This window comes from Microtus pennsylvanicus, chromosome 19 (assembly GCF_037038515.1).
Source record: "Microtus pennsylvanicus isolate mMicPen1 chromosome 19, mMicPen1.hap1, whole genome shotgun sequence".
In the NCBI taxonomy this organism is placed as follows: domain Eukaryota; kingdom Metazoa; phylum Chordata; class Mammalia; order Rodentia; family Cricetidae; genus Microtus; species Microtus pennsylvanicus.
The window spans coordinates 12364721-12508899 of record NC_134597.1 but is presented as its reverse complement, the minus strand read 5'-3'; the positions used below and the strand labels follow the sequence as shown (position 1 = coordinate 12508899).

The 144179-nt window shown below is 41.4% G+C and overlaps 3 protein-coding genes and 1 long non-coding RNA gene across 7 annotated transcripts in view; 1 reads left to right on the top strand and 3 right to left on the bottom strand.

Annotated features, from left to right (window-relative positions):
* The window catches only part of LOC142838207 (uncharacterized), a 7742-nt gene extending 4192 nt beyond the window's left edge, over positions 1–3550 (bottom strand). For both annotated transcript variants that reach the window (XM_075953562.1, XM_075953561.1), the window contains exons 1-2: positions 3196–3550; positions 1–861 (exon numbers count right to left, since the gene is read on the bottom strand). The exon at positions 1–861 is cut by the window's left edge. In XM_075953562.1, coding sequence (XP_075809677.1) covers positions 1–742 — 742 coding nt within the window. In that variant the 5' untranslated portion in view covers positions 743–861; positions 3196–3550. The remainder of the gene's footprint in view (positions 862–3195) is intronic.
* A 20452-nt stretch (positions 3551–24002) lies between these two features.
* Cav1 (caveolin 1) lies at positions 24003–55220 on the bottom strand. Its single transcript, XM_075953457.1, has 3 exons — positions 54982–55220; positions 53449–53613; positions 24003–26207 (listed from the first exon to the last, which is right to left on the bottom strand). The coding sequence occupies exons 1-3, from the start codon at positions 55009–55011 to the stop codon at positions 25866–25868; spliced, it is 537 nt and encodes a 178-aa protein (XP_075809572.1). The 5' UTR covers positions 55012–55220; the 3' UTR covers positions 24003–25865.
* Positions 55221–71574: 16354 nt separating this feature from the next.
* Cav2 (caveolin 2) lies at positions 71575–79004 on the bottom strand. 2 transcript variants are annotated; one of them, XM_075953558.1, is made up of 3 exons: positions 78649–78979; positions 78140–78327; positions 71575–73717 (listed from the first exon to the last, which is right to left on the bottom strand). In XM_075953558.1, exons 1-3 carry the CDS (start codon positions 78796–78798, stop codon positions 73567–73569), a joined length of 489 nt encoding a protein of 162 aa, XP_075809673.1. In that variant the 5' UTR covers positions 78799–78979; the 3' UTR covers positions 71575–73566. The 2 variants fall into 2 exon arrangements, with proteins under 2 accessions (XP_075809673.1, XP_075809674.1); XM_075953559.1 differs by lacking the exon at positions 78140–78327 and having other exon boundaries at positions 78649–79004.
* On the top strand, positions 78982–118874 carry LOC142838202 (uncharacterized). Of its 2 annotated transcripts, XR_012908521.1 has the most exons (5): positions 78982–79209; positions 82757–82841; positions 84857–84902; positions 102802–102895; positions 118289–118874. It is a non-coding gene; the product is annotated as an uncharacterized LOC142838202 (long non-coding RNA). The 2 variants fall into 2 exon arrangements; XR_012908522.1 differs by lacking the exon at positions 84857–84902.
* The last annotated feature ends 25305 nt before the right edge of the window (positions 118875–144179 follow it).

Here is a 144179-nt window from a genome sequence, read left to right as displayed (position 1 = left end):
CTTCTTCTTCTTCTTCTTCTTCTTCTTGTTCTTCTTGTTCTTCTTGTTCTTCTTGTTCTTCTTGTTCTTGTTCTTCTTGTTCTTGTTCTTCTTCTTGTTCTTCTTGTTCTTCTTCTTCTTCTTCTTCTTCTTCTTCTTGTTCTTGTTGTTGTTGTTGTTGTTGTTGTTCTTCTTCTTCTTGTTCTTCTTCTTCTTGTTGTTCTTCTTCTTGTTCTTCTTCTTGTTCTTGTTCTTCTTCTTGTTCTTCTTCTTGTTCTTCTTCTTGTTCTTGTTGTTCTTGTTCTTGTTCTTGTTCTTGTTCTTCTTCTTGTTCTTCTTGTTCTTGTTCTTCTTCTTCTTCTTCTTCTTCTTCTTCTTCTTCTTCTTCTTCTTCTTCTTCTTCTTCTTCTTCTTCTTCTTCTTGTTCTTCTTCTTCTTCTTCTTCCTCCTCCTCCTCTTCTTCTTTTAAATAAAGGCACACCTTTAAGGGCAATCTCCAGTCTCCTTTAGAGGTTGCCCTGGAGTTGTCATATACTAGTAATAATGACCCCTCGAGGGCCATGACACTGAGAAACATGAGCTCCAAACAGCTAGTTCCCATGAGAGAGGTTTCAGGACATGGTGTCCTTTGCCTGCATGTCAAGAAAACAATTGGGGGCCTGTGGCTGAGACAATGAGTAATCAGAAAAAAACCAGTAGGTAGGATGTATGGGGAAACTCTCCCCAGACCAGAGGCGAAGCTGCTGAGTAACAGTGGCTGCATTTGGGTTGGCAGTTGCACTGAGCAGATGCTCGTCAGCCGTGGCAAGCAGGAAAGGCATTACATTGTGGCAGCCATCTAGAAAGTACGTAAGCAGGAGATTATGATATCCATCCCGAGTCCTGGAAAGTGAAAGGAAAACACATTAGGACAGTTGAGAAGGGTGTGACTGGAATGTTACAGGGCGTGGCGTCATGTAAAACAGGCAAGGAAAGCAAGCCTGCTTGAATGTCACGCTGCGTGGTTATTCCCAGCGTGACACAATCTATTGTCACCTGGGTAGAAGAAACCCGTAGTGGCATTTCATTTGTATTTTAATAAATAAAGCTTACTTGAAGATCAGCCCCACTAGTCAGCCTTACCGACCAGGCTGTGGTGATGCACACCTTTAATCCCAGTAGCCATACTAGTTTGTCATACAAACTGGGCGGTGCATGCCTTCAATCCCAGCGCTAGAGAAGATTATAAAACTGGAGGAGACAGCTCTCAATCTCAGTCTTATTTTAAGATTGCTGGAGGCAGGATTGCCATTTCGGACTGAGGTAGAGGTTACAGCCAGTGGCTGGCTGTTTTGCTTTTCTGACCTTCAGTTTGAACCCCAATTTCTCTCTTTGAGTTTTTATTAATTGTGCTGCAGAAACCTCTATTGAGAAACTATCTCATCAGATTGGCCTGTGAGCATGTCCATGGGGAGCATTTTCGTGATTGATGATTGGTGTGGGAAGGTCCAGCCCACTCTGGTCCTGGGCTGAATAAGAAAGCTAGCTGAGTAAGCCTTGGAGAGAAAGGCAGTCAACATCATTCCTCTATGGGCCTAGTTTTCGTTTTTCCTTTTAGCTTCCTGCCTTGACATCCCTTGGTGATGGGCTGTCACTTGGAGTCATAAGATGAAGCGCTTATCTCCACAAGTTTGGTTACACATGTGTTTTACCACAGCAACCGAGAAGCAAGCTAGAACAACTGGGAAAGAGATCACACAGACACATGTTAGCAGCTCACAATAGCTGCGAGAATTCGCTTCCCAGCTTTGCATTCAGAGACTTGCCGCCAACCTGGAACTGGTCATACCCAGTGGGAGCATTAACACCACGAGACGTGGCAGACATAAAGTGGCAAACAATGTTTTGCATACCCTTTGGAGTGCCAGTTGGTAGCATTTGTTGGTAAAAACCGTTTTGAAAAAAAAAATAAAACCATTTTGAGAAATAGATGTCTTTCCTTGGTCAGATGCATAGCTGGCAGATAACTTTTCCCGTTCTCTAGGCTGCTGCTTCAGTTGATTGACAGTTTCCTTTGCAATATAGCAACTAAATGGATATATTACCAAACTGCCCTCTGAATTTGTATCTCTCTGTCCATAGATTAGCTCAGCTCTTAGAGCACAGAGGAATTTATTCGTGTAGCGGACGGTGGCTAACAAAGAAACTAACAACCAGTCAAAGATCACAAGGCATGGGACGCTCAGTAACAAATGGGACAATAGCACCCTTCCCCCAAACCCTGCTAAGATGAGGGAGTGGAAAGATTTTCAAAACCAAAGGGCAGGGAGGACCACAGAGAAATTGGATCTTCTGGATATGACAGGACACCCACGTTGGTGAATTCATCAAGGCAGCTATAGTTGCCTGAACAGGATCTGCATTCGGTTAAGCCTGTTGCTATTTTAAATTGGAGCCGGAGGGTTTCATGAGTTGCTACACCTGGCTGAAGAGTTATTGAGGTCAATGGTTTCTGAGAGAGGGAGAGGAGTTTCTTTAAGAGTGTAGCTCCTTGTAGGTCAATCACACTCTACTGTGTGGCCCCACACCCTATACAGACATGGTCAGCAAAAATTGGACTTGCTGAGTTAGCTATGGGGGAGTAAAAAGAGTTGCAAAATTAGGAAAGGGTTGGGAGGTAGAGGGTGAATCTGGGAGGAGTTAGAAATAAGAGGGAGGCAAATATGATCAAAATACATCCCATGAAATGCTCAAAGAACCAATAAAATACTATATTAAAATAAGGTTTGTTTTCAGCATACGAATTCCAGTGGTGCACAAACATTCAACCCAGAGCAATTGTTTTAACTGAATAATTACCCTCAGAAATCTGTAACATTATATGTTACTGCTGAAGAATCTAAATCATCATTTCCTTCTTGAAGATTTCAAGAAAGTTAGGGAGGGAATCATTAGGAAATTAGTGGGGGAAAAAGAAAGGAAGAGCTGAGCAGAGGAGGAGCTGGAGGATGTGGAGGGGGGAAAAGAGGAGATGAAGAAAGGGATGGGGATTGTGGGAGAGAGGCAGTCATCTTCCTCTCTGCATGTTGAGCAGAGAGCACCAGGTGAAAAGGTGGCCATTTCAGATGCAAGGTGACAAAACCAGCTGAGACATTGGCCCTGGACTTCCCAGATCCCAAACTGTGAAGAAAATCTGTTTTTTTAAGGCGAAGATTTTGAAAAAAAGGATCCTCTTACCTGAACTGCAATGTGTATTTCAGACGAAGGCTGGAGGAAGGGGGTCCTATAACACGCTCAGGTTTCCTCTCGTCATGGCTCCCCTTCCAAAAAGGGTCCAAGGCACCACTGTGGCACGCTACACCGCCACGGGAATTAAAACCTTTGGGAAATAATCCTTTCCACTCATCCTACGACTGTTTTCCTTCCATCTCTGCTTCCCCTTTCGTAGCTCGAGGAACGGGCATAAAGCAGCAGGGTTCTCCTGAGTTTTATGAGTTTGTTTTCAAGTGACTTGCCGCAGAGACGGGTCTGAGAGCGGTGGAAACCCGACTCTTAGAAAGACGAGCAGGAATGTGCACAGGAAGCAGTGAGCGTCCGCACTGGTCAGTGTTCTTAACGGATTTGAGATCTTTCTCTTGTTGAGATTCAAAGTCAGCCCTGGACACAGTCACCAAGTTAACATGCTATAACAGTAGCCCAGATCCTCCCACTAACAGAGTACCTTGTCTTTGTCCTTTTCTGTCTAAAAACTTGACTCCTGGGAGGCTAAGATTTGATGGAATGCTCTGTGTGTGTGGGGGTGGGGGGGGTGGAGGCAGGGGACCATGGGGTGTACTCTCACCAGGTGGAGAACCTTGAAAACAATCCCCACGTGGAGACTCTTTGTTCACTTGCATTTTGGTGTTCCCGTGACGAGGTAGCAAAGTTCCTGAGGCTGGGGGCAGGAGGCTCACTGAGGCTGCCCCGCAGCGGGAGCCGAAGCACAGACATCTGACAAGAAACACTTGTGTGGATTGTTCCCAGGTTGGACACAAGACAGAGACTAAGAAACACGAGCAGCAAGACTACAGCAAAAACAAGTCGGAATGCCTCATGGCCAGCGGTGTAGCGACTTTCCCAAAAGCTAAAGTGATTTCAAATGCATATGCTTTATTCTGAACATTTTCTTGAGAGGCCTTCTTGTGCTCTGAACTTCTGATTCTTTTCATCTCACTCTTTCCTTTTCCCAAGAATTGCAAGGAGTCCTTGCAATTCAAGGTCTTCTAACTCTCTCTTCCTCTGTCGGCTGGTTTCCCTTCTACCCAGCTCTCCTCTTCAGAGGGAGGGGCAGAGTCATGGCTGGCTAGATTGCACCCCTTATCTTTCCCCGCATTCCTTCCTGTTCCCTTCCCTTGCCAAGCTTCATTCTCCACTCTGCCCTTCAGCCTCTGAGCTGGCTTTGAATGCAGAGCCTCCTGCCATGTGCCCCGTGAGTCTGAACCCATCTCCCAAACAACACTGCCTGCGAAGGCTCTGTCCTTTGCCAGGTTCCTTCCCCTCTCCCTACTTGCTACGTTGTCTTATCCCTGCTGGGGTTAAATATTCATTCCTTGTCCCGTGTTTGCATATTTTCTTCTCATTTATCCTCAACATGCCTCAGAGCTAGGCCAACTTACAGATAGATATTAGACAAACATTACAGATAAAGCATAATCCCACTTTGTCTCTTTACAGTTAAGAATTAATAAATTCAGTTTCTTCCTAAATACAAATGAAAATAATAAAAATTATCCCTCAATAATTAACAAAACTCAATGAAGGCTTACAAAAAAGTAAATAATACTTAAAATAAATGTAAATATAGTAAATATTTTGTCATTTTGCAGTATCCTGAAGAAATGGATTCTCAGTGAACACATACAATCTTTGGAACTATCAAATTTGGTTTTTCAAATCCGATGCCCTGACACCTAGTGTTAATTTTGAGTACTGCTAAATGTTCACATAGGAAGTTTCTGTAGTAAAACTTGCATTTTTTTTAAAAAAAAAATTCTGTCGAGTTTCTTAACTTGTGAGATTTTATTCTGGCTACGATATGTTCTCAGTCTATATCTAGCTGACTTGTTGATGTTCAAAATGAACAATGGGTCTTACAGTCAGGAAGCTGGGTTGTAACCTGGTTGTTACTTAAAACCACCCGCGACCTTGTGTGATTTTTTTTTTTCTTAGAGTCTGGTGTCCTCAGCACTAAAATAAAGTGCATGGCCACTAACTGTGTGGCTGCTGGGATCCTGCATGTTATAATACAAAGCACAAATGGGGTCTGGGTGGTTTAGAGTAATGCCATCTAAAAGATCCTCCACAGTGCTGACAAAATTCCAGCGCAGCTGCTGAAATGTGCCTGGCGACCCCGAAGGACTAAAATGTAACTATATTTAATGTAAAATGAACTTCAATATAAATAGCCACACACATGGATAGTGGCTTCCCTCTTAGAAAGTATAGGGGTTTTGTTTGCTTGTTTTTGAGTCTGGAACAAAGAGATGTTCTTGATAAATATAAGGTTTATTAGCCAACATACTTGATTTACTCTCCATACCGACTGGCTTGATCCTGCCATTTTCAAGTTTAGCATATTTTGGTATGATACGTTAGGATTCATTCTATAGTTGGTGTTCTCTCTCATGGTCAGCTGTGAGATGGATTCAATTAGATAGAGATACTTTCTTTTCCCAGTTCACTAGCAGGATTGAAGTTGACAAAAACATTGGAAGCTGAAGTCATTCTTGGTGGAGTTAATTTGAAAGCCCAAATCTGAATTGTTTTCTAATGCAACCTTCTGCAATGAAGAAATCAGCCTTTTAAAAGATCCATGCAAAGATAAAAACTACATTATTTTTATTTGTTATGATATACATTATAGATTCTTATTATTTTTTACCTACTAAATAATATGTAGAAGATAAAAATACCTAGAGAGTTTTAGTACATTTTATGAAGCATTCTTATAATGCAGACTTTCTATCTTGCCAAAATACAAGATGTACTCGAGACAATTACTGTATGAATCCCTACATTGTATACAATGAATATACATGAATAAAAATTGCAAAAAGTCTATGTAGATAACACTAAGGAATTTTGAATAGAAGCTTCATCTTTTTCATCCATTCCTTATTATTTAACATTGGATGTATTTTATTTTGTGTTCTTGTGGTTGAAATTAAATATACTTATCTAAGTCTTTTCTTAGTGTGTAATCTGTTATTTCTTTTGTTGGCTTCATCAAAAAGAATTCAACCTTTACCAAAAATAACAAACATATTTGCTTGCAAACTCATTCTCTCTCTCTCTCTCTCTCTCTCTCTCTCTCTCTCTCTCTCTCTCTCACACACACACACACACACACACACACACACACACACACACTCTCTCACACTCTCTCCTCTCTCTCTCCTCTAAGATTTGAGGTTCCTGGAAGTGACTTGTAACAAGGGTGTTTAAAGCATGTCTTTTAGCATGTGCATGGAAGCTTTTTTTTTATCAAAATAAGCAAATGGCATTTAATTTATGAAAGCTGATTATAGTGTATGTAATTAATACTATCTTTTCTATAGCTAAGCCTACTCTACTTTAAACTTCTACCTTAGACTAAAGTTGTTGCCGGTCCCTCAAAGAAAGGCAGGTCTACATGTGTCCATAACTAGCTACTTTGTACACTTTTCTGTGAAATCTTTGTAATTTCCATTCCACTCAAATGATCACCTTCTGTTATATGGAGGAACAGGAGGTGAAAAGGTCAATTTGTGACAGTTTCCACAGTATTATTCTAAATAATAATGTCAAAAGTGACCATGAGGTGTTGCAAAACCCTACAATACCCTTTGAAGTGAGAAGGGGGTTTTTGTTAGAAATCAGCGTGTGTCTGGGCCCAAGCCCTTAGAGAGGAGTGAGTTCCCTTTTCTGTGTATAATTTGCCCAGACGTATAATGTATACATTCACAGTATGTGATTACAGAGAACACCATCCTATTATTATCTGGGGGGAAAGGAACGTTCCTCATATCGGTTTTTAATTTATCACATGAAGTTATGAGTCATCTCTGCTCCCTGGGTGTATCAAGGAACCACAATTTGAAAATCATTTTATTGTTGTAACTCCATTGGCTCTGAGGTCAGCAGAACACACATATTGTAAGTGGGAAGGCGCACTTCTTCACAAACAGTCACTTCAGAGCTGGAACACTGTCGTGCCTACAAGTTCCTATCTGCTCCGCTCATCTATTCTTATTCTTGCTCTTATAAAAGTAGTGGTGTCTGCAGTATGCTTCCTCTTCGTGGCCCAAGGCCCTAGGGCGGCTCCGCTGTTGTTAGTTTTCTGGTTGTCCAGTAGATGGCAGTCTACGCACTGGTTTTCATTGACCGCCTTCAATGCATGATTCAACCTGAGTCGTAAAACAAAACATGCTCTTGCTATTTTGTACCATTATTTTAGAAAAAGATTTTAATACACTAAAGTAAGTTAAATAATTTACTTAAAATACCCACAGATATTAGGATAACAAAAGCAACAAACAACTTTTCCCTCTTGTAAGTTTTCATGATTTGTTAGGAGCCTACAAATTGGAAGGTGTATTTGGCAGCCAAGAAGCTGCCCTTTAAATGTGACTATGCCGTGCTAGCTGGTTCTTGGTCCTCCTGGAAGCTTTTCTTTTACATTGAACGCACAACTTAGGGGCAGATATGAAGTATGCCCCCGAAGGTCCAAGTTTTGGACTTGGTCTCCAGCTTGGCACTGTTGGGAGACAGTGGAACCTTTTAAGAGGGAGGGTGTCGCAGGAGACTTTCAAATCACCCTGAGTGTCTTCGAAGGGGATTGTGGGACGTTTAGCTCCTTCTTCGCTTTTTCTTTTGGGCTGTTGTGTGAGTGGTTTTGCTCTCTGTGTCTTGCGTTTCGGTCAGAGTGCTGTCACCAGCCCAGAGCTCATCGTTCGTGGATTGAAGTCTCTAAAGCTGTGAGCCGAAAAGTTATTATCATGAAATACTAAGAGGTGGCTCTTAAAAGCAGCGAGAATAGTTTGTCAAATGAAACCAATGGGACAGGGAAAGAGAGGAAAAGGGAGAGAGGGAAAGAGGGAGGAAAATAGATGGAGAAAGACAGAAAGAGACACAGAGACACAGAGACAAAGAGACAGAGAGGATTGCAAGTTTTTCCTTAAGAAAGAGGAGGTTTTTCGATTTTCACCTTTATGGTGGTGTTTGTGTTCTTAAAAGATTGCATATGAGTGTATAAAAGAAGAAACCTTTCTTAATTAAAGGGCTAAGGAGGTGCCAGGCAACATCCCTGACTGTTGAAGATAAGCGAGTGTTGGGGTAGAAAGTCTGTAGTGTTAAGCAGGGGAAGTGAGACAGATTGACCGAACATTCCTTCCCCCACACCACCACTCACCTCTGAATGCTCACTGCCGTTCCATTTTTCACAAGGCCATTATCTTTTCAGTCTCAGGCCCACAGCCAATATTTCTGTAATAGATAAATGAGTGTCTGATAATGCAGAAAAAAATATTTCAAGATACAGAGGAGGTGGCATCTATAGTGATAGAGATAATAGAGGGGAAAGAGCTTTTCTGCAGCAAGGTCAGCAAACATTCATCACTCTGAAAGGTGCCGTGGAGTCAAGGACGGGCAGGACAAGCCAAGGGAGCCAGGAGGGAAGGGTATGAGGAAGTTGGCACAATGGGCTTGGTGTGTGCTCGTAAAACCGAGATCAGCATATTTGTGTATTCACGGCAGCATTATTTTTATTGAAAAAGTTATGTGCATTTTACTCCCTATTAAAAAGAATTTAAAATGAGAGGGGGAAAGGTTGAATAGATTTGCTAGGAATGCTTTAGCTGGCATTCAGATCTTTCTTTTGGATCTGAAAGTGCCAGCTATAGTGAAGTTTTGTTTAGATCCTAGGGACAGATTTAGTTTTAGTCATAGAACTTAACTTTACTTACGACATTGCTATTTTCCATCACCACTTTGTTAAGGGCGTGGTGGGGGCAGGTAAAAGGTGTGTATGAAGAGTCTTGCATCCTGTCATAGATGCTAACCTGAAGCCTTTGAGACTAGGGTCTCTTGTAACTCATATTTTGCCTCTGACCAGGGCCTAACCAAGGCTTTAGACATAACCCAGGACTTAGGACCACCACAGTGAAGCTTGGGCTTCTAATAGGCACTGAGTCTATCTGCTATGGAGGTGAAGATAGGCGGGGAGTATGGTAGATCCTAAAAGCAAGGATAGAAGCAATGAGAATATAGTCTCAGATGTTCTTTCTTCAACAGACTCTTGCTTCCTAAGACAGGGACAGGTAAAGTTGGGCGGGTTCTGTTCATTGGTCCATTTACTGCTTTTTGACATCTTCCCCAAATACTAAGCCTTATAGGTACATGTGAGATTGGGTGTGCCTGTCTCTGTGCTTGTCATTTGTTCTCGCTAGATCAAAACGAAGTGCTGGCCACTTTCAGAATTCCTGCCTTATAAAAGTCATTTTGTCTTAGAACAGAACAGAACAGAGAAAAGCACCCAAAACAAAACAAAACAAACAAAACAAAACAAAACAAGAAAACACCTTTGTTTTTCTCTTCTAACTCCATGCTTTCAGCCTCGTTGAAAAGAGCCAAGGTGATAATCTTAATGTGTAGATTTTACAAGGTGTGGTGAGGGTATCTTACCTCCTTGAAGGAAATAAAGATTGTGTGTGTGTGTGTGTGTGTATGGATGATGTACCATCCCTAAGTCTTTATACCATCAGCAGGTAGGCTATTCCTTTTGTTTTTTTTCTCAAACAGCATCAACCATATTCCATGAAAGTAAGATGTCCACGTTTGGGTGGGTCTCTCAATGTTCCATTATGCTGATGTTTAGGGAAGAGTTAATATGGAGACCGGGCTTCTATGGACAATTCATCAGAGCTCTTGGTTTCTGTGCTTTCTGGGACACAAATCTTCTACAATGTTCCTGGAACCCGGTCAACCTATCGTCATGAAAACCTGGTTTTACAAGAGCCTAACTTTGTACAGTTTGACTAAGACTCCAAGTCCTACAAACATGGGAGCTTCTCTCCCGCTCTGTGCTCCACTGAAAAGCGTTTACTGATTTCAGATTTCTGGCAACTGTTTCCTACGAAGTCAGAACTTGAGTTGGCAGTTTCCTGGTGCTGGAAGACATAAGGAAATTGGTTGATCTCCTCGTGCGTGCTTGGGTGGCTAGTAGAGGAATTAGTTGAGTACTTGTGGAATTGAAGTGGATGCAGCTCAGCTGTAAGGCTGGGTGGTGAAGCACAGTATCATTGGTGCTTCTTCCTTGCCTTCACCAAGGCAGGGACCATCAAATCACAGGCGCAGGCTAAGCTGATGACCACATGACTTTTCAGCCCCATGAAAGAGTCTTATTGATATGCAGCTAGCTATTCCCATGTATTTACCTGTTGTCGCTGGCTGCTTCACGGCTAAAATGACAATATGTGGAAACTGTCAAAAGTCCCTATGCCCTGCATACCTCCGAAAGACAGACTCCCAAACCTTGCTAAGCGTGAAGGGAATTATTTATAGAACTGGGACAGAATTGGTTGAAAATTAGCCAATATCTCTTTAACCTCTTTCAGGATTCAAGACTAAAGTCCAATTGGCTGCCGCTTGTCTCTTACAATTCCAGCTTCACTTCTTCAAAGGCTGATGCCAAAGACACAGTAAGCTGGCCAGCACTAAAGAGCTTCTCACTTTTCAAACACTCATGAAAAACAAACAAGCAGCAACAACAAACCCCACAAGGTTACAGTTTATAGAACTCAATGGGAATTACAAAGTAGGATTGGGTGCCATTTGGGTTCGTGCACTAGGGAAAGAAAGCTTGCTGGAGGCCTCCTAGGAAAACTTTTCCAGGACTTTTGTCTTTTTATTCAGCCTGCAGGAATGCTCGCTGCGCCACCCCCAACTCTTTCTCTTTGGGAACTCTGCTATCCCCTTGAGTCCTATTGTTCCCATGTATTTTTTTTTTAAAGTTAGTGAATCAGAGCTCTGCTACAATGAGAAAAACATTTGGCCTCACATGGCCTCGCCGAGGCTGATGCTGTGCCAAGGCACAGAGTTGGCACTGCCCATGCTATACTAACTGCAGGCGCTGTGGTGCACTCTGTAGAGAGGCATTTTATGCCCCTGAACCTCCTCCTCCTCCTCTCTCTCGGCCCTGTGCCCTTTACACTGTTCTGAGGAATCCATCTCCTCTGGGTAGGGCTGATGAAACATTCCTGAATTCCCTAAGGGTAAGGCAAGCTAAACTTCTTTTTTTGGAGAAGACCAGGGGTCCCAAGACACCTTCCTAGAGCGTCTTCCTTTGTCCCAGGTTTTAAAGTCATTTGCTGTGGATCTGGGTGGCAGCTGCTTTGCCCCCAGAAAAAAGTTTTCGATTTATTTGTGTGTAGACATCAGTTGGGTAACGTGGCTTAGAGACTAAATCATTGCAATGTGCATTTCCGATGACTTGAAAGTAATGATGGCATAAAGACATCTGGACAAAAGATGGAAATAACGCTATATTTACACCAAGAGGAGACTGTTAACTGCTTTTAAATTTCTTCTCTAGTCTGAAGCTGGTGTGATGTGCCTTCCCAATGGCCTCCATCAGAAGGCAGGATCCCAAGCTGAGGTCTATTCCTATCATTCATCTTACTGTAACTCCAGTCATGGACACAGATCCCCATCCTGTGGTAGGATGGATGCCCCAGGAGAGGGAGAAAAAAAATGCTGGCTTAGCAGTGACTCATTGTGTGACCATGGAAAATTCTAGTTATAAAGCATGGAAAAGTTAGATTTTTTTTCCCCCTGAAGAAGCATCTCTTGACAGTGCCTCCCACCTGTCTGCTCACCCTATATGTCCAAACTGCCTCTGCAGGAAAGAAAGCAGGAACTCCATGACTGTGGTGGGGAAGGGCAAGCTGCAAGCAGCTGGGTAATCCACTTGGGCATTGGCCAGCGTTGCCTTTGTCATGGACGGCTGTTCAATAATGGAAGGCCAGCTGCTGGAACAGATAAACCCTGAAAGTTTGTGGACCAGCTTAGTGGAAATTGTTACTCATACGGAAGACATTGGCAGTGGGTGGAGATAGATGGCCATGGAGTAGGCTTCTATGCAGTCTTTTGAGGGCCTGAGCTAAGGCAGGCTTTGCCATTTTCGCACTGAATTTTTAGAGTGTCTTGATTTAGATCTCCAGCCAAGATGCAGAGATGACTGGTAGGTCATAGTTGAAGGTGCTATGGCTCAAGTCTAGAGAGAGGATACATGGTTTCTGCTTATGTTCTAGTACCAGATCTGAGGTACATGGCCAACAGAAGAAAGGCCGGCGCAGGGAGGCAGTGTTGTCTGAGGTACATGGCCAACAGAAGAAAGGCCGGCGCAGGGAGGTTAGTGTGAGCTCAGAAAGATACAGGAGCTAGTTTGCCAGTTTCTGGCATAGTGGCCCAAGTCCATTCTCCAGTTTGGCAGGTGTTAACAAAAGGCTCTTTATAGCTGCTGGTTCTCAAGCAATGGGGAGTCCTGAAATAACTTGAAAGAACCAGACAGTAATGCAGGTAAGAAGGTCCAAGCCAAAGGACCTGGGTGGGTCTAAACAGGGGAAAGAAAAATTTCATGCTAAAAACCTCAGCTAAGTTTTTAAGTTCTTGACTAACTCAGCCAATTAGAAGGAGCTATAAGCTGGGTTCTCAGATGTCACCTGATAGCAAGGGGTTGTTATACTCTATGAGACTCCATATACTTAGACAGGAACTGAGTGAGGTAGGAGTTTGTAGCTCCTTCATCTGACCAAAGTTGAGAAGTACTGTTTACATACACCATTTCCCTCCTCTATTCAACCCTGGAAGCACAGACCTGTCTACGTGTCTGAGTCCATTCCAAAGTTACACACTGAAAATTTCACTTTCAAGGCAATGGAATTAGGAGACAGGAATGTCGGGGTTGACCAGTTGTAGCAACAGAACTCTGGCGGATGCTGTACTAGTAGTTGCTTTTCTGTAGCTGGGATAAAATTCCATGACCAAAAGCAATTTATTGAAGAAAGCATCTGTTATTTGTTTTACCTTACAATTATAGAGGGACAGACACTGCCGGGCAAGAAATGTTTAATCTACCCAGCTGGTCAGAGGGAGTGTTTTTGAGGAAAAAAAAATCATTATACTCTCTATAAACTGTTATAATCCTATAGGGCTTACAGAGGGGTGTGTGAATGATGGTTGTGGTGGTGGTGTGTGTGATATGTGTGTGCATGTGTATGTGTCTCTGTGTGTGTCTGTGCATATGTGCATGTGGAAGTATGCTTGTATGTATGTGTGTGTGTGTGTGTGTGTGGTGTGTGTTAAAGAACAGCTTAGTTGGTGGACAGTTAACTTTCGTAATTGTGAGACAAGAAATTCATGATCCAAGACTCTTCAGCCAATGTTGGAGAGACCGTAAACAACTGCCCTGTTATAATGTTATTGCCAGCGAGCACAGTGAAGTTTGCTAAGTCGCACAAGGGCTAGTGGAAATGAACGGCAGTTGCTGGAGTGAGTGGTGATCAAGATGTGCGGAGTAGCAGGAAATACTGTGTAAGCCCTTCTGCCCTTGTCAAAATAGCAGGAAGGAAGGAAAAATCTGGAAAAGCATCACTGACTGCTTCCTTCTCAAGCAAGCATTCTTCAACCATGGCTTCCCCCAAGTGCACACACCCCAGAAATCCCGACCTACCAAGATTTAACCAGTTCAGCTTAATCCTTCATCGGGGTGTTGATACACCAAGACCTTCATAGGGCGTCACCTGCTACTTCATTGCATTCGTGCACCAAGTTACATTATTGTTTCAAAGCCTATGTTTAGTATTTAAACGTGCGACAATTTTCCTCTTAGGTGGGCCATCAGCATGGTTTGTCACCTGGTAAAAACTTGTGGGGGAGAAGAATTCCAGTTCCCACCTGCTTGCAGCTACAGGAAGCGGTCGCTACTTACTAGAGGAACATAGAACTCATGAATGACCATGTTTTCTTAGACCAGTTCCCTGATTAAACTTGCCTGATCTAAGAAACCATTCATGGGTCAAAAGAAGCAGCAGCGAACACAGCCAGGAAGCATAGCGTAACTGACTTAACACTGTACTCGGATCCCTTGGAGGATGTGAGTGGTGTGTGGCCGAGGAGGAGTTAAACATCCCCTTCACCATGGTCTGTCCAAGGGAGGAAAGGAAGGTAGCCCTCGTAAATTGGTTAGCAATAAGATTTTATTTTAAAACACAGGATGTGAGTAATGTTGCATTTTTTTTCCTTTCTCCGTACAGCTTGAACATGGTCCAAGCCATTATTCTGCCCATCTGGTGGGAAGGTCAAACTTCATCATGATGGTGTCCCTCAGTGGACCACACGAAGGCCCTGTTTGCTTTCTCGCAAACCACAGCTGACACACTTGGTCTGCAGAGCTGTGTCTTCCTTAAGGACGCGGGCTGCTCGTCCGCAGTGCTGAAGTCACTGCGAGGCTCCTTGGGAGCTCCAGATGGGTATTCCTCATTGGGGTCACATCACATCGTGGGGTGCTACAGGAGAACGGGTACAGGCTGCCTGTGCCTGTGGTATGCACACACTCTTGTTGTCTTCTCAGCCTTAGAAGACACTCCCTAGATTTCCCTTCCTCTGTACCTCAGAAGATCCTCTATATTGATTTTCTTAGATCCTTTACAAACTCTGTTGGAGGAGGAGTTGGGAGAAAACAAATCTGCACTAACTACAGATATCATCCCCTACACTTTCGTCAACTTGCATTGACACAGCCCAGGAAATCAGTGTACAGGAAATGCCGTTAGCTCTAGAGCTGAGAGCTGTGTGCAGGGTACAGGTTTATGGGAAAGTGCTGTGTGTGTTCACTCATTTCCATTCATTCACTGGTTCAGAGACATTCAAATAGTAACTACTGTGTGCAAATCATCATCCTAAATCTATTTCTTCTCTGTCTAGAGTGCTAATCATAACCCACAGTGGTTGAGTCAATCACAAATTAATAGAGGTAAGTGAAGTTAGGTTTTTTTTCCCTCACACTGGTTGTGCTCCAACTATACAGCAGCCACAAGGACTAGTGATTCTTAAAGGAAGGAACTTCAAAAGTCTCCATTTTAAAAAAATAAGTGTAGACCATTTCCACCATCATAAAGTGTTTACTGGACAACAGGTATTAAGGCTCACGAAGCTGCCAAGAGACTAGGCACAATGCCACTTAGAAGGGCTTGTGATTGCGGTACACCCACGTGGTAAGGTACATTCTGTGCAGTGTATTTTCTAACAGGCAATAGTTTAAGACATTATTTTGTTAGGTATTTAGTGTGCTAATGATTATGTTAAATTCTGTAGATACAAAGAGGTTTTAAATTGGACTCTACCCCTCTACCTTCCCCAGTGGGTTCTAGTTCGAGATAAGAAGAAATATCTCATGGTCTCCAAAGCCATAGTAACTTTCTCTGCTTGGGAAAGTTATCAGGGAAAAACATGATTATGTCAGTTTCTTTTGTCTTCTCAGTCAATGTGCATGCCTGTTCCTTGAACAACAGAAAAGACTTCAATAGCTGTATTGTGTAATGACCAATTATTGAGATTTTGCACTGACATTCTCAAAGCGTTGAGCTCTCTTTGCTCCATTTTCTAAATGAGCGTGGACCACAGGGTGGGAACTGTGACAATACACCAGTTTGCTTAGCAACGTTAATCATAGGGCAGGTGGTTAGACCACAGGCCAAGGATGTCTCTCACTGTGCTCTGCTGAGTAAAGCTCAGAGCCTCCCCCTTTCTACACGCACGCACAGCAGAGGTCAGGTGGAGGGGACATTTGGTCTTCCTGGTGGTCCCACAGTTTTAAAGTATAGAGCAGTGACGTTTTATTAAACCTTTTGCTGGATCTTTTCTCCCCATGCCTAGCATTTTCCTTTTAATTGTACAGGTGATGGAATAGTTACGTCCTTTACAATGAGATAACTCACTTCCTTTATAGGCCGTGACTTATGTGCACTGTGATTTTGAGAACTGTATTAAAGAGAACTGTACTTTTTTATTGAGTTGTGAGGGCAAGGGAAGCTCTCCATGGCCACTCAGGCCTGGCCAAGGGTTGAGCCTTCAGGTTCATTTCTGGCTTCCATCAATGTCACTGACAGGGAGTAAGCTCTCCAGAAGTGAAACTGTTGCTATTGAGATACGAGCCTATTTAAAGATGTTTTCTCACTTTGGTGGCCTTTGATAGCTCTTTGTTCTCTGTGGGCCTGAGTCTACTTCTGCTGTTTGATGCAGATGCTACATTACTGTACTTGTGTATGTTTCAAAACTTTACAGCTTCAGTTAGTGAGAGAGCAGCCAGACGAGGCTCTTACTTTTCTTTCAGGTATCACTTGCACTGGCAAGGTCCTTTAATCTGGGTGGTTTTGTCTTCCTCTCTGTAAAATGGGGTTATAAGCCTCCTTTATATCTCATGGGACTATGAGGATTAGGATTATAAAGGGGCGAGGGGGGAGTATGGAAGATTAGTGTTTTATGGATGTATAGATTGTGAAGAGAGTATTTGCCAGGTTTCCTGTTATAGCCCTATTTCTAATCAACTTCCCAATCACCCCACACCTGGGCACTGTGCTCCCGTAACTGATTAGAGCCAGGATAGACAACAAATCTAAGATGAGTTGACCCTCTGACCTAGTTTGGATCAATAAGGTATCACCCTCCAAACCCAGGAGCAGTAATGGTAACACATCTGGTGAGACCTTAACCTTAAAAGATCAGGTATAGTTGGGGAATTGTTGGCTTGGATCATATTGAAGAACACATAAAGAGATGTATTTTATAATAGAAGACCAGAGAAGTTAAGAAAATCAGGTAAGTGACTCTGGGATTCTAGAAAGACTAAGTTTAGGTTCAGTTATCAAGAGGCAGCCTGAATCTCCCTTATTCTAAGGAATACGGAAGACCTCATCCTTGGCCTGAGGTCTGAGACTGGCTAGCAATTTCCGGCTTGTCTCATCCATTACAACCTATCGAGGTAGTATGGCTTCCAAAGAAACGTGGCATGGCTTTTCCCAAGTCGCGCTCGGTTCTGCAGTTGGCTTAGGTTTGATTATGGGTTTCTGCCTCTAGTTTCAGATCTTTTTCTGCTTCTTTTCTTTAATCAGTGTTTAAGGTTGGAGTTGAAAGTCAAATATGAGCTAAAGGAATTGCTGTCGTCCAACTTACAAGCCAGAGGAAAGCTGACACATTATTTGTAATTGCTTGAGCAATATTTTACAGCCTCTCAGACACTCTTCTGAGTGTTGATAACCTCACTGTTAAATTGACTTCCTCCTCAGGCCTATTAAAAACACTACCACATTTTTCCTGCTTGTCTCACTCAAGCCGTTACTGACTTCTGTTGGAAGAAGGGTGTGAGAGTCTGCCAGGCCATCCTATATTTTAATTGGTATTTATTCATGGCTCTGAGACATGCTTCCTATGTTTGGTCATTTGCTCTGTCAAGCCTGCTTTATATGAAGATTACAACTCAGGACAAGAGTTGTAATCCCACAGCACTAATGGCTCAGCAGTAAAGAGCTTGTAATTCCCGTGGCGAGGGTCCCATTTGGTTCTCAGCACCCACATCAGGCATCTTGGAACTTCTGGCAACTCTGACTACAAGGGATCCAAAACCCTTTTCTATGCTCAGAGGGCTCTTGCACTCATATGACATATACACATACAGAATTAAAATAAAATAAAAATTTAAATATTACTACTCATATGTTTAAGTGGTAATTTCAAACTCAAGTACCAATGTTTCCTTTAAGATCTACGTCAGTATAAGATTTGAATTTATTTCATCAACACACACAGTAGATTTTAGATCATCTCTGTGATGGGATGTTATAGTCAAAGAAAATGTGAGGCTGAGAATCAGCCCCCCAAAAATGTTCAACCACAACGTTTCTTCCAAGAAGTGCCAGAGACCATTCTTCCACATCAATCCTTACTCTACCCCAAGGTTCCCAGGAATCCTACAAGGCAAAGGTTTTAAGGTCAATGTATTAAGCTATACAATTTATTCTAAAAAGTTTTTGTTAATGAAAAAGTTATTTTTTTCCAGCTGAAGACAGCAAAATATGAATCCACTGATCTTGCAATTGTTGCCATTTCTGCCTCCTTAGGCACCATGGAGACAAAGACCTTGTTTTATTGACCTTCCTATTCCCCATAATGATAAATCATTGTTCCACTAATTAAATAGCATTGTTAACAGAATCATATACTAAACAATAAATACGTTGTTTCAATCACTTTTAACCATTTACTATTGCTTTCTTTTTCTGGCTGTTGACTATACTTCAGCACATTCTCCCAAGTATAACAGGAGTTTTCCACACAGAAAAACTTTACAGTTAACCGTCATGGGTTTTAAGCTCATTGGCTGACCCAGATTGAGTTATTGACCAAGCTTTGGTTTCCTAATCTTTAACACAGATCAGTGATATTCATTTGACTTCGCTAGTACAAAACACAGGGCTGTTAGAGATATTTATAAAGTGTGTAGGATATTGCCTAGAATATAGCATGGTCTCAATAGATGGAAACTATTATTGTCAGTAACAAATAAGGCATCGAGACAAAGAAAAGTCTCTGCCAAGCACAAAATGATACCTACTATGGTACAGACTGACTGTATTCCTCACAAAATGTACACTTGTATTCCACGGTCTGCCCAGCCTCCTGACTGAGAGTTGGCATGTGACTGAATGTCACATTTTCCAAGATGATAGGCAATATGATATGGGATTTCGGAGATATATCCCTGAAATGAGTGCTGACTAATGCCCGGAATAGCTGTTAAGTCATTGATACTTGGCATAATTAATACAGCCATAAGCTTCTTTATTGGGAGTTCATAGGACAGCTCCAGCTGGCAGCTACTGCCACACTTTGAACATAAAAAAAGAGAATATTTTCTTTCTGTTGCAAAAAATCCTACCCTTTATGCAGTATCCAGACCCCTCCCCTCCCCCAGTTGTTCAGTTGTTCCATTAAAGCACTTGGTAGATGCATCGTCTTTTTTTTTTAGCATGTGGATTACTCAGCTTTTATAGTATACAATCCCTCCTTCAGTTGGTTAGTACTTTTCATTTTCTCCATGTCTAACTCTTCCCACTCTTCTCATAATAAAAAAACAACACTTCCTCAGTTTTAACTGCGTAGCTCTAGAACTTAAAATGACTCATTGCATAGTGGAATTGATGAAGTCAACAGCTGCTGGAAAGTATTTCCCCTTAATAGCCCTATCAACATGTGTTTGCGATTATCCCAGCAAGAAAAATAGATGCATCAAACATCCACGCTAGCCTTTGCTAAAGCTTTCACTACAGAAAGGCATGCCTGCAAAGTAATTGCAGTTTTAAGTTTATGTGCATGTCCGTTTCTCCTGCATGTATATCTGTGCACCATTTGCATGCCTGGTTCCCACAGAGGCTAGCAAATGATGTTGGATCTCCTGGAACTGGAGTTCCAGATGGTTGTGAGTCACTATGCTTATGCTGGGAATCAAACTTGGGTCTTCTGGAAGAGCAGAAAGTGTTTTTAGCCACTGAGCCATCTCTCCAGATTAGGACATTGCTTTTTGACTCTGTGTTTAAATGAGAACTATAGAAAAAGTTCTGATGGTGGTGCAGGAGAATTTTCTGTATTCTGTCAATCATGTTTTAAATAAATGCTGATTGGCCAGGCAGGAAGTATAGGTGGGTCAACCAGACAGGAAGGAGAGGTGGGGTGATGAGAACAGGAGTATTCTGGGATGAAGGAAGCTCCTTTGCCATTCCTTCCGAGACCACTGAAGAAGGAAGATGTGAGCTACCCCTCTGAGAAAGGTACCAAGCCATGTGTCTAACATAGACAAAAATAATGGGTTAATATAAGGTACAAGAGCTAATAAGTAGCCTGAGCTAATGGGCCAATCAGTTTTACAACTTATGGAAATCTCTGTGTGATTTTCTTTGGGGCTTGCAGGCTTGTTGTGGTACCAGGCAGAACAGAAACCCTAAGAAACCAGCCCTCATGTTACATGATGGGGAACAACATCATGGAGAAAAAAATGAAATAAAAGAAGAGGACAAATGACAAAGATCTTGTTGAAAATGCTACACTTCTTTTCAGAATTGGTTAGGAGATTTCACGACCTTACTAGTGATAAGAAGAGAAGTTGACAGTTCATGCCTTCATAGCTTCTGGACAGTTTGAGAAAGACTGTATCTAACAATTATCAGCTATTATGATAAAATGCCTGTCTTCTGAAGAGCCAGAGCAAATAGTTGAAATATGCTGTGAAAAAGAAAAAGGCAAGAGGTCAAGATAGAAATTGAGAAGAAAGGGTTTAATTCAGTTAAAGAAGACATCTCTCTGCTGGCATCAAGACTGGGAGCTAAAGGATGGGAAGGTGTGGCAGAGGCAGAGGAAACAACTGTGCGCAGTCTCGTGACCAGACAGGGCACAGACTGTTCTCAGAGATGGAGGAACATAGGTGTGTCCAGAGCACAGCCAGTGAAGACGGGACAAGGTGAGGCCAGAGAAATGGGCAGGGACGGTACCATGTAAGACTATGCAGGTCTAGGTAACGGGATTCCATTTTATAACTGAATGCAATAAGAAATCATAGGAGAGGTATAAGCTGTAATGTGTGTGTGTGTTTGTGTGTGTGTTTCTTTAAAAGAAACCCTCCAAAGCAGAATGTTTCCATTATATACAAGGAGAGTTAACTTGTCATATATAGTCAAACAACAGATTATCAATTCCAACTTTGCTTTTTCTATGTACCTATGTATTATCTGTCTGTCTATCTGTCTGTCTATCTACCTATCGAATCTTCCACAGTTATGTAGTGGGTCTTTCTCTATTGAATGAATTGTTTTGTCTTGAAGTTTATTTTGCCAGAGTCCTATACAAAGAATGGAGCTCAACTACACCAAGAACTACCGGCAGCTAAAGAAAGCTATGAGTAGAAGCAGTCTTCCTGGAGGAAAGCACATTAATTGGTTAACAAATACTACATGATGAGCCAAAAAAACATCGTACACAAGTAACATTATAAAAAAAATTATGAGCAGGGCTGGAGAGTTGGCTGAGCCGTTAAGAGTACCGACTGCTCTTCCAGGGGACCCAGGTTCAATTCCCAGCACCCACATGGCAGTTTGCAATAGTCTGTAACTCCAAGATCTGACCCCCACACCTATATATGTATGCAGGCAAAAATACCAACCCACATAAAATTAAAAAAATGATCAGCTTACATTTAGGAATTATATGTATATAAGTATATATATGTGAATATATCTGCATATATGAATGCATATGAATAACAATGAATAGAAAAGGCCATCAATTGATAAAGATCAAGGAGGAGTTGTCCATGGAAGGGATTAGAGAGAGGAAAGTGGAGGAAAGATGCAATTATATTATAATTTCAAAAAAATGAAAACAAAAAATAGATTCAAGTTGGCTCTGTGGTGCAGCAGGTAGAGTCCAGGGCCTTGCACGTGCTATCCTCCGCAGCACTATCCTCTGCAGTGATGCAGCGCTATCCTCCGCAGCGCTATCCTCCACAGCGCTATCCTCTGCAGCGCTATCCTCTGCAGTGATGCAGCGCTATCCTCCGCAGCACTATCCTCCGCAGTGATGCAGCGCTATCCTCCGCAGCGCTATCCTCCGCAGCGCTATCCTCCGTAGTGATGCAGCGCTATCCTCCGCAGCACTATCCTCCGCAGCGCTATCCTCTGCATGTATTATTCTTTGCACGTGCTATCCTTGTCATGTGCTATCCCCACACTTGGTTGGTTGAGAGTGAGCCTCACTTCACATCCCAGGTTGGTCCTGTATGCCAGATCTTCCTGTCTGAGCCTCCTGAGCACTAGGGCCTACGACCCCCCATGCAGGACAAAACATCACATTTCTAAATAAGTACGATCTTCAATATTTGATAGTTGACATGAAATGCATTTAAAATATAGCCACCATATCAGTCTTTGGTTTGGTGATAATTTCTTAGGTAGTAATGATAAATAAGCAACAAAATAAGAAACATTAAGTCAAAGACAACCCGACACTGATAATGATGGTACCTGAAGTAAGCAACGACAGAGAGAGAACACGCAAATAAATAAGATCAGAAAACATATAAAAAACTTTAAATTTTTTTTTAGCATAACTGTAGTGTTACTGAGGGCAATTTAATGGTATTTGGATTTCTTTGAGAAATTTAACTGTAAAATAAAATAGATACAATAGTTAATGGCTGCAGTGGGCTCTCAATCACCTTCCTGATGCTTCGACCCTTTAACACAGTTAAACTTATGTTGTGGTGACCCCCAACCCTAAAGTTATTTTTGGTGTTACTTCATAACTGTGACTCTGTTAGTGCTATGAATCGTAATGTAATTCTTGGAAACAGAGGTTTGCCAAAGAAGCCACAACGCACAGGTTGAGAACCACTAGGTAACAGGAAGCTCTGGGTTCAAGGGAGGTTTTGCAGTGAGAAGAATATGATAAGGACAGTCTGGAAAGATTGTAGTGACATTAAAGCAGACAGTTAAGGGTCATCCTTGTTCCCAAGGACCCTAAGGATCACTGAATTGTATGGCAAAGTATATAGCATCACGTACTATTTTTAGGTTTTAAAAACCTTTTTTCTCCCCAAGACAAGGTTTCTCAGTGTATCCCTGGTTGTCCTAAAACTCTCTCTGTAAACTAGGCAGGCTTGAACTCAGAGATCTGCCTGACTTTGTCTCTCAAGTGCTGGGATTAAGGAGTGGTTTAGCTCAGTGGTACAGTATTTGCCTAGCAAGTGCAAAGTCCTGGGTTCAGTCCTCATTTACAGGTAAAAAAAAAAAAAACAAAGAAATAAACAAACAAAAAAACCCCAAGGTAATTGGTAAAACCTTATCTTTAAGCCCTTATGATGAGACTTAGGCTCCACCTCCTGAGCCATCTTATTTTTAAGCCCTTGGAAAGGATTTTGATAAACTCATGAGGGTGGTTTCACTTTCATATCTAAACACGAGGTATTTTAATTTGAACTTTAACTGTAGCCTGGAAGGCTGACCTCCACTGGTTCTTGGCACCCACCCACCTTGCTTTCTTTTTCCTCCTTATCTGTTGCTGTGTATATTCACGCCACTGTTCAGTGAGCAGACCCTGGAGCCAGACGCCATGTGTTCATAATCGTGACTTTGTAAGTTACCAGCTCTGTGAATTTGGGTGAATTGTTTGACTCTTCAGAGACAGTTTCCCGATTGCTATAACTGGAAGGATACGATACAACACTGCAGAAGGCTGTTAGAAGTGTGTAGGTGAATTCAATTCAAGTGCGTAGACTTGGTATGTAGGGATTATTGCAGTTTTAACCCCAGTGGCGTAACGATTTAACAGTCTTCTAGAACCACCTTCACCTGATGAACTGTTTATCACTGTATTCAAAGCAGATGGAGAGATTCTGCCAGCTCCAGGAGTCAGGAAACCTTAGGGCTCTGAAACCACACAGAGCAGGAGGAGGAGCAGAGGAACAGAGGTTTGGTAGTGAATACACCAGGGTGGAGGATGCTATAGTACATTACTTATGGGGACCAGAGACTCAGTACACTCTGTAAGTTTTACTGTAAAATGGGGACAGTTTTACAAACTCAACTAGTTTTAAATATTTTGTATCTACAATGTTAAAGTGTCTGATGGGAATCAGAAATAATGAAATATTTTAATCAAAGGTCTCCTTTCCATTTTTAAATGCAAAATTAGCAGCAAATCCCACAAATAATTTAATTTGCCTAGAATTTTTCTATTTTATGAATTTTAACTAAGTTATTTGAAGTAGTCCACGAGTAGCAATGACTTTTACCAGAAATATTTCACTTAAATTAATTTTTAATATTTGAGATGTTTGCCACCCCCAAGCACAATACAAGCTTGCAAATACACATTATACACACGCTTACTACATACAAGCATACACAGAGACACAGACATACCTGTTTAACTGTTAAACATTTTTATTGTGCAGATTTGAAATCTTTATAGGACATGCAGCATAAAAAAGTGTAAAATATATCAGTAAGCGTATAAAAGTTCAGTAACCCTTTGAACCAGCCATGGACTTACATGAGACTGAGCATCTAGGAAGAACAGACATGTCTTGGGGCACACAGTTTACAGACTGAATCTCATAGTCATTTCCCAAGCGATTCTCTTTATATAAAGATAAAGACTATCTTTGCATTTAAACAAGTATGCAGGATAGTACATTTTCCGTTATGCACACAGCTTAAAAGTCAAACTGTGTCCACGCCAGTGTCTGTTTTAAATGCAGACAATCAAAGTAGGCAGCAGGTTGGTAGTTAATGTGTGGTAAAACTGAGGAAGGAAACAGCAGTTAGGCAGAACTCCAATAAATGTATAAAAACGAAAGCCTACCTGGAATTAAAAAAAATATATATCCCCAGGGGCTGAGCTGTAAGGTGGGTGGGGAATAAAAAGCTTTGGGGTGTCTCAGGTAGGCAGCTTTCTGGAGGACTCAGGTACACAGGTGAAATTCCTCAGTTTGGGTTCAGAAGAACTAGAACTTATTCCAGCAAGAACATTACCTCAAGCTTTTATCGCCGCCCCTCCCCCCATCCTCTCTCTGAGCAAAGTGATGTTTGGATGAGTCCAAAGGCTCCTGGCAGGGGGAGGGGTCAAGTGTCACAGCATTACAGACTATTGCAAGGGCTAGTGTAGGAGAGGGGGTCATGATTGCAACAGCGTCAGCAGTCTCTTTCTGGTGGCCTCCTTCCCGCCAGCCCTCCCTGGAGGCCACTGATCAGCTGAGAATGGAGCACAGTATCGAGCCACTACAGCACCCCAGCGACAGATCGGCTTAGACGCAGGAAAGTGTGATTGCTCTTGAAGCTAAGTGACGCTGACTAGACGTGCTGACCTCAGTCAGTGACTGAGAGTCAGGGAAAGTTGGCTTCCGCTCCTGCCAGCCCAAAAGAGAGCTCATCCCTGTTTGTCTGTTTTAAATCTACCTTGATGTTGACCAGGCTTGTCATAGAGAAAGATGCTACATGACCAAGTACAGAGATCAGTTTCAACAGGTTCTGTATCTCAGAGTCGGACCCAAGGATAGAGTAGTAGCGAGATTTTCTGTTTTGTTTTTAGGAAAGCTGCTGGCATAGCGAAAGTGGATGAGTTAGACCTTATTAGAAAAAGAAAACATGAAAAATTAGAAGGCACCCAGGTCCTTATTATAGGTATAACAAATATTCAGGCACACAAAATAACAGGTTAAAATGTCAAGATGAATAAGACATTAATGATATCATGAGCATGAAGATTTTGGTCTCCAATTTGACAGCGATTACTAGATCCTGCTAGGTTGTGATTGTTAAGAGTGACGGCAACTAACTCCTCAGATGGCTGGGAAGTATCTGTTTAAAGCCTGCACCCACGTCCCTAAACATGAGGCCTTAGGCTGGAATTCTTCCCTTTCTAGGACATCATCATTTTAGAATAGACAGCTGAGGTTGTTGGTCCTTTTTCCATCCCTACCCCCAGTTCTTCCTATTTTTCTCAGGTTATCTTTCAATGATATGCTTGCATTTTAACCAATAGAGCAATGATCCATGAACAGAAGAGAGGGTAGGAATGGTTTTTTAACATTTCAGACTGTCAAAAATAGATGCAGTAGCTCAAAAGAGACAAAAGTACATATGAAAAATGGAGCAAATGGCTTCTTTGTTCTGGACCAGGACAAACCACTCCTAAATGGCTGCTGGGATAGCAACTTGAAACTCGAAATTGGCACCAAAGAAATAATAAGGAAAGAATCGGGAATACTTCCATCACTGAAATGTCACTCATATTTCTTTCTGCATGTTGATACGGATATTGCTGAATATCTTGCCAATAGCCTCAAAGAGTGGATCGCAGAAGGTGTGGACATAGATAGAATATACACGGCTGATGCACTGGATCTCAATCAGGAAGCTCTTGATGCACGGGACAACTGCCCAGATGTGCAGGAAAGAGAGAATGGCGAAGTAAATGCCCCAGATGAGTGCCATCGGGATGCCGAAGATGGTGGACAACAAGCGGTAAAACCAATATTTTGTCACAGTGAAGGTGGTGAAGCTGGCCTTCCAGATGCCGTCGAAACTGTGCGTCCCTTCTGGCTCTGCAATCACATCTTCGAAGTCGATCTGAAAGAAAGAAATTGCAGGCCGTGAGTGTAAACAGAAGAAAATGGAGACACTGCTTGAGATTTATGCAAATGTCTACGATTTGTTTGCCAGCTGTGTACCAGACAATTATCAGCCACCAACAACATCTGTTTCTTTGGAACTCACTGGGAATATGACTATGTGGCTTCTTCTCAGATCTGACTGTTCTAAGGTGGAACCCAAAGGTATTTTAACATATTCCCCAAGTGTTTCTTTACTGTGTCAATGGTTGAGAACCTACTGCTTTTGGAACAAATGAGTACGTTTTAACTTCTTACTTTAAAGTAAAACTCAGAAACATGGCTAAGGACACACAAAACACAGTAAAATGTAAGGAATGTGACATAATTTTACTGCCTTCAGAGACAATCATACAGCATTGAGGACTAGCCGTCTTAAAATCCATTAATGACTTTCCAAACAGGATTAGCAGAATCATGTCAGGAAATTCGGTCACGGGTGAGCTGAAGCATTGAGATGGAAGGTGAGGCTTTAGCAGAACTTTGGAAACGAGTGTGACGGGGAAAGGAAATGAAGGACTGGAAATGGAGCGAGTGAGGCCTTAGGAGCAAGCAAGATTGAGGACCGGGCGTATCAGAGGCAGAGAAGACTGGAGTGACAATGTCAGGAAGAGGATGAGGCCGAAACGTTGTTTTCCATACAGTTGAGAGTCAATGAAGATGTTAGAACTGGGAAGTGTGGCCAAAACCACATAGAGTTTCTTGAGATGAACTGGACAATGTATGTAAGTATGTATGTGTGAGTGTATGCATGAGTGTAGAGTGTGTGTGTGTGTGTGTGTGTACATGTGTATGCTGGACAAAAGGGGGAAAGAGACCAGCAGGGAAACGGTGGCATAGCCCAAGTGAAGATAGCACAGTCAAGGTGGGAGAGGGGTCCTAAAAAGAAAATGAAAGGAAAAAAGAAGTAGGGGGGAAAGAAGGAGGAAAATGGTGGACGGGAAAGAAACAAGAGAAAAGAGAAAATAATTTCTGGATATTATGGGAAGATTTGGTTACTTCAAAGAGAGGAGCAAAGGATGACCTTTGAACGCCTGCTCTGACAGTTGGGGATAGCACAGGTGGCATTAGAACAAGGAAACAATTATGAAAAAAAAATTTAAGCTAGCAGGAGAGTAGCTTACTTTAGAGTTCGAGAAGATGAGAGTATAGTTTTGGTAACAATCAAGATAAATACCCATGGGCCAAGAATCATGACTACTTCAGAAACTGCTCTTGGGAAGCAATCAAACAAGTGTACAGTCACATAGCACTTCAGTCACCAAATGCTTCTGGAGCTTGGTCATCTGGGCTTTCACAGCTACCTGGAGCAGTAGGTTCCTGTCACTTTGCAACAGGAGAGACACCTGATGACTTTCTAAAGACAGAGGGGGATGCTGGCCCAAACACATCTTTTTCCAATAGCACCCACTTCCAGGTACCCGTTCACCTACGTAGCTAATTCTTAGACTTTATATAAACTAAATGAAGCATGGGATTAAAAACAAATTATCATCGGGAAGGCTAGCGAGTTCTAGGGCTACGGCTTCCTGGTTGCTGCCATGGGAAGAACTCTGGTGTGGTTTGAAATTCACGCAAACTGATGGCTGTTTCTGCAATCACCAGACTCAACGTCAAGGCTAGAACTTGGGTTCCTTCTGGCTGCTGCTCAGTGCCAAAGAGCCACCTTTGATTTAGCACACCAAAATGTCTTTTGGAAAAAGGACGTGACGCTTACCAGTTTTAAAGTTTATTTTCCAGAACATTCTGTCTCTTGCTCTGCTGCCCAGTGTCCTAATAGTATAATATGCAAAAAAATAGTTTGGCTATAATTTTGTAAGTAGTCACTGCATTTTTTCCTCGGCACATTTAGAACTAGACTCGGAGGTAGCGTTCACTTGTGTTTTTTGACAGTTTGTAAGAAGCCGGGAAAATAGCTCAGTTACAAGAAAGAACCAGGACATGAGTTTAGCCCCCAGAACCCTCTTAAAAAACAACAAGCAAAAACAACAGACAAGGCTCAGTAGGCCAGCCTAGTCTAATTGCGAAGTTCCAGACCAGTGAGAGACTTTGTCTTTTATAGAAAATGATGGGGGGCTTTGGAGAGGAAACACCTGATATGTCCTCCACACTCACACACACACACACACACACACACACGTACATGCACATACACACACCCCCCACATGGGAAATATTAGGAAAATTAGATTAAGACTTCAATGATGATATAAATTTATTCATAATTATAATATAATACTTATTTATAATTGGCTGTTTTCCAGGTTATGATAATAAATTCTGTCAAAGCAATAAAAATAGGAAATGATGATTTTCCTTTGATTCAGCTAAAATATATTTCTTTTTCTGTTCTTTTTAAAGATGCCATTATTTTGTAAGTGAAACTGAAGATGTCAAAACTGCAACATTTTCAGGAACATTTAAGTCTGGGATGAAAGTCCAAGCAATGGCGGTTTACAAATCCCCTGGGCGTGCACACAGGGAAGAGACCTATTGCTTTTACTAAAGGGAACATCTGTTCCCCTGTTCCCCCAGAAATACAAATGAATCACCGGGTGAATGGGAGGTTGGTTTGGGGCTCACATATATTCTGAAAGAAGCTGAGGTTTTGGTAAATACTGAGCAACTTTACAAAAAAAATATACTTTTTGAAAATGAAGAGTATTTCACAGTAATGAAAAGGAATGTTGATAGCTTGAGAGGCTTGCCGTGCTGAATCTTTCCCTAGCATGACCTCAGGACCAGTGGAACATGTGTGCCTGCCTGGGTGTCTACATATATGTGAATATATGTATTTGGCCTATATTAGCAAAGTATATTCTGTTAGGGAAGATGTCTAGGAATGTATGTATATGTAAAACTTCCTGATAACAGCTTCCTTAACTGCACATCTAAGTACTTTCTCAGCAAGCGTATTGGAAATTCTTTTTCTCATGTTAGCTACTTTTGAAACATTTTCAGGGCCTTCTGAAAACAGGAAGTGAGCAGAATATTTAAACACCTCAGAGAATTTCATGAAGGTTTGCTGGACAAATTACATGAATATAGTTACGGTGCTATATTGTCTTAAGAATTTATGGTGACTTAAAAGGATGAAACAGTGTAGCCAAATTCAGTGTAGCTGGGGGCAGAAGCGAGGCAGGCTGATGAAGCCAAAAGCCGGAGGGATGCTTCCTCCTCTCTACCCCCAATCTACAGCAACAGCCAGCTGCTCTGACAAGTGTATCCTGTCAGTACAAAGCTCTGTGATGTGGCCAGTGCTCCCTAAGGGACAGCACTGGCAAGCTCCTCCACCTGCTGATTAGGGTTTTACTAGAGAAGCAAGTAGGATTGCCACAGCCCCTGAAAGACGTGAATTCAGCGCCTACCCCTGGCTCAACAGGACTAAACTGTGTTTGTGATTGCCTTCCTGCAAACCTCTGAGATGCCCGCTCTTACTCCTTTGTGGAGATGAGGTCACTGAAGGGAGTTAATAAATTGCTCCAGGTCACCCAGATGCTAGAGAGCACAGCCGGAATGTGTCGCATTTCAGGTCTACACTCCTTCTGCTTCTGCACTGCTGGGAATCAAACTCTTACACCAGTCTTGGTGCTTGATTTTTTATGAGGGTAGACGGGCACCCAGAAGCGCTCACACTGTGGTTGCTGAAAGAAAGATTCTTGCTAATATGACCACTATAAGTCAAGACATCTGCTAACAGGGATATTTGGAGTTGTGTGAACTGATCATATTTAAATTGCTCTGAACAGTATGCTCTTGCAATCCTGGGAACTCAGCCAGGGACTTTCAAGTTAATTGGTAAAAATGGAAACTGAGGCACAGAGTGATTAAAACGAGGCAGACAGTTCCCTGCTTTCAAGTGAGTCTGTAGAAAAACTGACATTAGAATGGGAATTTTACCATTCTTAGGTGTACCAACAGCCAGAGGCCCCCCACACCTCCTCCTTTTCACATACCTGTTTCATGTCTAGGCACCCACACATCTCCTCCTGCCATCTAAGACTCTGGCTTGGCAGTATCTCTGTATAGGTTTTAGAGAGATGTTCTTTTAGTACTGTGCTCAGGAAATCTCATACTGCAGCCAGAATGAAGAAAACTGGAAATGGACACTTTTACGTTTTTAGAAAGTGTGTGTGTGTGTGTGTGTGTGTGTGTGTGTGTGTGTGTGTGTGTGCATGTGCGCAACTGCTCAGCTTGGTGTGCATGTCTGCATCGGAGGGGGGTGTTGGAGTCTAAATTCTGATGTCCCTGATTGCACAGCCAGCACTTTTAACTGCTAAGCCGTGAGGAATGGACAACTATCTTTAGTGTATGTTCCGACTTGCATTCAAAGTGCACGGAGGTGAACATAGTTCTACTAATTGAATGGCCATCTAGTTGGCAGCAGGGCAAACTTTCCCACCAGCTAAGGCAGAGTTATTGAGTGGATTCATAGAAACTAAAAGAATTCCATAGGAATTTAAATTTTAAAATTCATAGCTGTTTAAAGCAAAGGATCCTTGGAGAACTGGAGTCCCATTTAAAACACAAAAATCAATGGTCACCACTGTCTTGGCTAGAGCAAGGCTATCTACTCATCAAAAGATAGACACAGGATTAGAACTCAGTCTCAGGAACACGCCTGGCTTCTGCCTGACACCACCACTTGTTCCCAGTCAGTCTGGTGGTTGTGCTCTGTGACCAACAAGAACGACTTCTGGCCTTGTACTTGCATTTAAACATTGTCTTGATCTGCAGAGGCCCCACGGGTCCATTTGTTAGACAAGTGATGACGCCTTTTTCTGCCAGTTTCCTGGGCACACACTCTTTGCATAAAGCATCAGACTGAGTAACTGTCCATCAAAATGGCCACTCTCGAGTCCTGTTTCCAAAGGGGCTTATCCCACTTGTCCCTGTCCATTGTTGGTGTGGAATTGTGCCCTGCCATTGACTAGGTTACTGTTAGTGAACCATGTTCTGTTCGTCATTGCTGGCCTCACCCAGAGTAATACTTCATCTGTTCACTCCAATTTGGAATGGCATAGGAGCTAGAAATTGGCTTTTCTTAAAAGATTAGACAAGATCACAAACCTAAGTGGTATAAGCAACCCTGTGGTTTTTAGAGTGAGATGCCTCAAATGAAGCTCAGTTATGCCACCAAGGAATTGGTTTTCTGTTCTGTAACCTAAGGAACACATTGCCATTTTGGTAAAAGTTGTTATGCAGACCTACACATCAAAGATTGGGATGTGCTTCAGCAAGATTTCTGTGTCTGAATGGATGCTTTCCCGGGAGTCAACAGTTTATATTACTAGATTTTTATAAATGATGCTAGAATACCTTTGCACAGCTTTTGCTGTTTCTGAAACATAACAAAATCTAGCAACGGATGTCAGGAAAAGCAATCTTTCTTGTTATGTTTTGATAATGTTTGACTAATGCAATAAATCTCAGCAGACCCCATCCTGTTAGATGTGTCTTTAAAGGCAGTTTATGTGCACACACAGCATTAAAGAAACAGGGTCAAGTTTTTTTTTTCTGTCTCAAAATATGGATCATTTTTTTTCTGAAAAAAGTGGTCAAGGAAAATTGAAGTACCTTTGTGAGTTTATGCACAACAATGTTTTCACATTTGGTAGTGGGAAATATATGTTTTAGTACTGTTAGTGGAAACTCTGATTTTGTTAGACTATAAAAAATATCTATTAGAACATTATTAACATGATTAAATATATTTGTAGGACATATTGCAAAGCAGCTACCACGATGTTTGCTGAAGACCCATCTGTTTTCTGTCCAACACAGTCACACTGCTGCCCCAACGGAGTCCCAATTACTTAGGTAACTGGAGGGGTCTCCTGATCTTAGAGTTACGTCATAATTAGTTTATATCTGGGATGATCAGGCTAGTCTGCTTGGTGAGTGGTTTGTGGCTTATTGAGAATATACATGTGACTCGATTCTGACCAGTAAGATGTAAGTTAGTCTGCTGGGTGGAAATTTCAAGACAGCTTTTATTTACCTTTTATTCGTGTGTGTGTGTGTGTGTGTGTGTGTGTGTGTGTGTTAGTATGTGCACATGTACACAGAAGCAGGACAGGACATCAGATTCCTTGAACCTGACATTGCAGGCAGTTTTGAGCTACCCAACGTGGGTGTCAGGAATCTAACTCTGGTCCTTTGTGAGAGCAGTGAGCACTCTCAACTGCTGAGCCATATTTCCAGCCCCCAGAAAAAAACTTTATATTTTTTTAATAAAAAAAGACAGGACCTCATGGGAAGATCCTTTTCATCCTGCATAGATAGTATGTGCTGCTTACATAAGTTGATGCCATCATGTGAACATGAAGTGACAGGAATGAGTAAAGGAAAAGGGAATGGAAATGATGCTCTTTTAGCCATTGATCAGCTGTGGAATCAACGCCAGCAGTGCTGACCTCATGACTGTTCCTATGCGCTGTGTACATACCAATATTTTAAGCCATAGCTCTAGGTTTCATTCCTAGAACACACATCTCTGTTGGTAGGCATACTGCATACACATTTAGAAACATTTCCCGTGTCTGGCTTCAACCTTCCCACATTGCTAGACATTCCCACCGAATGCAGCCAAAACTAATTCAGGAAGTGTTTACTTTACATTAATATCAGAATGACAAATTAACTAGGAATGGAGCAGTGCAATGTGTTTTCCATCTATAAAAATGAAATTTAAATATAATAGTATTGAAAATGGCTTTCAAGGATCCCTTTCCAGCTAGTCATGTTCTTTCAATGCCCTCTGCTTGAGTTGGTGGCCAGAAGTCATGACTGTCCTTCAAAAGGGAAGGGTGTCATTTTGAAGATGAGTTTACAAAACCCCGTAACATCTGACTGTGAGCCTTTCTTGCTCTCTGGCTTGCGTTGCTGGAAGCTAGCCACCATGATTGGATTCCCTTAGAAGAGGAAGGCATGGGCAAGAAGTAATGGCAGCCCCTGGCTACCGACTATTGAGACATTGAAGTCCTCAGTCCAATAGCTTGGAAGGAACAGATTAGCCATCAATCGTGTGGAGAAGTCTGGCTATGGTACCTCCACCACCTTGTCTGTGGGAGGATCTGATATTGACAGCTGCATTGCACCTTGCGAGAGACCCTGCGCCACCATTTAGAAAGGCTCACTTTCATTCCCACTGCACAGAAAGGGTAAAGGGATGGTGTCTTTTGCTCTACATTACTAAATTGGAGGATAATTGGCTATGAACGTGTAGGCAATGAATCCAATTTGCTAACAAGTCACTCTTACATTATCATTTCGTGTCTTTTGCATTAGACAATTCAACTTCCATATTTACATAAAAACATGTACAGTGGATATATGCCTAATTTCTTAGAATTTGGTCCTGAGACAAAAATCCATAAGTATGTGATAGTGAAATCCAACATCTTAAACTTTCTATAATCCACATTATCTTAGAAAAATAATTAGACCATTTACAGTGTTTGTATAAGACTGTCCACCAAATGTCTCAAATGGCTTGAGCTTATAACCAAATGTGATTGTTGGTCTTAATTTTTACCTTAAAAGGACTTAAAAATCAACCCAACATTTATGATCCAACCCACATCAGGGCATGTCTGTGAGGACATATCCAGAGAGGATCAACTGCCTCAATTTGGGTGATACCCTCCAATGGTGGTTGATACCTGAAGAGGTCTGAAGGGAAAAGCAATATTGTCTGCTTGCATTTGCTCCTTCCTGAGTGCATCCAGTTCTAATTTCTTTGGCCTTTCACTATGAACTGGACACAAACAGCTCTCTAGGAATCTTTCTGGCTGTTAGCACCTGTTTGGGTCTACTGAGACACCCAGTGTTCTGCAGTAAGAAGCTACTGGAATCTCAACTTGTCCAGTGTGAGGTGGTTGTTGGCTGACTACCCAACCCCTACAGTATAAGCTGGTCTAATAAATCCTTTTATATGACACCTGCTTTCCATTGGTTCTATTCTTCAAGAGAACCGTGCCAGAACACCAGATGTGCTCCACAGACTAAGAGCCACTTTGATCTAGAAGACACGCCCAGACAACCAAATCTAGACTTCTAAATCGAGTACTCCACAAAGTAATAGTTATTGTTCTTGGTTTTCAGCAGTTCTAAGTGTGAGAAACATGGCAAGAGGGTCTTTCTAGGGAAAAAAGTGTTAAAATGCTAACACTCTCCTCAGACTCTCTGGGGTGGGATCTGGGCTTGGCACTTTTCTGATTTCAGAAAGAATCTTCTTATATAGCTCAGTCTGGTCTTGATCTGAAGATCCATGCCTCAGCCTTCTCAGTGCTAAGACAACAATCCTGGATCTGGGCCTCCATTTCATTTTTAATTTTCTTCAAAATCATTTGTGTTTGCATCTGTCTGTTTGTGGGTCATGGGTGTAAGCATCTGCAGAGTCTAGAAAAGGGTGTGGCATGCCCTAGAGTCAAACAAGTGACCATAAGACATCTGAGAATGATGTTGGGAACTAAACTTGTGTCCTCAGAAGAAAACTTTTCCTTCTCCTAACCACTGAACCATTTCTCCCACCCCCAGGGCTGTCACTTCAAACAAGACTTCTTTTCTATCCTCATTGCTAAACCCTACTGGAGCCTGCCATGGCTTCTTGCAGTTAATGACAGCCCTGATGTATCGATGCTGTATCCTCTGGGCCTTGCAGCCCTGGCTTGCTTCCTTCTCCAGGGTCCTTATATGCTGAATAACATCTGAACTCTAATGGGTAAATGAATGGAAACACCCTCAGAAAACCTTTTTCTAATTTCTATCTACAAATATTGGTTATTGGTTAAAAGAAATTACCATGATTATTATAAAAAACCATTTAGTAGAAATCCTGATGTATTTCCATCACTCTACGTTCAATAAAAACAAATCCTATGCTTTTTTCAAAATTAGATACATATTTCTAAAATTCTAATGTGCACACCAAATCTAGTCACACACAGAGAGGGTGTGTTCCAACTCCCTTCTCTGTTCCCACACAAATTTCCAACATGTTGAGAGGCCTTTGAAGCTGACGGAATAATATTGTGTGAGCATGTGGGTATGGACGAGGATGAGAAAGAACACAATTAAATGTTACCAGAGCACAGCGACTTTGCCCTAATTCCCATGTGTTTTCTCAAAGGCAGACTTTGCTGGGCAAAACCGACACCACTGGGCAAGAGGCTGCGGCGTTCTTGCCGTCGGTACTGAAGGCGGAGGGTCTGGATTATGTTATAAACACCTAAGATCACATGAACCCTATGGTGACCCACCCATAACTCCAGAGGAATGTAAATCTGGGGTAGGAACATTGTTGCCTGTTCTTGGTTTGAAGGCCTGCTGCTTTCAGTGGAAGATGTGAAGTAACTTTGTCTTTCATTAGTTCCAGGACTGTCTGCTGGGGAACAAGGGAGAAGGACCCTCCCATAACCAGAGTGTCAGTGCAAACTGACAACCACGAGCAAGGAAAGAGTTTGGAGTGTGGATTACAGGGCAGGAAAAGGTCTGCAGTGAGAAGCCTGGGCACTAGCTTGGCCTTGAACTCTCTCCCTCACATCCAGTCCTCAGCAATCTCGCTCTTCCCAGGCTAGAACCTCTGGGTCCCTTGTCCTGTCTCCTGCCATTTCGTTCTGTTGTCTCTTTGTTTTACCTTAGCATTTTATTTCTCCCTTATTCCCGATGACAGTTTCTCAAACATTAAAATACTTCAGAATTTGCTGTAGATACTGTAAAAGCACAAGTTTCTGGGTCTTGAATCAGAATCAGTAGTCTGTCTATGGTACCAGGGCATCTTTCCCTCCTATCCTCACTTTAATGCAGGATGTCTGGGGAAGAAAAACAAAGCTGCCGGTAGAGAGGCTCTCAAAGCCTCAAAATGGAGACTTGAATTAATGCAATCGTATGTGAGTGTATTGTTTTTGAAATGGAATAGATGGTCCAGGCCAACACATGGAGGCTGGATTCGCCTCCTTCAGGGCAGCATCATATGACAGAAATGGCTCATCCGCTCCTTGCCTTGGTTTTTTTTACTTAGATCATGCAAATGTGGTAGTGTTAGCTCCACAGGGGTGTTTTAAGGGTTAACATTGAAAATGTCCAGGTTATAGCCAGGTATACCAGGAGCACTGGTCCAGTTGTCTTGGCCAGGAGGGTACGATGGTCTCTGGGATCCACAATAGATTTCTACACTGTAGACTGACTATCCCTGGCCTGATAGCACAGGCGAACACTCCTAGTTTATACTTTGCCATGCCTACATCTTGCCATGCATTGAATTACGTCCCCATTCCAAGCTAAATCAAAACCCCGGTTTCCAGTAACCATGGGGAGATGGCAAGGGTTGATGGAGGCCGGGAATTGTGCTGAGCAGGTCTGCTGAGAATGCTGAACAAACCCCCAGAAACAAGGAAAAGACATAGATCTAGCAGGGGTTTCACAGGCAGCATGGCCTTCCTGATGCCTTGACTTCGGACCCCTTGCCTTCAGTCCAGGACACAATGGGTGTCTGTTGCTTTAAGTCAACGAGCTTGTAACTGTTTGGTGGTGGGAACGCCTAGGAAATGCATGGTAGTCTTCATTTTCAATGTCAGGGTTTAGGGATTCCTGAGTGTCTCCTTGCCTCTTCCTTTAGGGTGTGCCCCCTTGTTTAGGGTGATCCCAGGTGGGAACCAACAGCTGCATGTAATTGAGGCCAGTTGGCCAGGAGTCTTCCTAGGGAGTCCAGGATGCTTTGTTGATACAGCTTCACATTTTCTTATCATGAAATTTCTAGCTGCAGATGTCTCTCTACACAGCAGGCTGTGCACCTCCTGGTTCATTTTATTCTCCACAGACTTCTGGGGTCTGTTTGGTGCTACTTGTTGACGCCGAGTGTCACCAAACAGGCGACAGAGAACAGACAACCGTGTAAAAATAGACCAGGAAAGGGCCAGAGATAGGAAGCTGGCGACTGCGTGTTAGTGGACAGAGCGGGACGACTATTCAGGCGCACGTCTATTCGCCACGCCAGAGAGGGAGGAATCCCTGGAGCCATCCAGAGTGTCTCCAGTGGAAGAGGCCTGCGTCACTAAATGTATGGAAACCTCATTTTGTGCAAACACACAATTAGAGGCCTCCTCTGGAGGTCTGGCTTGCTCACCGAATTCTGTGTTTATGGTTTGGCGTTTGTTATTCTTTAGGCTTCTGGGTACGCCATGGGGACGATGTGAATGACGACCATGGTATATATATATATTTTAAAAAAGTTCTTTGTATTTCGTTCAAGATAGAACAAGCAGAAATGCCTTTGCCATTTGCAGGCTCGTCTTTCGTCTCTAAATGTGTTTGTTTGAATCACAGCTTTTGAAACAGTAACGAGCTCCTTTTGCACTTGTCACCGTGCCCTTCCTGGTGGCGGTCGCTGCCGCCTACCGTCTAGCTCAGTCGAAGGAGCACTGCAGACAGCGTCCGTTTTATCTCATAGCTGCAATCTTTCCCCCTCCAGTGCCTTTAGTCTGTTTATTAAACAAATAGAAAACGAATCAAATAGATCCCTGCAAGCCTGGACGCTACTTCACAAAAACGGGGAAAGGATTCACACGCGTGTCCTTGCCAGGAGAATCACAGCCCATTGTACTCAACTGACGCTCGGCGTGCAGTGACTACCAGACACAGCCCCTGACCTTCACAGCGGGATTTTCCACGTGGACATGATTGACAGGTTGATATTTAGGTTTATATAAACCCTCACTGTGGGGGTGCACTGCAGAATGATTATCTGTGTCTCTGAAGTCTACTCACTAGATGCCAGTGACATCCTCCAAATTGTGACAAGTAACGCTGTCTCCAGACATGTCCCCTTGGATGGGAGAAAAGATTGCCCCTGGTTGAGAATCCTGCCCTAGGAAAGGATGATAGGCTGCGACAAGGCGCTACCTTAAGTTTAGGAGGATCTGTAGCCTGGAATCCCTCTGTTTATTGCAGGGATGTTTGCTTTGCACGGCCATGACCTGGTGGGGCCATTTATTTATCCAGCTAACGTTTGGGAAGCATTTGTTTTTTGAGGATAGAATAAATGAAATGAGGAAACAGGGCCAGGTCAAGGTCCCAAGGCTGGCTATAGGTCATTGAAAAGGGGACAGTATAATTAGACACAAACCTTGACTTTGCATGCTCACTTAGGACCCACTGCCTGGGAGGGGTGACGTCTTCAGGATATACAGATGTGCTTTTAGGAAAGAGAGGGAACCGTTATCTCTTCTGATTCCAGATCACTAGCTTCTAGAATTTCTAGGAATCAAGGAAGCTTTGTCCTGTGCCCAGATCCAGACCCAGGGACACGCCCAAGTCCATTCCTGCTGGGGAGCCTCTCACTAGCTGTGGGATGTGCTTGGCTTGCTTCGCCCACCACTCTCCACCTGGTTGCTTCTCTATGTCTCATCCTGCATTAAAGATTTCCTTCTAGCCATACACTGGTTTCTCACTTGAACCTTTGTTTTCTACCCAGGTTATTACTTCATCACTCCTATTTAATGGTATGCTTCTCTCTCTCTCTCTCTCTCTCTCTCTCTCTCTCTCTCTCTCTCTCCCTCCCCCCCCCTTGTGTTATGTGTGGTTTCTGCTAGCAGACTCTATGTTTCTGAAGTATAGTGGTTCATAAATCAATATTTGTTAAATATATGAAAGAATTAGTGAAAGTTGCTGTATTGGTTCCTCTTCCATTGCTGTGAAAAGACACCATGACCAAGACAGCTTATAAGAGAAAGCATTTAACTGGGGACTTGCTTATGGCTTCAAGGGTTACTTCATGACCATCACGGATGTGGGAAGAGCACAGGGGCAGGCGGGTAGGCATGGTGATAGAGCATCAGCTGAGCTTACATCCTGGTCCAGAGGTAGAAGACAGAGAGAGATAGTGAGACTGAGTCTGAAATGGGCTTTTGAGAGCTTGAAGCCCACTCCCAGTGACTATCTCCACCAACGAGGACACACTACTTAATTTCTCCACGATTGGAAGCACATATTCGAATATATGATCCTATGGGACATTTCTCATCCAAACCACTACACTGGGCATTTGAAAGTCGTAGTTCCTCCTCCTTCCAAGAGAAATCATTGTCTTTATTACATCCCCTTGAAGAAACAGAGTTCTGAATATGTTATTATCTGGCTCATGGATTAGAAACTGAATTCACCGATCTAGTTATTTCTTTTTCAACCCAGGTGTAATTTTGATGAAAGCATTCACAGGAGCTGACAAATGGCAAAGAAGATGGCTTAATTTAGTGTTGTGTATTATGCAGATTCAGGTTCCACCATACGGGGTGTAATGTAGCTTTGCTCGTCAGAGCCAGTGGGTCCCCTAGGAGTGCTCAGGTGGCTGAGAATTCAAGTGACTTCATGTTTATCTTCAGAGCCACACAGCTGGGGTGCTAAGTGATGGGGTTAAAATCACGTGGGCCCTTAAATGCTAAACTTTATGCCAGTTGAAGAGAAACAGACTTTATAGCTCCCCGACAGGAAAATATGACTCAAAGGAACTCTGCCCTTTTTGCCTGCTAGTCATCGGATCCATTGCTCACAGATAGGCCTTAAAGGAACTCCAGAAACAGGGCCACACTAACTAGGTGAGTCTGACAACTGCTGGCTTCATAGGAATCTGCTATTTAACTAGGTCTTTATTAGACCATAGCTCTAACCAAGGCTTCAATTGTGGCTTTTCCGCAAAAAGGAAAAAGAAATCTTGAAGGTTTGTAGCCAACTTTGGAACTGACTTCTGCCTCATCTTGGAACACAAAAGCGACCAGTTTGGAGACAATAAAAAGGAAGACCGCAAAGTACAGAGTCCAGATCTGTGAAGTGAACTGCCAGCTCCAGATCATCTCCAGAATGCACTAAGTGTGCATTGCGGAACATGTGGGTTCAGCAGGCTGCCAGCGACTTCAGTCTTTCCAAGATGATTTCATTAATTACTGTAGCTGCAGTATTAAGAGCCAAGAAGCCTTTTGAAAAAAATTGAGGAAATTCATAATAAAGATACTATTGATGAATAACTGGGCATGGTGGCACAAGCTTTTGATCCTAGTACTTTGGAGGCAGAGGCAGGTGGATAACTGTGAACTCAAGGCTGACCTTGTCTACAAAGATAGTTACTTATTTACTCTGTCTCAACAACCAACCATCACACAAACTCCTACACACACTCTTTGTTGATGAGAAGTCGTCCACCATTCTCTTCGTCAGTATATTTCTGGGTTTCTATTGTTGCATGAACGTTAGCCTACTTGAAGGATGAGTCCTTAGAAATGAAAGTGACTTAGGGGTTGTCTTGTTATAGACACAAAAGGTGGATAGGACTTTTCCAAGGGCCAAAGTAACATTGGAGATACGTGTCCAAGAGAGAACTAGAATTAAAATTTACTTTCAGACTCAGTTTTCCCTTCTTCTTTGAGGGGTGACTGGCATCAGTAAATGTCAGTCAGTGACTTGGGTTCTCTTCTCTGTGAGGCACCGGAGAACTCAGTGACGTCTGCCTGGTGTGGATTCTCTGAAGTTGCCCATAACTACTGGCACTGCAGGAATTTTATAGCATTTTTAGGAGAAAAACCAACGTGAGTTGTTAGCTTTAGTGCAGGTAAGAAGAAGGACTAGCCGGGCGATGGTGGCGCACGCCTTTAATCCCAGCACTCGGGAGGCAGAGGCAGGCGGATCTCTGTGAGTTCGAGACCAGCCTGGTCTACAGAGTTATTTCCAGGACAGGCTCCAAAGCCACAGAGAAACCCTGTCTCGAAAAACCAAAAAAAAAAAAAAAAAAGAAGAAGAAGAAGGACTGGAGGTGACCTTTTGGTGCTCCAAACAATAGGCTGTCCTCTTGGGGAAGAATAGACAAAGATAATCAAGTAGACAGGAGGGAGCTGGATTTTGCAAGTACCCTGAGCTTCACTCTGCATGGAAGGTTTATCTCATGTAGTTGCTACAGCAGAAAACACTATATTCTGGTAAATTGCTAAGACACTTCTGTTCACTATTAAAAAGCAGCGAGTGAAGTAACACCTTACTGCCTTGATGGTTGTGAAAAAATCTTACTCTGACATGTGTTTTTTTATTGATAAATTCCAATCAAAGTCAATTTAATTCTGATTGTCTATCAGCTGCATGAAGGAGCTACAAAAAAGGACTCCATGGAGCTTGGGCCCCGCCATGGACCAATTACATCATATTTTCTACATCTCAGTGTGCAGTGCTTTAAAACGCTCTGCAGATGGCTTGAGGCCGGATGAAGAGCCTCTCTGTGGAAGCCACACCCTCTCGTGGGGCTGTATCTCAAGGTTCTACCACAATGGGGTTTATACACTCAGCCAGCGCTGTGAGTATGTGCTGTGTAGGAGGGCGTGGAGGGCAGGCTCGCAGCACGGATAATGCTTTGTGCTGACCTTTTGGTCCCTACAATGCATGCATTTTCCAGTGTGCTGCCTCTGGATGTTTACCACTTGCATTCTCCTTTGCTGATTAAAGTGAAGCCACATCCAATCTTTACCCAAGCAAACCAGGTCCGCGGCTGAAACAGAGGAAGGTGTTCATATACGTCTATGTTAGGCTGTGGGTAGGGGCTGCCACACACACAAAATTGTAACTGTAGAGGATGTGAAAAGTTGTAGAGACAAAGAAATAAACATGCAGCCATCAGAAAGCCGCTTCTTGCGACACATTGCTGGGATTATTCCTGGGATTAACCCTTGTTACGACTTGAAAGTATTTTCTGCTTTCTTTTGAAGTGAATCGTGGTAACCTTCTCTTTCCTTCAATGAAGACTCTGTCTGAATAATATGTGTCCTGTAAATCTCCCAGGAGCCTGGCAATAAGCAAGGTCTTTTCCAAATTATCATACAAACCAAAACGGTTCCTCCCCTGGGGATTTCTCTTCAGTCCTGATCACCAGCATCTTGCTCTTCTCAAGGGTCTCTCCAGTCCCCACCCCCTTTCAAGACCAAGCAGTCTGTAGGATGGCAAGGTATAGAATCTTGAAGGTGACATTCCCTTTGGGATATCAAATCACTCTTGCTTTACAACATCATCTGATTATGGGGATGCTTAATGTTCTGTAGCAACTGACCAACTTACTATGTATCTCCCGTTGCTAAGGTATTTTGTGTGTGAATCCAGTGAGGGCATGTTTACACTTGTTATTTTTAAAAGAGGTCATGGTTCTTGAGGGCCGTGGAATCTAGCCCACTATTCTAATGGCATATTGCCTTTCCACACCACATGTTCTCTTGAAAACAGCCCTCTTTCCTTGTTACTTGTCTATTTTTCATGTTTAGTTAATATATAATTCCCATTATATATATCTTATTTCAATTCCTTCAACACAATTGTGCTTTGTAGTAGTCATTAGTTTCTATAGGCTACCTGTAATTTGTCAAAGTTACTTTGATTTTGGGTTAAACACGGATATTAATAGGGTCATCATAACGGGTGTCATTTATGAGGTGGAAGACCTCTCCACTTGTCTACTCCAGGCTCTGACAAAACATGTGTGCTAAAGATTGTGCTTCTGGACTGTATGTTTGAAACCTGGTTACATACCTAACATTCTCATTACACCCCAACGCTCTTTCTTGACACCACTTCCTCTTCCTATATATTTTTAACTGAATGATATTGCAGATATTTTACACTCATTCTGTTGCCGAGCCTCCTATTGGAAGTCAAGTTGGTGACTCTTAGACATAGTCTAGTAAATCTATCTGCCATTACAGGAGACAAGAACAGGTTGCATCTCTGAGCAAAAAGCCGGCCTTCCGAAATCTCACATGGCACAGACACCAGAAAAGAAGTCTTGATATCTGACCCCCAGAATTCTACATTCTCTCTGCTCTGGTTTCGTTTTTTACCTTTTCCTCGAAGAAGAGATCTGTGATCTACAAGAGACCAGCTCTGGGGTGAAAGAAACCGTCTCTGCTATTGGAATAGTGAATGACAATTAGGATCCTCTCAGCAAGAAAAGCCTCCATCTCTGCATGCTCGTCATCAGAGAGATCAAGCAAAAGAGGAAGAAGTGGAGAAGCCAAGCAGCAGCCAGTGGCATCCTGAGAATGTGCTTGGAACACCCTGGAGCTTAGAGCTGATCTGTGGCAGCCCAGGAGGTCAACATTAGAAGGCCCAAGTAGGACGTATTATATTGTGTTCCTCTAATACCGGAGTTTTAAAAAAATCAAATTAACATTAAAAAATACGTATTTTAATACACATACAAGTATTCAAATACAGACAAACTGTGTGTTTTCCTTTTTTTTTTTTTTTTGGTTTTTTTTTTTTTTTTTTTTTTTTGGTTTTTTTCGAGACAGGGTTTCTCTGTGGCTTTGGAGCCTGTCCTGGAACTAGTTCTGTAGACCAGGCTGGTCTCGAACTCACAGAGATCTGCCTGCCTGGGAGATAGCTTGGCTATTTCTATCACTCAGCTTTTTGTTTTTGTACAAGGTTTTGAACTGTAGTCAATAAAAGGCACGAAGGAAGCTAGGTGATAAGGTGATCCAACTGTGGTTTCATTAAACAGGACTGAATCAGTCTAGGAAGTTCAGAGTGTCAATTCAATTTGATTGAGCCTCTATTTTCTGGTGACTGATTCAGTTGGTGCTTGATTCTGGGGTTCACCTGCAGGTTTAGGGCAGGGATAGAAGTGAGGACTATTGCCTTGCCCTGCTGGACTTGAAATGAGGGAAAGGGAGAGGGATAACCACCCTCCTCCAAAGGAACGAGAGGAGAGCACTGTCCTCTTAGCCAACAGTGAAACCGTGCCCGGAAAGCTTTCCAGCGCCACAACGGTGAGAACGGAACAGCTAGAGCATTTCACGAAGCACGGGCACCTGAAGCTGCTGCTGCGGGGTGCTGGAGCCCTGCGTGTGTCCATGGGGTATATTCTAGGACTCCACGGACTCTGGGTCTGCTGGGGAGCTGGTCTTCCTAAGTATTTCTTGAGCATGTTGTATGGGAACAATTTATTCTCAGATCTATTTAACTACAGAAATAGAAGGGGTTTATCAAAAAATAATTTGGGGGATTGGTTGTAACTGTTTTTTGTTTGTTTTAATGATACCCTTTCCACAAAAGCAAAACAACAAATTAAACAGACCAAAAGCCTGGCTTTTCGAGGAACAAACTAGAAAGGAGGTTGTTGAATTAATAAAAACAATCAGCGATGATTCTAACAAATCCAATGCCCTTTCCTTGATTCGTCCCGATATGCACACCTCAGCCACGTTCTACCGCTCGCAACCTAGGGAAGGGACGTTAAGGTGCACGCATAGCGAGGCACGACTAACGGACACTTCAGTTATTCTCACAGATTAATGCGGCTCGTAAAATGCACTAGTTACGTCTGTTTTTTGTTTCTGGCATTTGTTTTTTAGAACAACTACGTAATGCGTAGAGAGGAAGTCTCAGAGAAACTCCCTGCAGAACTCAATAGACCTTTCTCCCACCAGCGTCTAACTAAGGTTATTCTCAATCGCTTCCTGTTTCCACAATGTATGGCTCCGTGGCACGTATGTGTATACAGACCAAAGAGGCGAACGGAGAACCTTCAGAATAGTTGTTTTGTACTTGTTGGGACCCGCTTCCTTGTTCTCTCCGGTTTTCCCTGCCCTTCACATCCAGCGGGACCAGCCCCACCTGGGTGATCCACGGCACTCTAAAGGCTTTCCAGTCAACGCCTTTGATTCTATGCCCACGCACTGAGATTCCCCAGAAGTTTGTGCTTATCTCTGGTCTTTGCAACGTAGCGTCCTGTGCCTCCCTGGGAATGTGCATATGTTTCTACATCAGTTTTTCTTCTTTCCTACCAACCTACCAGGGTGTGGAATCAGGTCCTACAGTGAAGATCTTCCTGTTACTCCTAACATAGGCCACATCAAAAACATATGTTTGTTCATCCTGAGGCTGCCATCTCCTGTTTCGGCTGTTTCTTAACACCTGTGTTTCCCTGGAGTATGGTTTGTTACAGAGGGATGTAGGATAATAGTGGTTAAGAGCCCAGGCTTTTGCATTCTCTGTTTGGGTTTTAATCCTGACTCTTCTACTTTTCTGCTCGTGCGGTTCTGAGCAATCCGTGTTTTCTTTTTGCAAAAAAAGAGTGTGCTGTTGATAGTAACAACAGTATGTAGTTCACAGGACTGCTGGAGGAGTAAGTGCTATTGAGCCATACTGTATGAAGTGCTAGAGGCCCCCCCCCCATTCTTTTCTTCCTCATATCCACACAATTAACACCAGGAGGCTGTAGCCAGCCCTTGAAAGGGCAGATACCCCCAGCTGACTCTGTGGCCCCGAAGCCCCTTTGTGGGTCACCAATGCCTATAAAGATACAAATACTCTGATTGGGTGAAGAAGGCCATGCCTAACTGTCTTGTGGTTTTACATGTGGTTCTGGCTACACTAAGCTGCTGCTGGCACCAGGCACCTTCACCTCCCTGGATGCTCTTGGTGGGAACCCTTTCTGTGTAAACATACACTTGACTTTGAAGACCGCCAAGATCTCTGTGCTCTGGGCTTGACTGTTGTCTGTCCTTTAGTTGCATGATCTTACAATGACTTGTGTGCATATCCTCCCCTAAATCCCATACCCTTGGAGATGGGGCTATGGTTCAGCTACTCAGGGAACGCCTGACCCTGGATGGATGCATGAATGTATAAATCCATACGTGAGTGTGCCATGTATGAATACTTGGCAGCACTGTGTACAAAGAATTGAATGTGGGGGGGGGGAGCTGGAGCAGGGGTGTGTGCAGCTTAGCCCAGTCAGGGACAAAGATTTCTATTAGACTTTTTAAATTTTTGTTTGTTTGCCTCCCATCACCTGCTTCTTCACTATGTTCACTATTCGGGCTCAGCATCTTTCAATGTTCACAACAAATGAGAAATGTAATTGTGTTTGACATCTGCACCACAGATGACTCAGAATCATTTCTAGACACAGATAGCTAGTATTGAGTCTGTCAAGGACTGGCTACAATATAATGCTGCTATCGGGCTCGGTAAAGGTTTGCATACTTCACGCAGCTCCAGAATTTAAACTTTTGAATTACTGTTGAGATGCAGTCGACCAAAATATATTTAGGTATTGTCAAAATTAAAAACACCTGGTTTTTAATTACCGAAACAGGTAACAATGGTTAAAGGGAAGCTTGTACTTCCCTTTCTGTGAAGTAATTACCAACAAGAGACATCTCCTCAAGGTCCAATAGGGAAAGCAAGATGTATTTTATATCTGAACCATCAGCACAGTTTCCGGGAGAGGCAGGAAATATGTGTTCTCTGCAGGTGTAACACTGTTCTACCGACTAAATCCCTTGGTAGTCGCCCAGTCCGTGGGGCATGCAGATTTCCTTTAAGACAAAATTAAAAAACATTTCCCCCTCCCTAAACAATGGTTCATGTGAAAATATGCTGCTTTATGTTTCCTGGACTAACTGAAAAGTAGTTAAATATTTCAGTCTTTTGATTGACTCACTGATGAAATATGTGTGTGTGGGGGGGTGTCAGTTTATTTAACCCTGTGATTCATGGAAAGAAACCAAAGGGTTCGAATATGGGAGATAGAGGTTAGAATCGGCTCATCCAGATGGGGCAGCTTGCTGGCTGTGACGAAGGGTAGGAAAGATGTGACAATGGAGAATGTGGAGGAGGGAGGCAACACACACTCGGACTGTGAAAACTTTGTACCATCTGTTAGAAAAGTGAGCGGAGAGATTTCTAGTGTATCCCAGGCACAGGAATCAGTAACAGGTGGTTTCCAATGCATTTTTGATCACTTTTTTTTTCTTACAAATTAAAGCACTTCTGAGTATGTCATGGGGGGGGGCACCATCAATAATTGTTCAAGGTTTTTTAAAACCCAGCTTGCCCAACAAAATCAGTGTTGTCTGCCATGGGGCAACATGCAACATAGGCTTGCCGCACTCAGGTTACCCTGGGTCTTTAGGATTCTAGTTGGCTCTCAACTCAAATGGTCTCAAGAGATGGAAAGCCATTGAGCAAGGCTGACTTGGGAGTACTCCATGCTGTTTCCAAATTCTCTGCTGAGGTTTAAAATTCCAGATCCTCAAATAGTATTCTGTCAGAGAAAATGTCAAAAAAAACCTAACCAACCAACAAAACCAAACCAAACAAAAATCAAAAAACAAAACCTCTATGAAGTGACTCATGTGTTCTCTTGGGATAGAAGAAACCAGAGTACATATCCTTAAGCCAACTTGGGCACGACTTCTAAACCTGACTCCACAGTATAATCATTTGAAGCTCTGAAAATATAGATATTTGGGCATGCTTTCTATATGTTCTGACTTAACAGAGCTGGGTAGTCCCAAGGCATCTGAATTTTCAAGAATTCCTCTGTTGACTCTGGTGCCTTAAGTAAATCTTAGACATCTCTAAAGTTTGTAAAGAGGCAATGCACTGTTTAAGGCTTCAGAGTTCACATTTTCAACAGGAAAGTATTCAATATTAACTGCAATATTTTATACAATTTAATCACAGTTTAAAGAACTCCAGAAGAGAACATTGATTGTAAGTAATCTCTCTACACCAGGACATCTCTGAATTCCTCTCTGTTGGGCAGCTTTGTGCAAGAGGAGAGCACCTTTACTATGCTCTTTTCAAAGATATATATATATATATATATATATATATATATATATATATATATATCTTACACAAACAAAGCATCTTTGCAAAGATATTCCACCACCATCATAGAAGCTTTATCTACACATATATACACACATATAATACGAATCATCTTATGTACAATGAGTATCACATAATAAGCAATTCCATAGAATGCACACCACACACACACACACACACACACACACACACACACACACACACACACACACACAAATTCCCAGAGCAGAATAAAGGGTGAAAGCATCCCTGCATAAGCCATCTTCATAGGAATTCATCATCCCTACCATTTCCCCACTGCAAACATAGTGTCATAGAAGGATCCAGAGCCCCACAGTGCAGTGCACAGAGACTCATCTTTCTAACAATCAGCTCTCTCTGGCATTTAGTCATAGAGAACTGCTTTTTCAAAGTAGGGCAAACTAGGAAGAATGAAAATGTGTCTGCCGTTGTATACACTTGAGTGGACAGGATGCATAAGCAGGTGGCGTTTGAAGTTTCTGGACATTTTAGATCCTGTTCCCTACTGCAGCTGTTCATAACTCAGCCCTCTTCAAATGTAGCCAGCACTGCTTGCTGTTAAGGGAAAAGTAGCCCACATCATGAAAGCTTCACAATTCAATGATATGTAGTAGACTTTGTCATAATAACTAGTATACAATTTTATTCAGTTAAAGTCAAAGTTTAGACAATTTCCCACTGGTTTTTTTTTAACCTTAATTAAGGGATGAAGATAAAAAGGCAACTTTTAAAAAGTGTTTTGCATATACATAGAGATACACATACACACATCGTTGCTGGCTTAACTTAAAACCACTTCATAGGTTTAGAAATGAATAATGTCACTCATTTTAACATCTTTCTTTGCTCAGTAATGTGTAGAAACTTGCAATCAAGGATGACTACAATGTGGTTTTATAAACTGGACATCCTGAATTCCGTGTATGATTTCAGGTGTGGCAGAACATTAATTACCATTTTATGAAGCATCTTAAACAAACAAGCAAAACAAGTAACACTGCTATCAATTTCAACAGAAAAGAATGCTACCTTGGCCTTGGAAATGTGTTTTGATTATATATATATATATATATATATATATATATATATATATATATATATATAAAAGTGGTTTAATTTTATGTGATACTTATCTAAAATTAATCACAATTTTTGTGGACTACTCCACTGACAATGGTCTGTACACCACACACATGCCTTCGCTCCACAATTAAAGAAAACTATGCATGAGTTTAGAGAATTGCATCCTTGTTTTAGGAGAGAACGTTGCAAGCATATATTTTGACTTTTGAAGAACGACCTCTTCCCAGATGTTCTGATTTGTCTCATTGCTTGTCTCAAGATTACTAAACTCGTTTCTTCCCTGTGACAATAATCCATGACGAATCATGTAATTTGTCTATTCTTCCTTAGTCGCACATCCCAAAATATCTGTTCGGAGCGCTCCTTGAAACGGTGGAAAGCATTTCAAACTTCATTAACTCCTAATTTCTATTAATGTCAAAAGGGGAAACTAGAAGCTAGGCTGGTAGCCATTATGTTCTTATAAATTATGTTGCTTGTTGCTTAGACGATTCCCTTCCCAGTGTGTGGACCATCCTTTTCACTTCCATGTTTGGACCATGGAGTAAACACAGATACTTCTCAAATTACTATGGGATTACATTTGATTAAATTCACTGTAAACTGAAAATATTTCAAGTCTAGGATGCCTTTAACAGGCCTAACCTACTGAACACCATAGTTTAGCCACATGGTACGCTGAAGTATATATTTGTGGTTGTTTCTCGTGATTGTGTGGCCAACTGGGAGCCATGGCTGGCTGCCACGGCCCATCATCACAAGAGACCATTGTACCACATAGCGCTGAACTAGGGAAAGGTCAAGAGTCAAATGTTTGAATGTTTGTTTTTGTAGTTTCTTAAAACTGAATAATCACGTTGATCCACTGTGAGCCATGGCGCACCTATATTTCATCCCTTTCCAGCGTACCCAAGGCTGTGGTGAACCTGCACTTTCCTGAAACTCCAGTTTCTCACCTCACACTCTTTCTTGGATACTTCCACAGCTTTCCACGGCTGGCTGAGGAGCCCACCCACACCCTTAAAGTGCATATGAGATTCAGAGCTCTGCTGTCTGATCAGAATCACCCATTTCATTTTTATTGTCTTCCCCTCTGCCATATGAGTCCCTAGAGTCCAGTCAAAGTGAGATGTTAACACTTGTGTGGTACAACTGGACCTAATACTCGGGGGCTGTTGTGGAAGGGAGGACGGGAAGATTCTAAGAGTCAGAGGAACACTGTCTCCTAAAAATGTCAGAGTAGCAACATCCATGAGGCCTCACCGAAAAGGCTGTCTGAACAAGATCTGAGCAAGGACGACATCAATAGACGTGCTAAGGAAGAGGGAAAGATCAGGAGGCCTTGACCCTAGACAAAGAAGCACAGATAGCTAAGGGGTGCTGGGAGTGGGAGAAACTGTCTTCCTCAGGGAAGAGCGCACAAACTGGTTATCCAATGCCAGAAGGTAAGCCCTGAAAGCATACATACAAATAACACTCTTCAGACTGAATGGGTTATATGCATTTATTTAGAAATATGTACACACATATATATGTAACAAAAATCAAGGGAAAAGTAGCTATGAATCTGAGAAGGATCCAGGGGTTACAATGGGAGAGGCTGGAAGGAGGAAAGGGAAGGGGGCGGTGATGCAATTATAATCTCCAAAAACAAAAGGAGTGGAGTATCTAGAGGAGCAAAGAAGACAATGAGAGGAGTGAAAATGGAAGGGAAATATGGAAGAGAAAAAGCTCAAAATACAATATATATATATTATACCTGTATTAAAATATATATTAAAAAGTGTCTGTGTGAGACAGCTCTGTCTGACTTCCTCGCATGCTCCTGCACCTCCTAGGCTGTTGCATGCAAACTACTCTTCCAGCCAATCAGACTGCACATCCTTCATGACCGTCTCCATCAAAGTATTTTCAATGACTTCTCTCCACCTGTTGGTCTTTCTATAGCAGCATCTCCCTGACAGTTAATGTCCATGGCAATCACTATTTTAAGAACATTTTGATTCTGCAATATGTGATACAATTTACTTTGACTTATTATGGCATATTTTTATATATATTATGGCATATATAAATAGACATTTTGTCTATTTGTAAAATGACAAGATTTTCTATGGAGCCTCCTAAAACTTCATGTCAGTTAAAAAAAAAAGAAGTGAAAACATAGAACCACATGGGATGTTAGCCTGGATGTTTATTATTTAATTCTTAAATAAATCCAGAAGATAAGACCATTACTGTGACTGAGACAAGGGATGCACATATTATTAGCACAGTTAAATAAAATTACTATGTGGAATGGCAAACCTCCGTAAGAAAACAATTTTATTGGCAATCAATCCTTTACTTAAATCGATATTCTTGTCACCAGTGGACTGGTTAATTGTGCTCTGTGTTATTGAAGTTCAAGTGGAGAGCTCACCAGGCTTTGGCGGCTTGCCACGCCTCCCTACCTGATGTGTAGGCCTGAAAGGAAGTGTCCAATGCACCATGCTGTTCTCCAGACTTTAAATTTGGGCCTCATTTGTTCTCTCCATCGAGGATTTGTTTAGTTGTGTTTTTCATATTGATGCGAAGGTATTTGTGAGGAGCAGGGACACTCTAGCCAGACCCTGTCCAGCAGAGGTTTCTCTGATGATGAAAAATTTCTAGCTAGTAGTGCAAGGGAGGGGAGGAGCAAAATGTGCAGGGGTAACCAGGTCTCTCTTTGCAGAGGGAGCATTCTTTGAAGGCATCCTCCTAGGCAGGGCTTCCACCTAAATCCTGCCAAATTCGTTTCTCAAGGTGGGTTTTTCTGGCCTGCTGGACTTTCTGGATTTGCTCCTAGTTCTGTGAGCAAGTAAACAGGCATTGCTGTAGCTCTTCTATTTTCTCTAATTCGAGGATCCCCATATTTGCCCTTGAAATGATATTTTGTAAACTGCTGTTTCCTCCACGCCTGTCACGCCTTTTTTTTTTTCCATCTGTGTTGAGGACTCTTCCCAGTGGGGCCTTCTTTCTCCACTTAGTCATGCTTGTGTGGAGACCCACATCCACACTGCTGGCCTTTCTGACTCATCCCAGGAGTCTAGTTGGCTCCAGGGAATTCTGCTCCCAGCACAGGGCCACAGCAGGGAGGGTCCAGTGGAAGGAGCCAATCTGAAATCCTGGAATATGCTTTTATCCTTCGAGTCCCCCTCCTTGACCAAAGCAGCCAGCACGAAAAGGGTGAGGAGCAAAAATGTCCTTTCCCCTTTAAGGAAATGTGGCTAATAAACAGATTTTAGCAATCTTAACTTTCAGTTTATGAGATGCCTTCATTGCTGGTTTTAAATATTCCGCAATCCGGCCAGGAGAAAAACGGTCCAATTTTCCTTTTCCCTTTACCAGTAAACCAAGAGAGTACATTTTGACAGGTACACGTTCCCTACAGTTGTAGATGAAACCGTTTCTTTCTGAAATATATTATTCATAAAGGTGAAACTGCCCTGGAACCCCTCCCTTCCATAGATAAGAGGTTGTGGGTGGAAACCCTGTGAGCTCCTGGGGGTGCATTCATTTACGCCCTGTTACAGCTGGGCAGGACAGTGGCTTCCCACTGGAAGCCTGAGGCCAGGATTTTCCTTGGCCCTCCAGGCCACTCAGAGGAAACCCTCAGCCAAGGAGAGCACAAGCCCAGGATTTCTCAATTCACAAGGGTTCAGACAATAAATTCCTTGAGCTGGAATTGCTGAAAGGGTCAAAGTTGAATAACAAAATGATATAGAAAATCAGACCACTGTGTCAAGTCTCCACTCGACCAAGAACCCAGGAAAGTAAAGAGTTTTAAATCCCAGCAAGTTATCCTGAAAGTGGAAAATGGAGCTCCAACCTTAAAGCTCCGTTAGCTCAGCGCAGGCTGACCTTGGCTGTCACCAAAGACGCGGCTTTCCACATTTAACTAGAGGGATCCAGAAGCCAAGAGGTGGAAATTATTTTCAGTTTGGTAAATTGGCTTAGCCTTGCACATGTGCTGAGTTTTTATAGCCAAAACACTGTTCATATCTATATATATGCATAGGTTATTAGTGTTAAGCGTTTCCACTTGCTCAATATTTTTAAGCTAATAACTCGATTATTTTAGCTGAAGGAATAAGATTCTAACTGCCGCCGGTGGTGCAAAGTCTCACATAATTGTTTTACCAACATGAAAACGACCTGTCACTGGACTTTTAACATGGCAATGAGTCACACTCATCTTCCCTTCCCAATTAATGTGGGGTCCCACCTGTGGCTGAGGGTCTATGAACTCCCACAAGGCTCACTTCAGCTAAATTCCTGCTGAACTAGCCAGGATTTCTGACAACCGACCGCAGGGGTTCACATACAGTCAAGCCTAGGAAGCAGTGCCTGTGGGACGAAGCGACGAAAGGATGTACAGTTACTCGCGAGAGTAAGGTTGTGGGACTCCGACAGCCACCAAGGCTTACCTTGACCACGTCATCGTTGAGATGCTTGGGGTCCCGGTTAACCAGGTCGATCTCCTTGGTGTGTGCATCGTACACTTGCTTCTCATTCACTTCGTCTGCCATGGCCTTGTTGTTGGGCTTGTAGATGTTGCCCTGTTCCCGGATGGGAACAGTGTAGAGATGTCCCTGTGAGGGCAGCCGGCCAAGGCAGGGGAGGGCGGCAACGGAGGTGGGAAGAAAAGTTCAGAAAGAAAAACAAGCGTCAGGAGTCAGTCTGCGTGACGGAGGAGCCTGGCGCTCTAACTCTCTCTAACTTCAACCTCCAAGGCTTTGCGCACAGAAAACTCCCGGGCGCCGCAAGCTTTTTAAGAGGACGGAGGGGAGGACACCACACCCCTCGGTACCAGGCAGGGAGCGCCTGCCTCCCGCGCCTGCCGCCAGGGGTCAGGGCTAAGCCCCGTGCTCGCCCTCCTGCTCCCCGCAGCTCCTGGCGGCTGCGACTCCTCAACCCAGGGGGTATGCCTTCCGCCTACTCTGTCCCCCTTCTCTACGTCAGGCCACCCGTGTTCCCACAACCTCACCTGCTCCACTGTCCAGCCCTGACCCTGTCAATTGTGTCCCGCGATCATTTCCACCATTATCTTTAAGATTCAACTGAACCATACTGACAAGTGGTCCCATCTTGTCTGTCCCTCCGTGAGTCTCCCTCGCACCTGCCGCGTCCCCTACCCTTCTTCGAAACCCCTTTGCTTCATGGTTTTCCTTAGGCCGTGGGGGTGAATTGGGTGGATCAAAATCTAACATACTTTTATTTCTGAGACTGTGCCAGGCACCCCTACCTCACCCCGCCCAATGTTCTAGAAGGGCTTCTCACCTGAAGGACACCCTGACCCACCCTTACTTAGATCACCCCCAAGCTTGTCTGCCCGAGGCTAAACGAAAGTCACGTTTGGGAACCGAGGTCTCCACGTTTAGGCCACCGGAGTGCCAGGAACTAGTTGCCAACGGTGGTGGTACTTGTGAGGAAGGAGACTCCCCACCTCGGAACTCCCCCGGGCCGCCGCCGCCCATGAAGTGCTAGAGAACTTTGCTAAGTGCAAGACAGGCGTGGGGCTGCCCAGGCCAGCCACTTTAGGCTCCTGGTGGGGACTGTCCTTAGCTGTGGGCAAATGACACCCCCCCCCCATACAAACACACCACTACCACCAGCAGCAGCCGCTCTCAGCCTCCCAGTAGCAAGGGGTTTGTCCGTGGGAGGTATTGCGAACGAAACCATCTGAAAAACTTAGTTCTAAGTCTGGCAGACTACCAACGCAGGACCCCCGATCCTCCTTTGCCCGGTGGGCTCCTTTGGTTCCCTCTCCAAAAGGAAGCCATAAACATTCCTGACTTTTCTTCACCTCCCCACCCAGGCCCATTCCTCAGCGGTGCCAGCAGGAGAGAAGTGCTGTGAAGGCGGAGAGGGCTGGGACTAGGAAAGCAGCCGGAGCATTTGGAGTGGGAGATAGCAAAAGCAGGCACTTTGGAGCCGGGCGCGCCCTCACCCAAGCCTACCTCGGAGTCTACGTATTTGCCCCCAGACATGCTGGCGCGTGGCTGGCTGCAGGCTCTGAGGAGGTTTCCCTGGGCTGTGATTTAAGAGAACTGAGGAAGGAAGATCTTGTATTGTATAGGGGGGAAAAGGCGCTGGCGGGGGGGCGGTGGCTGGGAGGGAGCCTCTTGGCTATCCGCCAGTGGTTTGTTCTGCTCTCAGTTGGCTGGGACGTGCTCTGCGCCGGGTCTAGGCACATCCCCAAGGTTCTGGCAGCAGAGGGCGGGGAGCGCCCGCGGGGAGCTGAGAGCCTGTGAGAAAGCCTTCATCAGCGCTAGGCTGTTTGGGCAGATATTTTAGACCCGGGGGCAACATTTTCCCAGCTATAAACTAACAGAGAAGCATCCCTGGGAGAGCGAATGTTTTCCCAGTGCATCATCCCAGCAGGGGTGGAGGGAGCAATAGAGTCTGCAGAGATGCCCAGTATGGGCATCGGGAGCAGCAGAAAGAATTCTGCCCTGTCCTAAGCAGCTTCCCTGCTTCGCCCACATTCCATTACCTCCCGGGGACTGTTTCACAGAGAATTCTAGGAAGCCCAAGGAGCACTTTACATATAAACACAAGGAAGGAATCTGTGTGGGTGCCTGTAATGTCATTAACAATCTCTGTAAAAATGAAAATGAAATTTCTACCAACCGGTTATGCCATAACCATAAGCACTTAGAATATTTCCAACTGTAGGAAATTTAGTTGGAGGTTCAAGTTTGTTACTAGAGAGGAGTTTTCTGTCTGGTTGAGATCAAACCCAGGGCTTTGTACATTGTACCCGGAGGGAAATACTCTACCACTGAACTGCATCCTTGGGACTAGAGTACCCCTGCCCAGAAGATGAGGTTGACTGTGAGAGGAGATGGTTTTTGACAAACTGACTTGACAAGGTTTTTCTCTTTTTTTAAATTATTTATTTATTTATTAAAAATTTCCACCTCCTCCCCTCCTCCCATTTCCCTCCCACTCCCCCCACTCACTCTCCCCCTCCAGAGGACATGTTTTTTGACAAACTGACTTGACATGGTTTTTTTTAAAGTTAACAACTAATATGGCGGTTTCAAAATCTGGCCGACCTCCTTTTATTTTATTGCAAATAAAATAAACTATAGTTGTTTTTTACTAAACAACTGAGTAACTAACAAGAGGCAGAAGCTAAGAAATTCACCCCCACCTAGTTGAAAAGGGTGTTTTTATCTAAACATCCATATACAAACTGCCATAGACACTGGAAGGGACAGAGGATTTCTTTCTTTCTTTATTTTTCTTTTTTTGATACAGGGTTTCTCTATATAACAGCCCTGGCTTTCTGGGAACTCTCTCTCTGTAGACCAGGCTAGCCTCGAACTCACAGAGATCCTCTTGCCTCTGTCTTCCCAATGTTGGGATTAAAGACATGTGCCACCACCGCCTGGCTTCAAAGGATATTTTAAATTTTAAAAATGGCTATCAAGAAGCCAGAACATGGGATCAGGAAGAAGATGAAGAGGAAACACAGGCCTGAGAGTAGAGAACGGCACTTCGGAGAACTGATCATGAAAGAGGACCTGAAAAGACCAGTGACCTAAGCAGACTGGACCCCAGCTGATGGGGAAAAGGGCAATCCATTTTTTTGAATTAGTTATTTTGACTAGCATCTGATAACCACACGGCTAATGATAGGATATTTCAACAGTTGCTTATATATACTGATCAAATAAGGGTGATTATCTATACATTGTTAAAATAAAAGGATCAGCTTTAACTAAGGATGGCAGGGGAAAGTCAGTATGATAAACAGGAGATAACTTATGCTAGCTATTATTCACCATGAGAGTAAAGATCTTTCAAAAGACACATTTTCTTGGTTTTATTTCTGCTAAATTACCTTTCCTAAAGTGGTGTGGGAGGTCCTTCTGTCTATGTGTTGCTTTTATTGGTTAATGAATAAAGAAACTGCCTTAGCCTGTTGATAGGGCAGAACTTAGGTAGGCTGGAAAAACTGGACTGAATGCTTGGAGGAAGAAGACAGAGTCGGAGAGATGCCATGGATCTGCTGCCAGAGTTAGACATGTCGAGACTTTGTCGGTAAGCCACTGGCACGTGGCAATACACAGATTAATGGAGTTAATTTAAATGGGTTAAATTAAAATGTAAGAGCTAATGATAAGAGTAAAATGTAAGAGTAATGATAAGAAGTTAGAGCTAATAGGCCAAGCAGTGTTTTAAATAATATTGTTTCTGTGTGATTATTTTGGGTTTAAGCTAGCTGGGTGGCCAGGAACCAACAAGTGACCCTTCTTACTAAAGTCTTTAGTCAACTTGTGTTCCAACACACATGATAAACACCCAGAAAAAGGATGCTTTTTCTTTCCATGTACTCTGTACTGGCCACTCAGATGATCTCTTAGAGTGCCCTTCCTATCCTATATACATTTTCTTTCATTGATATTTTTTGCAAATCAATACAGGCTCTATTCTAGGGAAAAGGTAGTAACTGGTTCCTGTTTATTGTTACTCAGTTTTCAGCTGCGTATGAGTAATTCTGGCTGTGAAGAAGTCAGCAGGAGCTGGGAGAGCTTGTCTTGTGTTCCAGGCAGGAAAGGAGCTCCAGGAGAGGTCCTCCAGTGGATGCCTAACTAGTCCCCAGCAGAGGGAATGTGGCCAAGCCACCTCACTGGGGAAACCCTTATCCAAGTCAAATCAACAGTGGTGCTTGGCATCGTAATGATCAGTGAAGCGTTGTCAATGCCAAGATGAATTCCTAGCGAGTGGAAAAACCACAAAGTGTTGAAGTAACCTGCCTCAACAAGAAGCAGGCACCAAAGACAAGCAGCTCTTATGCTGGCTGTTCCAGCTGGCTGGGAGAAGCAGCTCCAGTCCCGTGAGAAGGAAAGATGCAGGACTCACTAACTTAGGTACAAGATTTCAGTGAGTAGACGGTAAACAATCCCTTCCTCTGATAGCCACACAGATAGCTGTAGGCTTGAAGGCAAGTTAATAGCTTTCTCTAAATCATTTACTAGAAATGAGTGGAAACTGCAGTCGATTTGCTTAGTTTTCATGTTAGGAGCAACATTAAACATCAGCTTGTGGAATATGAGTTACTTAACTGAGTAGGACATAGATAATCTAATTCCCACTATGTTAGACGTAAAGAAACTGAAGCTTCCTTCTGAGGAAATTTTGTTGGATAATGAACCTGGTACGTTCAAGGGCACAGGCATCTGCTTATGGCTAAATAGCGAACTGGGTGCTTTTTGTGTTCTCTTTTCTTCCGTCTCATCATCCTACCATGGGGTCCTTTCCCCTTCTCAACACCCTCAGCCTTTTTCCTCTTCTCATCTAGTCTTATCTTATTTCTCCTCTGTGGTTAGAAGACTAAGGTTGAACCATGTACAGTGACATCAGTGTTCTTAATAGAAGCAAAATTGGGCTGGGGCAATGACTCAGAGGGGAAGAGAAGTATGAGAACTTGCTGCTCTTACAGAGGATCTGGATTGAGTTCCCAGATAGTAGGTCACATTGTCTGTAACCCCAGTTCTCGCGGATCCTCTGCCCTCTTCTGGCCTCTGCAGGCACCGACACACCCATGGTGCTCATACAGGCATGTAGGCAAAACACTCATACAGATAAAATAAAATAAATACGTCTTCAAACAGGAAAATCTTTCCAATCTTTTCCAACATTCAAATGCATAGCTTACCTAAGTGTATCTTTGCCAATTAGTTTAGAAAAGAGATTTGGCACAAGTTGTAAATGGCCATGTGTGTGTGTGTGTGTGTGTGTGTGTGTAAGACAAAGTCACTCATTGGTCATTCCAGACTTGAGTTGTGACACTGGGGCTCTTCTCGGGATACTGCTAATTATCTGATGGCCCTCTGGATAAAGGGTACATGTCAGGTGGTTGCTAGTCACATGTAGGTATATAAACATGGCAGCATTTTAGCTCTGGCTTTGTCTAGCTGAACGGTCACTATCATCATCACCGTCTCACACACCTTCCCCTGCTTAACTTGTCTCCCAGATTCCTTGGAGGGCTTCTTTCTCTATTTTCTGATTTTTCTCAGAAATTAAGAGCATTTTGAACGAACACATGATGTGTTGTTATTTCCTTTCCTATCCCTGTCTGACTTGAAGCCTAGCTGGGGGTCCTCTTTGGTTTAATCTTTATCATTGTCACCATTTTCATCCAACATCAAGCTCCCTGTATCAGAGGATGCTGGTTCTCTCTGCTTCTACCTATCAAATACTGGAATTTATAGGTATGTAATGCCCAGCTTTTCTTTCAGTATTTTAAAGTCATTTTTCTATCTAATTTATATATATTTTTAAAAGATTTATTTATTATGTATACAACATCCGGTCTTCATGTAATGCCTGTATGCCAGAAGAGGGCACCATATCTCATTATAGATGGCTGTGAGCCATAATGTGGTTGCTGGGAATTGAACTCAGGACCTCTGGAAGAGCATTCAGTGCTCTTAACCTTTTCCTACTCAGTTCTAAGCCAGTCTGACTTGCGATTTACTGGGAGTGCGATCTTCAGAAAACTTTAGAGCACCAAATCCTGCCCTGAGAGTGAATTTGTTTTTATTCCGGCACACCTTTAGTCCCAGTACTCAGGAGGCAGAGGCATGTAGATCTCTGAGTCTGAAGCCAGCCTGGTCCACAAAAAGAGTATTAGGACATTCAGGGCCACACAGAGAAATGCTGTCTTTAAAAACAAAAAACAAACCAACCAACCGAACAAACAAAAAAGTGAACTGTGTTTTGTGTCCCCTCGAAAACTGCTGAAAGCATGGCCACCTTGTGACTGTCAGTCTAGCAGTCCTTGTGGCTTCATGGAGCTGTCTAGATGATAACAAAGTGAAAGTGAAAGTTGAGGGGAACCAGCAGAATTTTACTATCATACATTTGATAAATATATTAAAACTAAACTTTAGAGTGTATCAATCACCCACAGTTATGGCTGTTGCATGGCTGTATAAACAAACCACTCTAAAATCCAGTGGTTTTAAACAGCTACCATCTCTTCTGTAAGATTCACTGCCTAGTTGACTGCTGTTGGATGATTTGGTCTGCGGAGGCTGGTCTCCATGCTTCTCTCCTTCCTTGTACCAGCTAGGTGAATGGGTTATACTCTTTTTATGCTCCAAGAAGGAGCTGAGGTCCAAAAGGACAGGAAAAATATGCAGTGCTTCCAAAGCCTAGAGCTGGAATGGTGAATTGTGACTTTTGTTTTGTTCCCTGACCTATGGAAAATGACATTGCATAACCCTAGGTCAAGGGAGGAGAAATTAAAAGCCACCAATGAGAAAGCCATAGTAGGGTGTGAACAAAAGGAAGCCAGAGCAATGTTAGGGATTGGCTTTTTACTGACTTTCTAAGTTTTCATCTAAGTTTTGATGTATACTTTATTACCATCCTTTATCTCATTCTTAAAAAGCATTGTGCAGTGTATTAGCAATATTCCAGGGTAGGGACAGGTGCTTGAAGCCCATGTAAAATTGTAGATTCAAGTATTTATAGTATCATGATGACATAGAGCAGATCAAATTAGCTGCCATGAAATTGAGAGACCTGTTTACATTAGGTTGATAACTAGATCGTAATTGTGCTACTATTCTTCAAGATGAGAAATCTTAGTCCAAACTTACGGCCAATTGTCACATGATCAAAGGATTATATATTCTGAAAGCGTAAAGTTAAAAAAAATAAATATTTTGTTTATTCTTTCCTCTGAGTAGATTTATATCAATAATGGAAATACAAATGCAATTCTATTTAATAAAAATAAACATATTTCCCATAAGTAAGTGTTGGGTTAGAAGGATTTAGAAAATACGAAGTCAAGTGATGAAGCAAATTATTGCATTTTATCGAGCTGAGAGACTTGGAGTCGTGCCATAGTGAGTACACTTCATCCTGCCCAAGCTAAATAAATTGTGGCTCCCTTTTGGACATAAATGCTATCTAGCACTGACTGCAACTCATGTTACAATACATAATATGAAATAGCTTAGTGTACTTCGGCGCAACAAACCAGAGCTAAGATATACTGTTGGAATATCCGCAGAGCTTTTTTTGTTTTTTTTTTGTATTATATTACAAAGCTACATACTTTATTTTTAATTCTATTGTGTCAAACATATATTTTGATCATGATGAAATGGTAAAAACTAAAAATGGCACTAGTTTTGATAGAGATATGAAACTCTGATGTTTTTCTTGAGCAACTGTAAATATCTGGGAGGAGTCTTCCCTGGAAGCCCTTTGTTTACAGACACATCTGGTTTTAAGCCAGTGCTTCACTATTTAACAAAGGGAACTCTCCTTACTTTGGTGCTTTCCTTAGTAAACAAACTATTTACCAGGAACTGCTTTTACCTAGGGAAAATGTGTCTTTACATACCACTTCCTCCAAGGCAATGATACCCGATGATAAATATGTAACTCTTAAAAAAGCGTAGGGGCGAATGTGTGTGCAGTTTTACATTAGATAGTAAATTATTTGGTTCCTACATAAAACTGTACTTTTTCATAATCATATAAAGTTTAATATTTTTTCCAAAGAAAAGACAACATGACAGCCTTGCTCTTATGTGGCTGGTGACTGAGTTTAGTTTTTTTTTTTTTTTTTGTGAGTTTCGCAGTTTAGCTTCAGCTGACTCTGCTTACTTCAGAGAGCGTGAGGTCATGGGACTGTGTTTTAAAAAGGTTAGAGAAGAGGAGATTCTACTATGTAAATTACCTGTTGTACCTTCTCAGAGAACCAAGGACGTGGATGACATCACTGCCTTCTCTGGAGCTCTCTCATATGTCCCTCATCCCTCATCTTGTTACAAGTGGCGTTTAGAGCCATGGCCCTCAGAGGGTGGCCGAGAGGTTCGGTAACACAGGCGTGATCACCGGAAATACAGAATCTCAAGTCCAGTTCCAGACACACTGAGTCAGAATGGCATTTTGTCAGGATCTGCAGGCAGTGCACAGGGAAGTATCCTTAAGGAGTGCGCTGGAGAGGACACGTGGAAACTTAAGACTTTAAGACATTTGAAAAGCAGGATCCATGCCGGTAAACACGACTCACCTGTATGGGAACCATGGATAAAACAAATAAACAAAAACCAAGGGAAACCACAAACACTAGAAAACTCGACAATGAAGGAAGATCTGTGGAAATACAACAGAGTGTCTGACAGGGAACTCCAGGCCAACAAGTGGAAGTGAAGGACTCTTAAAGGAATGCTTCTAAGTAAATGACAGCAAGCATCATCTAAAGGGGACGCCATAGGCTACCTTGGCGCAGTTGCTTGCAGGGAAATGGCATTTTTTTTTTTGCCATTTAGAAACTAGTCTCATAGGTGTGAAATTAGGAATTATGTGCTGGGCATTAACCAATGTGATTTTTTTTTTTAAAGAAAGGACTGAGTTGCATTAAGTACACCTGGCATAGTGAGATGCCAGTGGAGGCACACCAGCCTAGTGATTTTACCAGAGGATACTTGTTTGGGAGACTTCATTTGTAGACTTTAGGCTGAGATAGTTTCTTTTCTGATGATGAATATTTCTTCTTTTTGCATAATACCCTCGGTTCACCATGTGGCATAAAGCATTGTTTCCTTTGTATGTGCCTCTGGTAGAAGGTGCTAATCATTGCCAACATACTTTGAGACAAATTATGTCATAATCTTTTTGTCTTTGCTCTTATTTAAATCTCTTTACGGCTACAGCATTCAATGTGGGTGGGTAAGTATGTACATGTATGTAGGTAAGTACATATATATATATATATGTGTGTGTGTGTGTGTGTGTGTGTGTTGTGTCCTTTTAAAGTAGAGATATCTTTATTGTTTTTATTAGTATGCTTTAGTGACCTTCCAATTAGCCTTTGGGCCAAATCAAACCAAATGACTTCCATGACTTTTAAGGATCTAATTTTTAAAAATTTGATCATCCCAAGATCTTCCCTTTGAGTAAACGGGATGTATAGAGATGATTCAATTGGTTGCTCACTTGTATCATCTAGCTGATCCGAATGATTTTCTGTTTTTATTATCATTATTAATACTTTAATCACGACTAGCTCCTGAATTCCATGAACCTCTGCAGAGTCTGATTCTGGTGCATGCAGCACTGACGCGGATCGAATTTTCTCTTGGTCTCTGGTGAGTCCTTATCTTGTTTCTGTCGTCTGGTCTAAATACGTGCTGTTTCTGTGACTCTCTCTACAAGACTGTATCTGCAGTGAAGAAGACTGCGTGGTTGTGTCCTAGGCTTCATTTCATGTATCACTGTGTCCAAGTTTCCTAGGTCCGCTGTCACTCCATCTTTGATATTACTGGATCTACAACTATGGTTTTGTAAGAACATATATCTATGTAGGTGTAGCACGATTAATAAAAATCCAGGGGCTGATACTGGGGTTCAACCTGAGGGTTAGAAAAGCGAAACAGCCATCCACTGGTTCTTATTTTTAAATACACAAGAGTTTGGACTCACTAAGATAAAATAGATATGGAGTGTTTTCTCTGAATTTGTCATATGCAAATGAACTAGACATTGTTGATGCATTTATTGTCTGTATATATTGTTTATAGTTGTTGTACTTATTGTTTATAGTTTCTTATAGTCTTCTTTTTTATTTTATATGAAAGGGGAAATATAGTGATATTTCATTTGTATTTCAATAAGTAAAGCTTCCTTGAAGATTAGAGAGTAAAACAGCCACACTGGTCAGCTTTATAGACCAGGCAGTGGTGACACACATCTTTAATCCCAATAGCCACACTAGTTTGCTATAGAAACCGGGAAGTAGTGGTGTACGCCTTTAATCCCAGCACTAAAGAGGAATATAATATGGGAGGAGACAGCTCTCAGTCAGTCTCATTCTGAGGATTCCTGGAGGCAGGATCGCCATTTCGCACTGAGGTAGATGTAAAAGCCGGTGGCTGGCTACTTTGCTTTTCTGAATTGAAACTTCTGGACTGAACCCCTATATCAGTCCCTGGGTTTTTATTAATCATGCTACATATAAAAACTATTTGGTATTTCAAGCATATTTATTTGGTGATTTACTTATTTTGGTGTATTATATCTTACACATTTGAATTAGAAAAACATTAAATTTTATTGGGTCCATTAAGGAAAAGTTATGAATAAACCAAAATCATGTTATGTGGTCCAATTAATTTTTGTCTCACAGTAAATGGTGAAACTCTTTATCCTTTAGAGACATGTAAAATATTCAGTTCACAGGACTGAATAAGTAGCGAGAGGAGGGATGAAATAAAGGGGGAGAAGACTGAATAAATAGGAGCTAGTCATAGCTAAGACTGAGCAATGTAGTCTCCTCGCCCTATGACAGGAGTCTATACAATATAGTTAAGAATAGTTCATATTTCTTATTTTTAATTATGTATATGCATGTGTCTTGCCCATACTTTGAATCTACCAGAGCTGGAGTTCCAGGCAATTTTGAGCCACCTGGTGTGGATGCTGGGAACCTAAGTAGGGTCCTCTGCAAGAACAGTGTGCCCTCTTAACCACTGAACCATCCTTCCAGCCCCTGGTATAACCATTATTGCAAAGCACTGTTCTGTTTTATTATATCAATTGAAAATTAGTGCAAAATTAAGAATGTAGGCATCACAATGGTCACGACCACTAGGAAATCTCGTTTACTTTTTATACTTACAAAATGGCAATGCTCAACTTTTCTTGAGGAGATGTGAAGGAGCAGCCGATCACTCCAGATGAACACCAATATGACAGCCCAAAGTATATGTTATGACATGGAGAGACAGATGAGTTTAGTGGGCTTTCTGGGCAGAGTATGGGTGACTTCAGAACAGCTGTGCCACCTCAAAGTTTCACTGTTGGTACGTGCTCAAACAGAGGCATAGGACACCTAGGTTTTGTGACAAGAAGCAGCATGCCATACTTCCTTCCCTTTGTTCTAGGAGGATCCTTACCATCCCTCAGTCATGGACGATGGCTTCATGGAGACTACGCCATGGGGTACTGATTTCAGTTAATCTGTTTCTTACATATGGGCACACAAGCAAGAGAACTAGAGATCATATCTCCTGAACCACCATAAATGTTGGGTAAGGGTTAAGGCTCACCTTAATTCCAGATTCAGAAGGTCGATGTGTGACTCCTGGAGACCCTAACTTGCCTAACAAGACTAACCATGTTGATGAACTCTGGATTTGTTTGAGAGACCTTGCCTACGATTAAGGTAGAAGAATGTATTGCAAGATTCCCAAGATCAGCCTTAGGGCACCATACCCATGTGCATATATGTCATGTCGTTCCCCACATCCATGCACACTAATGCAAACATACACATGCAAAAACAAAAAAGAAAATTTTTAAAAAATCATCCTAACTTACACACACATATATATACATATATATGCATATATATGTAATCCCAGAAGACAATGTCTGTAGTCTAAAAGGTGCGCCGTAACAAAACTGAGCTAGCAAGCAACATCCATGCTAAGATGGCCTCTGCCTTTGAAGTCTTAATTCAAGGATGATCTTGGTTGTTCCTCCATGTTGGCTAAAGCTCAACCTCCTACTCTATTCCTGATTGGCTAATTTGAAAAGTGGCCTGAAGGAAAGGTGGAAGGGGTTGGGTCCTAAGGATTCTTAAGTTCCTGGAATACAGCAGGGTCTTTGTGTGGGGATGAAAAGATTTGCATAGGAGACTAGAGAGACAAGTTACTGGAGGACCTGGGTTTGGTTTCCAGCACCCACACGGTGGCTTACAGATTTCTGTTACTCCAGTTTGGAGATCTAGCACATTCTTCTGGCCTTCCTGGGCACCAAGAGTGCATGCAATGCACATAAATAAGTGTAAGCAAAAACACCCATACTCATAAAAAGTAAAAATTAAGTAAATATTAAAGTATAATTTTAAAAAGTGTTCATAAATGTTTTACAAGGTAGAGGAGATTAAAAGACTTGCATTAAAGTTTTTTTTATAAGATTTATGAAATATTGGCCTTTGGAGGGTTAGCCACTTTTGATAGAACAAATTCTTCACAATACTAATACGGATAGCAAGATCATAATACACAGCCTGGCATGGGGACACACATCTTTAATCCCAGCACTCATAGGCAGAGAAATGCAGGCAGGTGTCTGTGAGTTCAAAACCAGCCTGGTCTACATAGTGAGTTCCAGGACAGCCAGGCTACATAGTAAGACTCTGTCTTAAAAACAAATCATAATACCCGACTGATTCACTACTGTTGCAATAGTACATTGTATACATCTATTGAACATCTGTATGGCATTATAAAACTAAACTATTAATACAATCATATACTTCAATGAAGCTCCACTTTTGAAAATTATCATAAAATCTTCAAAGATAGGAAAATAAACAAATGTATATATGTTTTACTTACTGTTTCAAAAATAGAATGACAGACAAGGTTGAGTAACAATTAAAGGTTAGACACTCTGAAAAGACATTTTTGAACAAATAAAGACACTACATATGTTCTGCTTAGATAACTGATTAGCCTAAACAGAAATTGATGCCATTGTTAACATGTGCCAATATGTCTAGTGTTTTGATAAATTACTGTGCTGAGACACATCATAGAGAAACTTGTGTGGGATTTGAATTTCTACCTGTGAATAATGGCATTTGAAACGTAATTTTCTGACATTGGCAGAATGTTAGATGTAGTAAAGAGGCTGCTTGTTTGTCCTGGTTGCTTAGCCCCGAAATAATCACACAGAAACTGTATTAATTAAATCACTGCTTGGCCCATTAGCTCTAGCTTCTTATTGGCTAACTCTTACATATTAATCTAACCCATTTTCTATTAATCTGTGTATTGCCATGTGGCTGTGGCTTACTGACTAAAGTTCTGTCTGACTCCGGTGGAGCTACATTGCTTCTTTCTGACTCTGCCTCTTTTCTCCCAGCATTCAGTTTAGTTTTCCCCACCTAGTTCTCTTCCCCTATATCTCTGCTATAAGCCCAAAGCAGTTCCTTTATTAACCAACGCTATCCATAGCATACAGAGGGGAATCCCACATCAGTAAGAGCCTGAGTAAGATTGTAAAAGAAGCAAAAGGCTGTACCTAGAGAAGCATGATATTGAGCTGTATTAGGAGATGCCTGAGCTGGGGGACAGCTTTCAGGTTGTGAGAGGCCCTACCTCTGAGGACCTGGGACTGATTCGGATGAAAACACATGCAGGGGAAGCCACACACAGAATCCTAGGGAAAGCAGATGTCCCCCAAATGCTAGCTTTGGTGTCAGATTTTCTGGGCTCAAATCTTAATTTCAAGGGTGATCTTGAGCAAATCCCTCAACTTCCAGGCATCATTCTCATCATTTCGAAAACAGGGACAATAGAATCCGTGCCATAAGTTACAGATGAAGCTCCCAGTTCCTAAGTGCTTATCCAGTGTACACTTTCCTCGCGTTTCCTGAGAGTGTAACTCTCAACTGTGTGTGCATGAAGGATTACAACCCTGCTACTCTTTGCCACTTGGCTCCCCGAAAAACAGCCTGCTTCTGCCCTGCAACTTCCCAAACGACTCCTTGTTTCACTGCCCCAGTTAGATGAGACAGCAATTGTCTGGAACTGAAGCAGGACCTGCTTTCTGCCCTTCTCTCCCCTTTTGTGACTGGATCGTGCTCAGTGGCAAGTGGCTGGGAGGCAGGGAAAGAAAAGAACCCTCTAGAGGTGACCTGTTGCTCTCATCTTCCTGCTCCGGTTATGTCAGAGAGGAGCGTTTGCCTTTGGCTACATGCTGCTTCCCACTGAGTCTTGTCTCTTCCTGTCTCTCATCCCTCCCCACCCCTACCTCTCCTCATAATGGCAGAACGACTTCTCCAGCCGTGCAGCCAAGCTGCGTAACAGAACGCGTCCAAGTGCAGGCAGATAGGTGTCCTTGTCCCATTTCGGGGTAATTGTGGAAGTGATGGCCTCTGATTTCTCTGACTGCTCTGTGGTATCCGTTCTCTGTCACAGACACCATGGCTGGGGTCAACAGCGGAGCAGGGCAAGGTGAAAGCGGCACAAGCGGTCACAGCTATGCTTCCGTTTTCATCCTCAGCGTTGCTCGCCGCATGGTCTTTGGGGGACATGGTTCCTGCAGAGCCCCTCGGCTCCCTCCCAGGCCCATTTGTATTCAATAAGACAAAAGCAATTCTTCTTTGTGGAGAAAAAGAAGTCTCTTTTGTGGACTGAACTCTCCCCATTCCTATTCAGTTTCCACTGAGCCACGCTTAGGAATGAGAAGCAGAGGTCTCCAAAGCCGAGCTGGGACGGGTTAAGGTCAGTGCCATTGCAGCCGCCTGTCTCTGTGTCTCTAACCTGATTTTCTTCTTGGTCTGTGTATGTGCCCCATGCAGTATTCGGGGCTCTTCCTGTGATCCCTTCTGCAGTGTTCAATATCCCCTTTAGACTACCCATTCATACTGGAGTTTAAAATATAAGGCTGCAATCAATTGAAATGTGACCCCACTCAAGGCCATTTTCCACTTAAAAAGCATCAGAGTTAAGATCCCTGTGGTAGCATTTCAGATGTTACCCAGAGAAAGGCTAGAGGGTACAAAATGACTTTAAACTATGTCGAGGGGAACCTTCTTCGGCTCATTTGGCTACTTAGAAGTGAAGAGAGAAGACACTGGGTGAATTAAGCCCAAATCATTCTTATTCCTTAAGTCTGTAGCCTGGGTTTCTAATGCGCCGACATCCTTTGCCTCCTCCTGGCTCTGTTTTTCAGAGGAGATGTCCTATATCGCGATGCGTTGCACCAGCTGCCGTAAGTTCTCATTGCGGCTTTATCTAGTCTTCTCCTGCCTGCTTTGTGTGACCCTCCAGAACGGCTGGAAGCTCTTGGTAGCTTACACTGTGCAGTGCTAGCTAATGTTGCAAGCACAGAAATGGAGCCATTTGCATGGTCTCTTCACTGCCGTTTAATTTGTCCTCGAACTCAAATGACACAATGCATAGGCCCTGTTTTCTAACAGGCAAACTTTTACAGAAATCATGTTTTACTTGACTTTAGCGGGGAAATGGAGTAGCAAAGGAATTCCCATTCTCAAAGGCCCATAAGCACGTCTACAATCAAGTTCCCAAGTTCTAGAGATCCCTGTTCCTGAAGGTTCGAAAATAGGTAACAAGCAAAACAATGAAGAATAAGGCAGGCCCAGCTTGAGTCGGAATGTCATGCGTTTGAACATTTGGTCTTCTGTGGATAGAGCTGTAGGAAATTACAGACCTTTAGGGGGTGGAGCCTGACTGGCTGGCTAGAAGAAGTAGAGCCTATGGGTACTGGCCTAGAGATTCTAGCTGAGCCTTCCGGCCTGCTTCCTAACTGCAAATAGGGCCTGGTACCTCATACTCCTCTTCCACACCTTTCTTACTATGACCAAGTGTTTCCCTTCCTAAAGCACAAGTCAAGATAATCCCTTCATGAAGTTGTATTGGCCAGGGGTTTTTGTCGCACCAGTGAGCGGAGTAATTAACATGACTGGTGCTTCCCCAAAGGAGGGACTGCAGCTCACATGGTTTACATAAGGCTTAGTTTTCCCTTAGTGGTTTATGAGCACTAAAAGCCAAGTAGGAAACTTTTACCAAAATCGGTCTGCTTCACACTTCTTTTGTAAATGATTCTTACTCTGGATTCTCCAAGCACCCTAGATTCTCCTTAGGTATTTATCTGCCTAGTTATTCATTCAGAAAACATGGCCTGAATGCATTTGGTGCTGCTACAATCCCAGGATCCCAACAGAGTGAAGAAGAGATGGAAGCAGAGGGTGAGAACAGCTGGCAGGCTCTGGTGGACATCTGGGCTGATGGTGGTGATGGCAATGGGGATGGGTGGTTCTCAATCAGCTTCCATTGCTGTGGCAAACAGCTGGGATAATTTTGAGATGGAGAGGGCTGTTTGGGGTTCATATTTTCTTTGAGATGTTTCAGTTGCTTGGCCCTGTTGCCTTTGGGCTGTACCGAAGGATAACACTTATGGTAGATTAACCTGATCTCTTCTTGGCAACCAGGAAGCAAAAAGGAAAGGACAGGAAGTGTCTCAGATCCCAATAGCCTCTTCCATGCCGCACTTCCAAAGACATGACTTGTTTTGTCTAGATCCAGACACCTAAAGGTTCTACCAGCTCACAATAGCACCACAGGCAGGTGGCCAAGCCTTCTGGACACAAGCCTTTTGAGGACCATTTAAAATGCACTGATAAAGCGTTGATACTGTTGTTCGAATTAATCTGAATTCATTAAAATATATGATAACATGTTAATTCATGGAATAGAATAATAGTATTAGAGGTCATAAAAATCTAGAAATTTCAGTCATAAAGAGCCAACATTACAAAAGGACTCCTATAATCAGTGGGAGAGAGAAAAGCATACTCATGGACTTATATTTAGTATCCCAACTGAATAATTGACAAAAGCTATATTACTTTCTTCTTCTTATTATTATTATTCATGTTTCTGGACCAAATTGCTAGATTTGTAAGAAGAGATAGACCCAAATCTTGCTGTTTTAGAAAACAGTGGGATTTGGAACTCCACATTTGATTAAAAAGACCATTTAATTCAATCTTTTTATTACAGATAAGAAATTTAAGACACAGAAGCTAAACCATTTGCAGGAGGTGAACCAAAGGAGTCATGGTGGTGCTGAGGGTGGAGCCAATATGTCTGAGTTCTAGGGCAGGGTCTTTTCCTACAGGCAGCAACTTCCTAAGAAAGACTTGGAAATAAGTTTGTGGGATTTCGATGACTATTAAAAAGACGGTTTTTAAAAGTTCTTTCAATCCATAAAGAACATTTTTAAAAGCCAAATATCTGATTTATTATCACATTAATTGACCACAAGAAGGTCTGTGCCAATATCAGCAATTATTCTTCACATACTTACTTTCCAAAAATAATTTTGGATAAATCTGACTTTGGGATTCAAGGTATTTTAACATGTGATTTATATTGTCATTACTTTTGCATTTAAGAGTTAGGAACGGAGACAGTAGTTTATTTAGGATTAGTAAAATGAGACTTTACGAAGATTAAGGGTGATTGGCTTATGAACAAGCCACTGCATATTACTCATCAAGTGGCAGAAAAGGAAACATTCTTTTTTTCTCATGTGCACACATTCTCTCATATGCTCAGGCTTGTGTGTGTGTGTCTGTGCATCCATACATATGGATGCAGAGGCCCAAGATTTGGTATTGGAAGTCTTTCTCCACCTCATCCACTGAAGCAGGGTTTCTCCATTGAACTCAGAACTTGTGGACCAGACTAGGCTGCCAGCTGACTCTGAGAATCCCATCCCTGTCTTTGTAGAGATAGAGCTGAAGATGGGCTTCACCTGGCTTCTTTGTGGGCTCTGGGGATCCTAATTCTAGTCCTTCTGTTTCCATGGTAAGCACTTTAACCATCTCCTCCTCCCAACAGACACATCTTGGAACAATAACCCATGTTCTTGTTATTGGAGGTCTTAATGTCTTGGACTGAATTTGTAAAGGTTCTTACTCTTCACTTTCAGATGTATGAAGTAAGCAGCAGAAAGACAAAATATAATAAAACCAATGAACTCATTTCCTGCTTTTTAGATGTTTATTTTAGATAATGAGGAAACTTTTCGCCTCTGAATTCCAACTGCCCCAGATAAAAGAACCAACATATTTGCATACTTAACTTTGATTTGATATATCCATAATTTGAGTTTTTGATACAAAATGATTCATGAAAAGTTTCAATAAATGTTCACTTGAAAATAATCACTACTATTTAGGAAAAAAAATCATATATTTTAGAAATGAAGGTTTTGATGTATAATTATACATAATTGTCTTCAAAATATGCCAAAACTATTTTAAAAGATTGAACCTTATAATTTATTAAATTGGTATTTTATTATCAGTTTTTTGGTTGCTCAATATATCTAAACGTTTAAATCTCAAATTACAAAAATAATATAAAGCCATGAGACTGACTTTTGAAAGCAGTATGATACAATCCCCATAGTCCTGTTAGTTAGTGACAACACTTTGGAGCTATTTCCGGGCTATGACCTCTCTTCTGAGGACATTTTAAAATGTTCCTTTTGTGACTACCTTCAAAAATGTATTACCTTTACAATTTAGTTCCCTGACATGGTCTTTTAATCTAGTTTGCAGTAGAATTCTAATTCAATCACCCCTACACAATACTGGTCAGATCTGGAAATCTTAAAACATTTTTAGTAATTTTCATTGAATGAATATTTGACACCCAAGAGGATATTTAAGCAAATGGTAATTCAGGTTTTGATACTAATTCTCAAATTTAAAAATTTATAGTAATTATAATGTAGAATTTTTTTACTTGCCAATTTCATAAGGTATATAGTGAGAATATACTTAATTAGGGCTCTGCAATTGAAAAACCATAGGATAATGTTTTACAGGTCACAAAATTCATACCAGATGACATCTTGAAAATTTGTAACTGTTATTTTTTAATTTACACATGTACTTTAGTATTATAAACCCTCACAATTGTCAACTCTTCTATATGTTTCTCTACATGAGTTCCTGTAGCAAAAATTGTACTTAGGTGTTAGAGATAGCCATTGTCATAAAAATATTATTAACTAGCACCAGAATTACTTGAAAGTAATTGAAGCATTCATAGGAATGTAGAATACAGATTAAACTCCTAACTATATGGGAGAAAAAAGTCTGGTAAACAAAAGTAGCTACATGTCTTATGCTCAGAAAACATTTGCCAGGAAGAATAGACAGGAAACCTTGAGAGACCATTTTGCATTGAATTCCAAAGAAATTACAACAATTCTCATATGTGACAGCATAATCTTACAAAGAAAGTTACCCTGCAGTAGTGATGGTTAATTTATATATGAGATCAATAAGATGGCAAATATATTAAAAACATTCTAAAGCAATTGAATTAGAGTAACACTTGTATTAGGTACAAAAATATACAGCAAAATGAAACATCTTGTTAAATAGGCTTACAGGCTAATATCTCAGAGGGACACATTTCACATTTCTTTGTCTTATTATATTTGATAGTTATTATCATAGGCATATGCATTTCTAAAGGTTATCCTGCTGCATGAAGTTTCTAGAATGTTTGTATATATTACCTCTTGCTAGCCTTTTGATGATATCTGGAAAAGTAATTTTAAAAGCTTTACTCCTAGAGTAAAAGAAAATAAGAAATCCCATACTTTTACGAGCAGTTATGCACAAGATGACTGTAGTGCTGGAGGAAATTGCCCCTTGACCACTATCACGTCATCACCACAAATGTATGTTTCCTGTTAAAGCAAAAACTGTCTGCTCCTACACTGAGTGTTGCTAATACTGGTATAACATTAGATAGGAAATCCTCGGCTTATGGTGGGGAAATCACTATTTGTTAAGATCTGTCAGTGAATATTTCTGAACACGGGTCCCATCCTGACAGTCTTCTTGACTATAACAACTGGGAATGAGCAGAGCAGTGGTGCTTGATGCTACATCAACAGGTAGTACAGCATCCACACATCTGGGCCTGCGCTCCAAGCTGTCAGTCGTGGCTCAGCCGCATGCTGACAGACGAGAAACAGCGTCCTATGCTTGCACACAATGGACCAATGACAACATCTGTCACACTCTTCCATATGGTCTGCACGGAAGGCAGGACCATTAGGCAGGTCTTCACAAAAGGCATTAGGATCCTGGCAGCGGGGGGAAGAGGGAAACATAAGCATTGTTAGCGTTACCACTAGCAATTACTGTTACCAAGGGGACTGACACACACGCATGGACAAATATAAGAATGACTTAAGTTGCTTTAGTATGGTTCAACAGTTCAAAATAAATAAATGAACAATGGCAAGAGTGATAAGAAGTGCAAGAGGTAAGCTGTTTAAAAAATAAACAGGCACATGGATGATAAATGTTAATATTCTTTCGGCTGGTTGAACGCTAGTGGAAACGGTAAAACAAAAATAAACAAAGCAGTTTATTTCTCTGCCAGACCTCTGCTTCTAAAGATTAACCTGCTAGCACTTCCTGTTTCTCTGAGGATCTACTTCCTGCCTGCCTTTCCTGTGGCCTCCCTCTTTGCCTCCCCTCTTTGCCAGGCTGGGTGGGAGTCTCCTGCTTTTGGTGTACTGAAACAATCTCATCATTTTCAAATTTATCAAAAAGCTGGTAAGTAAATACTTAAATTTCTGTCTTTCCTTTTAGAATATATCCTGAAAGTTCACTTTTTAGTAAGATTTGAACGGAAATGCATTTAGTATTTTGTTCAGCTTCATGTTATCATCGTTTATGTCATGAATTGCTTCATATTGTTATTTTTATAGGAATTACACTCACCAACAAGGGCGGTGTGGTGCAGTTCAGAGAGAAAAAGGTGTATTCCCACACTTTTGTATAGTTTTTCTTTTGATACTTTTTCTATTCTTCTATCATTCACTTGACTATTTTGTGTAATCCTCTGAGTAGTGCTTCCTGGGAGCATGAAAGGGTTGTGAACTTTGGGCACTGGAGAGGTTCTTTATTATTACGTGGGGGGAGGGCTGAGAGTGAGGTCGATTTTCTTGGTTTGTTCTTAAAATGAGACTTAACTAAAGACCTGTTGCATTGAACTCAAAGGACCAGCAATTGTGTGTTTGGTGGGTATATTTTTAGAATGCTGAATTATTCCTACTGCCCATCTACATAGACAATATTTATGTGATGTTTTGTTCCAATGGCTAAATATTTGAAACAATTTTATAAGAAAATTAATTATGGGTGCTTTAGAACTAAACACATGACGAAAAGCTGAGCAACTGTTCGCTTCATATTCTGTCCGCATCAAGCTTCTCCCTGGATGTCACTTCCGCACATGGCCTCACATTAAAAAGAGACTGGAAATCTTACAGAACCAGTTATCAGGGCTAAGCCTTATTGCATGTCTCTAAGATGTCCACACGTTGCTGTCACATAACAAATAATAACAGACAGACCTATCTTGAAGTCAGAATATATAGTAAAAATAATTTAATAAAATAGCCTCAAAATAATAGAAGCCTAAAGTTTATATCCGAAAGTTTGTTTTAAAATATCCACTTCACTCTGAATCAATTTGCTCTTCCTTAGGCTAATCTTCTCTAGGTTCATAACCCTTGTATCTGTGGCCTCTAAAAGGGACTTCAACATTTTGAGCCAACGAAGTCCGATTGCCATGTTGGAAGATTTCATCACTGCATATGACTGGCACATTTTATTTTCTTCAAGTTATTCTCTCTTTGTGTCAGACAGCTCAACAATCCTTGGATGTAGAATTGGAGTCTTCTCAACATTGTGAATCATTCTTTTGTACAACTGCACACAGTTTAGACGGATGACAAATGCCCGACATCGTCAACCAAACGCTTCTCATGCAAACGCCATAATCTACAGATCTGTATACTGCCATTGGGTAAAAAGCCCGAGATCAGGGAGTGGCAGCTGTTTTTCTACTGCGGTGTCTTAAAGATTGGGCTATCACAACGATGTGTGTGCTGAAAGCACCCAGAATGAGGCGCTGAGCACTGCGTTTACAGCAATTGGACACCCGTTTGCATTGCGTTCCAGGAAAATAAGAGTATAGATGCCCCCAGTCACATTTCCTTGATTATGGTTCATTTATTTATTGGCTTATTTATTTATTTGCTTATTTGCCAAATGGTGAGTGCATCTGACTGAGGCATCAAACAGAATGATCCCACAAGTCCTAAAGATCTGAACTTTTGGCTGAAGATCCAATGTAACTCAATTTTTATATTTCAATTTTTGTTATGTGTTTGGGCAAAGAATCCAAAATCAAGCTGTAGTGGTGAATAATTGGAGTTCTGCCTACTAGAGAGGCTAAGGCACATGGATTCCTTGAGTCCAGGAGTTCAAGGCCCACCTGGGAAACATGGTGAGCCTCTGTGCTCACAATCAAACAAAATGATAACAAACCACCAACCAAACGCCTCCCCAAACAATAACCACAGTCAAAGCAAAAATCTACAATCAGATGTGTGGTGATTTTGTGACTGGTTAAGAGTCCCTTTTTTATTTCCTCTTCTTTGGTTAAACAATGACCAATCCCATGTTTAAAAAATATTAAATAAACAACTAAAAAAGAAAAAAACCCAAACAAACCCCAGTCTTGCTCAAATGAGTCTACTCATTAACAATGGTTCCCATTGATTTAGCTAGTCTGTGTGTGTGTGGGAGGGATATAATCCATTAATGATAAAAAATGTTCCATCAAGGCACAAAGTAAGATCTAAGCATAGATGCACAGCTCCCGGATGACAGCTAGGTGACAGTTAAATATTAATGTCCCACATGAATGCAATTTGAAAAACAAGCTGAGGTTAAATAATACATATCATGTGGCTAAAGAGAAGGTGGGCTGATGAGTCATCAGCTGATGCCAAATGCAAAACTCCTCCCACTCCAGGAAAGCCAGGCAGAGAAAAGCCTCCATTGGGTCACTGTAGTATTGCTAATATCTTTCCACCATTTAGCAAATGAAAAATTCCTTTTTTCCCAATTCTTACCAAGGAGGTGTGGGAAGACACAGCACTGTCAGTAAACCCGCACACTGAACTTCCAATGAGCATCAGAGCCAGCATCCCAACACGTGGTGGGTCCTTTGGCTTTTCATATTTTTGAAAGTGGAAAAATAACCGGCTTAGACATGGCATTGACGGCTTTAGTTCATCAGGACTGTCCAGTTGCATATGTTGATTTAGGCATGTGAAAAAGCCATGTGTGGGAGTGTCATAGATGAGATAACTGCATCTGGCTTCTGTGGGTCTGTACACACACAAAGGCAGACGCTTCCTCTGGCAATCAATGGCACTTTCACCATGACTGCTTACAACCTCAGGTGATTGCATCCGTGTTCTTTGTTGATCCTTTGGTCATCTGGATTTATGTTTATCATAAATTAACGAAGTAACCCTCCTTTCCCAGTCTCCCCATTGCTGTTCAATGGTGCTTTCTCACCATTCACGTCTGTATCTAAAGCCCCCCTCACAGGCGGTGGGCAAGCTGAGGAAAATTCTGGGCACTTGTTCAGTAAGACAGAGCACCTAATAGACTCAGTGTGCAGAACTAGCTGGCTAACAGTAGCTGGATTTAGCTAGAGACTGAAAGAAGGGGTGGATTTGAGAGTTCTAACACTGAGCACCGAGACTGCATTAGGCTGCGGCAATGTCATATAAAGTGACGAACTAGACGGTGGCACCTCTGATTATACATGTCACGGGTCCATCTTGAGGAGCCAACCCAAGAACTATGGTGACACTGTGGATGATTCTTAGAATAAAGTAGATATTTCTGGAAGAAATGTGCTATTTCCCTCAAGAAAAGTTTGAGCGCTTGAAAATGCTCTATACATTTTATGACGCATTTCCAGTGTTTCCAAAGTTCTTTTTCTGGTAACTAGATGTCCTATTATTCATTTGTACATCATAGGTGAAGCGATAATATAATGGCCTTATTTTATTGTTGCAGACTCTGAGCTTCCATTCACCCATGGTAGGCGGGCCACGTTATCGCTGTCAACACCTCCTAGCTCACCTGGTTCCCTTACTACCATTTTTACCAATGACAAAAGCTGAGTGCCACCGTCCACAGCACTGTTTGCCAATGCCTGCCGTTCTTGCTTGGTCAGACTGGCGGTGGTGTTCTGCTCTGAGATGGCGCTTGTTTTGCCCAAGCACAGATGGTGACTGAATAAGAGGCAATGAAAGAAAGAAAGAACCTGCCCAGAACCACAGGCACAAGTCACAACAGGGCCTTGAGAGCGCAGCCTGGGGCAGGAAGCAGCCTTCCAGCCCCCACCTCCGCACTCAGCTCAGCCTTCTGCAGCGAAGGAAAAATCACACCCAGGAAAGAGGCCCTTGCTTCCTTCTGTTTAAACCCTCAACTATTATTCTAAAGGACCATTATTATTCTAAAGAAAGCACACTGCCCCTCAAGCTTCCTCAGGTCTTGCTACTGCTTGGGAACTAATGCAAGCGTTCTCTCTGCAACCCGGCCTGGGAAATAGGAAGAGCAGTGAGCAGGTGGCAAAAACATCAGTATGCTTTAGAAGGAAGATCCACCCCTGGGTCCCTTCTCACCAGATGTGCAGACAGCTGAGGGTAGCAAACAGGATCCCTGCGACGAAGGCCAAGGGGATAGCCAGAAACACGGTCAGGAACTTGTAGATCACGTATTTGCTGATTTCATAGAGGGCATGGCTGCAGATCCACACTTTGTCAAAGGAGTGTGTATTCTCAGGCTCTGCAATTAGATCCTCAAAACCTAGCTGCAGAGACAAGACACAGGGACCCAACCTGTCATCCAACCTGTCTGCAGGGGTTAGGGGACTAGAGGCACTATAAATAGGGGAAGTCTGCAGAAAAAACGGTAGACTATTCCCAGCGTTTCCTAGGGTAACCGTGGGCACACAGAAATTGGGGCAATATTCCTGGTTGTTCAGGGAGCCTGAGGGTTGTGTGTCTGGGTCAGCAGGGTGCCAATAGGACCAGTGGCCACTGTTGGGGAGGACTTGAAGGGGCATCCTCCTACAGAGAGTTAGGGACCCACAGCAGCCTCCTGCCTAGGTGGTGGCCGGGCTGAAACTCACCTTGAGATGGGAATTGAGCCGGTGGGGATCCCGGTCGTGACTCGAGTCCACGTACTTCTCGGGATCTACGTAGTCGACACCACTGTGGTGGCTGTAGGCGTCGTCCGCCATGAAGAGCTGCACGTCGGCCTTCTCGGTCTCCAGCCCCATCGCGGCTGACGCTGCGCTGCAAGAGCGGCTCGGGTCGGTCCGTTCCCGGGCAGCGCGGCCAACCCTTCCCGCGGCGCCCAGCCCCGCCCCGCTCGCCTCGCCTCGCCTAGGTCGCGCTGCCCGGGCGGTGGCCGCTTTCCGCTGCCGGTTCCCGCTCCCGGCCTTGGCTGGCCGAGCCCCGCCCAGCCCCGCTGGGCCTCTGGGTGGGAGGGCAGGCACCTCTCTAGTTGCTTGCCAGAGCCCGAAGGAGCTCGGGGAATCGGCCCGATGAGTCACCTCCTGGCTCCGTGGAGCTGGGCAAAGCGGGCCTCCAGGGCCACTTGGCTAGCAGTTCAGACCTGGGTGCTTAATGGCAGGCAAATTGGCCAGGGAGATTTGCAAACTGGAGCGAGGTCTCGAAGTACTTGGGAGGTAAGCAGTAGGAAAGCCTGCGTTCGTTGCCTGTTGCTTTATGTCTTTGGCACCTGCTCCTCAGAGCTATCTTGATGTTAATTCATGTTAAACTTTTACTTGGTCCCTAACTCACGGTAGGCATCCAATCAGCATTACTGCCGCTCAGTGAGGCTAGAAGCCAAGCATAGAGATTGACAGGGGATTCACCCAACCCTTCAGTTTTCCCAGAACTGGGTATGTGAGGCTTTTGGTTTAGAAGTTTGCACCATCATAGCCCAAGGAGAAGTCTGTTCCTTTACCTCCAGACTACAACTAACTCTTGATTTTTCCTTAACTCGGGATTTTGTTCAGAGATTTCAGGAATTGCTAACATGCAGACGAATTCTGCAATACCCTCAGAGCAGCAGCGTATATAGAAGCATAAAACCATGCCATGGTATGTAGGGGAGTCTGCCGACCATTCTCATAGGAGCTTCAGAAGGGAGGAGCTGGCATAAAGGGTTTACCGGCAGGTAAACTCGCACATTTGTTTGCTGGAAACAGGAATTTGGTGAATATAATTTGAGAACGGCTGCAGTCCAGGTGACGGCTGCACAGCAGGCTTCATCCCTCCGGAGGCTTCGGAACACCTGTGCGTTTTCAGTGCAGTTAGTAGGCCAAGAGGCAGAACCTATGCAAATAGAGGCTGAAGTTTCAGGCAGCAGAGACAGGAGGCCCTAAAGAGGTGAAATCAGTATGCCCTTGATTGGACAGTTTCAGCTACAGATTCGTTTGTTACATTAGAGATGTTTATTTTTAGAAAAGAACCTTCTGAAACTTAAAACAGAAGTTGTCTAGATTTGGTGGATGCCATGAAGAATTGAGAAGAACAAGAAGACTCGCCTGCTGACTTGTTGACTATGCCCCTCTGCCGCTGGTTGGAACTGGATGACTCTCATTCTCTTATTTTAATGACATTCTTGCCCATGTCACTATTTTCATTTATTAAGCTTTTTTTTAAGCATTGCCTTAAAAATGATTTTGCTCATCCTACTGGATTATTCTTAGACCATGGCAGCTATCATTGCCCTCAAGGGGATTAAACCAGCATGATTCCCACAGCATAGATGGATGCTACCCTCGATAGATTTTTCCAAGAAATAAAAAAGTAGAGGAACTGCATTAGAGCTAAATATCTGTGTTCACAATTGTATCTTCCAGAGTGTTGGGTTACCCTCCAGTGGCCCCAAAACATATCCACTATAAGGAAGAGGACACATGCTTCATGTTAAACCCAGGCTGGTGGTTTCATTTTCTGGCTTCTAATAAGATGGAGCTTTAGATGGCACATTAGAGCAATGGCGGAGCACCACCAAGTCATTGATCAGGACTTCTGAGTGGGATTTCCTCCCTGCATTTTCTCATCCCATTGTCTAAGAAAGTTCTTTTAATGGCTTATTCTAATGTGTTTGTAAAAATTCCTATGAATAAAGTCAATTTTAGCCTTCAGTTTTCCCCTCAAATCACAACCCTGTCTTCTGATGGCCTGTATTGCCCACATACAGCTTTCATCATTGGGTATTCAAGGAATTGGTTATTATTAAAAGAATCTCATGATAATTCCAGCATATGGATTAGAGGAGGCTTGCTCATCCTCCACGTTATTGGCGGATTCTGTCCAATCATCCTGTGCTATGAGGGCTTGTCCCATGACCTGTAATGTTTATCCACGCCTGACTTCTGCCCCACTAGCTGTAGACGCTGCTGCCCAGGCACGGCAACCCCAAATGTTTTCAGACATTGCTAAACATTCCCTGAGGACCCAAGTCACCTTTCCCCGCCTTCCTAGGTCTGACAGCCTCGAAATTTGACAGTAGTGAATAATGTCTCACGAATGGGGAGAAATGGAGGTCCTTCTGTGCATTACGAAGGCTATGGCTAAGACAAAGCTTGGAATTATACTAATAATTTATCAGAAATCCTATTTTTATTGTGAAACAGCTTCATGTCTATAAACAATGAAGTCCAACACACACACGCACACACACACGTTTGGAACTAGACAGTGGTGGATCACACCTTTAAACTCATCACTGGGGGGCAGATCTCTGTGAGTTCAAGGCCATCCTGGTCTACAGAGCAAGTTCCGCGATAGCCAAGGCAACACAGAGAAACCCTGTCTTGAGAAAAACAAAACAAAGAAAGAAAGGGAAGAAGGAAAGAAGGAAGGAAGAAAAAAGAAAGGGAGAAAGAAAGAAATGAAAGACGGAAGGACAGAAGGAAGGAAGGAAGAAAGGGAGGGAGAGAAAGAGGAAAAGAGAAAGAAAGAAAGAAAGAAAGAAAGAAAGGGAAGAAGGAAGGAAGAAAGGAAAGAGGGGAGGATGAAAGTTAAGCTTAAGGATTTTGTCTGTTCTTTAACATTTTTCAAACTAATCAGTTATCAAAATTCCAATGCATTTTCAAATATGTAGTCCCGTCAAGAGACCCTTAAAAAACAACTTTCAAATTTTGTCTGTCTGCCAGGTCTCGTATGTTTTCCTCACAACGGCTTGGCTTGTTTAGATGACTGTATGTAGAAAAACATGGATTAGGGGATATCTTGATCCTTTATATTTCATCTTAAGACCATATGAAACTCAGGGACTGTTGGCAAATCCCACCTATTGAATAATTTCCCCAAGTTTTAGGTTAACTTTAATTAAGGAATCTGTGTCCTTGTTAAAAGAACGAGGCACCTGCTGATCAGTGTCCCACTATCACCAGGACAAAACTTGAGAAGTTTGGAGACAGAGTTGCATCTTGTTTAAGCTGATCCAGTTCTAGAACAGTGGGCTTTGAATAAGTAATTATTCAAATAGGTCTCTACTTTGTTTTCACATCTTTTCCTGTCTTCCTCACTTTATCTTCTTCCTCCAACCATTCCCCATCTCCTGACAATATCCTGGGCCCTGCCTGAAGTTTGGATCAAATAAAAAGTATATGTCGTTACAGTTTTTCAATTATCACACTTGTGAAGTGGTGCCAGATACTTTATAAAAATTTCCCTCACATACCGCTTGTCTTTTTTTCTCCCTACCCCAAGTAAAGTAAGTCTTGCATCAGTGAACCAGGAATTTCTGGTTTATTACTAAGACACAGTAGTTTGTTTATAATTGGTGCCAGGTTGATATTTTATCTGTTTCAAACAGGACCTCCCCTGCCCCAGAAATGTCATACACAAGAATGTTCGAAGCACCCTTTCTGTGGGAATGCTTGGCTCATAGAAACAACAGGGAGAAGAGAGTGAGCTTCATCAGTCTCTATTCACTGTTGATGGTGGTAGGATAGGTCATTCTATTCTCTTTCAGAACAATGCAAGGCGATTAATTTTAGCATTATTTTATCCTGTTTTCCATAAGTAAAGGATGTTCCTGTTTAGCCTTCTAAGTGTCTCATTGATTTCTGGAACACTGTATATACTAAAAAGACATAGCTATAGGACTTTAATGGTTTATCTTTCCGGAACATGAAATAGGAACTCATTAAGCTTTAGTGGGCACTAAATTCAAGTTACACTTTTAAGAAGCTCAATTTCCTCTGTATGCAGGAGGAATCCTGGCTTTTGCTGCACTGTGGAGCTGCCTTTTCCCAGTCTTAACAGTGGATCATGAAGTTGTTTTCTTGATTTGAGGGTAAGCACTTTGATCACATTTATCTATTAATTTTGTATCTGCATGCCACAGCCCATATCTAGAGGTCAGAGGAACCTGAGGAGTTCGGCTCTCATTCTCCACAACGTAGGTTCCGGGAACAGAAATCTGATTGCTATGTTAGGTAAAAAGTGCCTTAAATCACAGAACCATCCACCGGTGCTTGATTTGAGATTTTATTTTAGACCCAAACAATGATTTTATCTAAGATTTAAGGCTTTGTGTTGTATAATAATAACCCTTTTCTTTCTCTGTGTGCACTCATGTGCATGAATGCATGTGGTGTACTTGTGTGTGCGCAGGTGCACTTGCCCCTGTGTGAACATACGGAGGCCAGAGGTTGGAGCCTGGTACTGTCCTCTATAGGAATACAGGAGTTCACCTTGCTCTTTGGAGAACAAGTCTTTCAGTGAACCTGGAACTCAGCATCTTGGCTAGAGAGGCTGGCCAGTGAGCCCTCAGGATCCACCTGCCTTTGCCTCCCTAGACCTGTTCTTCTGATGCATGTCATGAGATAGGATGATGCTCAGCTTTCGTATAGGTGCTGGGATGGGAACTGAAGTGCACCCGCTTGCTCAGCAAGCGGGTTTCCTCTATGTAGGTTACGAGCACCCCCTTGCAGTGATCAAATATGCCAGAAGACCAACTTAAGGAAGAGTTTATTTTGGTTCAGAGTTAGAGGGTACAGTCTACAGTGCCGGAGACGGCCTGGTGGAGAGGAACTGGAGGTAACTGCTTACACTGGAGAGCGATGGCCGTGCTGCTTAGCTCGCTTCCTCCATTTTATTCAGTCTGGGACAGGAACCCACGGAATGGTGCCTCCCACAGTTAAGATGGATTTGCCTACTTCAATTACCCTAATCTCAATAATCTCTCTGGGGTTTGCCTTACACACATGCCCGGAGGTGTGTCTCCCAGATGATTCTGAATTCTGTCAAGTTGACAGTCACAGCCACTACGCCATCGCCCCATCTCCCCAACCCCCTTTCTCTCATATTTATAAATATTTTCAGCTTTCCTGTAGAATTAATACAACTTTGTAAAAATTGCCCATCTAGTTTACATTAGGTAAGACAGGACAGGACAGCCCCAGTCCACACGTCCTCCCCACCCCCCAAAGTTCAAAAGATGAAAAAGAGAAAAGATGGCAAGGAAAGTTTCTCCTAAGTTGTAACCTCGTCGCATATTTTCAGTAGAGAAATGGGAGACAAGTTCAGAGGGCTCCACCTGGCTCTTGTAAAGTACGGTGCGAGTGTCCAGTAGGCTTCTTCAGTGCATGGAAGAATCATTGTGAGCAAAGAGCAAAGGGAATCCAATTCTGCAGAGCAAATGGAAGACTGGGATGCAGCCAAGGGGCTGGGCAGGAAAAATTTTAGATTAGATTTTCCTATCAATAAATATCTGGGAATAATTTTGCCTCCAGAATTTCTTTCTTTCTAAAATATGTTTGTCTATTTCTGTTCCTTAGTGGCATAAAACTGTAAGACAGATTTTTTTTATAACACATAAGGGCATAAAAATAGGAAATATGGGTGTCTACATTTATTCTTTGTGTGCCTCAAAAGCATCGTTAACCCTCAAACTGTCTTCCAAATGCTTGTTAAGTCTTTAATCTCTCATTTAAAATGGCTCCAGGATTGGAGAGAAATGGAGATAAAAATGAGGTTATTTTATTACAATATATCACCAGCAGGACTATTGAAATACTTATATGTGAGATTAAGGTAATGTTTTTCTAGTTAATTAATTAATAAATGTATAGACATTGTATTTCAAAATAATTTTAGTAGATATATGTATTTTCTTTTTGTTAAGAAGACAGTGATGGGGGAGAGGAGGAAGAAATTCCTGGAGAATTAAGAACATGCAAACATTAGGAAAAACACCAAAGCTCTCATTGGAATATCATTTGTTTCTATAAAAATTTTATGTATATTGTCATTTCACTTTCTCAGAGTGATATAATTGTTTCTGAACAGAATCGTTTCTCCCTACAGTGCGTGAACACGATATTCTGACAATTCTCAGTCTGCATTGGTTCAGGTAATTAGTTCAGTAAAAAAGCATGCCCTTTCCCCTTTAAAAACCATTGTCCTTGGAAGCTCTTGGATAAACAGGACGCTGGAAATAAACCTGGGTAGTAAAACAACTGTGGTCCTGAGAAACTGCACACTGCTTTATTTGGAAGCCGTAGAATTTGCAGAATGTGGCTGTAAAGGGCACGCTACTCAAGTGCCGAGGCTCTGAAGACTTTTATTATGAAAGCAAAAGTATTTTCTGAAGGAGGGGAGCACAATTAGCTAAATGTTTGGGACAAAAATAAAGTTATTATTATACCATTTTGGAAAAGCTTTGCCTATTTCTCTGCATTGTAATTGTTTTGTTTTATGAGACAGGGTCCCTCTCTGTAGCTCTGGCTGTACTGAAGCTCAGTATGTAGACTAGGCTGACCTCAAACTCACAGAGACCCACAGGCCTCTTCTTGCTGAGAGCTGGGACTAAAAAGGTGAACACCACTACCTTGTTCAACTCTGGTTTATTTTCTCAGTCTTTAATTACCAGTCAAGTAAATTTTCACATGATAGGAATGTTTAATTTTGTTCTTCTTCCCTCCTTTGTTCTTCTTCAGATTTTCTGTTTCTTCCTAAGATCTTGTTTTTCCCAATCATAGTCTGACCTATTCACAACATTTCAGAGCTGGGAAGAACTTAGAAGCCATAGACCAATGCCCTTGCTAGCAGGCACCTTTAAAAACTCTGCTGGAATATCACAATAATGAGAAGCTAGTTTATAAAGGAAACCGAAAATAAGGTTTTTTTTATAAACTTCTTTGTTGTTCTTTTGTGCCAGCAACTACTTATGTAAAGACCTAACTTTGTATGTATGTATGTATGTATGTATGTATGTATGTATGTATGTATCTATCTATCTATCTGTCTATCTATCTATCTATCTATCTATCTATCTATCTATCTATCTATCTATTATCTATTTATTTTAATTCTGCCTTTGCTATTCTAGGAAAATAAGTATTGAAGCCCAACTGCTATTTTGTAAAGGTTACTTTTTAAACACTATGTTTCTCCTCACTAAACATTTCTGTAGCTAAGCTACCCCATTTATCTGAGTTGTTCTTCATGCGTGATGGGTTTCAATCTTATGATATTGGGTTTTTTTTGTAGTTTATTACAATATGTCAGAAGTCACACTCAAAGTAAAAACACTTGGTCTGGCGGTCTGAGCAGCAGGGCTTAGCATTATAATATTACATCACTTTCTTTCTATTACTCTACAGACTGGTTTTTGGGTTGCTGTATTATAGTTCTGATTCAAATAAATCTCACTGGAAACTGAACTTTCTGTTTTCTGTTTCTTTGGTTAGGTCACTACGCAAAGGCAATAATAGTTGGTAATACCTGTATCTTAAGAAGTCAGTTAAGGCATTTCTATTAAGTTTCATCACTTTCTGAGTTATTGTCTTTCTTGGGATGCTATTTCTTTTGCGTGTCTTGCCCATCAGTCTGCTTTACACATTTACTCCTAGTCACTGATGGAAAGTTGAGTGCATGACAGTTGAGTAGAGTTACGCAGCATTCCGACTGAATTGGTAAATATACCTCCTATATGCTGATGACTTCTAAACGTATAGTTCTTCCTGTGCTTCTGGACTTCAAGGATATACCCGGTGATAACCTTGATATTTCAAATCTCATGTGCCTCAAATCAACTGTCTTGCTCTTCTGATCACACAGTTGGTTAAAATCCAAACGCAGGCATCAGTTTTAATGTCTACGAGGTGCTCGTTGCTCCCTGACCAACAGGTTTGTTAGTTCTAGCTCTCAAATCAATGCTTCCACCTTCTTGCATTGTGCTTCCTCTCCCTGGTCTCAGTTCAGGTCACTGCATCAGCCTCCACAGAGCACATCTTTGTTCTCACAAATTGCTTCCCCCACCCAGTATCCAGTGACCCTTGTAACAACACACAATTGAAAACATATTTTATTAGATATATTGCATATGCTTATAAAGGTGACAAGATCATATATATATATACAGCTCAATGAGTCATCACAGAGAAAATTTATTCTATTCCCTCTATTCAAATAAAGACTGAATGTCACCAATCCTAGGAGCTGATTGCATGCCAGTCTTTGTCACTTTCCCCTCCTTGCCTCATGGAAGTCTAATCCTAAACTTTCACATAATGCGCTATATTTTCCTGTTTAAAATTGTATATACACAAATAGTTCACTCAGCCTCCTTTTCTATTTTGTTCAATTCATTTCAGAAGCTATGATTGTGAGACTCATCTGCATTGTATATCAGAGTCGTTCTTTCGTTTTCATTTTTGTACCATTTCATTGTTATGTAACTTGTCTTTGTATGAACAAACAGCAATCGATTTCTCTATTTTAAAGCTGATGAAATCTGGTTTCCAGTTTGGGATGACAGGATAATAGTCAATTATAAATATGTTCTTTACTGATGATCTATACCCTTCATTTGAGGTACAAAGTTAGGAGAAGATTTCTATTAAGGCACAAATACATGTTCAATACTTATAGCAACTTACACACTCTCTGTCTGGAAACTGCACCCAAAATTTTGAGTTTTAAAACTCCATGATTCTGAAGTTTTGAAAATACTAGATACTTGAGCAAGCACACAGATATTAAGGTTGACTATGTCTAGAATAAAAAGAGATGTCCCTGTTATTCTATTGAACTCATGAGGTAGATGAAAAGCAGGATCCAGTACTGACTTGAGACAGATATTCGTGCCGAGGGATGGACTGCTCACTGGCAAATACTCATAGCAAAATTTAAGAGCCAAAAGAATCAACCTTAATTAAATATCATTCTGGGGAATGGAAAATGCATTCTCGTTCTACTCCCGTCATTGGAATAGACAATATGATTGTCAGAAGAGCCATATTGCTTTACAAAAAGAGCTTTTAATCTAGCTGCTGAGCTAGTAGATTTGGTTTTGGAGTTATGACATTCTCTCTCTCTTTTTCACTTATGACTCTATTTCTCTTGCCTTTTCTGTCTCTTCATTTTAACTGTTCACCTTTTGGCTGCCATCTGAAGACACGGGTATTCCTTTTAGCTTAACCACACAAAACTTGAAAATAAAAATCTATACTACCTATAGATATCTATAGTTTTGGTGCATTTGAAGTGGTGGTGCGGGAGGAGTAGCAGCCTAGGCTGAGTGGTGCTGGTTAAGTTTCATGGTGTAAATCTAGCGTTGGTCTGTCTTCAGATTCAAATGGAAACATTTTGAAAGTGAAAAGTGAGATTTGGTAACTGCATCAGATAAACGACCCAGATAAAGACTGTCCTAGGAAGCTGGCACTATTGCTGCACCAGTGTGCTACATGTCTACATCCTCTTCTTCCATGCATGGGGGGTGGATGGTGTTAGTGGGGTTTTTCAAGAGAGCAAGGAAAGGAGAAATCCTCTCCTAGTTATGATACAGAAGAAATAACATGAAGTTAGACTTGGAATATTTTATGTTAGTCAACTGCTTCTATCTTTGCATTTTCATGGTGAAGGGGCATAAAATTAAATGAAATAAACACCATAGCCCCAGAAATCCACATCTAAGTCACTAATTCCTAACATTATATGTATCATTGATGTTTTTCTCTGAGGACATTTACATTTGATTTTATGAACAATTTAGTGGATCAGGTGATTCCTGTTGTGCTCTGAAACATTGGTAGGATTGACAAATCTCTATGATTATTAATGTTGGGTCCAGATATAAGCCCACTCCCTAGGCTCATGGCCAGCCAGTAAGGCGTCGCCTGCACTCGAAAGGAAATTTGTCCTAAAGTATTTAAGGCATGTTTCCTTCTGTGATGTGCTACATTTTAGTTTTGACACCAGCAAGGTGTTGATTATGGTTCAGTAAACAGTTCATGACTAAAACTTCCTAGCCCTTCATTCCCTGTATGTAGAATGGTCATTCTCAAACACAGTCCTGCAATATGTTTCCTTGACTGCCGGAATTATCTCAGATAGTCTTGCTTCAATTCTCTCTAGGGAGAATATGATGCTACGTAAGTTAACGGCAGTCTATCCAAAATAGAATGAATTTCAAACTGAGATTAAAATGCATTTCAAGGAAAATACTGAAACTGTGTAACCATTAACTGCCTAGGATTATTGTTTAGTGAATTTTTTGATTGATGGTGTAAGAAAAGTAGAATTAATAAGAGAAAGAGAGTTGGAGTTAATAGGTCATTGTTATTCTGCACATACAAGGCAAGTGGTTAGTAAACAGCATAGTTTAAGTGTGTTATAGTTAGAGATTCTATTGCTGTGATGAAACACCATGACCAAAACAGCTTGGGAAGGAAAGAGTCTATTATTACACTCCCAACAACGGAAAGTGAAGGGAAGCCGGTAGATAATATTCTAACTCAGTAGGAGTGGCACATGCCTTTCTGAGAGGAGTGGTTGACCTGGAGTGCTGGCCAAGGGACCAGCCACCCACATGACTTCAGCTTCTTTTGAGTTTTTCTGAACTGCTTCAGAAGAGTAAGGGCTGAAAGAGTGAAGAGAATATATACACCTTGCAAAGTTCAAAAGATTGTGCTAAATAAATCTTGGGGTCTGCTCAGAAAATCATAGATATTTAGCTTCCTTAAAAAATGATTTATTGAGCTAAAAATCCACATACAAGATAATTTGTTATCAGGTAACACGATTTAACTGTTTTCAGGATACTCACAAAGCTATGTAGCCATTATCATGATCGAGTTTTTGATCCAATCGTTTGATCATGTGGCTTCTTTGCTTAGTTGTGCACAATGTCTGTCTGGTAAAACATTTTGGTGACCTTCTGAAGAGACCCTGTACCTATTAGCTATTGTCTCTTGAGCCATGCAAAGCCACCATTCCTGAGCAACTGATGAATTGTTCTCTGCCTCCGTAATTTGCCTACTTAGGGCATTTAATATAACGACATCATGTAATTCATGATCTCTTATGCCTGGCACCTTTCACTTAGCACAGTTTCCCAGATTTTTCTTGTTGCATCATAAAACCAGCATGCCTCCCTGTTTTCCTAAATAATTATGCCTCTTAGTCATGTCGTATACTCATTGGTTAATGGAAATTTGATTTTTTTTGCATTATGGTTATAATTAATGCTGCTATGAGCCCTTGTAAGCAAGTTTCTGTATAGATGTGCTTTCAAGGTGCTTGGACCTGTGTCTAGGTTTGGAGATACTGAGTCCTACAGGGACTCTGTGCTTAGTCGCTGGAGAAGCTGCTAGACAATTCTGAATGTGATGACATCTCTTTTTCAGTTTTCACTCTTTACTTTAGTGTCTGAGAACTCCTGCTTTTATACATATTTATTAAAATGCACTTTTATCTGTCTTTTTTCTATGCACACTAGTGCATGTGAAATGATATTAACATGTTCCTGATGGATGATTATAAATTTCTTTATTTTAGTTCCAAGATGTTTGCCTATATAGGCCATTTGGATTTTTAAATGAAAAGTTAAAGAGTTTTACCTAAAACATTTCATTCCTGATGTAATTCTCAGCTCATTTCACATAACTAATATCTTCTAATATGTCTTTCTGTTAGATTTATCATGTGGCAATTGAGTTATAGTACACAGCCTTTCTAATAGTATCTGCCTTGTAGCTAATGTACCTTTGCTTCACAAGAGGCTGTAACTTACCCAGGTCATTTGTGGCTCCTATCTTTAGACCCTTGTCAGTGGTACGTGCCTGTAATCCCAGCAGAAGCCTCATTAGGAATTCAAAGCTAGCCTGGGTTACACAGTGACTTCAGAATGCGATCCTGTCTTAAACAACTGTGACAACAAAACCAAGTCTGAAGAACCTGTATCTGAAATTATGAGGAGTAATTATTTTGAGACGTATAAAGAGCCAAACAATCTTTTTGCCAATTAAAAAGCTTGTCATATATTTATAAAATACGTGGTTATGGCACCAAGTTGGTGAGATGTTTATATCACACTGGCTACATTTTTTTTCTTTTTTTTTTCTTTCTTTTTTTTTTTTTTAATTTACACTGGCTACATTTAAGAGTATTGTTAGTATTTATAATATTCTGGAAATTACATTTCATGAAGCCATCTAGACTGTGGTGAAGAAGGCCTTTTATGCCAACTTAGAAGATTACAAAAAGACACAATGCCTCCTCCCAAACTTTTTCAGAGGCTGATAAAAAAGGAAGAAGGATATTGCTGTAGACTTCTTCCCAACCCCTCCAGTTTCATTTGATATAGCTTACTTTCCTTTTTGGTGCTTTGTTCCATACTAATTTGGGAGCTGATTGTATCAAAAATCTTGGCGGGGTCTTGAGAGCAGCGGAAGATGCAGCTATTGGGTCTCTGAGCACGTACTTCCTACCATTCTGCTCTTTGGTCCATTCCATGCTCTCTTCCTCACAGATGTTCCCAGAGCCTTGGACGAGGAGCTTGAGAGACATTGCCTATTTAGGGCTACAGAATCGCAACTTATCCCCACCACTTTCACCAAGCCACCTTCACAGTCCCAGTCATGTGCTTTTGAATATTACAAGTTTATATGTACCTCAAAGGCTAGCAGGTAGGCTGTTTTCCAGTCTGAAATGGAGTTCCCTTTGTTCTGCAATCAAAGCATGTAGCATTTTTTTTCAGCAATATAGTCTTATTAATAGCTAGCAAACATAATCAACCTAGAAGCCAATCAATTGATGAAGAGGTAAGGACGATGTGGTACGTGTATGCAATGAAATTCTATGCAGCTGCTAAAATAAAACCTGAAATACAAGTGAATGGATGAAATTGGGGGAAAATATTCCAAGTGAGGTCACCAAGGCTCAGAAATACAAATACTGCACATCGGTTCTTTTGGAATCTTTCCTTTTTTTGTGTGCTTAACCTGGAATGTGAGTGGAAGCCAGTAACCTAGAATGAGACGAATATAGGGTGAGGGAGCCTTACAATAAAGCAACAATACAACATACTCTAAATGGATGCGGAGAAGAGCAACAGTCAGGGTGGAAACATGGAAGCAAGGAAAGTGGGTTAAAGGAAAGGAGAGGGTGGGGAATAGTAACGAAACGGAAGCATGTATGAAAAAGCTGAACAGAAACCTGTCTTTCAACCCAAGTAAAAATCCCGACAATAGAAGACAGTGGGAAACATTTGATAGGAGAGAAAAGGGGGCTAATGCTGGGGGCTGAAAGTTTTAGTGGGAATGGGGACAGATAGATGAGGGGAGGAGGGCCTTAGCCAAAACTAAGGATCTGTGAAAAAGCCTAATGGAAATCTGCTACTTTTTAGGCCAATTACAAAATATAGTAAATTAATGAGTCAATGACTGAATGAAATTTGAGTGGCAGTATTCTACCTGGATAAAAAAATGATGCTTCCAGAAGACATGGATTATTAAACAAAAATCCTGGTGCTAGACATGGGTTTCTCCCTACATGTTATTAGAGAGATCCTAGAGGTCTCAATAACAACATGAGATTTTCATCTCTTAATTCTTTTTTTGGCTAATATATTTTTAAAACACCTTTAATTCTACTTATTACTTACTATTAAAAGAAAATCCTAGTTCTGCCTCAACTGTAGGTTTTTTAAGCATTGTGAGTGTTGCAGCTGGTAAGCATACTGCAATGCTTGCTTTGGCAGCCAAGAGGCAAGGCTTCAGCTGCGGAAAGGGTTTTTATCTGTTCAAGCCAAATATGGTCAGCTTTTAACTCTTGCAATGTCCCTCCATATACAGGCTTCTGTTTACAGCTTGACTTGGATTTCTCACGTCCATACGTCTCTCCACAAGGGACAAAGTGGAATTTTCTTTGCTCCTAATACTTTCTTGTGTCTTAGCACTTAGCTTCCTCATCTGGAATCCAGGCTCATGATTAATTTGGCAAATAGGAAGGCATCCTCATTAGAGAGAGGAGACAAAGACTTTGTGTCCTGGAAGGAAATGGATAACAAGTGTAAGGAGGGGTTGCTGTCTAGGGGAACCAAGAACAGTGAGAACATTACTAGCCACTGCTTTAGAACCCGGGGAAAGGCAGGGAATGGAACACACAGCTGCCTGAAATGATAGAACAAAAGCAGTGCTGGCCTCTGGGTGAATCAAGCCGAAATCCACCCGTCTTCCACCTTCTGATCTTCTGCAGATGTCTCCAGTTAGATGAATCCAGGCAGTGCCTAAAGAACATGGCCATCCTAAATGAATCTCTAAGGTTGGTTTCTGAAGCAGAGGGTGAGAAGGACAGAAGACAGCTGGGGAGCAGGCGGAGGATGGCCAGGTCAGTGAGGGCAACAATACACTAGAATGGTAAGAGGCGGTGAGTGTAGGAGAAAGTTGGTTTATGGCTGTGTCCCCAGAGTTCTAAAGGGACTGAGACCTGTGATAGAGTCAATATTGGGCTTCTCCAAGCCAATGATGTTAAACAGTAGGGTCCTAGGAAGGCAATTGAGTTGGGATGAAATACTGAGAGTAAAGACCCTCAGTGAGGACTTTAAAAAAACACGTAAGAGACGTTGCCCTGTGACAATGCAGTGAGGAGGTGACAAAGCTAACAAATGGAATTGGTGTTCTTTGAGTACGTGTTGGGGATTTTAATGGCAACGTACCTCCTACGGGATAATTGGTAATGTCACAACCCTTCAGCCACAAAGAGTTCTGAGTTCATACTGTGTTCAATGATGGCTCTAGTATTTGAATAAACTGGAGAGATAAGCTAGTTCCAGAACTGGTTGGAGGCGTGCCTTACAGAGTCTTCCAGGAAACAGATACTGTCATGGTAGTAGACACCAGAACTACAAAGGTTTTGGTGGCAGAACACTCACAAAGGGAGTAGGAGAGGGGACTTGCAGTAGAAAGAGTCATGGGACCACCATGTAATGGAGAGAAAGAGAGAAAGACAGAGGCCGACAGACAGACAGACAGACGAGTTTTGGCAGCATAGATGAAAGAGAGTTCGCCTGAGGTCCCTGATATGCCCAGAACTGACTAACACAGCCCATGGAGAGGTAGCTCAATGGGGAACAGGTTGAAGGAAGCACAGAAGGGTGGCCAGAACTGCCCTTCCTTGGGCTCTCTTTCAGGTGTGGGCCCAGCCAGCTTTTGGAAGGATGCACTTAGAAGCAGTTTAATTAATTGTACTGCTAATGGGATGACATTGTAATGAGGAGTGGGCCGCATCCCACTGCCCAGCTAGCTTAACCCCCGAAAGAACCACATGGAAATTGTATTCATTTAAACACTGCCTGGCCCATTTTCTCCAGCTCCTTATTGGGGAAGGAGGGCAGCAGGCTACGTATTCATTTAAACACTGCCTGGCCCTTTAGTTCTAGCCTCTTATTGGCTAACAATCACATCTTGATTCAACCCATTTCTAATAATCTGTATGTCACCACGAGACCATGGCTTACCAGGAAAGATTCAGCATGTCTAACCTGGCAGCTTCATGGCAGGTGGCTCTCTCTGACCCTGCTTTCTTCCTCCCAGAATTCAGTTCTGTCTACCCCGCCTATCTATGTTCTGACCTGTCAGGCCAAGCAGTTTCTTTATTAATTAACCAATGAAAGCAACACATAGATAGAAGACTGTCCTAAACCAGGATGGGACAAACAGGACCAATGAGCTGGTCCGTAGAAGCCAGAGAACAAAACTATAAGGAGGAAGGGGGTCTGGGATGGGAGTTAGAGAGAGGGAGATGTAAGGAACGGGCAGTGACTGGAGGAGTCTCAGCATGTTCTGCCCGGGAGACTTATCAAACAATGGAATGTGGGGAAAAATTTATGTCTTTGGGTATTTTTTTTAATGTGACAAGGTATGTGTCACACTTAAAAATGATTCAGTGTGTTATACTCAAGTCTAACATATGCAGTGTGATGGAACCTGGAGAGAGGGGATCAAATAGCAAACATAGATCCATGCTAGCAACAAAAAGAGTGCTAAGTCAAATCAGTAGGTGAATATCCTGAAGACTTAAAGGGGCTATACTGGGTCATAATTTATATATTTTGTTGATATGTCACACACACACACACACACACACAGATTCTTGAAAATTATTGCAAATGTAAATTTGATCACATACTTTTGTCTTAGTGTCTCTCTTCCTGGGTGGTGGGGGTGGTCTCCCTGGTGTGTGTGTGTGTGTGTGTGTGTGTGTGTGTGTGTGTGTGTATGTGTGTGTGTGTCAGAAGATCATGAGGGATGTGTTCCTTGACCTTATTTTTGAGGCAGGGTTTCTCACTAAACTGGAGGTTGCCATTCTGGCTGGGCTGTCCAGACAGCTGTAAGGAGCTATCTGCCCTTGGCACCCCAGCACTGTAGTCATGAAAGCGCACCAAGCCCCACTTCTCTTGGGTGCTGGAAATCGAAATTCAGCTCCTTGTGCTTTCATGGCAAGCATTATGTACTGAGCCGTGTCTCTCGTCCAAATAGCCTACTTTGCTCTCTACACATTTACAGGCTTTAGGATGTGACAGAAGGCTGCACAGGGCAGGTCGTGTAATCAAGCCCGGGAACAGAACACTTCCTGGTTACCTTCTTGCCCTCCCGGTTCTCCATAAACTTAGAGTTCCTTGTTTGCAAACATTTTGATTCTTATCAATTCTTTTTAGCATGAACAAACTAAGAGTTCTCACACTGAGAAGGAAATATATCATGAATTTTTATTTTATTAAAAAGTGTTTCTGTTTTTTTGAGACAAACTATGTTTATTTCTTAGGCAGCCAGGACTGGTCTGAAACTTGCTGTGTAACCCAGACTGGAACCCCTCAAGAGTTACAGTTGCAAACCCTGCATCAGGCTGGGTTTTTTTAAACCCTAATCAGTATTTTTGATAAACTCATTTACTTGGGGTAGGACTGCAGTTTTGTGGGGAACGTGATTTCTGTTTCTAAACAATGAAGATTTTCTTTTGAAGATATCTGTTGTCATTGTGGCAGTATATGAATTAAAGTGGGAAGCATACTGAGGTCAGCACATCTGCTGAGTGAGGATAGCCTGCAAATTTGTGAATTATTCCCTGTTTACTGGAGGAAACTTTTTTTTGAATCGGAAATATCACATGTTCTGTAAAACATTATTTCCATAATAGTTTTTTCACGGTTCCTCCTATGTTGGGGAGGGTTTGGTGTTTTGCCTCCAGTTCCTGGCATTGTAGAATGTGTTGTCTCCTTCTCAGGAGCTTCTTTCCTTTGGCATAATGCTGACATGTTTTCCACTTTCTGCCTTCCGGATTGTGCATGCTGTAACCTGTTGTAAACATTTATATAAAAATGACACTTTGGTAAGCCCTGACATCGTTCACTTAAGTGCTGCAAATGGTAATTTTCCTAGGATATTTTAAATTCCTTGGGATTTAAAAAAATGTTAAAAAAATATGAAAGAAAAAATTCTTTTCAAAGTTGGGAAACTTCAAGCCATTTGTTAATGGTTATTTTAGATGACTATGGTGAAAAATGTTAGTCAGATACTTGGCATGTGACATAGTTCCTATTTACTGCCTTCCATAGCATCAAAACTAACCATCCACAAACGTCTTTAGGTCCCCCAAATACTTGGGTCCTATACATGAAAACTTCTATGAATACTACAATAGCATAGTTTTGACCAGTTTGTACTCTTTGAACTTATTCAAGTTGTAATATTACTTTATAAAATATTAACGTGCAATCAGCTCATGAAAATAATATTTCAGTCTGGCATATATCTCAAGATGTTGACTACATATCAGAAGAAGTTAACTTTTTGTGTGGTGGAGACTAGGAAGCTTTTCTTTTCTCAAATTCTCTGGCATGCTTTTTCATGGAGATAATCTTGTATTTTTACGTTGGAACTCTCCCACATCTATTATATGTTATGAAACTATCCTGAAACGAGTCAAATGACAAAATGTTATTTACAATGCCCTTTTTTTCTGCAAAGGATTGGTTTTAATAGTTTGAGGACTATGAAATGGAGTCTTTTTCTTCAGATAACTTTGGGGAAATATTAAGTGTAGGGTGTTCAGTTCAAGATTACAGTGATGAGGTTTTCCATGAAGGAAGCTGAGAGAGCAAAGTGGTGAAGAGAAGCCAACCAGTTGAGCAATGGAGTGGCTGGAGACAAGTGAGCAGAGCAAGAAGACAGGGGATTGCGGAGGACAGGGGTAAAGTTGAGAAGACTAGTTCAGGACAAGTGGAGAGCTTGGGAAACATGTGACATTGGAACGAGTTTCTCTTTTCCCTGAAATGGTCACTAACATCTACATTGGAATCTAATGTTTTTGGACTCATCCAGTCCCAAAAATGAGTAGAGGAAGAAAACCTTCTGTGTTCCATGAATCAATAGAAACTTCCAGTATTCCATATTGTAATGAAAGCATGGGGGTTCCTTATTTATAATTATTTATAAGATCCACACCAATGTAAAGTGATAACATGGATGCTGTGTTCTCAGCTTCCCTGGTTTGTTGATTGTCAACTACTTAGGAAGACCTTGAAATGCTTGAGGTTAAATTTATGTAAATAGAGATTCTGTCAAATGCTTTCAAATTGCCAATTTGAAAACAGCGTTTCCATCACGGGGCAGAATAGTTTTAGTTAACTGCAGACTGTCTTACAGTTTGAAAGGTTCAGTCCTTGCCATCACAGCAGAATGCTTTGGAAAAGTACCTGAGAGTTCTACATCTGGATCTGCAGGCAGCAGAGAGAGAGAGAGAGAGAGAGAGAGAGAGAGAGAGAGAGAGAGAGAGAGACTCAGGCCTGTGATTGGCTTTTGGAAACCCCAAAGCCCACCCCCAGTGACACATTTCCTCCAACAAGGCCACAACTCTGAATGCTCTCAAATAGTGCAGCACTTCCTGGTGACCAAGTATTCCAATCTATGAGCCTATAGGAATCGTTCACATTCAAACCACCAGTGTCCTTTCTAACAAAATACTTTTTTTTCTGTTTTTCAATTTCTCTGTGTTTGTACGTGTGTGGGTATACATGTATGTTGGTATGCGTATGTGTATGTGGAGGCCTGTGGTTGGTGTTTGGAAGCATCCTCAAAAACTCATATGTTTACATTCATTGAGACAAGGTCTTTCAACCAAATCAGAGCTCACTGTTATCAGTCTTGTTAACCAGCTTGCTCAGGGTATCTCCTGACTCAGCCTCCTGGAGGCTGGAATTACAAGTCTGGCCATACTCACCAGCATTTTGCCAGCTCCTGGAAATGCTAATTCTGGTCCCCATACATTTTAATCATTGAGCCAATCTCTCCAGCCCCTGACAACATCGTCTATTAAACCAAAGTGTTAAATATTTTCTCCTGTGAGTTTATAGGTTTGGCGTTTGTCTTTAAGCCTAAACCCATTTCAAGAGATTTGTTTATTACATGAGAGAATAATGAAGAGGCATAGCTTTCCATGAACTTCAGCAATTGTTTTGGCATCATTTGCTGAAAATATTTTTTTCTCACTACAGCTTTATCAAAATATAACTACTCGTGTATGTGTGAATCCCTTTCTAGACATTCCTTTCCATACTCAATCTATAAAATTATTCATATCTCAGTGTCTCAGTTTAGATTGGGCTCTTGACTTTTTTATATAAACTCTTCAACTTTGTCTTCTTTCAAAATTGCTTTTTCTATTCTCCATCATTCAGTCATATCTATGCATAGATATATTTATTTTTAAATATATATTATTTTAACTATGCATAACTATGTGTCTCTTAGGTGGGTATGAGCACGTGGGTGTGGTGCCCTTGGGACCCATAGACAGCACTGAATACCCTGTAGAGGAGTTATAGGCAATTGACATGGGTACTAAGCACTGAGCTTACATCTGCAAGAACACCACATATTTTCATTCTCTGAGAGATCTTTTAGCCTTACATTTAGGGCTTGTGTAAAAATATAAAATGTAACCATGTGTGCATGCATGTAAATCACCTTGTTTCTTTCTGTTTAAGTCCCACAGAGTTCTAGATGGCTATTGCTGAATCTACAGACTGCTTTATGGCAAGCATGCATCTACTAATGTACCGTTTTCACAGTGGTTCCTTCTTATATTTAGGTCATTAAATGTTTTCACCAGCAATTGCAGGTCCAAAGGTTCAGCATTTCTGTTATTATATTTTGTTATTATATTTATTTTTGTTTTATTTTTGATGTTCTTGTGCACATTAATTTAAAAATTTTAAATGAGAATAGAATCTCATTCACTTTTGTTAACTGACCTTAAGTTGGAACATTTTGATAAATTTGCTCTCTTCTTCTAATTTTACTTGCTACTTTGTTGAAACCTTAGGATATTCTATGCAAGGAATCTCACATGTGCAAATAACAGCAGGTCTGCTTCTTTCTACAATTTGTGTGCCTTTTACTTGTTTTTGTTCCTTTGTAGCCATCCAGTGTTAGGTTTTTAGCAGTGCTGAGAGTGGATGGCTTTGTCTTCTTTTCTCAACATCATAGGAAGTGCTGAATACTTCATAATTAACTAGACTCTGTGGTGGTTTGAATAAGAATGGTCCCCATAGGTTCATAGATTTGAATGCTTGGTTCTTAGTTGGTGGAACTATTTGGGAAGGATTAAGAGGTGTTCATAGACAGAGGTTCTTCTATGTGTTGCTTTTATTTGTTAATGAATAAAGAAACTGCCTTGGCCTGATGATAGGGTAGAACTTAGGCAGGCAGGGAAAACTGGACTGAATGCTGGGAAAAGGAAGGTGGAGAAGAGACGCCATGGACCCACTGCCAGAGATAGATGAACTAAAACTTTGCTGGTAGGCCATGACTTCGTGGTGGTATACAGCTTAATGGAGATGGGTTAAATTAATATGTAAGAGTTAGTCAATAAGAAGCTAGAGCTAATGGGCCAAGCAGTGTTTTAATTGATACAGTTTCTGTGTGATTATTATAGTCTAAGCTAGCCAGATGGCCAGCAAGAACAAGCAGCCCTCTCCTCCAACAAGGTGTGACCTTGTTAAAAAAAGGTGTGTCACTGGAAGTGGGCTTTAGGGTTTCAAAGGCCATGCCAGACCCAGTGTTATTCTCTCTCTGACCCAGAACGAGCCACCTCTTTTAAGTTGTTCACTTTTATCTCTTTTTTTTAAGAAACAAAAACAGACAAGCAAACAAAGATGTAATTCTGCTGTGTCTTTCTTACTCTTCCTCCCTAGTGTGTCTATACATTATACATCACTTCAAGCACTTTTAAAACCTAAATCAAGAAGGCACCCTCATTCTGTAACAGCACTTCCCATTCTGCAGAGGCACCTCTGTTTTACAACAGCACCCCCTGTTCTGCAGCAGCACTCCCGTTCTGCAATGCCACCCATGGTTCTCCAGCAGCACCCCTGGTTCTCCAGCGGCACCCCTCCCATTCTCCAGTGGCACCCTTGTTCTGCAATTTCTGCTGCTGCCCTCTGACCTCTGCTCAGTTTCTCTCTCGGATGGCTGAGTGAAATGCCATGTATTCCAATATGTTCTTCCTCTTTCCCTTGAATTCTTTAGAATTTGTCCTCTAGTAAAGGAATTCCCAAGAGCAAGATATGCCAGACACATGGGCAAACATATTTGCATCTTTCTTCAATGTCAGAATTCATTAAATGATGATAAATCTGCACGACTCATGAATCGTGTTGTCTTTAGATTACCAACTACTACTGATAGGAGAAAAACCCACTGCTTTGTTTTGATCCCATTAATTATTAGTAGCATTAATTTCCAGATGATATATTGCCCTTAATAAAACAGCACGAACTGATGTTATTAGTAGCCATGAAAGGGTTATGGGTTTCAGAATTCGGAAGGCCTATCCTGAAGACAAAGACTCGGTCAGAGAACTGGATAGAGCCACTGTTAGTGGATCCCGTGCTGATCTGGTACTGAAGGAAGGCAGTGGAAGTGGACTGTGTCAAGAAGATGTATGTACTGAGCTGATAGCCTATGAAAGGAAGTGGAGGTTTGTCATTGCCACGGCAGACTTTCCAATAGCAGGCATTTGGGTCTTACTGCACTCTAGTGTTACATGGCCATCCTTTTGCATGGTCCAAATGAGGAGGTCACATTGCTAAATGCGCTGGTCCATTTGATGAGTTCAAAATTTTAGTTTCTTTGGAATGGTTTTGATCCACCCATCCATCCATTAATGCTTAATTTAATTTGAAGGTAACAATATTTTCCTTGCTTAAAACATTATTTACTAGTGTGTGATCGATAGTTTGCCTCAGACAGGTGGTGGCTGTTTACTTTCATCCACAAGCTGTTGTGTTATTCAGCCAACATTTGTGCCCATAGTGGAGAAAGCTGCTGTTTGGAAAGAGCAAGGCACAGCCTGAGTGCTATCGTTCTGTGCAATATGGAATAAATCAGAGCAGGGCCAAAGTCCAATTTCCACATGCCCCAGATTGCATTGAAAGCAAACCCAACAGAAGTTAGAAATGGTCATAGCTTCTGTGGGGGACCAGTGTTCACCATCCTCTGACTGTGTAGCACAATGGTTATTCCACAACCGCACACAGAACAAATCGCCATCCATTTCTCACTGTGGTATGCTCAGGTCATTACAGACTCACTTTGAAGGAGTCCATGAGAAGCGATCACATTCCATTGGCTCTGGAGCTGTTTTGATTCCCATGAGGCAAGGGCCACCCACCCTAGTTGAAGACATGTCTTGTTCACCTCTGTGCAAAAGTTAGGCTGTACTTGGTGAGACCACAAAGATGGAATTTCAACAATTGCTTGGGCTCAAATGTCTCCTCATTACTAATTCCTTACCCTGGCTCCGAAGGCAGAAGTAATCTATCTTCCACTGTGCTCTGAAAGCCCCCTTAACCTTGTAGTTCTTTGCTTAGCAATTGATATGTTTCCACAAAATGTTGACGTTTCAAAGACAAGAACGTTTTTGTGTTTACTCATAATGTCTCACGCAGAGTCTGGCTCAAAGACAGAATTTAATAAATGGCAATCAACTTTATGCCAAAACTAAAGTGTCGGTGAACTAGAGGGTCTACACGTAAGGACATAACGGAATGTCAGCATGGGAACTTTTAAGGGCACTGAGGGCCTCCCTGCTCCCCAAACCCAGAATCTCATGATCAGGCTATATCATTATTAGAAATGTAAACATAAAAATATAACCCAGAGCTCACTGCTGTGTATGATTTAGACTTTGACATTTACTTATAGGTAAGCAATTTTTATTAAGATTTTACTGGATGATGCTTGTGTCTTACTAACACAACCAGTCTATCTTGTGTTTTATCTGCCACCTTAGACACCAGATACCCAGTTTGGGAATGTTATTTCTTTTATAACATTTGCTATTATTGGCTTAATTATAATGAGAGAAAATATTCTGATTGTCCTTATTTTTATTAATACACAACAGTGATTGTATGAAGTACATTGAGTTTTTTCATATGCATGGAGAAAATGTTTCCTGATTAATTTAAAATATAGTTTGCATGTGGCCAACATATTTGAAATCCTCATATGCTTTCTTCTTTAATCCAGGATACAAGAGAGGCAGCATGAAAAACGGAGTCTTAGCAGATGTGAGGTCATCACATGTGTTTATGGGCACAGATCACTAATGACTAATAGCGAGTTGTTTATTACTTCCATGCTTTGTGGAAAGTTTGGTGAGCAAAGCTAGAACACGCAACAGTGGAAGCTTTCCCCGAAATAAGCAATTTATATGATGGGGATTTGGAAGATGTCGCTATGTTTGATTTGTCATAAACTCGTTCTGCCTGCATTAAAACTCATTAGTTGTTAAGGGTGGGGAAAGAGAAGTTTTAGAGACGGGTTTTCAGGTATATGGATCTGGGGGAAAAGCTTGAACATTTGGCAGCCTTTAAACTGGTGTCAAGATGAAACTGCAAGATTTAAAGCAGGGAAGTTAAATGACTTGGAAAATGTTGACTTTGTTCTTCCTTTTCTTTTCAGATACAGTTGGGAAGGGAATCATTTTGGACAAGTTGCACATCGTTTCTGCGGAAAACATCAAATCCTGTCCACCTAAGCCACCTTAAACAACTCAGTAAATATTTATTCAGCATCTTTATGGGATATACAATGTAGTAGGCAATTATGTTACATAACAGAAGAGACACAAGTATGCAATGAGGCTCACAGTAAAGACTTTAAATAAACCACACAACAGGTTCAAAGATGAGACGTGAAATGGAAAATACACACAGCCCAGTAAGGACTTGGCAAAGACAGGCAGGTTGCAGCTATTGTCAATGGCTTTGGGAGTCTGAGGCTACACTGAGAAGAAGTATGTTGTTCAAAGTCTATCTGCTCTACTTAGCTATCCATCATGGGGACCAGAACAACTCATCAAATGGCCAAAAAAACAATGGGTTGTTGTTGTTGTTGTTCATTATTTCCATCTGACATTGCTGGGAGGGTCCAGTAGAACTCTCGGCTCATAGGACAGTGGCCATGAAGCAGATAGAGGAAGTGCCTGCTTAGTGGGCTTTTGCTTTTCTGCTGCTCATCCCACTCAAAAGTGTGGCATGGTGCCGCTACACTCAGGAATGGTCTTTACCCCCTGCATTACCTTCCCTGGAAACCTCCTCAAGATATAGGCAGGGGAGCTAACTTGCTAGTCACATCTCAATCCAATCCCCTTAAGAATCAAAATGAGCTATCACTATGTCATTGACATTTTTATTTGATAACATTTAGAATCTGCTCCCTATTAATAATGAACATCTCGGTATGCTATAAAAATTTACTCTGTCAGACATAGAATGAGATCTTGACAGACACATAGCATCATTATTACTTTTAAGGTATCATTTTCTTTTGGCACAAAACCAAACAATGAAGCTTTGTGTTGTCATGTTTGAATTTCAAACTTAAATTTAAATTTCCCATACTCTATGAGTCATAGTCTATATAAATTTTGAATCTATGAAAATCATTTTTTTCTTAAGTTAGTAGATGCTATATGAGTTTGCCATGTTCTAGAAAATCAAGCTATTCCTCTGCTTTTGTAGTTCCTAAGAATTACAAAAATGCTAACCATAGAATCACAGATCAGGCAGAGCATATGTGAGCTGTAGAGATCTGCACCTGGGATATAAAGGACAGGATTTGAAAGCCCATGTGGTAGCCCCTTGTTACCATCTGCACCAAAGAAGGAAAGACTGAACGAGAATGTCCAAAGAGTCTGTCTCTGGTCTTGCCTGCCAGTCATATGAAACACAATCTATTCTTCCATTCCAGACCTTCTCAGAGGGTAACAGTTGACAGCCTGTCAGACTGTATTGGCCAAAATAGAAAGAGTGTCACCGTGTGAACACAGACCTAACAGAGGTGTGGGGATGCTCTTCTCAGGCAGGATTGGAGGGCAGTGTTTTGAGTACATTTGCCTTGCTTCTTCATCTTGCATGTCAAGCTCAAACTTACAGGCTCAACACAGTAGTGATATCTCACACGATTACAAGCACACATTCAGAATTCCTGCAAATAAATGCATGCACATGTCTTTTAAAGATGGACTGAAGTGAAAACTCAGTAGTGTATCTGACGTGGTGGTATACGGTGGGGGCAGAAGTAAGCGGATCTCCGTGAGTTCAAGCACAACTTCGTCTACAGAGCAAGTCCAGGCCAGCCAGGACTACCTGGCGAGACCTTGTCTCAAAACAGTCAAAATCTCAGTATTATCTGTCATGTGCAAAGCTCTTGGTTTGATAACTCAGTACCTGAAAAACTAATTCCATGAAAATGGAAGACTTGACAGTTAAAAGGATAAACTTTTTTGATTCATCTTATTCTGTATTTAATTCTGTTTCTCAGAGGAAGGAGGTTTTCTCTTTAGCCTTTTCCATTTCCGACTCCATTGCTCGTTAATGTTGCAAACCTGTGTACTAGGCATGTTGCATTGTTACCTCTTTACTTTCTACTTACATGTTAATTATTGCCTTTCTAGCAAAACTGATGCAGGTTTAGCTAGATTGCCTGTGACTATTGTCATCTACTACCCTCTAGGGTTTTTTTTTGGCAGCACTGGGGCAGCATTATGGTAGGACTTTCGCCAGTGTTCTGTGTTGCCTACTGATTTGGGAGACGGTCTCTAGACTCAGTGTAGACACACTTTCTCCTTAAGCTGCCAGCTCACAAATAATGACACGAAGACTTGTTATTAATTATAAAAGCTTGAGCTATAGCTTATGCTTGTCCCACTGGCTCTTTTAACTTAAATGAACCCATTTCTAGTCATCTATGCGTTGCCACATGACGCGTGGCGTTTACCTCTTCTCTTGCATATCGTGCTTCCTCTGTGTCCTGCTGATGACTCCACCTTTCTTCTTCCCAGAGCTCTCAGTCGCCAGAAGTCCTGCCTAACCTTTTCCTGCCTAGCTAATGGCCTCTCAGCTCTTTATTAAGCTAATCACAGTGGCACATCTTTATACAGTGTAAAGGAATATTCCATAACAATTCAGTGTGTCAGTAAAGTGCGTTAGCTCTCTTGTTGTTCTGTCCTAATTTCATTTGTTGTGGTGATAAAAATATCCTGACAAAAGGCAACTTAAGGAAGAAAATGATGGCTCAGCCTAGAACTTCAGATGCTATCCGTTATCTCAGTGAGTCAGGGTAGAGACATAAAGCTTCATAACCAGTCGGGAGCACAGAGAGAATAAATGTTAGGAGTCTTTGCTTGCTGATGCTCAGCTTGCTCTCTGTCCTTTTCAGGGGTTCAGGACTTCCTACCTAGGGAATGGCACTGCTCACAATGGGCGGGGTCTCCTTACATCAATTATTAATCTAGGCAACTCCCCACACACTAGCTGGTAGGTCAATTTCATTGAAATAATTGCTCATTAAGACTCCTACTGGGAAATGTTAGGTAGTGTCAAGCCTCAGTTAAAATTAACCAGCACACTTGCTTGAAACCTTCTTATTTTCTTCTTCTGAATGATACCATTTCACTTGCAGTTATTCATGCCAGGTTTAAAGTCTTTGCACCCTGTTCAAATCCCATCATGGACATCACCTGCACTGTATTCAGTGACTTTAGCATCGAAATGAGCATGCTCTGGCTTCTGACGTTTTTATAAAATAATTTTATAAAATTATAACAACTTTTATAAAGTACGTGCCTTGCCCTTTTCGATTTTATTTATTTATTTATTTATTTATTTATTTATTGCATTCCAAAATTTTCTCGGAACTAGTATTTGCTGATAGTTGTTTTGGTGATTTTATGTATTCTTTCTTTGTTTACTTATAGAAAAATTTAGATAAAATAAGAGGAAAAAAAAGTCTTCAGTTCACGACTTTGCACTAGAAACTTCTATTTTAGATTTCTTTATGATGCATAAGAAAAATACTGTATCAACAGTAATTTAACCAGACTTTGTATTTCCAGGAATGAATTGTTAGATTGTATTTTATATATAGTATTCTCTTTCTATTTCTGTAACTTAGCATTTTATTACCGTTTTAGCTTTTTTTTGGCGGGGGGGAAGTGTTACAATCCAACACTTTCTGAGAAACTGAAAAGGAAAAACTGACTGAAATTTAAAGATGTTCGTAAAAAACAGCCATTGACTTCAAGTCAAAGTTTTTGCTCTGTTGCTCTTAAAAATCTTGCAAACAGAGACATTTTCCTTTGACGTATTGGCACAATGTCTTGACTCCTTACTTAGGCTCTTCTAGTTAGAATTTCTAGCCCTCCTGGCAGGCAGTAACTGGTTTTGATCTCTTCATCTGTACTCCAGGGATGAGATGCTAACATGCCTTCCTCTGGCCTCAGCCTTCTGTAAAGATGGTTACAGCTTAAACAACTCTTTGGAACAAGTCACTGCACAACATTAAAACATATATTTCTGTTTATTCAGTGTGGCAGGAGTGGTTTTGCTGCATCTTGCCAACAATTGTGATTCTAATAAAATACGCCAATCAAGTGGAAAGAAATGATCAGATTGGCTAACACAATTAAAGGGTTTAAAAGTTGAGCATCGCCAAATTCTTAGTCTGAATTTGTTGTTGCCTACATATACCCAATATTTGTGGTTTTTTTTTTAAGTTCGTCAACTTTTTGTCTGCCTGTTTCCTGACTAACCTTGTGTTATCATACAGTCATTGGGTCCAGACTCTGTTTAACTTGGGTTAGTTGGCTTGATAGGTCTATCTATCTATCTATCTATCTATCTATCTATCTATCTATCTAACTATCTATAGATATAGATAGAAAGATAGAGAGAGAGAGAATCTTTTGCTGGTAGAGGCCCATCTTGAAGGATAGACAGTGAATATCAGCTCTCTCTAGAAGACACTTGATCTCCACTCTTAAACTCTGTGAAATAGCAACAAGAGCACCTGATTCATAACCAAGAGCTTAATGTGGATCAGTGCATGGAGAAGTTCAAGATGCCACTATATATTAGGTGAAGAGTAAACGTTATTTTTCCTAATTTGACTTGTTAATGATTCAGAGTATTTTCGTGGTTGAACATACAGAAGCATTTGCACACAGATTCCTTAAGTCTCCCCCCTGCTATTTGTTTATCTGCGTTGCTTTGTTTGGCTGAGACGGGGCCTCTCTCACACTGCAGCACAGGCTGGCCTCAAATTTGTGATAATCCTCCTGCCTTAGCCTTTGCCTCCTAAGCAGTGAATTCAGAAGGGTGAACCACCGTATCTACCTCTTCTACATTTTTGAGAACCTGGACTGTATTCTGGTTTCGATATGAGAAACTTAGCATGCTGTACTTTTAAGGCATCTCATATTTTAATAACTGTTTACAGATAGAGATATTAAATCCAACTCTTGCTGTCTCTGAGTTGCACTGTCAAGTTTATATATGGTTTATTTATATCTCTGGCCCTGGTTTTCTTAAGCTGCCGTCAGTTGCTAACACAGAGATTTATTTCCTGGAGCTCAGGATGGCCAGTTAAGCCTATTTAGCTTGACACAGAAAGTGTATCCTTAAGTTTTGAAGGGGAAGTGTGTGTGTGACTTTAATTAGGCAAATGAGAGAGGGTAAGTTAGGGGTAGGAAATATGGAAAGCTCAATTCCACCCTGGCTCTGCCCATAACTTTCTTAATGACTTAGAGGCAGAGATTTTATTTCTTCGCTGATCCATGCGTTTATCCACACCATGCTCCAGGAAGCTGGGAAGACAAATAAAATCCTGTCCCTTTGGAAACAGGCAACAAGGGTTGGAAGACCTATGAGGCAGAGGACAGTCTGTGGCAACACATAAAATGCAATGGAAAAAGGGAAAAGAAAGAAAGAAAAAAAACCCCGGAAAAAAAATAAAATAAATGCAACGGATACAACATGTGGCAACATCCCCCAAATTGGGGGGAGGGGGGGTCAACGTGCCCACAGGAGGCTCGTGGTGGCAGGGACATCCTGGCCACCTATGGGATACCTAGCCAGAGTGCACCCAAGCTTAGTGGAGTTGAGAGTTCATGGAAATTTCTTCTGAGGAGGCGAGGCTCTTAAAAAAATTTTAACAATTCACTTTGGAACTGGAATGTTCCTTCTGTTCCCGTTTTGTTGACTTCATGGTAAACTCACCACTCTAGCCGCAGGAAAGGATAGAATGGACTCGAGGACAGAAATGGGACGAAGAGGATTCTGCGAGGGAGTTCCTCGGTTCAGCTCGGGGAGCACGGTGTGACTGTGATAAGGAGAAGCCCAGAGACAGGATGCAGGCCTGCCATCCTGGAGGGCCTCCATGTCTACACCTCACAAATGCTCATCCTCAGAAGGCCTCATGCAGATTACTGTGACATCTGGGAGTGTTTTCTTTCTAGGAGTTGTGGTAGAACGCATACAACTAAAAGTTATCATTTTAGCTGCTTGTAACGATAAAGTTCAGTAATTCTAGACTGACTTTGTCGTAGGACCAATCTCCTGAACCTTTCTTATCTTATAAAGATGAAACATCACACTCTTAAGTAACTTGTCATTGCCGTGCCATTATAGCCCCTGGAACTCACCCATCTGCTTGTGGTCTCTAGGAGTTTGAGGCCTCCAGGCACATTGTGGTAGTTGTCCTTTGCGGTTGGTTTATTTTGCATACCCATGTTAAGCCTGTGGAGCAGGGGAGGGCATTAGTTAGCTTCCTCTATTACTTCACCTCACTTTGAGAGCTAGGAGCTTCCACTAAACCTGAAGTTCTCCATTTCAACTGGGCTGGCCAGCCATTGAGTTCCTGGTGTCGGTCTATCTCCATCCCCCAAAACTGGGGTTGCTGGAGTGTGTGTCATGCTCAACTTGTATGTAAGTCCCGAGGATTCAAACTCAAGACCTCTTGTTCATACATCTGTGCTCTTACCCACTAAGGTATCTCCACAGCCCTGGGGAGTGCATATCTCTTAGAGATTCTTCTTTACATTCTTTTGAATGTACATCTTTGTTTGTTAATTCTTTTTCTTGTTTGAGGGTACACTGTTGCAGTTTGAATCAGAAATGATATTCAGAGCTCATATCTTGAATTCTAGCTTCCAGTTCGGGGTGTTATTTTGATGGCTGTGGAACTTAAGGAGATCGGGATTGGCCTGGCAAAGCTTGTCACTGGAGTTGGGTCTTTGAAGATTACCACTGCCCCTGGTTTCAGGTTGTGGTATCTGCTTCCTGCTCAGCTACGTGTTTCTGCCTCCATAAACTTATCTTGCCTTCCCCACCATACTGAACTGAAATCCCCAGAAACTGTGAGCCAGGACAAACCTTCCCTGCTTTCAGCTGTTTCTCTAGGCTATTTTTATCACAGTGACACAAAAAAAGGAATACACAGGCAGAAGGAGAATTAGCTGTAATACACGAAACCACGTGAAAGTTCTAGAGGAACCGCTGTATTGTTTCCCATAACAGCCACCCTTTTCTTTTTACAGTCTTATCAATAGAGCATGTAAGTTTGGGTTTCTCTACATCTTTACTAATATTAGTTTATTTGCTATTATAAAAAATAAAAGCTTCCATAATGTATGTATGATTGTGAATCTCAGGTATTTTAGGCAGATAAGTAACATCAATGAAATATTCTTAGGAAGATCATGGGGACTGCAGCGTAGAGGAGAATCCTAATGACCACCTGAGCCTGCACTGACACTGGCCAGAACCAAGCCGTCTCTTTGGGAAAAGTTCCCCATGAGTTCACTTGACATCATGCATAAGTTAAGTCTTCTTCCTTTCCAAGTGATTCTCCAAAGACACAGCATCGTTTCGTTTAGATGTGTTGTCTTCAACATGATTTCTGCTGTGATGAATTGGAACACATTATTTTCACATGTGACTATGTTTACTGAGCCAGACATCATCTGGATGCAAGAACACCTTCCTGTAACATTTCTACTTGTCCGTAATATGGAATCCATATGTTATTATTACTACATGAAGCTTTATGCTTATGACAAAATTATTTACTTGTGTCTTCCTCACGCTTTAGTCACTTAAAGTCTGAATGGGACTAACTATGGGAAGTTTTGTCAGACGGAGTTAGGGACAATTAATCTACTCTCCTGTGACTTGCCCCTCAAACCTGGCACTCTGGTGGCCTTCTGCTTTTGTTTCTATACGAAACACATGCTTCCCAGCTGTGGCCCTGGATACTGTCCAGTGCCAGCTCCATGACAAGAGAAAACAGATTCATGAATGCAGAAGATGGATGATTGTTTGACGTTCTTATGTGCCCCTAGGTGTGATCATATCATTTCTACTAATGTCTAATTGGAAAGGAAGTGCTTACTTCATTGTACCGAGGGCCGTTCATACCACATTGAGGACGTATTTTTAGCAAGAAGCCATTCCATTTACATCAGATAGCCAATACGGAAGGCAGGCTCAGGACCAGTTGTGGGTGGTGTTCCAAACAGCTAGGGCAGATGATATTAGGACAGAAATACAATGGTTACATATTAAATGGGTCGAGGGCTTAAAAATATTGAGAAAGAAAAAAATCAGTTATGGGTTTAACATAAATTCCACTCACTGTGAAGTAATATATTCTAATCTTGTGCATAAGCACTTTATAATATAACCTCATTTAATATTTATACCAGTTTATTAATGCTAATGGGATCTTCATTTTATAGCTCAGAAAGCAAGACAGAAAAGCTGGGAGAGTTGTTCACAGTCTTACAGTAAGTAAGGAGAGCAGCCGGGTGTTAATTGTGGAGGACTCATGGTAGCGGAAGAATGTTTTCTATTCTGGGTGGGAAGCTTTCCAAATGCTATAGCCCTCCCCAAGGGGCTTATTACTCTTTCATGAACAGAAATACAGGAAAAAATAGTACAGAGAAATTACTCATGTCTTTTTAGACTCATCGCAAACTTCAGTCATGTATCATGACTTAGTCACACAAATTCCTGATTTAGGAGTGTTTGTGGGAAAATATTCCTATTCCACCCTTCTTTCATCTCTGTCAGATTCCAAACTTCCTTTCAAACTTCCAGCTTCTGAAAAGCAGAGCACCTTCCTCAGACTGGCCCACCGCTCTTTCCGGCTGCCCAGGGCCCAGGCCGGGTGCTTCATTCCCGCTCACATTCTAGACTCCTTAAAGCTGATTTCTGTAAACTCATGCTTTTGTTTTCTATTTAAAGGTTTCGTGTCTCATAGTAATGCACACACACCCTTTAAAGCCCTTTATTTTACCTTGACAAGTTTCTTGGATAAGCACCCTTTCTCTCATTTGGTATTCATGTTTTTATTGGCATGCATTCGTTTCTGTTTTTGCATTGGGTTACACTGTACTGTTGCATGTTCTTACATCGCTGCATACTGTTCCTTTCTCTATTTTTATAGCTTGTCTTTTAGAAAAGAAATAATAGGAGTGTTATTTTATAAAAACATAATGAACTATTTTATTTATAATTTATTTAAAAATAAATTGACTCTAAATTTGTTTTTAAATAATATATTTGATCATATTTTTCCTCTCCCCTACTCCTTCCAGGTCTTTCTCTCCTCCCTAGCCCTCCAACTGTATTCTTTTTCTCTCTTTAAAATAATAATAATAATAATAAAAACAAAAACAGTACTCAAACTCAAAGCAGACATAAAACAAACAAACAAAAATACTAAGACAAAACAGCAGCAGCAATAGAAGCACGCAAAAGCATGGATCCCTTTTGTGTGGCCCAACTACTGAGATGGGATCTGCCCTGGAATGTGGTGGACATGCCCAGTGCTACTCCAGTGGAGAAAACTGATCTTCCCTCTTCCAGCAGCTAACAGTTGCAAATAGCTCCGTGACTAGGCATGGGACTTTGTCCCTGGTTCCCCTTCTCAGTGCTAGGATTTGTCTGGCTTGAACTTGTACAGGTCTTGTGCGTGTGGTCATGGTGTCTGTGAGTTCATGTGTGAATCAGCACCGTGGAGACTGTAAGATGCTGCTTCCTTGGAGTCATCCACAACCTTGGGCTCTGACAATCGTTTCAGCTCCTCTTCTGCAAAGATCCCTATGACTCAAGGGGGAAGAATGTGACAAAGACCAACATCTCTCACTCGGCATTGTCCACTTGTGGGTCTCTGTGTTAGTAACCGTATACTGCAAGAAGCTTCTCGGATGAGACCCGAACAATATCCTGATCTATGGGCACGGCAGTATCATCAGCCATTTCTTGTTCTTATTTAGTATAATAGTAGTCGTAAGCTTTCTTTTGAGGCCTAAGACCTGTATTGTCTCAGGCTCTTAGTCACTTTAGAAGAATCAGGCATGGGTTCCATATGTGGAGCAGGCTTTAAATTCAATCAAATACACTTGTTAATTCCATAAAATTTGTGCCATGATTGCACTGCCTTGCAGGTAGGTCACTATCGTAGGTCACAGGGCTTCATAGCTGGGTGATACTGATGCTTACTTTTCTCCTCTGGTAACATGCACAGTGCCTTTCAGTACCATGGACGCCAGTCAGTAGGGCTGAAGCTTCTGGTTGGGCATCGGCTCGATTCTCCCCATGTTTGATGCCATAAGCATTATAGTTCAGTAGCAACAAACCCAAATGGAAGTCTACTGATAGGGGGTGAAAGAAGAGGTCATGGGGTCGACTGAGAAAAGGAAGTGGTGAAGAGAGCGAGGAACAGTGGGGAGCTAGCTTTAAAAGGGGGCCGTTTTGCACATACACACAGAGCCTTACACAGCCACACAGCATATTTGTATAAATTGTGTGGTGACATACTGCCATAGGACTATGTGTTTGCCTGAGCAGTGACAAGTCCATCCTGCCAGGTGATGGGGCAGACCAGCATAATGTCTGAGTGCTAACAACAAGTAAAAGATGTCTTTAGAAACGAGATTTAACTATAGTGGCAGCAAACAGCCAATAATAGCAATGACAATAGTCTGTAGTATTTGGGGGAGTCTACCTAATCTTTGTGGGGAGGGGCACTTACTTGGTAGCAAAAGATGCAATTGTATGGTAATGTTATACACACACGAACACACACACACAAATATATATTTAAATTCCTCCCCACATATACAGATTAGGAAGCTTCTACACTAGTAGATTTCCACATGGCTTTTCAAAAAGCCTTTAGTATTAGCTGTCCTTCCTCATGCTGCCTCCTTTACCCTGCCCTCCCATTCCCACCCCCATTTCATGTTCCTTTCCTAATTTCCCCTTTATCTCATTATGTCACAGTGCTCACCTTTCAAATAATCAGACTTCTCTTGCCACTATAAAATGTGTGTTGGTCATATCACCAGCATAGGCTTCATAGCCGTTTATAGAAATAGGAGAGGTTGGATTGGCTGCTTACATCCCCTTCAGAGCTGCACTGTAAGAGGGGAACATCTGTAAGACCTGTTTTACTCAACAAAGAAAAGCATGACGCTATGGGTGTGCACACCTTTCCTTAAATGTGAATAGAAACTTTCAAAGAGATCCAGAAATGTAGCGAGCTGCGTGGTGTCACACCTGATGGAGATGTATAATCAACTCCTGAGATGGCTAAGGCCTGACCTATGCTATGATCACGCAATGATTATCAGCTGCTTGCATATGCGTGGACCTATGGGCAGTGCTCACCTGGCAATCTGGGATTGGCAGCCCGTGCCTACTTAAGGGCTGGGAGAGGTTGGCCTGGAGAGAGAGGGAAGAGAGGAGAGAGGAAAGGAGAGAGGAAGGAAAGAGAGAAAGAGAGAGAGGTCAAGGAGAGAGAAGAGAGAGGAGAGAGAGAGAGAGAGAGAGAGAGAGAGAGAGAGAGAGAGAGAGAGAGAGAGGTCAAGGAGTGAGAAGAAGAGAGGAGGGAAGAGAGAGAGAATTGTAAAAGGTCCTGGAATAAACTGCAGTGAGAAGAGCTCCGGTGGTCGCGTCATCCTTGCGGGACGAGGGCTGAACGCGACACAGAAACATGTTAATAGCAATAATTTAATACAAATTTATAAGACTCTTCTTTAAAAAACTGTAATAGTTAGAAACACAAGTAGGATAAAGATTATACCGTGTCCTTGGCCTCAAGTAAGTGATGTAAACTTGCCCCCATTAAAATGTTCTTTGCCTGTGATATATTAATCGTGTAGAAGGAGGGAGGCCTGAAGGGTGGCCCTGGTGGCTTGGATTCTAGAACTCTGCTCATCTTCAAAACAAGCACAGGTGACGCTTGTGAATCTGTCAGGGGACGGAGGTGCAATGGTTACAGAAGCACGCTGTTTCCTTTGCTATTCAGCGTCATGGAGCTCCGTGGAAGCCTGTTCCTGCCTGCTCACTTTGGACAGTAACTGGATGGTTGTGCGCCCATGGCAGAAACAGGATGGGGCTCAGAAGGGCAACCTTCGCAGAGGGGCTGGGAAAATGCTTTTGCATGAGGATGGGTTTCCTAAATCCTGAATCTTATTGCTCTGCATTGAGGTGGTGTGTTCACTCTAGGTGGAGCAGCTCTGTTTTGGTAAACTCTTTTATTTTTGGAATTACGCACTGAATGAGCATAGTGATATGTGAAATTGTAAAAGATTTTGTGACTCTTACACTCCCTGTCTATTGGAAGAATCTGAGGAGGATAACTACTAAGAGAAAACGGGGTGATCAGTCATTGTCTCCATGCAGAAGAGAACTGCCGAGCCTCTTGAGAAGCTGAGGTATGAGGATTTGCAAGTTTGCGTCCTGGGAAGGGAATTTAAGGTTAGTCTAAGTACTTAGTGAAACTATGTCTCAAAAAGTGAAATCCACAAATACGCAAACACCCCACATATAAATACCACAAATATATACACACATACCACATGTACCCCCCCACATAACACATATACTCACACATACATACACACACATGCCACATATACATGCACCACATATACCCCCCATATACCACATACACACATATCACATACACAGATATATACACCTCACAAACCTCACATATACATCTCTCATACACATATACCACATATACATACACACACACCATTTACACATGGACCACATATACACCCATATCACATATACACACACCACACACATACAAGGCACATACACATATACACACATTACACATATATACACCACACATAGACATATACCACATACACATACACACATGCACACACATATACCAGACATACACCGCACCCCATGCTCCATACACATACACACACATACACACACACCACACATATATACCACACCCCACATACCACACAATAAACAGATACACACAGACACATCATAACTCCCACACACATACACACAGACACACCATAACACACACACACACACATATGGATGTAAATAAATGGTGTAGGAGGTCCTTTTGTTTATGTGTTGCTTTCATTGGTTAATGAAAAAAAAACTGCCTTGGCCTTTTGATAGGGTAGGACTTAGGTAGGTGGGGAAAACTTAGCTGAGAGCTGGGAGGAAGAAAGCAGAGTGAGAGAGAGCTGCCATGGAGCTGCCAGAGTCAGACATGTTGACTCTTTCTCTGTAAGCCACTGCCACATGGCGCTATACAGATTAATAGAAATGGGTTAAATCAAGATGTGAGAGTTAGCCAATAAGAGGCTAGAGCAAATGGGCCAAACAGTGTTTTAATTAATAAAATTTCTGTGTGGTTATTTCAGGGTTAAGCTAGCTGGGCGGCCGAGACAAACAAGCAGCCTCTCCCTACAACAAATGGAGACTGTGCTTTTGTTTCCCAGCTACCCAGACCTGAATAATCATACAGAAACTATAATAATTACAACACTGTTTGGCCAATGACTTAGGCATATCCCTAGCTAGCTCTTACAGCTTGAATTAACCCATAATTCTTGTCTATGTTTAGCCACATGGCTTGGTACCTTTTCTCAGTAAGGCATTCTCATCTTGCTTTCTCTGCATCTGAGTGGTGACTACCTTTCTTCTGCCAAGAATTCTCCTAGTCTGGTTGTCTTGCCTATACTTCCTGCTTGGCTACTGGCCAATTAGTGTTTTATTAAACCAATATGAGTGACAAATCTTTTTTTTTTTTTTTTGATTTTCGAGACAGGGTTTCTCCGTAGTTTTTTGGTTCCTGTCCTGGAACTAGCTCTTGTAGACCAGGCTGGCCTCGAACTCACAGAGATCGGCCTGCCTCTGCCTCCCGAGTGCTGGGATTTAAGGTGTGTGCCACCACCGCCTGGCACGAGTGACAAATCTTTACAGTGTACAAGAGCATCCTCCCAGAGCACATTACTGATCTTGTAACTGGGTAGTAGAGTGCTTATCCATCATCCACAACACCCTGATATAGCAAAAAATGAATTGGTTGATGAAAAACAACTTCAGACCAGTTTTTCACAGCAGTTTCTTTTGACATCAAACCAAGAAGGAAGTGGCAATTTTTTTTGAAACAGGTTTTCTCTGTAGCTTTGGAGGCTGTCCTGGTACTATCTCTTGTAGACCAGACTGGCCTCGAAATCACAGAGATCTGTCTCTGCCTCCCAAGTGCTGTGATTTAAGACATGCACCACCACAGCCCAGCGGAACTGGCAAATTTTTAACAATGGTAATGACTTAAAAGCACTGTGTATTTAGGTAAAAAAGTGGGGTGGGGTGGTGTGTCCGAGAGAAGGTGTACCAGTGAGGAAAATTAGGGTTCCTATCTATTGTGAAATCTCACACTTGCTTGCCATTTCTATATAATAGCATGGCTTTGTCTTAGCCTTTGAATTTTTCCATACCTCAGTTTATTAATTTATAAAATGAGAATAAAATGAGTGACGACTCAACAACTTTTAAAATCAGAGTTGAGTTAACATATATGTATTTTTTTTTAGAGTGCCTAATAGTTAAAAGCACAGACTCAATTCTAGTTCCCAGCACCCATATGAAGTGGCTCATATCCACCTGTAACTCCAGCTCCAGGAAATCCGGTGCCCTCTTCTGGCCTCTGCAAGCAACTTCCCTTACACATGTACATACCCACATACATAGGCACACATAAAATACAAGACTTTTAGAAGTGCTTATTATACATTAAGCACTATGCAAGTGCAAGCTAGTACTAGTAATAAAATGAGGTATTTAAAATGACAAGTAGGATTATTTTTTAAATTATTATATTAATTTATTGTTTATTTTGTATGTGTGGGCACCCTGTGTGTGATTGTGCATGCATGGAGGCTAACAATAAGTTAGTTTTCTTCTTTCACCATGTGAATTCCAAGGACCAAACTTGGGTTGATGGCAAACTACTTTACCACCATGCTATCTCACCAGCCCAAGAAGGGGGTTTTTGATCATGATTATTGTTTTTGGTAGGTACAACGGCTTTCAAAAATATAAACAATAAGGCAGAGTGAGATAAGGGCTGAGCATCAAAGAATAGCTGAGGCTTTGGGGAACAGGCTTGTTTCTAAATCAAGCTCATACTACTCCCAGAGGGCTGGGCGACAACATTCCAGTACATATTTAGATAGATTTGGCCAGAAGGGTGGCCCAAAGGCAGTTTTGGTGTTGAGGGGGAGGGGGTGTGATTACGATGTGGAAGAAACAGCAGACTAAATAAATTGCTCACTGCTAGGCAATCAATGTTTTGAAAAAGTAAGTATCCTGGAAGAAAGAGACGATATGCTTGGCTGACAGCCATACCTCTCCAACTCTCACCAAATCATGCTCCACATTGTTACTGCTCTCACAAGAATCTGCTGGATGTCTAAGGAAAGAAGCTTGTCAAATGGGGTTAGATGCTGTAGAGAGGGCTGCCTCGTGCACTGGCATGAGCACTCCCCTAGGTGACCCTTGACATCCACCAGTTCTCAGGGTACATGATTTCATGCACAAACAACTCCCATGAAACCATCTGCATGTGTGAGTAAGTGCAATTTTCTGAGACCGAAAATATTACTTGCTCTGGTCATATTAGCAATACCGTTCAATCTTTTTATAAATTAAATGTAGTAATAGTAGCTTTTTCAGGATCATAGCAAATCTATAGGCTCTGATGTTTTGCAGTGGTTTTTTTTTTTTTTTGCTCTTTATTTACTTTTCAAATTCTTGGGCTCAAGGTTCAGGGAACATCGCCAATGAGAGAGTGAAAAGATCACGTGAGCCAGGACATGAGGAAGAACGCTGCAACATGGTGCATTCTGAACATGACAGAGCTGCTGCACCCCTGAGCTCTCTGCAGCTGTGCTTGCATGCATAAGACCTGCACAAGATGGTGCCAGTCAACTTTCGGCATGGAAGAGGAAGGCTTAAGATATCGTAGGCCTCACTGAGGAATCAGGCAGGTGTTGTCTACTGCGAAAGGAAGAGTTAATTTTCTTCAGGAGAATGATCACCGGTCAGTTAACTATGCTCCATTGGACAGTTCCACACCAGGATTCATTCAGGCAGTAATAATTGGACCTAGAGAGTTCTAAAACAGCCAAAAGGAAGATATGAAGTTGGAAGGAGAATGTGGTGGAGGGGATCTAGGAGAAGGTAGGGAAAGTGAATGTCGAATATGATCAAAATATATTATATATGAAATTCTCAGAAAATTGTGCAATTAAATCATTAAAATAAATCTAATTTAATAAAGCTCCTTTAGGAAGTAAACTGGGTATTTTCTAGTGTTGTGTATTCATTCAAAGAATTTTAGTTCTAGAAAGTGGCTCCTTCTTTGGCACCATGTCTGTCTGTATGCTACTATGCTTCCCAATCCTATAACAATGGCTTACACCTCTGAACTGTAAGCCACCCAATTAAACGTTTTCTTTATATAGAGTTACTGTGGTCATGGTGTCTCTTTGCATCAATAAAACCCTGACTAAGACAGTGGGCGAAGGCATTTTCCCCTAACCCTGGCCACCTGTGTTTGCTCCCAGGACTTACATGGTGAAAGAAGAAAAGAAACTCACTGGATATTTTCTTAAATAAATGTGTCTGTATATATACAATGCTTTTCATGTAAGAGGGATTTAACAATTATTAAATGAATGAATATTCCAAAGGTTCAGGTTCAGTCCTGGATCTAGGCAGTCCATCATGTTGTAAGCTTGTACTGAAATGTATAAATGCACTATCCCATATACTTGCATATTGTAGTGATAAATAACTATATTGTCAAATTTTTTAAGTCTACAATGAAGAGGGGCAGGGACAAGGCAAAGGGACTGTTTTAAGCATTTTTGCATATTTATTCATTTTTATTAATTCATTATTTCTAACAATACGAAATGAGCATTATCGTCCACATTTTATAGCTTGATAAAAGTAAGCATGGCAGCCTAAGTGACCCCCTAAGGTTAAAGGTGTAGATAAGGGATGAAAGCCAGTCCTGGCAGTGGAGCGCCAAGGTTCTTCTCTTAATCCTCCACTAGCAGCTGCTCCTCTGTGGTGTTATTTCCTGTATTTGCCACAGCTTCCTGTGGGATATGACTTAGTCACCATCCCATTGCTGTGGTGAAACACCATGAGCAAGGCAACTCATAAAATAAAGAATTTAATAAAATAATTTAAGAGGATTAGTCAGTTAGCATGGCCAGGAGCATAGCGTGGTGCTGGAGAAATAGCTGAGAGCCTACATCTATCTCATTCGCAAGTTGGAAGCAGAGAGAGAGAGAGAGAGAGAGAGAGAGAGAGAGAGAGAGAGAGAGAGAGAGAGAGAGAGAGAGAGAGAGAGGAGAGAGAGAGGGGGGGGGATGGATGGTGGGTGTGAGATTCTGAAACCTCAAATCCCACTCTCAATGATATATCTCCTCCAACAAGACCACACCTCCTAATTTTTCCAAAAGAGATTCACTAACTGGGGATCAAGAATATGAACTTATAGGGGCCATCCTCACTGAAGCCACCATAGAATGATTTTAGCTGTAAGTCCCAGAAAGTCAATTCCAAACCAGCTAAAGTTGAGCAGATAGCTGTGTGTGTGTGTGTGTGTGTGTGTGTGTGTGTGTGTGTGTGTAGGTGTAGCTTGATTTGAGCCCTGGTGTGAGTGACAGCTTTACATCTGTCAATATGTGTCAGCCTCTAGTTGACACAGAACCTTCAGGAAGTTGGTTGTGGCTATTCTAGGTACCACCCAATGGAAAGATGAAGTCTCTGTTTTTGAGGAGAAAACACCTTTCACAGATACATTTTCTTTTTTTCTTTGTTTTTGATTTTTATTGAGCTCTACATTTTTCTCTGCTCCTCTCCCTGCCTCTTCCCTCCCCCCTTCAACCCTCCCCTCAAGGTCCCCATGCTCCCAATTTACTCAGGAGACCACAGATACATTTTCAAATAGCTGTCCCAGACTCATAGCCTGAGTCTATCTATTATACCTACTAGCAGTCATAGCCAGTGGATAGACTTCAACAGGTGGCTTTAGGCCTGAGCTGCCTGTCTGACATAGTGAGGGAGAAAACTTTCCTCCTTGTAGGACCTGTGACAAGCATGGCTGTTGGTTCTTTTCATCTTCAGACTTCAGACTCTCAGAGACAAGGCAATGTTAGTTAGAAGTCCACTTAATTTTAAACTATAATTTTATGTATGAGATTCTAAGCTACCTCTAAAGAAGCTTTGAAAACCTGTCTTGTTGGAACCCTAATAGGGAAATAATATTTGCTTTTTGTTGTAATACGAGCGGCTGGCTGCGTCCCACCACCCGGCTAGCTTTATACCCAAAATAATTACATGGAAACTGTATTCTTTTAATCACTGCCTGGCCCATTAGTTCCAGCCTCTTATTGGCTAGCTCTTACATATTAATCTAACCCATTTCTAATAATCTGTGTAGCCCACAAGGTGGCTTACCAGGGAAGATCTTAACCTGCGTCTGTCTGGAGTGAGAGAATCATGGCGACTAGACGACTCGGCTTCTTTCTCCCAGCATTCTGTTCTGTTTACTCCACCTACCTAATTTTCTGTCCTATTAAAGGGCTGAGGCAGTCTCTTTATTTAACCAATGAAATTAACACAAAACAGAAGACTCTCCCCCACCAGCTTTTAAAGAATTTTAAAATGAAATGTAAAATAAGGCTATTAAGAAATTGGGGCTGAACACTGGGCATCATGCACACACTCAGAAAGACATGGGGAGCAGACTTCTGTTCCTTACAGACCAGCCAGAGAGCAACATAGTGATATCTGTCTCAAAACAAGGAAAAAAATGAGACACACAATGACTTGTAAAAGAGAAGATGGTTGTAAGAGCATAATTATTTAGCATTTGCCTATTTTTATCATTGCTTACCCTTACAAAGACATTACAATACCCTACTCTACTAAGTGACACAGCATGCCTTCTTGCTTTAGATCCAATGTTTAATTTCACCTGTGCCTATGTGCAGCCATGTTTCTCTGAACCCTGGTTTGCGCTGTCACAGAATGTTTTCCTGGTGGTCAATGTGCTGCCAATCCTGTTTGGTCAACATGGCATGTGCCATGTTAATCACTGATCTCAGAGCTGATTCCAGTGTATGGATCCATCTCCCCACTCATATAATGAGTTGGGTGTTACTGACGACCAAGTCCCGGGGGATACCTACAATTCTTTTGGGGACTGAATTTTTACCTGAGTTTTTCTGTTCCTCCTGCCCTGGCTGAGTCTTCTTACTCGCCCCATCAGTGAAAGAAATTTCTATAAGCCTCCCATTATACAGTAATAGACGGTTCCAGAAACTTAAAAAAAATATCCAAAATCCTTTAAATGGATTAAAAATACTTCTATAAGATGATTTTATGATTGCACCAAAGCCCCTCTTTTCACACATCTATCCTTCAGCCTGCTGTCCTTAGCATTTTGTTGGGCTTAGAAGGAGGGAGGCTCCCAGGCCTTTTACTGTCTATGCTAACCCTTCTTTTCGATGGTCCTGACCCTGCATCTGCACCTCCCTAAATCCTGCTCATGCTTTCAAAATGAACTCAGATTCTGCCCATCCTGTAGGCACTGATGCAAGCCTTCTGGAAAGAGCTTCTAATTCTTGATTATTTTCGCCGCACTTGACAGAACTCTAATACTCCACATAGGACTTCTCTTTGAAATGATTTGCGTGCCTCTCTCATTATAAAAGAGACGACACTCACCATTGTAAACCTAGACCTTGCTATCTGCTAGCTACGAATCCTTTTATGAGTTTCCATCTGAGCAGCACAAATGAATATTTTCTTTCATTGTTTCAAAAAAAAATGAGTGACTATTTTCTCTGGGCAAGCCCCAGAACGTGATAGAAGTGGCTTCATTTTCTTTGTAGTAGCTGAGGTGCTTTGGGGACAGTCTGGTGTTTATTTTGGCACTGTGGACCTTCTAGGCATATCAAAGCAAGAACTGCTATTGCCAGAAGTTGTGGCTGTGTGTTATTAATTTTTCTTGATTATAGAAATTTCTTGATAGAGCAGGTATGATTTGCTCCTCTTCCAATACTGCTATTTAAGATTGCAGCAAAACAGTGCTAAAATATTTGACATTTCCTTCTTTTCCTCTGAGATAACACTTATGCCTTTCATGCAGTTGCATGTGACAAGTTTCCAATTCTTTCCTATTTTTCTGTTAGTATTAATACTGAAGAAGTTTCAGGCTTTTAAAAATAGAAATAGTCTTCATTTGAATTATAGTTCATACTTGGTCTTTAGATTAGACATTTTTATTAAAAACTCAGTGAATTATTCCAAAACATGCTAACTGACACATGGATCTGAAAAAATCTTCCGTGAAAGAAAAGTTGTGGTACATGCAAGAGGATTTTTACAAGTTTCATCAAAGAATGAGTCATGGGATCATAAGTCCTAATTCTGAATCCATCACAGCATGACAGAATTGTCATGAACATTCTTATTCTAAGTACACACCAGAGATGAAAAGTTTGTATCATTTAATAACTCGTTATGAGCAACATAGTGAAAGCTCACCAGGCATGGCTTCCAATAGACTCAATGGTTTCCTAGCTGTGGGATCCACTCTTCTTCCCAAATGATCACTTCAGAAGCAGAATTTGACTTTTTTTTTTCAAATTTCCAAGATGCGCTTTGTTGCATGAGTTTTTCTAGTCAAGAGGCTTGGAGCTCTTCCATTCATAGCCTCAAATTCATGGCTGCAAGGGTGAATGCCCTCCACGGATGAGTAAAGAAATGCCTTTCTCACCAAAGCATCATTGCAAGAAGTGGACAGCACACGACGTATTTCTGAAGGAATTGAGTCATCTAACAGCCTAAAACTGGCTGATGTTTGTCACCTCTTAAAGAATTATTCCTCTAATCATCAACAAGGGGTCTAAATGAGGCGGTAAGAAATCTAATGCCTAGAAGAGAAATTATCTTCCACAAAACCTGGAGTCGCATGTTTGTTAGTTCCAAGTATTATACATCTAGGGTGTGGCCCTTTGAACATCTCTCTGCTAGCCCTAAGGAATGCAGTTTTGCAGAATGGAGTGGAGAAGGCAATGAGAAACATAATTGCCCCTTGTTGTCACTGGTCTCAGAGACAGGGCTTATGTTGTACCTGGGTTACTAAGTGCTGGACCAAGGATGACAACATTTCTTCTATTAATTTTCTCATGTATCATCTCAACTTTTATGAATCTTCCAGCCAGCCCCCCTCAAAGGACCGTCTCAGCTCTGCTGATGTGTACTAAGCTACAGCTCAGCATGTACAACCAAGTTCATGATCCTAGTTGCTTCAGACTCAGAGTAAAGCCACATTCATCCTTACTCTCACTGCAGAGACAGGAAACATTTGGTAAGATGGACTATGGAGCGTTTGGTGGGGCAATGGTTCAAAACACTAATTTATGTTACCTTTTTGTTGTCCTTACTGAACTTCCCTCCACTTCATTGGGAGACGGTAAGGAAGAGAGTGCCCGCTGTCCAGGAAAAAGTCCACAGCTGAGAATGAAGAGCTATGCTCTCTATTTACACAGTCAATGGACACTTTGAATAAAACCATGGTTTGAATAAACCAAGTGATGGAGTCACAGATCTGGGGACAGGTGTTTCTTTCTGAGCTTTAGACATGGGGATTCATAGAAATCGGAAGGTTTAGAAAATAGGTAAGCTAGAGGTACTGTAGGGAACAAGTTCTGTACTTCTTCACTTTGAGAGTCTGCAGCATCTCTCTCTCTCTCTCTCTCTCTCTCTCTCTCTCTCTCTCTCTCTCTCTCTCTCTCTGTGTGTGTGTGTGTGTGTGTGTGTGTGTGTGTGTGTGTGTGTGTTGGGTAGGATGTAATACAATCTATCCATGACATCAAGAGAATGGAAATATGCATCATTATTTGAGACAAGAAGCAAGGGGCAAACAGAGATACGAAGGGAGCATGTCAACAAAAGATATGAAGGACAACCAGTGCTCAAATCCAGGCGTCAAGAAGACACCCAAGAGCCCTGATTGGCTACTTCACACTTACTTACTGTGTGATTCCACAGAGATCAAAGAGTCACTTCCATATAAAGTGTGTCACTATAGGACAGACAGAGGGAGACCAAGACAGACTCCAAGCTCTGCTTTCACTGATGAAACATCACAGTTCTGTTCCCTCTGCTCTCTTGTTTCTAGCAATTCTGATTAAGGATAAAACAGGAGAATTTACACCATACACCATACATAGATACATACATACATACATACATACACACACACCATACATACATTTCTACACACACACACATACACACAACACACACACACTTTTGGAAATAACAAAGCTTTTCTTTTACACTGGAAAACAGGTCTACACAGGCAGAAGGAGAATGGAAAGATGCAATGGTAAGAAAGAACTTTGCATGGATGAATTAGCTCTCTCTTCTTTTTCATGCTTGTGTTGGTACATGGACTTTGTGGGGTGTCAGTAAGGAGAGAAGAGAGAGAGAGAGAGAGAGAGAGAGAGAGAGAGAGAGAGAGAGAGAGAGAGAGAGAGAGCATCAGAGGCCCTTAAACCCAGATCAGCCACTGACACTCTCCTTCTGCATCCTGCCTGGGAACACAGGTCACCTTTCTTGCATGAGAAGTGATTACACAATCCTGTAATAAATGCATACAGCTGCAGAGAAGTAAATTTGAGGTTTTTAAGTATATAATAATTCACCAAAGAGTTGAGAAAAACAAAGAGAAAATGCAATTAATAAGAAAATAAAAACCTTTTAAAAAAGTAATTATTAATTGTTTCAAAATGTTCACAAGATGACATGTCAATAAAATAATATCACAAGATGATAAGAAAGAAACAAATATAGAAGAAACTTTAAAAACTGTCAGGTTAAAAATACTTGTCAGATAAGAGATAATATAATAAACTATAGGAATATTCATATCTAGTGAAATGAAAATCATGAAATATAGTAACTTTAGGATAACCAATATGGATGAAACAGTAAAACCTAACAAATAGTAATGGCTATGAATAGATTTTAAATATTTATATGAAGTTGTCAATGTACAAAAAAGAAGTAAAAATCAACAATAGAGAAGTATCCTTATGTTGTTGAAAACTCAGTAGTAGGTATCAGTGAAAATGGCTTAAGAATGAAGCACTTGGATTATGTGCAGGTGAGAAAGAGAATGAGTATTTTGTCCCAAACTTTTGAATTCTAACTAGAAAGGCACGTTTGAATTTGTATCAAATTCTAAAGAACATCTCATAAGCAATATATTTATAACACAGTACAATAAAATTTAGCAATTAAAATATGACCATACTATTTTTTTAGCTTTTAAAATAATTTTAAAACACACGTGAGATAGAAGAAGGTCATTCATTTATTGGTGGCAATGGGATCAAACCCAAGTCCCCAAGCACACTGGATGAGTGCTGTCTACTAAGAAACCACCTTCCTAGCCCTAAAATATGTGTTTTGAAACTTAATGATGTTTCTTGAGAAAATCTTCGGCTAAAGAAGGAATGAACATGTAAATAATAAGTGTATAGATGAACAATGAGGATATATTATATCACAGTCTGCCTAATATGGCCAAATGTGCTGGCTGCAAACTGAAATTTCAGCTTTGGATGTTTTTTTTTGTTTTAGCAAACAATACATTTACAAAAGAAGAGAACTAGTCATATCATATATATACAAAAATGAAAAAATAAAATTATTAGGAAAGGGTGAAAGGGGGATCATTAGTAAATATGGAAATTATTTCTGATAGAACACAATTTTTGTAGACTGGTCATGGTTCAAAAGATGGCACAAATGCATAGAAAATAAGAAGCACACCTAACGGTGGAAGGAAGGGTGTGGAAAGGAAATAAGCAAACCCAACTGTATGCCATTTACAAATTTATATATCCAGGTTTCCTATATATTATGTATGGTTCTGATTTCTATATCCTTAACCACATGAATTTGAAAAATAGATACAATTAATCAAACTTAATATACCAGAAATCATGTTGTTGAAATAATGCATCTCTGCTAGTACTGGTGACAAAGCTTCTGATCACCTGGAGGAACCTCGTTTGTGGCAGAGAACAAACTTAACCAGAAGGAAGCAAAAGAAAGAGACATCAAGAGAGGGATAGATAAAGGCAGGTATGAAATCAGAGGTTAGAGTTCTAAACAGCTGGAGACAGAGACAGAGGTGGAGATACAGGGGAGACCAGGAGAAAGATGAAGATGGAGATACAGACAGAAGAAAAGGTAGGGATAACTGCATTTGGAAGGGTTATGATGAGTCATGGCCCGAGACATTGTGTTTTGTAATTTAGTGTGGTTCCCTTCTTCGAGTTCTGTTAGAGAACACAGAATCATCTTACCCAGAAAATAGGAATAAATGTCTCCAGAAAAATTTGTCTTACCTTCTAAGTAGAATACCTTTTCAGAGCCAGATGACAACATTAAAGGCTCTGGGTTTCCAAATGACAATCAGCTACTATGTTCTTCCAAGAAAATAATTCCATCAAGTCTACATTCTATTCTGTCTTATTAGTTTATTCCTGAAATGTATGAGAGGAGATAAGTGTCCTGCAAATTGTTCTGACTTTGTTTATCTGAATTGAACACTTTTTACTCGCTAGACTCTTTGGAGTGAGATTTCAATGCTAAGCTACTGAAGAGAAAGTGAATATCTTCAGTGGAACCACATGGACTCAGGGTGGAATTAGATTTAATTGGTTTGGTTCTTTAAGGAATTTTATAGACTTTCTCTTCAGCATTCTGTCATAAAACAATGACTCAAGGAAGATGTTCTCCAAGATCATCAAAGAAAACTAGGAAATAGTTAATGCCAGAGGCTGAGAGTAATTTTCAAATCTATTTAAAAATTAAACATGAATATGTATGGGGCTTTATGTAGGAAGAACAAGGATTTAAAATTATAGTTATAGATTGCTTCATTTAAATTTAACTACCAAAAGGTTAGACAACAGTTTCTTATCATTACAGAACTTAAAAATCTGTTGAGAAATGTTCTTTCCATTTTCAACATAAGATCAGGAAATTGCATTTGAATTTTGATCTTTAAGGTTAAAACACTGGCTAAGAGGAAAGCAACTTAATGTGAATGCCACACCATTCCTACATTGGATTTAAGAATAAGTACAAGAGGCAAGACATTTAAAGAAAGCACCCAGCTTATATGAATGGAATGCTGAAATTCCAAACACTTCTTAGTATATACAGAATCTGTATAGGCAGACAAGAGCCACACAAACCTACCTGGTGTTTTCAGCTAAGGCTAGTATTCTCCTTGCAGATATGAGTTTGGATGAGACCAAATGTTGAAGGAGCAGCGGGCTGCGCCCTGCCACCCAGCTCCCGCATGGCTAGCTTATGCCCCGAAATAATTACATGGAAACTGTATTCTTTTAAACACTGCTTGGCCCATTAGTTCCAGCCTCTTATTGGCTAGCTCTTACATATTGATCTAACCCATTTCTAATAAACTGTGTAGCACCATGAGCTGGCTTACCAGGAAAGATCTTAACCTGCGTCTGTCTGGAGCGGAAGAATCATGGCGACTCACCGACTTGGCTTCTTTCTCCCAGCATTCTGTTCTGTTTACTCCGCCTATATAAATTCTACCCTATCAGAGGGCCAAGCAGTTTCTTTATTAATTAGCCAATGAAAGCAACAGATAAGATACAAGTCCCACCTCCATCAAACAAATATGGTGATCATCTAAGGGGGGGAAAAAGTATCTAAAACTCACTCAATCAAAATTCAAGATTAAAAGTGTCAGATCAAGTTCCAGGCAGTCTGTTCCATGGCAAAGAGACATGGCAGTGGGTCAGGAATTAGCCATGAGCAGAACCTGGGAAACCTTGAAAGGGGCTTCAGCTGTTTCTTTGGGCCTCTGTGTGTGTGTGTGTGTGTGTGTGTGTGTGTGTGTGTATGAGTGTGTGTGAGTGTGCACATGTCCAGCCTCTGTGTGTGTGTGTGTGTGTGTGTATGAGTGTGTGTGAGTGTGCACATGTCCAGCCCAGATGTTGACTTCACATTTCTCTCATTCTCCACCTTGTTTTTTGATACAGAGTCTCTCAATGAATTTTGTATTCACAACCATTTTCAATTGGACTTCTGGGACAGATAGTCTCCAGAAGCCTCCTGTCTCTGTTCCGTACTGCTGGCTTATAGAGATGGCGAGGTAGGCTTGTTCATGGGTTCTGGAGCTTCAGACTCAGGTCCTCACGTTTGCATAAGTGTACTATTTACTGAGTTATCTCCCCAGCCAGTTTCTTGTTTGGATGGCTCCACCATTTTGTTTTGTGATTTCAACTAGGGTCTTACCATATGCCCCAGGCTGGTTTGGAAATAGCCGTCTATCTGCCTGCCTAGGGTTCTTGAGTGTGAAGATTACAGGCACAAACCAACGTGACTGGCAGGATGGCTCCACCTCAAATCATTTGTCCATCACATGCTACATCTTTTCCCCTTCCTTACTCTGTGGTTTCTCTTATAGAGACCAAATCTATACACTTCCCACATATGGCAACTTCTTACCAGTTTTCCAATGCAATGTCCACGTATATCTGTCCACTTCATAATAGGCTTCCTTTATCTCCTGGAACACTATTTTCACTTTTTCTTTATGGTTATATTCCTGAGATCACACAATTCACAGTTCCACTAAGTCTGTTAAGGTTGTGGCGACATTGGCCATGAGCCCTGCTTAGAGGGAAAAAGGCCATGACTTCCAGGGAGTGGAATTTCTGAGTCATACATCCTTGCTCTGCTTCTCTTATGCAGATGTATCCTCAGAGGATAAAGGCCATTCTGAAGAGGCATTTCCCTCTTTAGACCAAGATTCTACAAAACAATTAACTACTTAATTTATCTAAAAGTTATTTTCCCTCCTTTATTAATGCAAGGGAACTACGTACTGCCATGTCTTGAAAGGCAGATCATTTCAGTGAAATTCTGCTATTCATTAAGCAGTGATGACTAAAAGACTCTTCTCAGTAGAGGAGCTGGTCTTTGTACTCCAGTCAGACTTCGAATTTAGATCACTCATATACAACAACGTGGGTCTAAATGTCAGATCTGTTCTATTATTTTTTTATGTGTTAATATGTTCTAGTATTCCAAAACTTTATGGTAGGACCCTTTTTACTCAAATCCCTTAGACATTTAGCTGTTTTCATTCAACTTGGCTTTCCTAATGTTCTCTAAACATGCCACTAATGGTGTGGCAGTTCCTTCTGTCTCTATGTTGCTTTTATTGGTTAATGAATAAAGAACTGTTTTGAGCCTCTGGCAGGGAAGAGCAGAACTAGGCAGGGAAAGCTAGGCTGCATGCTGGGAGAAAGAAGAACAGAGTCAGAGAGAAGTGATGGAGCTGCAGGAGACAGATGCTGGGAACTTTACCCAGTAAGCCACTGCTATGTGGAAATACACAGATTAATGAAAATGGGTTAAATTAAGATGTAAGAGCTAACCAATAAGAAGCTAGAGCTAATGGGCCAAGCAGTGATTTAATTAATACAGTTTCTGTGTGATTATTTCGGGGCTGGGCAACAGGGAACCAACAAGTGGCCCCCTACTACACACTAAGACCTGTAACTCCAATGATAAGTCAGAGATCCCCTTCAACCTCTCCTCTCTAATCCCTAATACTCCAATCCCTCACTCCCACACCTGAAACACATGCCTAGAGAAAGATTCCCAGACAGATAATATTTGACTCACTTAGACGTTCAAGGAAGACCCCTGTTGGCAGAGGTTTCTGTCCCACCTGTCCTTTTTTGGCGAAGTAGTCACATCTTGCTTCCTCTGTGGCTGGGTCCTGACTCTGTCTCTGGGTACTTCCTCTGAGGCTGGGTCATGACTGCAGACTGAGCTTTCCTTTTCCCATAATTCTCCTGTTCTCATTGCCCCACCTCTACTTCCTGCCTGGTCACTTCCTGCTTGGCCAATCCGCATTTTATCAAAAATAATACAAGTGACAAGATAAAAGACCATGGTCCCACAGCACACCCCTCTTAATTAAATACAGATTCTTTTCTCATACAATATATCCTAATTACAGTACCCTCTACTTCCAGTTCTTCCCCACATTCCCTCCCCTTCGGGTCCACTCTCTTTCTGTCTCTCATTAGAAAAGAATAGGCTTCTAGTAGATAGCAACCAAATAGAATAAAATAAAATACAATAAAACAAAAACCATAAGATTGAAGTTGGGCAAGGTAAAGCAGCAGAAGCAAAGAAGGCCCAGGAGCTTGCACAAGAATCAGAGACCCGCTCATTTGTGCACACAAGTGCAAAATGCTGAAACTGCCTAACTGACAGGTAGAGCTTATATGCAGAGCAGACCGGTGTGGGCCCCGTGCTTGCTACTGCAGCCTCTGCAAGTTCATTTGAACTTTTCTCAGTTTAGAAACCTTTCTCTCACGTGTGTGAACCTGTTCCACCTTGACCAAAGGTCAGAGAGTTCAGGCCTATTCCTGTTCCTTCAAGGTTATGACAGCAGGTTTGACCCAGGGAGCCACTGCCTACAGGATGCTAGGCTTAAGGTGTGTCGCTGAATGTCCTGCCTAAACAACAATGTTTAACTCAGGATATAGTTACTTGATGTTCAGGTATTGAAGGGATAATTGCTTTGCTTGTTCTTTGTATCATATTAAAGCAATATTTTGCCTTCTTCCCCTCTCCCTTGGATTGGGGTATATAAGTATATGGAAAATAAATGTAGGAGAATTCCGTATTTGCTGAGTTGCCTTCCCAACTCTCTTCTGTGTCTTCATTCTTTTTCTTTATGTTTCTGTTTTTTTCTGCCTAATACTTCTAGTCCACATGTCCCTACCCTGGAAGATGTGACTCTGTTGAGGCTGTCAAGGCCCAGACAGATGGCATCCAACATGTGGCCAGTGGTGCAGGTGAGAATGTTATGGATACCATGAATGAATATTACACTCCAGATATAGAGGTGAAAAGTGAGCACTCAAGTAGATAACAAAACCAGAAAAGCAGGGCTGAAATATTGAGACTAAAAAAATTCGTAAATAAAAAATTATAGCTATGGGGCAGGGAAAAGCAATCAGTTGTCTGTAGAGTTGCTTAGAGATGTTTTAAAGGACAGAGGAGCTCAAGTGCAGCAGCAGCAAGTACAGAAAATTAAAATTTATAGAGCAGCTGTGCTCTTGGTTTCCTGAGCATGGGTCCTTGGATGCGGGGACATGGAATAAAAGTGGGGTAAAAATCCAGCAACATTATCACAAATATGGGCCTGAAAGCATCTCTACAGATATTCTTCATTTCTGGGGGCTTATACAGGAGAGTTTGGGTTTATACTCCAAAGGCCAGAAAGTATTTCCCCTCTGGATCAGTTAGAAATGAGACAGAACCCTCTACATCACTGAAGGAGCTGCTCGATGAAGAAGCATTTATATGACTGGGTTTATTATGATCAGTCCAAGCCTGATGACTTAGAGGAAGAATCCATAAAGTACCATAATGAGGAGTTTTCACCACCCTTGCTTCTAACCAGCAGTGCTGAGAGGTAGAGACCAGCTGGTAAGATTCAGCAGGAACTAAAAGGTTTGAAAGAGTTGATTGCATCTGGTTTCCTGAGCCTGGGACCTTGGGTGTGGGGACATGGAATAAGAAACTAGAGATTCTGCAAATGTCTTCCTATCAGAAGAGTAATCCTCTTCCTACCATAATAGCTCCAGGAGCAGGGCAGACACTTAGCATTAATTGTGCATCTCCCTTATGACATAACATCACAGAGGCTGCTCACAGAGGGGAAGATGTGCAAGAATTTCAAATGTTTCCTGGAATAGAGCGAAGAGATGCTGAGGAGAATCTAGTCGGGGTGCATGCACTGATCTCATTCAAACTACTCAAAGTAGTTTATGCCTAATATGGCTCTACAGCTCCTTTTATGTGAATATTGCTGGAGAATAGGGAGAATATGGCTCTAGAAGTCCTGCCCCCAGAGGATTGGAAGCAGTTGGCCAAAGCTTTCCTATCAGGAGGGGATTATCTGTTGTGGGAAACTGAGTTTGCAAAACAATGCCAGGCCACAGTTGAGAGAAACAGAACCCAACAAGTTCCTATTTTCTATGAAACGCTTGTAGGTGAGGGGCCTTACAGAGGAGCAGATCAGCACTTAAATGTTGATGTGGCAGCATATGTCCAAATTAATACAGCTACCCAAAAGGCCAGAAATTAACTTCCATCTTCCAAAGAGCAGACTGAGGACTTGCTTAATATAAGACAGGGACCTGATGAGTTGTTTCAGGACTCTGTCTGCAGGCTGATGCAGATATCAAGCAGGTTGATTGGAGATACAGAAACAGGACTTTTGATAGTTAAACAGCTAGCCTTTGAGAATGCTAATGTTATATGTAAAGTTGCTTTAAGGCCTTTTAGAAAAAAGATGACATCTCTTATTTTATTCGGATCTGCTCAGATATTGCCTCCCCCCCACTCCACATACACAGGGACTGGCTAGAAATCAAGTAAAGGAAGTGAGAGAGGAGAGGCTGGGTTTGGTTCACCTGATGGCTATTGGCTACAAGCCGTAGGTCCTCAGTGACCAGAGCTCACTTTGTTTATAAATGGAAAAAGCGTTTCTGATCTTCTGGATACTGGCGTGGTTATTTTTGTTATAACAGCCATTCAATGGCCTTTAAGGTGGCCTAAAACAGAGACTATTTTACACAGTTACAAGGGATTGATTGGTCAAACTCAAAACCCTGAACAAAGTGGCAATGAGGTTTACTTAAGAGATGGAGAGAGTCATGAAGAAACTTTTTGGCTATACATTGTTCCTCACTTATCTGTAAATTTGTGGGGTCAAGATATTATGGCCCGATTGGGGGTATATTTATATAACCCCAATACAGGTATTGCTAATCAAATGTCTCAACAAGGATTGTTGCCCAATCAAGGACTGAAAAGGGGGAATGAGGGAAGAACTGATCCTATCATACCTAACAAAAGTCCTCCCTGAAAAGGGTTAGGGTGTTTTTCGGAGAGGGTGCTGAAAAGCCTACATTCCATGAAGGAAGACGCAATTATTGTAAAAAGTGATGAGCCTGTATGAGTAAATCAGTGGCCTCTAAGAGAAGAAAAATTACAAACTATCCAGCAGTTAATGCAGAAACAGCTGGATAATGGTCACATTATGTCTTTTATCTCCCCCTGAAATTCTCCTATTTTTGTGATTAAAAAGAAACAAAAATATGGAGATTGATGCAAAATTTAAGAGAGGTTAGTGAGACTATACAAATAATGGGAGGTTTACTGCCTGGGCTTCCTTCTCCTACAGCCATCCCAAAAGACACCTATAAGATTATTTTAGATGTAAAGAATTGTATTTATATCATCTCTTTGGAACCACCAAGATTGCCAACAGTTTATATTTAGAACTCCATCAGTTAATCTCAAAGAGCCAATGAGAAGATATCATTGAAACGTCTTGTCTCAGGGTATGGCAAACTGTTCTACATTATGCCAGAAATTTGTGGCTCAGGCTATATAAAATATCAAAGTTCAATTTCTGCAAGTTTGTATTATCTGTTATATGAATGATATCTTACTTGCCCATAAAAGTAAAGGAGTTTTGCTTGGAACATATGGACAGCTTCAGCGGAGTCTTACCCATGCAGTGTTAGTTACTGCCCCAGAGAAAGTGCAAAGGTACCTGCCTTTTCAGAATTTAGGACATATGTTGCATCCTAAAAATAATTAAATCTCAAAAATTAGAAATCAGAAAGGTTGTCTTACAAACTCTAAATGATTCTCAAAAATTGTTAGGAGATAGTCAATGGCTGAGACTCTATTCAAAATTCCCTATGGGAGACCTTGGGTCCCTCAGTAAGTTTTTTAAGAGGAGTAGTAATACCAGTTCCCCAGACACTTTTAATGCACTGTTAGACAAGTACTTGCACAGGTAAAATATGCAACACAAAATAAACAGGTACATTATATTAATTTAGATCGACTTTGACAAGCATATATTTTTCACTTGTTCTTTAATGCAGTATTTTGGCATTCAGTCAAGAAATGTTACTGCTTCAGTCACTCCTAATAGCAATCTTTACTTATGACTATTACTTGATATTTGAATAATTACATATCCTACTTCATACATAAATGATTCATTTTTAAATCAATGTTTGATGACTATAAAGTCAATGTCTGAATACATTGTTTATAAGTTTATAACAACTGTAGAGCTTCCTATATAAACTTCCAATGTCTTGATTAAACTTTGAAAATTATTGAAGGAATCAAATCTATGTAAGAGCCTAGTCTCTGTATTAAGACTGATACACTGAAAAACTGTGAGATATACTAAGAAATGTTATGAATGTTAGTTTGAAATTTTTGATACTTTGTAAAATTTGAGCTCCTACTAAAGGATTTTTAACATTCTTTTTTTTATTTGTATTGAGCTCTACATATTTCTCTGCTCCCCTTCCTGTTTTTTCCCTCCCCTTTAACCCTTCCCCAAGGTCTCCATGACAAGCATATATTTTACCTACAAATTTTACTCCCACAGCAGTATTATGGCAAAATGATCCTCTTTTATGACTACACCTCCCTGTTACTTAGTTTAAGAAACATTGATAACATTAGGTTTTCTACCAAAATATTGCCTAGATCCTATCCAGCTTCTCTGCACTAAACAATTAACTGTTATAAAATAAGGGTTTAATACCTTGACTGACATCAATGAAACAAAAAGTTGGTTCTTGGAGAAAATCAACAAGATCGACAAACCCCTTTCCAAACTAATTAAACAACACACAGAGAGAACATGCAAATAAATAAGATCAGAAATGAAAAGGGGGACATAACCACAGACACAGAGGAAATTCAGAGAATCATTAGATCTTACTACAAAAGCCTGTATGCCACAAAACTGGAAAATGCAAAAGAAATGGACATTTTTTTTAGGTAAGTACCATATACCAAAAGCTAAACCAAGACCAGCTGAACGATCTAAATAGACCTGTTAGTTGTGAAGAACTAGAAACTGTTATCAAAAATCTCCCTTCCAAAAAAAGCCCAGGACCAGATGGTTTCAATGCAGAATTCTACCAGAACTTCCAAGAAGAGCTAATACCTATATTCCTTAATGTATTTCACAATATAGAAACAGAAGAGTCATTGCCAAATTCCTCTTATGAAGCTACAGTTACCCTGATACCAAAACCACACAAAGACCCAAGAAAGAATTACAGGCCAATCTCACTCATGAATATCGACGCAAAAATTCTCAATAAAATACTGACAAACCGAATCCAAGAAAAATTATCCATTATGATCAAGTAGGCTTCATCCCAGAGATGGAGGGCTGGTTCAACATACGCAAATCTATCAATGTAATCCACCATATAAATAAACTGAAAGAAAAAAACATATGATCATTTCATTAGATGCTGAAAAAGCATTCGACAAAATTCAACACCCCTTTATGATAAAGGTCTTGGAGAGATTAGGGATACAAGGGTCATACATAAATATAATAAAAGCTATTTACAGCAAGCCAAAAGCTAACATTAAATTAAACAGAGAAGAACTCAAAGCCATCCCACTAAAATCTGGAACACGACAAGGATGTCCACTCTCTCCATACCTCTTCAATATAGTGCTTGAATTTCTAGCAATAGCAATAAGACAACATAAGGGGACCAAGGGGATTTAGATGATATAATAGTATACATAAACAACCCCAAAAACTCTACCAAAGACTCCTACAGCTGATAAACACCTTTAGTAATGTGGCAAGATACAAGATCAACTCCAAAAAATCAGTTGCCTTCCTATACACTAAGGATAAGGAAACAGAGAGGGAAATCAGAGAAGCATCACCTTTCACGATAGCCACAAATAGCATAAAATATCTTGGGGTAACTCTGACCAAAGAAGTGAAAGATCTATTTGACAAGAACTTTAAGTCTTTGAAGAAAGAAATTGAAGAGGACACCAGAAAATGGAAAGATCTCCCTTGCTCTTGGATTGGGAGGACCAACATAGTAAAAATGGCAATTCTACCAAAATCAATCTATAGAGTCAATGCAATCCCCATCAAAATTCTTCACAGATCTGGAGAAGACAATAATCAACTTTATATGGAAAAACAAAAAACCCAGGACAGCCAAAACAATCTTATACAATAAAGGATCGTCTGGAGGCATTACCATCCCTGACTTCAATCTCTATTACAGAGCTACAGTATTGAAAACAGCTTGGTATTGGCATAAAAACAGAGAAGTCGACCAATGGAATCGAATAGAAGACCCTGACATTAACCCACACACCTATGAACACCTGATTTTCGAAAAAGGAGCTAAAAGTTTACAATGGAAAAAAGAGAACATCTTCAAAAAATGGTACTGGCAAAACTGGATGTCAATCTGTAGAAGAATGAAAATAGATACAGATCTATCACCATGCACAAAACTCAAGTCCAAATGGATTAAAGACCTCAATACCAGTCCGAACACACTGAACCTAATAGAAGAGAAAGTGGGAAGTACTCTACAACACATGGGCACAGGAGACCACTTCCTACGTATAACCCCAACAGCACAAACATTAAGGGCCTCATTGAATAAATGGGACCTCCTGAGACTGAGAAGCTTCTGTAAAGCAAACGACACTGTCACTAAGATAAAAAGGCAACCCACTGACTGGGAGAAGATCTTCACCAACCCTGCAACTGACAAAGGTCTGATCTCCAAAATATATAAAGAACTCAAGAAACTAGACCATAAAAGGCTAATCAACCCAATTATAAAATGGGGCACTGAGCTGAACAGAGAATTCTCAACAGAAGAAGTTCAAATGGCCTAAAGACACTTAAGGTCATGCTCAACTTCCTTAGCGATCAGGGAAATGCACCATGTCTGCCTGCATGTTGCATTGCTACCTGCCATAACGAAAATGGACTAAACCTCTGAACTGTAAGCCAGCCCCAATTAAATGTTTTCCTTTATGAGAGTTTGTTGTAGTCATGGTGTCTCTTCACAGCAGTAGAAACCCTGACCAAGATACCAACCCTTAAATGCTCCTCCATTCTAGCTATATCTTCCCAAATTCTCACCCTCAACCCATCTCCCTTCTTTCTCCCAACTTGATATTCCTGTTCCCATTTCTGTTCCCAGTTCATCCACAAAATCCATTCCTTTAATCCCAGCACTCAGGAGGCAGAGACAGACTAATCTCTGGGTTTGAGGCCTGCCTGATCTACAAAGTGAGTTTCAGGACATGCAGAGCTACTTAGAGCAACTCAGTCTAGAAAACAAAAATAAAACAAAGCAAACAAATCTATTTCCCCTTCTCAGGAAGATCCATGTGTCTCTTTTAAACCCTAAGTAAGATTTTTTTTATTGGACATGATTATGAACGTGAATTAGTTGTGGAAAACAAAGCAGGCCATTCTGGAGAGAGTGGACTTTGTGTGTTAATCCATAGAGAAAAGGAAGCAGGGTGTGTGAGGGTTTTATGAACTGGATTAAGAGAAAATAGGGGGTAGTTTGTAATGAACCTGAAAGTTAGCTTTAGCCTTGTCCTATAAGTTAGGTGAACTAATGTAATGAGCAATTTAATGGAGGAAGGGTATATTTGGTTTGTACTTTGAGGGGTCCAGTCATGACAGAAGTGAACAGTTTAAAATGGGAGAGGACAAGAGAGAGAGGTTAGTGGAGACCACTGTAAAATTAGCCTTTGGTCTAATTCCTTTGTTTGGAGAAACAATATGACAATATGTAAAACCAGAGAAATAAACACAGAGGAATGAGAGAAACAATGAGGTTAGATAACACTTGTAAAAATAAATAGAATCTAAAACTTTTCCCAGGACCCTGGAGATAACCATTATCTGTGCCTTGAAAGATGTTCCTTTCACTGAAGAGAGCTTGTATTTGGGTTGTGGGTGGAGAAGGATGAGGCTCCTTCAACCTCCTCTTACTCTTGGGTCCACCCTCACCTACCCACTCAACAGCAGCCTGAGCAGATTGCGAAAGGGAATCTACATCAGTTTCTCAGCCAGAAAATAACCAGTGTCCAGAATCCTTTCCGTTCACAGCGAGTCTCTCTGTTTCCAATGTTCAGCCCCTTGGATTACTTGATTTACCACCTACGCACTAAAGTTAAAATAAATTTCCAACTTTAATACAAATATTTTCTGCAGGAAGTTGTTTCTCATAGACACTGGAAGGTGAGGCTGAATTCCTTGCATTTCTTTTGTCTACACCCTGATGTCCTTGGCATAACATCAGTTCTTGGGTTTTGGACATTAAAACATATGTTAATAATCATTGATTGGCCTAATCTGGCTAAAGCACCTGAAACTGACAAACTTCTCCACAAGCATGGAAAATACTTATCACCTTTACTGCTATTATGAAATAAAAACTATTTTAACACTCTAAATTCTCTCAATGATACAGCAGTACCTTTTTTAAAAAACATAATTCTTTATTGATTCTTTGGGAATTTCACATCATGAACCCCAATCCTACTCACCTCCCAGTCCCTCCATATTCACCCCTCACTCCTGCAGCATTGCCTCCCAAATCAATTAAAAGCAAACAACCAAAAAGCCCATGTCGCTGCCCCATCCTTCCATCGCCTCTTCATTTGTCCTAATGACATCAGGATCTGTGATGTGCCACATACTATATACACTTTTGTCCAATTAGTTCCGCCTGCAAAATGTTTGTCACCAACCCTAACCTCTACTCTGTCTATGGTCTGCTGGAGTTTGTGAAGGGACTGGTCCTGCAGAGTGTTAACTGCAGGATGTTCATGACTCAGGACATCAGCAGGGATTCTGAGAAGAGTTTTGGAGAGGGTCCAGTGATGTTGGTGGACCAGAGGCCTTGAACTAGACCCGTACAACACTGCCTTTGATATTAGTTTTTTCTTTATTTCATTTTTCTACTTATAAATGATGAATTGTTTTACTTTGTGATTTCACTTTGGAGACTGAGGAACACCACTTTAAATTCCTCCTTTTTTGGCCATCATTTTGGATGCCATTATCAAGTCCCTGTCTTCTCTTGGGTGATGTTAGATGAGAGTGGTTTTAGTGACATACTTGTCTCATGAGTGCTATCCTGTTCCAGACTCTGTATCTTATCGTTGGATTCTTCCATTGTCCTTTGTCGATGCCTTTTTGATAGCCACTTAGCTTACCTCTGTTTGTGAGGAAATTATTTGAATCTGTATTCTTAGGTAATGTGACATATGTATGTAACTGTTTTGATCATGTTCTTTAGCACAGATGTGTGCTACCCACGAAAGAGGGTTCCTAGTGCCGCTTTGCTCGTGTCTCTGGGCTTGACTGCAGTTCTGGTTGAAGAGTCATCCCCAAAATGTGTAAGAACTACTTTTCTTTGGCCTGGTGTTCCTGGAGAAATACCAGTCATTACTGAGTGTACCCTTAGAAGAAAAATACAACTTGCAAATTTGAATTAAATACACTTATAAATAACTCTACATTTTCATGTGTCTAATTAATTTCTATGCATGCTAACAGTATCATTATTGACCAGCAAAGCATGATTTCTTCTCTACCCTCTCTATACTTCATCTGGTAGGATGGAAAAGAAATTTGTTTGAAAGATGTAAAAACAACCTTAAATTAAGCTGCATGGGAGCCATGTGCACAGGAAGACATATCTGCTTCTTTCATAATGTCTTGCCAGTTTGAGGATGGTAAGGTGCCTTGTAGAGATATGGATGAGAAGGAGGACAAGATTCTCTGGGAAGCTGGTACTCGGGAGGGACTTCCTTTCCTCCCGACTAATGTTAATAGTGCTGGAAGGTGCTATATATGCTAGCCATCTTTAAAATGTATTTAAAGTCTGCTCCATGAGATGGGACCTGTATCTGACACAACTAATGAGGCCAAGAACCTAAGACTAGATACATCATGGGCCTAAGGGAATTATTAGTCATTCTGCTTAATAAACAGCAATTAAAATATGACTCCTAATAATATACCGCTATACCCATAGATCAGTAAATCCCTCTGCTCTTATCAGAGAAGTGTAGATGGAAGTTTCAGTCCTGCAATGTTTTACAGGTGTTCAGTCCCAAAGAATCACGCAGAGGGTTATATTAATTATATAAACTGTTTGGCCTATTAGTTCAGGCTTATTATTAACTAGCTTTTACAACTTAAAATTAACCCCTAATTCTTGTTTATGTTTAGCCACATGGCTTGGTAATTTTTACCAGTGAATCATTCTCATCTTGCTTCCTCTGTGTCTGGCTGGTGACTGCAAACTGAGCCTTTCCTCTTCCCAGAATTCTCCTAGTCTGGTCCCTCTGCCTATACTTCCTGACTGGCTACTGGCCAATCAGCATTTTATTAAACCAATACGAGTGACAAATCTTTACAGGGCACAAGAGGATTCTCCAACAGCAGAGAAATTTCTTCTTGCAGTAAATAGTATAACACAGAGACCCACTCATGCAGAGTGAGGGACTTTAGAGCACTCCGCCCTTCATCAAACTCCTCCTCTCAAGGCTCAGGAATCTATGCAGGAAAGGTGAATATGGAAGCCAGAGTTGGTAGACAGCGGCAACGAAAGGCTGTTTTCTAGATGTGCCAGGGCTGATTCACATGTAAGACTGCATGAGACATAAATAAGTTCAAGCAATACAAAATCCCAGCACTGAGAAAGGGAAATGGGCACAAAGTTCTGCTCCTAGAGGAGCATCTATTGCAACTGATGCATTCTGGGAGAGGCAGCATTTGTTTCCTTTCATGGAGTGACACTGAGTTTGTTAACCATTCCAGGCAGGCGCTGTGCTCAGGAGAGCCTACCTGGCCAACACGAATCTGACACTGTGGGTTTTATCTGTTTATTTGCTTTCTGATTTCTTTTTTTTTTTAAGAGAAAGAACATGAAGTTGATGAGGGGAACCTGGGAGGAGTTGGGGAGGGAAAAGAATATAATCAAAACACAGTGTATGAAATTCTCAAAAATTGAATAAAAACTTTTTTTTAAAAAAAAAACCCTCAAATTCTTTAGGAACTAGGGACAGAGCTGACGGGCATGGGCTCAGTGGGTGTCTAACAGTCTTTGTTTCTTAGTCTGTTTCACTGAAGTCCAAGAACAGGATTGGGCACAGGCAGGTGAGAGAGGAAAGCAAGTTTTGCACGTAACAAATGCACACCACATAGCCAAGCGATCATTCAAAGCTTAAAAATGTACCAATGTTACAATTCTCAAGGCTCAACACCCTGAAATACTATCCTCGTTTGTAAATAGATTTTGCATAAACTGTTGCATGGTTCAAGTTAGGGCAGCTCCTCTGAAGCATTTCACCCCATTCTTTCACGGTCAGGTCTCCTTGAAGTGGTTTGTTTGTTGATTTAAAATCCAAGAAGATAAGATTCACTGCTTCTCTAGTAGAAAGAACTGAACTTGCTCTCTGAGCACAAACACTAGGAGGACTTTCAAAAGACAAATGACCCAACAGACACTTGGGAGTACTTTGCAAAGATGACATGTTTTCTAAGTCTTTGGTTCAGAAAAAACCATTCTGTTATGAATATTAACAATAGTGAAGAATTTGCATATGGTAAAAAGTTCCTAATGATGCCTGCATAGCCCAAACCCTCAGAAAACAAAAGCCTCAGGTTGGCCTATTAGCACAGGTTCTTCTTCGCAAAGACTTCTAAAAGGGGCCTGAGCTGTGTGGCTGGGATAAACCTTTGGAAAATGCGTTTCAGCCCAAGTCAGAGCAAGGATAATGTTTTCCTTCCCACTGCTCCACCCTAGTCCACTCTAACTGAAATGACCCTTTGGTAAACTGATCAACCTATTTGCAAATAATTAATGCATGAAACATAATGTTCTCTCCTACTAATCTTTCCCAGGCCAAACTTTACTGAGACGCTCTGAGAGAGCTGTGGTTGGAGGCAGCCACTGTCCGTCTTCCTCGGAACTCAAAGCTTTCATCCACTGAGGTCCAATAAGTGTGTAGAGTAAGTCTGTGGGAGGGAGCGAATCCATAGAAGTCGTTCCATTTTTGGTCTGCCATCTAAGCTAAATGGTTTTGTTTTGGGGAGGGTGGGAATTTTTTTTTCCTTTCTTGGTTTCTGAGACAGGATTTCACTGTGTAGTACAGGCTGTTCTTGGACTCACTATGTAACCCACCTTTTTCAGCCTCCTGAATGCTGGGATTATAGAATGTATCACCACTCCTGGCTCAATTGGTAATTTTTGGATCTGGATTCACAAAGCATCTATTTCTGCCTTGATGATCAATTGTGATGTGAGCTGTCACCCTCACCTGTGGATCTGCAGGTACTTGGGAGGCATCCTTGCAATGAAGGTGAGAGGAAAAGAGCTCTGGAACCGAAGTTAGGATCCTGGTCCCCAATCTTTTCTCTGCTACCTGTAAACTGAGAATCAGCTCTTAATGTTATTCTACTTCTGCAGCTTGCATCTATCTCCGCATCTGTAAAATGAGACATGATGCATCTTAAATGCTCTCCTGGGTCCAATATGCCCCATTGCGTAGAGTGGCCATTTGAAGGAAGAGAAGCTATTGGAAAATGCTGATGCATTGTTTGTGGAATACTTGTGTTAAAGTTTGCACCAATGCCATGAAAACTGTGGCAAGAGGGCAAACTGCTGCTAAATGCTGCTGCTTCCTTGTTCTCTTGTTTCTTAAATAAATTTATTTATTTATATCCCTTTTACAGTTTCCCCTCCCTCCTCTCCTCCTCATCCCCCCTCTCCCTTATCCCCCCTCTCTCCCCACCCCAAATCTACTCATCCACTTCTGTTTAGGAAAGGGCAGGTCTCCCATGAGTATCACAAAATAAAACATATCAAGTTCCAGTAAGACTAATCACCTCCCTATGTATCCCAAGTCATGACTTTTAAACATTGCCTCATACATTCTATGGTTTTCAGTCAAGGGGTTAAAGAGCTTAGTTTAATTAACAAATCACTCCAAACTAATGAAAAATTCATCTCAACATAAGTGAGAAGATGAATGCTCCATTTTGTTTTGTTCCAGAAAGTCAGAGGAATACATAAATAAGCAAGGAAAATAAGACCCGTTGCAAAAAGCACATCTGCCCACCATCATCGCACAGAGAGGCGCATTGTGTGGTCTTGGAGGGAGTCAGCAGCAGCTGAAGGGGATGCTACTTCGAGAGAAAGGATGAATGACTATGAGGCAAAGATGCTATGAGAAAAATCAAAGTATGGATGGGCAGAGTTGGAACCAGGGGAAGAATCTAAGCTAGAGGACAAACGGGGATTCTATCTGGATATTCAGGACCACAGGGGACATCTGAAGTTTCAGAAGGAAAAACAGCAAGGAAATAACAAACCAACCACTGAGTTTGGTTAGATGGTGATGCTGTCTGTGTATGTGGAACAGAATATAATGAGTGGCCATGATGATTAAAAGGGAAGTTTATTTTTTCATTCATTATTTTCATTTAACTTAGTGTTTAAATTCTGCATACTTTCATACAATTTCTCCAGTAGCTTGAGTTAGGGCAAGCAAGGTGACTGAGCCACCTAAACACTCAACACCATCTGCACAGAAAATCTCAAGTGCTACAGT

What these genes read in the sequence shown, in the direction of transcription:
- Cav1 (XM_075953457.1), bottom strand. Translation starts at nt 55,011, where the DNA reads ATGTCTGGGGGCAAATACGTAGACTCCGAG. An exon ending in GCAAATACGTAGACTCCGAG is followed by an intron (nt 53,614 to 54,981) that starts GTAGGCTTGGGT and finishes CTGCCCTCACAG; the next exon opens with GGACATCTCTACACTGTTCC. An exon ending in TCAACGATGACGTGGTCAAG is followed by an intron (nt 26,208 to 53,448) that starts GTAAGCCTTGGT and finishes TCTTTCTTTCAG; the next exon opens with ATCGACTTCGAAGATGTGAT.
- Cav2 (XM_075953558.1), bottom strand. Translation starts at nt 78,798, where the DNA reads ATGGGGCTGGAGACCGAGAAGGCCGACGTGCAGCTCTTCATGGCGGAC. An exon ending in GGCTCAATTCCCATCTCAAG is followed by an intron (nt 78,328 to 78,648) that starts GTGAGTTTCAGC and finishes TTGTCTCTGCAG; the next exon opens with CTAGGTTTTGAGGATCTAAT. An exon ending in CTCAGCTGTCTGCACATCTG is followed by an intron (nt 73,718 to 78,139) that starts GTGAGAAGGGAC and finishes CCCCGCTGCCAG; the next exon opens with GATCCTAATGCCTTTTGTGA.